The 105,144-nt window shown below is 36.2% G+C and overlaps 3 protein-coding genes across 8 annotated transcripts; 1 reads left to right on the top strand and 2 right to left on the bottom strand.

The window, feature by feature from the left end:
• Positions 1-12,260: 12,260 nt before the first annotated feature.
• Positions 12,261-100,919, bottom strand: LOC5575335 (AT-rich interactive domain-containing protein 5B). 6 transcript variants are annotated; one of them, XM_021853808.1, is made up of 8 exons: positions 100,877-100,919; positions 99,489-99,833; positions 54,915-55,354; positions 49,137-49,326; positions 33,427-33,628; positions 20,305-20,672; positions 19,755-20,241; positions 12,261-15,756 (listed from the first exon to the last, which is right to left on the bottom strand). In XM_021853808.1, the coding sequence occupies exons 2-8, from the start codon at positions 99,498-99,500 to the stop codon at positions 13,904-13,906; spliced, it is 3,552 nt and encodes a 1,183-aa protein (XP_021709500.1). In that variant the 5' UTR covers positions 99,501-99,833; positions 100,877-100,919; the 3' UTR covers positions 12,261-13,903. The 6 variants fall into 6 exon arrangements, with proteins under 6 accessions (XP_021709500.1, XP_021709497.1, XP_021709498.1 ...); XM_021853805.1 differs by having other exon boundaries at positions 100,600-100,918; XM_021853806.1 differs by having other exon boundaries at positions 100,619-100,918.
• Positions 12,681-13,724, bottom strand: LOC110678160 (putative uncharacterized protein DDB_G0271606). The gene has a single exon (XM_021850781.1). It carries the CDS (start codon positions 13,722-13,724, stop codon positions 12,681-12,683), a length of 1,044 nt encoding a protein of 347 aa, XP_021706473.1.
• LOC5575336 lies at positions 32,356-33,357 on the top strand. The gene is made up of 2 exons (XM_001655664.2): positions 32,356-32,951; positions 33,106-33,357. The coding sequence occupies exons 1-2, from the start codon at positions 32,659-32,661 to the stop codon at positions 33,146-33,148; spliced, it is 336 nt and encodes a 111-aa protein (XP_001655714.1). The 5' UTR covers positions 32,356-32,658; the 3' UTR covers positions 33,149-33,357.
• Positions 100,920-105,144: the final 4,225 nt, after the last annotated feature.

The raw sequence follows: 105,144 nt of genomic DNA, 5'->3' as shown, positions 1-105,144 counted from the left end.
GCTTCGTGCCGTGAGCCGAGATGTGCAGGGCGAGCGTGAGGTAATCGCAAGGTGGAAGCAGCAGTTCAACGAACACCTGAATGGCGCTGAGAGCACAGGCAATGAAGGAGGAAATGCCTTCGTGAGTACTGCGGACCATGGAAACCAACCAGCCCCTACTTTGAGGGAGGTGAAGGATGCTATTCACCAGGTCAAGAACAATAAAGCTGCTAGTGAGGGTGGTATCGGAGCTGAATTCATAAAGATGGGCCCGGAGAGGCTGGCCATTTGTCTGCACCGGCTGATAGGCACAATATGGGAAACAGAACATCTACCAGAGGAGTGGAAGGTAGGGGTAATTGCCCCATCTACAAGAAAGGCGACAAGTTAGATTGCGAGAACTTTCGAGCGATCGCTATTCTAAATGCGGCGTACAAAGTATTATCCCAGATCATTTTCCATCGTCTGTCACCTGTGGTAAACGAGTTCGTGGGAAATTATTAAGCCGGCTTCGTTGACGGCCGATCGACAACGGACCAGATCTTTATTGTACGGCAAATCCTCTAAAAATGTCGTGAATACCAGGTCCCAACGATGTGATGCGATTTCAAGGCGGCATACGATAGTAACGACCGCGTAGAGCTATGGAAAACCATGGACAAGAACAGTTTTTTTTTTTCGGAAAGCTCACGAGACTGATAAGAGGTAACGATGGAATGTGTGCAGAATTGTGTGAATATTTCAGGCAAACACTCCAGTTCGTTTGGATCCCTCCGGGGACTACGGCAAGATGGACTTTCGTACCTGTTGTTCAATATTGCGCTAGAAGGTGTTATGCGGAGAGCCGGGCTTAACAGCCGGGGTACGATTACGCCGATTACGAGATCCAGTCAAATTGTTTGCTTCGCGGATATTGTCGGCCGAACATTTGAAAAGGTGGCAGACCTGTGCACTCGCCAGAAACGATGCAGCAAAAATTGGACTGGTGGTTAATGCGACCAAGACAAAGTACATGCTAGCTGGTATGGCCGAGCGTGACAACACAGAAAAAAATATTTAATTTTCAATGTGATGTAAACTGAAGTCTACTGTAAAAATAAATCAAATTCGTGTATTTTTACAGCATCATGTAAACTTAAATGAATATACATTCAATTTTCAACCAGAACTGGTTGAATATTACATGATCGTGTAAATTTAAAGTGTATTTGATTGAAAAATAATGGATTTGTCGTTGAAATTTAGGTTTATTTTGATGCTCCAAACATGTGCATCAAAATAAACTTAATTTTACAACATGTTTTTAGCTGTGAAGGCTAGCCTAGGTAGCAGTGTTACGATAGACGGAGTTACGTTGACAATAACGTTAGCCGTAAAATACGGAGGCGCATCATCAGTGGAAGTCGGGCCTATTATGGCCTCCAGAAGAAGCTGCGGTCAAAAAAGATTTACACTCGCATCAAATGTACCATGTACAAAACGCTCATAAGACCGGTAGTCCACTACGGGCATGAAACGTGGACGATGCTCGAGGATGACTTGCAAGCCGGGTGCTTAGGACGATCTTTGACGGTGTGCAGGAGAACGGTGTGTGGCGGTGAAAGATGAACCACGAGCTCGCCCAACTCTACGGCGAACTTAGTATACAGGAGGTGGTCAAAGCTGGAAGGATACGATGGGCATGGCATGTTGAAATAATGCCGCACAGCAACCCTGCAAAGATGGTGTTCGCTTCGGATCCGGTTAGTACAAGAAGGCGTGGAGCGCAGCGAGCTAGGTGGGCGGATCAAGTGCGTATCGCAGTACTTCCCAAACTGTGCGCCGCGGCGCCCTGGTGCGCCGTAGCACTTCTTCAGGGGCGCCACAAGTTAACTCATGATTAAATTTCAAATTTTCACAGAATCTTAGAAAACTTTTCAAATTTTTGGATATAAATGATAGTGAGGCTCGTTTAAAGAAAACCGTTCTTTGACGACTTTGAAGCAGTTATATCCATATTCATCGACTGTCATTTGAATATTCATTGTAAAGAACTTTTGAGCTTTTGAAATTCGAGGCCGTTCGGTTAGCGTCGTCAAGCATTGTGCTGAGGAGTGTTAGTCCCACTTTAAGCCGGAAATTTTTTCGTGAGGAACGTTTTCCGATTGTGTTACAGGGTGTTGTTGTGTTGTCTGAAGTGGTGCTTCTTTCAAGAGAAAACAAATATCCATTGGAAGCATTAAAATGTTGGTGTATTTAAAAGATGCAATTATGATTACTGTATTTATTTAATTTACTCAAAATACAGCATTCAAGACTTTTTTTTTGTCCAGTTTGTTTAATTTGCCATCGTAAGTTATAATGTAACCGTAATATAATGTTAAATAGTTCTTGCTACAAAGAAATAATATAATGTTAAATGGTTCTTGCTACAAAGAAATAAAAAAAAACAGGTTCTTCTTTTTCTTCCTGGCGTTACGTCCCCACTGGGACAGAGCCTGCTTCTCAACTTAGTGTTCTTATGAGCACTTCCACAGTTATTAGCTGAGAGCAGTGATGCATTTCGAACTGAACGCGAGCCAAAAATGAACGGAGCGCGTTCAAATTTTGAACGAGAACGCAGTAAACATTGAACTCTCGAGCCAGAGCCTGTCGTTGCTCTCGAACGGCCCGTTCAGAACGCAATGCATTGCAACGGTAATCAAAGCATGGGTTTAGGTTTATACCTGGAAAATATTTCATAAACTGATGATAAGTTACATTTAATTATAATAAACATAACATTTCTAGCTTTGAGCAGCTTCAAAACTGTGGAACGTTCAGATGCCATGAAATCTGTCAAAACCATCTGCGTTCAGTCTTCTGCTCTCTAGCGTTCAAATTTTTGAACTGAACAATGAGCAAGCCTACTTGATCACTCCGTTCAAAAAATTGAACTGGAACGCGAACTGAACGCGTTCAAATGCATCACTGGCTGAGAGCTTACTATGCCAATGATCATTTTTGCATGCGTATATCGTGTGGCAGGTACGAAGATACTCTATGCCCTGGGAAGTCGAGATAATTTCCAACCCGAAAAGATCCTGGACCGGTGGGATTCGAACCCATGACCCTCAGCTTGGTCTTGCTGAATAGCTGCGCGTTTACCGCTACGGCTATCTGGGCCCCAAAAAAAAACAGGTGTTAACTGCAGATTTTAAAAATTACCATTGGTAAATATATGATATTTTTTTGGGATGAGCAAGAAAGTTTTATTCAACATTTACATTTTAAAATACATTTTTGATGACACGCTTTCCAATTTCTCATATATTGAATGTTCAATCCTACTTTTTATTTAAGTTTTGAAAACTGAAGCTTCTCTTCAGTTTGTCCTTACCTATATCATTTCTCTTTTCGCACAATTGATAAGTTTCTAAGAAATCTTAAGCACAGGTTAAAAAAATATATGAGTATCAATGAATTTTAAAACATTATTATCAAAAAAATGTATAGCATGTGCAGGACAATTTCAAACAAATTGACAATCTTTCACAATAAAAAAAAACAGGAAAGTTGGACGTTTGTGCATTGATTGTAATTTGTTAGTAAAATTTCCATTTTTTTTATCGTCAGTGAGTATTGGAGTAGAACAGAAGTTCCACATTTTTTTACAACAGCATATTTATGAGTAGATTTGCGAATAAATCCGAATAAAGTATCCTAATATCGTTTAAAAATTGACGCTGAAAAATAAAACTCATGATTGATTTTAAAGATAACTTTAAACCCCTAAAGTTGTGCTAAGAAAAGAACGCAAACTGTCTAGAAATTGCGGCAAATGTCATTTTGAATTTTTCGTTTTAAGTAGGGTGATCAAAGTATTTCGATGTGGTCAAATTATATAAGCGTAACGCTCTGTCCACAATATATAAAATATCCTACTAATCGTCCAAGTAATGTTAGTGTTTTTTTTTTGTCCATATTGAAAATGTATAATATTTGGTAATGAAGTAAGGAAAATACAAAAAAATATTTTATAAGTATCTTATAATATATCTTGAAAGTCCTCACTCTTATTTTTTTGCTCCGGTGCGCCGCGTCATTCCCAGGAAATTGCTAAGGGCGCCACGATCTAAGAAAGTTTAGGAACCTCTGGCGTATCGATTTGGCGAGCGTGGGGAAGAACCGACGATCGAGAGATGCGACCACGAACCGAGTATTGTGTTCTGTTTAGATGTTAACTAAATAAATGAAAAATTAATGAAGGAAATTAAACAATTTATTCAAGTATGTCATCATATAATGTTACGTTTCTTGGATTTCATGAATGGAGTTCAATGCCAAGTATTTAAAAATGTATTAATTTTTCCGTTTTATGGCATTGAGGCGACTATGGTGCTGCACAATTTGTTGTTGTTGTTTGAGAGGGACTTTAACCCGAAGGTCGTTCGTCTCTACCAGTGCTGCACAATGCAAAAGCCATTCTATACAAATCAGCCTTTCACTAATCTTGTAGGGTAACATGTTTGAAAATTTATACTTTCTTAAACTATCTTTACCAAGACTTTGACCAACTTTTATTTTACGAAAAAAGCGATTTTGTAGAAAGTGTTTGAACAAACAATGTTGCAAATGGTCTAAATATTTCGGAATCAGGTAAAAAATGGGTTGTTTTCATTATTAAATTGATTGTTTATTAATAGTTTCACTATCAAAACAGTTTGTTGAATTTATATCATAGCATTAAGGTGCAAATAAAAATGGTACAAAAGTCAAAACTGAAAAAGTAGTTTTCTCTCTTAAAATAGACAAATCGAAGAAAATAGAAACACACAGCTCTTTTATTTGCCAAATAAAACGGCTGTGTGTTTTTATTTTCTTGGATTTGTCGGTTTGTAAGGAGAAAACTGCTTTTTCAGTTTTGACTTTAGCACATTTTTTACTTGGGCCTTAAGATAAAGATGAATCGAAGCCAAACTTCAAGTTTTCAACAGCACAAATCAGGAGAACTGAACATCCGTTTGAGCTGATAACTTAATCGATTGGTCACCCTCAGCTAGTGATCAATCGATTAAGTTTTAAGCTTAATCGGGTGTTTGGTTCTCCAGATTTGTGCTCTTGAAAATTTGTAGTTGGGCTTTGATTCATTTTTACCTTAATCTGGTTCATGGAAAAGAGAGGAGAGGGTTAAAGCTTATCAATTATCAGAACTTTCCGTTCTTTCGATAATTTTTGCGGGGCCTCAGTAACTCACGTTCTTCCTATATTATGCAAGATAGTGGTCAGCGGTCTAATTGCTCTATTTCTTATGAAACACTTTCAGAAGCTACACAAATGTTGACACCAATATCATCACAAGGACCTTTTCCATGTGAGGTTGGGAAAAAGTGCCATTCTGCTTTAATTTTAAAATCATTGTCATGGTTGCATACATTTTTGAAATTTGACATTAAGCGAATGGCTAGAGATGCTAGTATTAGAAAGTCAGCAGAAATTAATAACGCTAAACAATTTTTCGACTGGGCTGTGTCGCAAAAGGTGAAAAACCAATTTAAAAAAGATTGCGAATTTATCTATGCAACTGAAAATGACTATTCAGTGGCTGAAAAATTTCTTCAGGAAAGATTTTCTAACCTTGTTCCAATTCCTGGAACAAAAAAATATCATTCATTTATACCAAAAGTCGAACGAAGCATTTTTGCTAGTGAATTCTCAGATGCACATGAAAACCAAGAAAATACAGCATGCTTTGTTCTTAATAATACAAAAAAAAACGAAAATCTTCTGGTGTTAGCAACCAAAGACAATCTTTCCGGTTGAAAAAATAGATAGTATTAAGATGAAAATGTAAGTTATATACTGAATAATTGAATAAATAAAATTTAAAAAAAATAATAATAATCTTATTTGTTCCATAGAAAAGAAAGAATCCCTTATCAGTGTTATGAAAAATTGAGGCAGAAACAGTTTTTTTTTCAGTTTTTCTTAGCGGTGTATTTTTTTATGAAAAATATCATCCATTCCGACTTATACTTCACTAAAACCAATCCCATATCTTTTTTTCAGATGTTTTAGAAAATTTGCAATTGCTTTGATAAAAATCTTTGTTTTTTCTGATGCTTCGATTGAAATATGGGTTTTCAAAGAAAAGGCTTATATGGTCATTTTCCACAAAATTGGCCATAACTCAAAAACGAAAAAAAGTACACATCAAAAATTTCAGCGATTAAAGTTTATTAAATTACCTTCTCAAAAATATATTTTTGAAAGTTTTCCATTAATTGGAACATAGTTTTTCCGGCTTTTCTTAACGAATTTTCTCAACGGTGGAAAATTTTGTTGAAAACTGTTTCCAGTTATTTTTTTTTTATTCCTGAGAAAATTTGCTTTCATTTTCATTAAAAAATTTTGTTTCTACGTTGCTTCTTTCTTGAGTTATGGTGTTTCAAAGAAAAGACTCAAAATGGCACATTTGCACAATTTTTAAAAAATGGCCATAACTCAAAAACGGAAAAAAAGTACATATCAAAAATTTCAGCGATTAAAGCTTAGGAAATTATCTTCTCAAAAATGTTTTTTTGAAAATTTTCCACGAGTTGGAGCATAGTTTTTCCGGCTTTTCTTTACGAATTTTCTCAACGGTGGAAAATTTTGTGGAAAACTTTTTCCAGTGCTTTCATTTTCATAAAAAAAAACTTTGTTTCTACGATGCTTCGTTCTTAAGTTATGATTTTTCAAAGTAAGTAGTGTCAGAGGAAAACAAAAAAATTCCAACTGAGTTTTCCGGGAAAATAAGCGACCCTGAATTTATCTCAATTTTTTTATTCATATATTGATGAGCCCTGCCTGTGAAAAAAGTTTCATGAAAATCTGAGACCCTTCGGCCCACTTTGTACGGAAATAAAAAAAAATCCCCTAAAGCATGTAATAGTTGGAGTCCAATATTTGACTGTCAATTAGACTGAAGTACTAACTTTTGATTAGCACTAACGAAATTCTGATATTGCTTAATGTATATTTCGATCGCTGTCAGATCCGAGCCACATTGTATACTAATAACTTGACCCAGAAAAAAATTTTGATAGTTACACTCCCGTGCAAAAGTTTGGGTTCACCCCCTCATAAATATACAAAAGTGTTCTGTCCATATCTCTGTGATTACGCATCTATTTGAAACTCTCTAAGCCGCATTCGTATGGCAAAGAGTTATTCTTACTTCGTATGTATTTTTTCAAAAACATTTTTTTTTTGAATTGTATACTAAATTTTAACTTAAAGTTGTGACATTTTTCAGAAAACACACTCGTGTAATTTCCTCAGCATTGGATTGACCAAAATTTAAAAACAAGGTGTCATTAGAATCGTAATCTTATATTCTTTGACGAGCACTCACGAAATTTTTGCGGAAAAATCTGAACACTGTTCAAAATCATTGGAACAGTCATTCAAGTCATCGTGCAAAAGTTTGGGTTCACTCCTCAATATGATGTAAATCGTGCAAATGTTTGGGTTCACCTGAACCACACGCAAATCATGTTTGTCAATATCTCAGCCATTTTTCAACCGATTTTAATAATTCATAGCTTTTTCAAACGCAAATAATGGCGCGTTTTTGACTGGTTTGATATTTTACAGATTTTTCGTGTTTCAAGTAAGTTCCCAAATTTTTGCACGATACACCATACTGAGGGGTGAATCCAAACTTTTGCACGATGACTTGAATGACTGTTTCATTGATTTTGAATAGTTTTCAGATTTTTCCGCAAAAAATTCGTGAGCGCTCTTCAGAGAATATAAGATTACGATTCTAATGACATCTTGTTTTAAAATTTTGGTTGATCCAATGCTGAGGAAATTACAAATGTTTTTTTCAGTGTGTTTTTTGAAAAATGTCACAACTTTAAGTGAAAATTTAGTATTTAAAATTAAAAAAATGTTTTTGGAAAAATACATACGAAGTAAGAAGACCGCTTTGCCTTTCGAATGCGGCTTAGAGAGTTTCAGTTGGGCGTGTAATCACAGAGATATGGACTGAACACTTTTGTATGTATTTTAGGAGATGAACCCAAACTTATGCACTGGAGTGTATGTTTTCATTATCAGCTGGCAAGTTATATGGAATCTTTTTGAAGACTATTCTGAAACATCTGTAGGTTTTTTTATAATCAAAATATTTGACGTAAGATTTTATTTTTGGTATAAATGGTGTAAGCGTGCATAATTGTACATGTACATGTATGTATCTTAGTTACGTGGTAGAGCAGAAAATTGAATTCAAGTCACTAAATGATTTAGTACTGGCATGCATCTTTCGCCTCTGAAATTTGTATTCTTTGTGTTGCAATTTCTTTATCAGGGTGCGTCCATAAATTACGTCACACAAAGTTTTGCCATATTCATCCTCCTCAATTTTCCTCTGTATCACACTTTTTGTATGGATTCCAATTTTTATATAGATAGTCACGTTTCCTTGTAACGAGTAGTGTTGGATCCGTTGAATCTGTTGCATGCTCCTTGTGGGCGAGCGACGGAATCCGGATCCATTGTGTCCGGTTCGCGTTGCGCGAAAAAAAACTAAATGCGCCCGTGAAAAACAAAAAAAAACGCGTCAGCAGAGTTTGATACGTTGAACCTGTTGCATGCTCCTGTCGAGCTAGCAACGAAATCAGTATCATGTCTGGTTTGGATAGTACGGTCATTCGTGTATATGCTCACGCATTCATTTCGAATTATATATTTATCGTTTATCAAAACGAATCCTTTCCCATATCCAACTCCCAGTGTTTTCTTGTGGAAGTGCAGAGGACTCCTCGGCTTCTGTAAAGCAAGTAACACGTCAACATTTCCCTCCCATTCCCAAATTGACCTGCATTCGGACGCAGCCGGCGCCGGTATTGTTTATTACAATAATAAGAGCACCAGTATTTACACATTGAGGATGATACTGATCCCGAGTAGCGTCTGTTGGTTCCCTGTGTAAATACAGCTGTTCTTGCAATAACGGAGTAGCAACTGCGGGCGGTCAATCATGCTCATGCTCATGCTCAGATAGTCACGTTTCCTTGTAACCCCCTCCTTCCTCTTCTGTACGTGACGTAATTTATGGATTACCCCTCACATGCAGTTTTTTTTTCAACTTGTTTACATTGTAATGGGTCGAAGAGCATAAAAATATATTTGAATAATCTCGAAAATAAACTTATAGAACAACTAGATATGGACGATACACTTTCAAGATTTTTTTTGGATCCCCACCATAGACTTGAAAATTTTTGGTGAAATAAAGTTTAATTTATGGGAATACGACTATGAATAACAAAAACGGAGCTGAATTCCAATTGTGAGATACCTTGGCACTATGGGCGGTTTCCATACAGATCGGCGGCCAAAAATATGTTTTCCATCTCATGTCATATTTATGAGTTTTGTGATACAAATTTGATGTTTTATTTTCAAAAACACGTTTTCGAGACTAACTTTTGAATAGGGCCTATAGCGAAATACAGTAAAGACCCGATTTTGTCAGCCCCTCGATGAATTTTAACACTAAATAAAAGGCGATTTTTAACACTAAATAAAAGACAGTGTCATTGCCTTCTCTGGCTACTCCCATGCGTGAATGACATCAAACATCATCATCAATTTAAATGTAAACGTGGTAAAACATGACGAGAACAATTTTTTGACAAATTTTAAATAGGTCGACAATATCGGGTCAAAAAGCTGACAAAATCGGGGGCAGACAAAATCGGGGGCTGACAAAATCGGGTCAGTACTGTAATAAGTTTTGTTACCTATGATGCATATAAGCCATTGATGCGATTAACGTTGTGTAAACCATTATAAATGTTAGAATTTACATAGAAATGATGATATACATGATTTAGCGATATTCAGTTATTCTCTGAATTATTTTTTAGCTATTTTTAACAGAAAGTGGTTAAAAATATTGTAAAAATTCAAAATGCTTTAAATCAAAAAAAGTGCAAATTTGTGCAGCTAAATTCTTCACGATCCTTTAGTTTAAGTCTCAAAGTATTCTTGGAAATAAATTTTAGCCTGGGACAACTTGGGACGAAACAGTATGGGATGTGTAAAGTTTCGATATTAAATTAAATATATTTTTTCAGTGCACTCCCCGAATTTTTCTGACCTAAAGTTTGAATTTTTATTTCATTTTATTTTTCTAAGATAGCTTTTTTTAATAAGCTTTCGGACAGTGTATAAAGATCTGTAAAAAATATTACGATTATGCAGTATTGTATTCAATGTTAACCTTGAGTTTGCACTGAATTCTTCATTTTTCTTAAAAACTCAAACTTTGACATACTGTATCAATTAAAATATAAAAGATCTTGTCCTGATATTGCAGGAATATCCTAATAAAAGTGTTCACTATGGAATGATGTACACGATAAACCTATCAGAACAAGTCATTTTTTTCGATTATTGGCCACCTGATCGCCCATAGTGCTTGGGCGTTAACGGGTTAAAATTTCGCTAAGTTATAGCGATTTGAATTTGGTATTAATATGACCCCAAGGCATAGACAACGTACTATTTTCATGAAAATTATTCTAAAAGAGTGTGTTCCAAGATATTTGAAAAAAAAAAAAAATCTGTGCGCAAATTAAAAAAAAAAAAAAACAAACTCGTGGAAACACACTTGGGTTAATTCTACGAGTGGCGTGAGGGGACAATTGTCGGTGTCGTATAGCGAGGTGACAATTCTCGACTCGAGTGAAGTGACTTGCCGTGCAAATCAAATGGAGAGTCACTTCACTCGAGTCAAGAATTGTCACCTCGGTATACTGCCCATAACTGCATATTTGTAACATTCGACAAAAGTAGGCATTGAGTAAATTGAATACCAAGTATGCATTTCATGGCAGTATGTTGCCGTGAATCGCAAGTCAGTCCCATCTGCATTTTCGTCAAAATTGAGTTGAGTTCAGTTTTGAACATCTCTTCCAATGCTCTTTCAGCTACACTAATGAAATAATATAATTTGTTCGGAAAAATTAGGAAAAAATAGCAAGTCAAATTGTCCCATAATGAATAGTAACCGCATATCAGTCTAAACTACAGCACCGTGGAACACAAAAATGTAACTTGTTTTGATCATCTTTATATTTGTCTCGGAAAGATATATTAATGAAAAGCAAGTTGTGAAAGTTTCATTAAGATTGGAACATCTTCCAATCCTCGGGAATTTTTTGAATATTCGTATGGAAAACGAGTTTGAAAACTTCACAGTCCATTTTCTCAATGCCTACTTTTTACAGATGGGACTGACTTGCGATTCACGGCAGTATTAGAGGAAACTAAAATTTCAAAAAAATACCACGAACTTAAAAGTGCTTATTTGAGGCTGATATTTTGTACAACTCATATCGCATAGGTACTAGGTGAATAGTCAGAAAATAATTCTGATCGATATTTCATTGCTATTACATTACGATGCTCATTTATAATCTCAATGTGACTGTTATGCGGTTATAATTCGTAATGTGACAAAACAACTTGGTATTTTTTCGAATTTTCTAGAGCTATATCACATATTCCATTAAGTTGATCGAAAGTATTTATTATTTGATGACTCTCCACGGTATTAACTCCAATTTGTCAAATATTTCGAATGTGACGGTTATGCAGTTATGGGCAGTATACGACACCGACAATTATCACCTCACGCCACTCGTAGAATTAACCCAACTATCGTGTGAAAAATTTCACAAATCGGTCCACCTACAAAAAAAAAATACGCTCTATAAAATTCTTTGGGGTCATATTGACCCCAGAACACAAACAAAGGGTTAACACTGTGATTAGAAATTGATGAATGAAACTGCGACTTGTATAGGTTTTGACTGCTTGACCGTGTTAATGACGAATAGTCATAAAGGATCATTCTTATATTCTCATATTGGCATCGGGTTTGTCCAACTTAAGCGAAAATATTTTCATAAGGAAGAAAGTAACCATCAACGTTTTACAAATTTTCAAAACCATTTTTTTTATTAAAAATGCCCCCCAAAGTAGGTAAATGCTGAAAATAACATTTACATTTTATTGGATACGTTGACTTGTGTTCCAAACTCATGCCTAAACTTTTGAAGCCATTCAGAGCGTTGCGCCAGGTGAGAATACGTGAGATGTTGCAATCATCAAAAGCGATAGTCAAGAACCATAACTAAGCTTTTGTTTACCCACTTGCCCCACGGTACCTAACATAGTTTTTAAATGTTGTGCTCGAATGGAACCATTGTGTCTGCAGTATAAGGATTGTTTCTTTCAGTTTCAATAAAAAATCGTGTATCTCATTTCGATTGTTACAAAACATCAATAGCGGAATCAATTCATTTGCATCCAATATCCATACATACAGATGTTCTTGTTATCTAGGGTGTACTAAATTAGCTAACCATACTCATAAGAAAAAAAAAACAATTCAGTCTCATCCGTGTAGGATGAAAACGAAAGAAAAACAAATTTCTACTCTAATTAGTCCCTAATCCAACAAACAAAAAAATGTACAGTTATCATCGAACTTACACACTAACAGTACATAAAATCATAATTTGTTCTACTTTTTCATATAGGCTAAACACGACCCTCCGTTTCATGCTTCAATCTAGATCTTGACACACCGCAAGCTTTTTTATGCATATAGGTACATGCGATACGTATATCATTAGATACATTATACTCAAAAACAAAAAGTATTGTGCTTAGCGCAGCTAGCTCTTATTGTTTGGTGGAATGCCCGACACATTGGGAAGGTTTTTGTAGAACTGTAGCAACTGCTCTGGGTTCAAAGCCTGCAGGTAGAGGCTTGGATTCGAGTAGATGGCTGAAAGATAAAGCGGATCGAATGGGAAGCCTCCGCCCAATGGTCCCGATGTTTGTGCAGGTGACGCCGCGGGATTCGATGACCCACGGGTGTTCTGTTTGGTTGCAGAAGATGAAGATGCTGCTGACGATAGCGCTGCTGCTGTCGCTTGCGCTTGTTGCTGTGCTTGAAGCTGTTGAAGCATTTGTAGTTGTTTCTGCTTCTGTTCCTGAATGCGTTTCTGCTCCATGGCGGCCTTTTGCTGCTGTTCGAGAGCGGCCTTTTGCTGTTGCTCAAGGGCAGCCTTTTGCTGCTGCTCGAGGGCCGCTTTCTGTTGTTGCTCAAGAAATTGCTTTTGTTGCTGCTGCATCTGAACTTGCTGCAGAAGTTTGATCTGTTGGCTAAGCGGATGGGACAACGGAGAATCAGCGGGTGGTGGATGTTGGGGTGATGATGTAATTTTTTGTGTCGGTTGAAGATGCTGAGGAATTTGTGGTGGAGTCATTTGCTGCAAGGACGGTGGCTGCTGTTGAGATTGTTGCTGAGCTTGAGAATTGGATCTTCGACGAGGCGTTTTCTTCGGAGCAACTGGCGGCTGCTCAGTAAGAGTACCGAGCAACTGAGTCAAACCAGGAATCGATGTTTTTGAAAGTCCTGATGAGGAGAGAATACTGGCAACTAGTAACGGATTTGCCTTTTGCAAGTTTGCCAACAGAAGGCCGGTTTCAAGCAGCGAGTTCGCATTCGATCCTTGTCCATTTGAACTGGATGTAGACGAACCGGAGGATGATGGTCCCAGTGAAATTTTAGGGCTTGGTACTTTCGGTATAACCGTAGGGGGTGTACCGGCAGTGTTTGGGAATGGCACAAGTTCGTAAGGCTTTTTCTTTAGACCCAGAGGATTTTGTTGCTGTGGACTGGTTACAGATGGTTGAGGAATTTGCAACGGCATTTGATTGGGTCCATGTACGAGTGTAATTTGCAAACTAGGTGCCGATCGTGGAGCACGCCCTGTACTGGAACCAGAAATCGTTCGCTGTCTTGACGACGTTGCCGTAAAGTCCAGACCAGCTGAACACTTAGCGGCTAGATTTTCGGGAGCAGATTGTTTGTTTCCTGACCCAGTAAGATCTAACAAATCAGTTGGCGCTGAGATGGAAATTTCCCTCGTTGGAGCCGTGGGAACATTAGGAATGTCCTTGGGATTTCCAAAAATTTGCCCAGTTTTTGCATACATCCCTGGGTTTGACATTCAATCGGTGTAGGTATGTAATTCCTATCCCGTGACCGGAATTCATCAGGAGCCTTACCTCGCTGTGGGCTTAATTCGGCAGTGATATTTATTCGCACAGGATTGGAGCTGGCTTTGGGGCTGTTTTGCGTAATGGCTGAGAAAATGCTTTTGCCATTCGAAATGGGTGTAACTTCAAGACCACCCTCTCGTAAAATGTCTAATTTGCGCTTTTTCATTGGAGGAAGTAGCGAAGGGATAGGTCGAACCGAAAGTCCTGCCTGTTTAGTTGCATTGGTATTGCTAGTAGTGCTTTTAGTGGGAGTTGACGATTCACTCTCATTATCACTATCGACGAGATCAATTACTTCTGTGGGACTTGGGATATTAGGTTTAGGCATACCACTTTCTACAGATACTGTTGATCCAATAGGGCTGCCACTTAAACCAGAGGCCAATCCAGCTAACATAGCTGCTCCGGCTGGATTGCCTAACAAACTGGATGCAATTGGAGTTATCGTAGTGAGACTTTCTCTGCTGAAAAGCCCACCTGCTGCACCGAGCAAGGAAATGTTCTCCTTCTCGAATGGCTTTGCAATGGCCCCCGTTGCAAGATTGGACGTACTGCCGGATAATTTCCTATCAGCTTTCATGCGCACATTCCGTAGAGATGACGTTTTTGATGGTGCATTAGTACCGGCCGGAACGTTTGTAGTAGCAGTACTGATTGACACCGTACCACTAGTGGGACAAACTGATACCTCTTTGATGGTCAGATCGGGATCCGTGTTAACAGGGAATAATGTTGCACTAATGTTGTTCTCGAAGTTAGCACCCTTAGAGTTGTCCGCAGACGGAGACTCGATATTAATTTCTTGACCAGATTTATCTTGCTTAAAGCTATACTTAAACTGCGAAGCGTCATTTTGACCACCGTTGGAGTTTTTATCACTCGATTGCACGGTAATTTGTTGTATTTGTATCTGATTGGTGATTTGAATTTGATTCGTTATATGCTGAGGACTTTGTCCACTAATTTGCTGACTATTTGGTTGCTGGTTGTTCTGCGGATGAATGGTAGTCTGGTGCACCGTAATGGTCGTATGCGGCTGATTGATCTGTATCTGAGACGATTGTTGATCCTTTTCATCGATGTTGGGACGAACGATTACTGTTAATGGAACCGATACCGGAGACATGCCTAAATGTACCCCATTGGGACTGCCTGTCACAGGACTACTGTTACTGTTGTTGTTCTCCAATAGAGGCGATAATGCCTTCGCTCTTAATTTACTTTGTACTTCCACGGACTCGTCTTTTAACGGTTCACACGGTTTGGTGTCCTCCACTTCTTTTTTCACAGCGACTTCTTCCAACACGTCAGCAGTAGATTCCTGATTCTCCTTATTTTCCTTGCATTCTTCCTTAATAGGTACCTCTTTTTCATCGACAGGTTCCTGTTTTTCAATTTTGACTTCTACCATGGTGTCCTTCAAGTTTGTCTCACGTGGCGTAGGAGAGATTTGACTTTCATGCGATATTTCCTCTTGTTCATCAATTTCTTTCTTAACTGCTTCGGCAATCTCTTGCTGATTCTTTTCATATGGGAACAGTATTCGCTCGTACTTCTTTCGAGACATAACTCCATTTTCACCGCCCGTACCTTCCAGCAGTCGATTCCATTGATCCTTAGATTTCACCTCGCTATAACCACCTGCATTGAGCACTCGCGTGTAAATGGTGTAGAGTTTGACTGAAACAAGAGAAAAAAATGAAGTGTTAGAAACTATGAATACTGCTAATAGTCTACTTGTAAGAAGTCATAAGCTGCAGATCAAATTCAACTGTTCGGGATAAGAAAAATAATAACCGAATCACCCGAGTATTCAAGTCATACTTTTTTCTTCCAACTAGGGTAGGACGGGGCAACATGGCCACCCGGTCCAAAATGTACACCCTTCAATTTCGAGACTTATTAATCGAAATACATTAAAATAACGTCACACGCTGTTGAATTGTGGTTCATCAACTACTTATATCCGTTTGTACTTAATCGATTTTCTTCACGAAATTGAAAAGGATTTCTTGACCCGTTAACGCCCAGGGTCCTATTTTGAGGACAGATGCAGCGTTCTTGAGGACAATGCTTTGTGCAAATAACTTGGGAACAGCATGACTGATGTTATGCTTGGAGAACTTGTTCAAAGACCTAATATCTTCCATTCAGTGGATATCGGATTATATTTCGGAATTCACTCACCAGATAGCGCTACAGCATAATCAAATGAACGTTAACACCTGCACATCCAGATAGGCCCAGATAGCCGTAGCGGTAAACGCGCAGCTATTCAGCAAGACCAAGCTGAGGGTCGTGGGTTCGAATCCCACGGGTCGAGGATCTTTTCGGATTGGAAATTTTCTCGACATCCCAGGGCATAGAGTATCATCGTACCTGCCACACGATATACGCATGCAAAAATGGTCAATCGGCATTGAAAGCTCTCAGTTAATAACTGTGGAAGTGCTCATAAGAACACTAAGCTGAGAAGCAGGCTCTGTCCCAGTGGGGACGTAACGCCAGAAAGAAGAAGAAGAAGAATATGCCGTGCACATATGAGGTAAATTTCAATGTTTTTTTTTCTGCAGGTTTAAGTCCGCCTCATCCTTAGGTTGCTCATCTTGCCCCACCTTGTATCTAAAAATGCTTGTAAATAAAAAGTGAAATACAAATTCTTATGTTGCTAAAAATCGAAATGTATGTGATTGATAACACAGCGTTACAAAAATGACATTTTTGCGTGTCTCAAGGATCAAATAATGTGTCTATAGTAGATTTTGGGTTGCCGAATCTGGTGCCGTTCTCAGAAATGTCCCAGCACGTCACAATTTTTAGCTAGGTCGCCAAAGTTGCATAAAACCCTGGTTTTATTGATGTTTACATGAAAGTATGATTTATCAAACCTTTTCGTGATATAATCCACCAAACATGCTAAATAATAGGACTTGAACTTTCAATTTAGATACAATTTAGATGAATTTCCACAAAAAAATTTAGTCGAAATCGACTTTTTAAACATGCTTGCAGTCTTCATATAAAATTCTTTGTTTCTCTTATATGGCAAAATACAATACCTTTCTGAACGACCAAAAAATAACATTTTACCATAGAAAATATTACAAACTTTGTTGATAGTGATTGTTTTATACATGAAGTTTGAATTCTGTGACAAATTAAGCAAACAAATTGCCGTACAAGCTGGCAAACTTGCATGCAAGTTGGGTAAAACAGTAAAATTTTGCATTTTCAACAGTCAACATCTCGAAAACTAGACGTGCCATGATATTTCTGACAACGGCAATAGACTTAGCAACCCTTAAATTAGGTATTTTGGTGCTTGAGACAAAAACGTGTTTCGTAGTGTAATGGCTGACCAACATTTGATCGAAGATAAATACTTTTGCATTGAAAATAAAAAAAAAATAATATAATTCTGCTACAGCATTATGTATCATGCCATGTGATTTGTTACGCCGTGAAAACCACTACCTTTAAACGCATAACATACAGCTAGAGAAACTCTAAAAACCAAATTTTACGCACAGTTAAAAAAATGTCCAATCAGCGTTGACTATCACTACCAGGGAGAGTTTAGTGATCCTTTATAGAGAGATAAGCGGAAGTAAAATGGAATGATTTGGCAACAGACCAGCAGTGCTGATTTTGCTCGGCGTCGAGAATAATATTGTAACACGGACATGACTTCCTCATTGCTAAAAAGTGTATTTTGTTTCGTTATAGATCTTTGAGCTACATATCCAAACTAATAAACAGCCGAAAAAATCAACAATTAATAATCGCATTGACAAAAATTTAAAGAAGAAAAATATTTCATTTTATTGCTTCATGTAAAATTACTTTTACCGAAACAATTTCAAGCGGATTACATTACTCTTCAAGAAAAGTTCAAAACAAACATAACGCATGTTCGTTTGGTTCACACTTTGACAGCTCTCGCTGCTCGATTGGCTCACACTTTGACAGAAATGTCAGTTTCCGCGAATCTCTCTTATAAAGGATTACTAGGTGAGTTGGTGGTAACGTTAAGCAATTTTTTGAATTTTTGAAAAACGATAAAATAGCAATAAAAAGCGAAAGGGAGGCAATCTTAAAAAATCTGGATATGTTTTTTACCTCTTTTTATTTATCACAGAAACAATACAGAATACAAAAGAATAGTCTCTTTGCCTTAGTTAACTCCTCATCCACAAAATTTTCGTCAATTTCATCAACGACGTCCATCAGATCATCTAAGGTGTCATAATAGTAATGCAATAAATCGCAATTAGAATTCTCGAATATCATAAAATTTCGCACTACTTCAGACACTTCAGGGTAACTCACAAAAACTTTTTTTTTTCGTTTCGTTACCCACATGGAACTGACTCAAGCAAAGCGCGAAGAAAAACGTCATGCAATTTGACCTCTCTGTATCATTTTCTTGCATGGTGGATCAGCTGCTTCGTCCATTGAACCTAAAGGTAGAAGTGAGTGAATTATTATTTCACCAGCATGAGCCAGTTGTAGGAATTTTGTTCCAACTAGGGCAAATGCACCATTAGTGGTGCATCTAAGGGAAAACTGCTAAAACATGGTGATAAAAGTATCAGTCGATAGATTTCAAACTCTTCTATCATTCAAATGTATAAAAATCACGTTTTATTTGGAATTTCCCTTTCAAAAGTCTTGCACCAATAATAGGAACACTGTTCCTTTAGTGGAGGTATGTTTTAAGAATGGTTCCTTTAGTAGCGCAAACCATTGATTTCTTATGGGACCCTCCACTATGGGTACTGATGCACCACTATAGGTGCAAAGGAGCAAAATTGTTAAGCAAAGTAATTGTTTTAAATAGCTTTATGATTAAATTTAACGGATATTATTCGATTGCTTGTATCATTTTCGCATCGTGCAGCATCCTACAAAATTATCATATAGTCATTTTGGTGTGCCAAACATGTCAAAACACACTATCTCCACTATTGGAGCTACCTCCACTAAGGGAGCGTTTGCCCTATACGAATAGCTTTACAATACTCATCAAATTTTTCCGGGTACATTGACTCTTGACAGTTGATTGCTATCAGAATATTTAGCAACCTTTCAATAAATTTTAATACCTTAAGCTTCCTTCCACTTGGTTACAAATTTATACTCCAATTTATATAACTTAACTTTTAAGTTATCGTAATCATCTTCTTCTATTCCATTATTGGCACAAATATGTTTGAAAGCATTTTCAACATTCTCTATATGGTTTAATTTTACATCGAAAAGAGACATAGCTTCACTCATCACAGTTTTTGATGAGGCTCTTACTTTTTCTATTTTTTCAACAATGCCATCATTTTCAGAAGCATTGACAGTGAAATCACAGACAAACAGACGTAACAGCTAGAACAATTATCAATTTAAAACATAGTCACGCGAACATCTACGCCCAATGCTAAAACACTTCTTTTGGTCAACCGCAAACTAGGTGGCGGTAGTGAGCAAACGTCAAAATCGAACAAAAGCGATGCGCTTTGATACTGTATATATGAGAAACTAAAGCTATGTAGTAGCATCATCAAATTTCGGATTTTTTCTAATAATGTTGTTAGTAATTTTGTTTAATAATTTAGATTTTAGTTTTTCAAAGAAACCAAATTCACTTTAACTGTTCGGAACTGATAGCAATGTGAAATACATACCGTCTTTAAGCGCCGTTGCTTGACTGTTGGCATACGCCAAAGCTTTCTCATCCAGATATTGCTCGACTCGTTGCAGGAAGTCTTTCTCATCTGGGACCATTCCATCTTGAATAGTAAACAGTTTGCATTCCAACTCTTCCTCCTTTCCTTCGTCGGCTTCTTCTTCCTGTGGTACGTTTTCCTGTTCTTGCTTGTCCTCTTGAATTTCTTCGAATGCCGTTGTATTTTCGATCTCTTCTTCCAAGTCACTTTCATCGACCTTCTTGGTTGTTTGATAAACTTTCGGTTTCCGTCCAACTTTGGACTTTTTACTCTTAGTCTTCGATGATTTTGATTTATTTTTATCTTTTTTACTTGGCGGTAGCGGTAAAGGTACAGGTGGCACAGCAATTGGATCCACCAGTAGCTTAACGCCTTGTGCTGCCCTGGATGGCCTGGGATTATACCGAGGAGTTGTCTGCAGATCAACCTTCTTGGATGGTAAAGCCTGAAATATAGAAAAGATGGAAAATTAAATTGGGTTCAAACTTGCAGCTTTCTGGCATTGTACCTTGCTATATGAATAGTCCGACAAATCCGTATCGTTGGATTCACTTTCTTCGGACACTCCCTCCTTCTTGACTACAACGGACGACGAATCTGAAAGGGTTTTCTTCCGCTTGCCTCGCGGTCTGCCTTTCAGCTTTGGCGCCAAATGGTTGCACAGCAGCTCGTGGGTTTCCAGTTCGGGATAGTCAAACGTGTCCTTGCAAAACATGATCTTCAGGTTGGGAGTTGTGGCCACAAATCCACTGAGCGTCTCCACCAGTGTATTCCGCAGCCAATCGTCGTTCACTCCCTCCAGACGCTTCAGGACCGCTCGGTAGCGACAGTAGCGCGAAAAGCTGACCACCGCAATTTTGGACGCAATATTCTCGACTGTTAGGGTAGAAACAAATAGCAGAAGATTAGTAATTTGGGATGTGCTGCAGAGAACAGTGTTGATATATAATATTTGATTAGTCAAATATTTTTGGATCAAGGTAAAAGGTAGAAAGATAAAATACAAAATATGCGTAATTTTTGGTATGTATTTTTTTTTCAATCTACATGGCTGCGCGTTCGTAAACAAACACATATTGTTTATCTGAAATATGAATTATTTCGTGGAGAATTTTGTGAATATTATATTTTATGGATTAGTATAATCAATATATCCTTTAGTTTGGAGAAATTTCTGAAAGAACTTTTGGATACAATTTTGGACTTGGTTCTTGGAGTAAAGAATAATTTTAGTACCTCTAGAATTACTGGTGGAACTCCAGGATTAATTTAAGGTCAAATACGTAGACCAGGGCTGTTATCGACTGAGTGTAGGAAAGATAAGAACCCTATGTATGAAAACAATAAATCATACAGGAATTCATAATGATAAGTGTTACTCTGAGATTTTTTCCAGGATTTTCACTAGGAATCCAAATTGAACAAAATTTCTGCAGATATTATTGAGCAGATATTTCATCCAATGATTCTTTTATGAATTTTCTAAAGAATTTCTCTTAGATTTTCGGTCCTCCAAGGTGGACGCTCGACAAATTCAAGTGGATGTTAGAAGAATTGACCGATGAGCTTGTCGGTCGAAAGCCGGTATTAATTACAGGAGAGTTCAACGCATAGGCCGTATAATCGTGATAGCAGGGTAACTAATGCCAAAGGTTACAGCCTACTGGAAGCCCTGACAAAGCTTGAGATATTCAACTGTGCAATGAAGGTACCGTTAGCACATTTAGGAAAAACGGACGAGAATCGATCATCAATCTTACATGATGTAGCCCATCGCTGGCGGGCATTATGAACTGGAGGGTAAGTGAGGAGAAGACCTATAGCGATCACCAGACAATACGCTATACCATTGACCGACGGGACTGCGTGGCAAGATAAGCACGACTATCGTGCAAACATCCGGCGTCCCGTATACGTGTGGAACGAGGCACTCTTCACTCTTCGCTTGTCAGGAGACGATATCAGGGAGCGAGACACGAGGAAGTCCGAGAAGAGCGGAGAAATATATTCCAGCAAGCCAGAGGAAACCTATCGAGTGATAATGTCGAAAATCAAGGACCCGTCAACACCGGTCGAAACGTGTGCGGACACACTGAGAGTCATCGTCGAGGGTCTATTCCCAAAGCATGGCCCTACAATGTGGGTAGGAAATGTTGGAGCTCGTCAGATCTCCAATGATGAGATTATAGCAGCGGTGAAAGCGCTGAAGCTGAACAAGGCTTCGGGTCCGGACGGAATCCCAAACGTGACACTTAAAGCTGCGGTCCTTGCGTAAGGACTGTTCATTTTATAAAGTGGACACTTTGGACATGCAATATCTTTTTAATTTATCAATGAAATCGAAATCGGTTTTCTGTACATCGTTCGACTAATATTGTACAATGCTGTGGTTATAAAAAAGTTACTAAAATAATATGATTTCACACTAATAAGGCACAACGTTTAGAACGGTCGATTTTTGGAGGTTATCAAAATCAAGGATTATTAAAAATCGGCAGGAAAATTCGACAATTTATATTTTTTATTTTCAAAAAATGGTTGTACTTAGAAAGCATCATCAATTAGAAGCTTGCTAAAAAATATCAAGTTATTTTTGGAGAAGCAATTTTGCAGATATCATAAAATCCTTTTTTTATCAATTTTTTTAAAGAAAAATATCTTAAATTTAAATGGAACTGATATGAGTGGAATTTTAAGGTTAAAAGTACGTCCAGACGGAAGTAATAATATAGTATTTATAATAAAAATAACATACGCCTTCATAGAGTTGCTGATTTAGTCCCCACGTCATATTTTAAGCACAATAGAAAAACAAATAATTTATTTTCAGAAGACCACTCAAAGCACAATGACAATCATCAAGATTGAGAACACTGCTTGAATTAAATCAAATTTATTTTGCATGTATTATTTTCAGGATGTGTTATTCTGAGACTACCTATCAAAATATTTTGAGAAAAACGCTTACAGTTTGCTCTAGATCGATAAACATGCGTATATAATTTTAAAAGTATGGGATTTTTCAATAAAACGACCATAAAGAGTAAATTTGGTACCCAAGAATGCGGTTAAAACTCAAGATTTTGCTTTTTTTATACATATATAGTTTCTTTATTAATCTAAACCAGTTTTGAACACGCTTATTATTTTACTTTTTTGCTGGTAGTAAAAAGATGGTGTGCAAATTTGACCATAAGGAATAGATCACTAAAATGACTCAGCGTCAGGAACTGATGGAATATTATTGATGTTTTTAAAAGCTCTACCTTAAGTTGAATAGTAAAGGATACCAACATACAATTTGTTCATTAAATTTAGGATTTTTTTCATGCGAAAAATAATGCTTAAACTTGACGAACAGTTTTTCTTAGGAGTTTTTGCAAAAACTATTTAGTTCTTCAACCGAAAGCATTTTGTAAGTTTCTGTATTTTCATAACATTGTAGAATAATAGTTGAACGATACACAGAAAACCGTTTACGATTTCATCAATAAATAAAAAAGATATAGCATAAACAAGGTGTCCACTTTATAAAATGAACAGTCCTTATCCACATATGGTTGAGATGGTTATGCAGAAATGTCTGGACAAAGTCAATTTCCAGAAATATGGAAAATTCAGAAACTGGTACTGTTGCCGAACCCAGGAAAACCGTCCGGGGATTCAGGATCATATAGGCCTATATATTTACCAGATACACTCGACAAACTCATGGAACGGATTATCCTCAACAGGGTGATGACATTTTTTTTTTCTTTTCTGTTCGGAACATAAACTACTGCGACCAATATTTGATCTATTGTAGTATATCCCGTGTCCTTTGTGTAGTGCAAGTCGTTTTACTTTGTCACTATCGAGAAGTGATAAAGCATTCGTTCCTAACTTGATCACAGGAAAGGATTCTAAGTGAAAGGTTCCTACCCTTCGAAGAGTGTGGTGCATGCACTCTCCACAGGCGCGCCCCTTTATCAGGCAAAATCGGATCCCTTGATAAAGCCAAGAAATTACACCGATATTGTCCATGCATCAGAATCCTAGTCCTTACTTCTTCAAACTAGAGAACGAAATAAATAAAAGATTAGAAAACAAATTGTTGAATTCGGCTCATTTTTTTCCTTGTCTCGAGATCATTCTCGGCAACTGGGAAAACCGAGACTTGTCACTTTCAACAAGGTTCAAAATGTAACAAGGACTATTTGATTACTATAACATCCTGTTCTCTTCGTTTGAAGCAGTCAGGACTAGGGTTCACTGGTAGATCTTTACCCCATAACGCACCACGAAAAGGTGATCTACCCGCGTTATGGGTAAGGGTGATGACATGCACAGAGAGCGAGAACGGACCGAAAAGGAAGGTCGAGGACGGTGCTGAAGAGGGCCGAGAAAGCATTGAAACAAAAGCGTAGAGGGGAGCGTGAATGTGCCGTGGTTACGATAGATGCGAAGAACGCGTTCAACAGCGCCAGCTGGGAGACCATTGCCACAGCGCTGCACAGAATGCGTGCTCCCGACTACTTTTGCCAGATTTTGAAAAGATATTTCCCAAACTGAGTACTAAGGTATGAAACAGACGCCAGCCCAAAGGAGGTAAGAATAACGGCTGGAGTTCCACAAGGTTCCATAATGGGTCCAACGCTGTGGAATGCGATATACGAAGGGATCCTATCGTTGGAGCTACCCAAAGGGCCCGAGATATGTTGCACCAGCCTGGAACGCGGCGCTAGAGACCAAGTGGAATCTGGAGAAGTTAAACAGCGCGTTCCGACTCATTACCATGCGAGTGGTGAGCGCGTACAGGACTATATCGTCGGATTCGACATGCTCTATCATCTGCATCATCCTGTCCGAAGACATCAACTGCTATCGGCGAAGAGAAACCAGGTAGGCGAGGAATTGGCAAGCATTCGTTCGCAGGCTAGGTGGCAACAAGAATGGGACGCCTCTGAAAAAAAAGGTGGACCATCAGGCTCATCCCGAATCTATCGGCCTAGGTTAACAAGCAGCACGGAGAACAGTCCCTTTCAGGTCACGGCTGCTTCAAGCACTATCTGTATCCATGGGTTTTCACCATGTTGTCCTGAGTGTATGGAGATTGAAGAAACGCCAGAACATGTTATCTTCGACTTCCCGAGGTTCAACATACCATTTTGTCTCAAATTCCGAACACTCGGTTTTTGTATGGCGATTTGGTTGAAATGTTTCGCTAAAATAAGTCGCCAAATAACAAGGAAATGGTAGTCAAATGCAATTTAATTTTAGCGTCTTCAATATAATTTATTCCACGGGAGTAGTAATGATTCTCTAGTTTGAGACCAGTAGAACAAGCTCAGATAAATTTATTTGCGAAATTAGTCATTTGACGACAATTTATTCGTGCTGTTCGGAATTTGAGTCAAAGTGTTCGGACTACAGAATGAACACAGTGTTCGGCATTTGAATCAAAATGTTGTTTCATACTTTTACGTAAAAACAATACTAAAACTAACAAAATCAACAATATTATCGGTACACCCAACAGCTAACAGACTTTGCGAAGAAATGAAAAATTTACACAAATATCAGCCAATTTATGCCAATCAGATGCATCTGAAGTCACTGTTGGCCTGTTAAGTGTTCGGAATATGAGTCAAAACGGTAGTACGAAATACGGTGATGGCTGTTTTGTTGAGTACGGCTGCTCTTTGTGAGAATGCGCGTAACATAGGTAATAAGTCGTCGAGGCGCCTGCAAACCGGAAGTCACCCTCCAACCGACAATGCAGAATGGCCTACTGCCTTCGAGTCAGGGTAGGCTAGAACCTCCGTCGGCTAGAACAGCACCTACAAAAGGTCGTCGGGGCGCCTGTGAACCGGAAGTCAGCCAGCATTTATAGCTCAAAAATCCCGTAGGTACGAACAAGTAAAAGGTACCAGAGTCATCAGGAATAATGAATATTACTTGAGATAGGTAGACATGACACTCTCTACCGAAATCGCAGGACCGACCTGGGCATCTGCCCGGATAGCATCGATTCTAGAGATCGCCGCCGGGGAAATCTTCGTCGGAGTGAGATAGATTCATCGGGGATTATTCGGAGTAGTACGAGCGAATCACCTGCTTGAGTCATCGAAGCGCCAGTGAACCGGAAGCCATTCTCCAAACGGAATCGGTGGGCCGACTTCGGCCCTCTACCGGCCAACAACGGAGTATGAACAACGCGGGTAGATCACCTTTTCGAGGTGCGTTACGGAGTAAGATCCTTCATATTGTACTCTTGTTGTATCTGTTCTTGTGAATACTTATAAGTTACGGTCGGAACAGTATAAGAGAGTAACAGGCCACTAAGACCCACCTATTTGTCCTAGATGATGAGGAGGTGACTCAATCAGAATCTGAGGTTAGTTTCAACTCATGAGACAAGTTCAAGAGTTTATCTTTCGATGTTTAGGAGGGAAACGATTCCGAATCAGTGGAGTAGCAAACCTCCTAACTTCTAAAATAAGCTTCTTGTTTCAAGGAATCTAAATGTCTCATGCGATGAAACCTGTTCACAGTTTCAAAAAAAGACTTTGAAGCTTAATTTGATACGCTCGTGGAACTCTGTATCGGAGTAGGCCGTCTGGAACTACGCCGAATAGTATCTATCACGACGAACCCCTCAACCGGGATCGCAAGACTGACCTTGGAATCCAACCGGTCCACCCGAAAAGCATTACGAGCAGAACAATGGAGTCGAGCGTGCCAACAAACTCAGTAGCATCTATCGAAAATGATCCTCCCCCCGTTACCCCGATTCCCATTATCCCGAATGCTATTAACCCGAACGCCATTACCCCGAATTCTAAAACCCTGAACGACCCATCACCCCGAATGACATTACCCCGAATCCCAATATCATGAGGAAATGTCGTCAATATTTCATGTCAAGCTTATTGTGAATTCGGGGAAATCGCATTCGGGGTGATGGATTTAGGGGTGATGGCATTCGGGGAAATGGCATTAGGGCTGATGGGGTAGAATCATCGAAAATAGTCTCACATGGCCCAGGCGTCGGCTCCAAAATGTGAATGGCGTTGAAGAGACAATTTGCAGCCAGAGCGAATAGAATAAGAGGTGAAAGGGCGAAAGGGCGTAGAGGCATCAACAAGTCCTCCGCACCCTGAAGTAATACCATGAGGTAGTTCCAGGGGGACATCGGACTTTTAGCCCAAGCCAAAGTACAGAGTTGTTTTCCACTTTTTTCTCTGTTATCACACTCGAGACGTGCATCCGCAATAGACCGTTCAGTAATAAACCATAATAGTGAAACCCACAAAGCCTTAACTCCACGAGCTCCCCAGGTAGCCAGGTTGGGTGAAGGTTTCTAGCTTTGCTAGAAGTGCGAAAATTCTATTTAAAAATACCGTAAGGAACGTTATTTAGCGCACCCAAGATCCTTATTCTGAGCATTTTGGAATATTTATAATAAATTGGAATTGATCGTTTACAATAATATTAGGTGCAATTGTGATGTCCCAGACAACCAGAAATCACATGAAAGCTCACGTTACAACTCGTTTATTCATACTAATTACATCAAACTCGAAAAACACCGTGGATAAATTCGTCAGATTGATGAGTTTCCTCGCATAAAACATTTCTTTTCTGAGTTCATTTGTACATTTTGTTTCGTCTCGTACACTCGTACAAAGTAAGTCGAATCAATCCGTAGCAGCTGTCAAATCAACATTTGTTATCATAAGTTATGTCGCATAAGATCACAGGTTAGTCCGGTAGAATATTTATACACTCGCATTGTATGTTATTATTCATCACATAAAATATGCACGCATATCGCCTCCACTTTTGAACGTAGAAGGCCCTTTCGCGACATCTTATAAGTGAAATTTTGCACATATAAAGCCTCCAGGTGATTTCGTTATACGCACATTTTGGTTGTCTGGGGTATTATCATCATATACAGATAGCGGTATGGGATTCGAAGATTGCATAACTATCGATTACATTTTGGACCAAATGCGTGAAATTAGGCGATGCGCTGAATAGGGCGATGTTCAAAACTGAAAAGGCAATAGGTGGCTCTTTTTCAGAGGTAGTAGAAATAAAATCCTGAAGCAAAGAAAACACCACGGAAGATGAACTAAACACATAAAGTGATCTATTCACATTACGCTTGATTTTTAATCACTACTTTTTCGATCCAGTTTCTTGATTACAAGTAATTTACGTTTTTCATTATTTTCCATACGTTTTGACAGTTCTCGACTACCATTCTTCCATGCGCTTGTGTAAGTTTTAGACATTTGAGGAACAAGCGTAGCGCGATCAATGAGTGGAATGCAAACATCAGTGTCGCCGCTCGACGGCCAGTGAGAGAAACTGCATGTTCGAAAGGTTGTTGTCTGTACTTTCTTGCCGCTGGCGCCAACTGTTAGCATTTAACCCCTCTACCGGAAGCTTCATTTTTTACCGCAAGAAAAAAATCTAAATCACGATAACTTTTTTGTTTCTTGATATTTTTGCATATTTTTTTCACAAGTTCTCAAAAAACTAGTTTCAAAATCTGTGTCAACATTGATCATTGGTCATCTGGATCCGGAGATATTTCGAAATTACCTGGGGGACCCACGTATATATCTCAGGCTACATATTTTTATCGTATTCGGATATTCACTTCTCGGAACAATACATTAATGAGAGTACCTACGTTGTGATGAAATGAAGTAATTTGGTGCATCCGTTTTTAAGTAAAGAACATATATGTTGCTGGTACCACGCTGGCCAAATAAAGATTTTAAAAACTTCAAAAAACCTCATATCGTATTTTTTAGATACAGTCGCCTCTCCACATCTCGATATCGAAGGGACCATCGAGATAGGGAGAGATCGAGACATAGAACAATTTTTCAGTGAATACTAGAATGAAAATCACTCGATTGCCTGGAAAATTGAAAACAAACAGACGTCATTTCGTCTTCGCAAATTGTTTTGAGCCCCTAAAATCTAGTCTAGTAACCTTTGATAATGGGCATATCGACATACAGAGAGAAACTGGGGAATGAAAATCACATCGAGATATGGAGTGTGGAAATGTATGCAGAATGAAAGGACCGAAAAAATCAACGACATAGGGAGAGATATCGAGATGTAGACAGTTTGCTTTCATCTACTGTCGCGAACGGCTGCAGTACAACTAGTCTCTTTTTGAAACTGTTAAAAGTGTGCTTCGATATGGTTGAAATCAAGAACACTTTGAGGTTCGCCTTTCCTCCGGAATCTGCGCGGCCATCATATGAAGAAATCGCGGAATTTGTGAAATCATTAGATTTCAGAATCGTCGAATTGGATACTCTGTACAGACGAGCAGAAAATCACAGCGTTTACCTAAAATTCAAGAGCCAAACAGCATTCAAGCAAGCGTTGGAGAACAATGGGCATCCACTCCGCTTTGAATATGCGAATGGAACAACAGTGATGGTGCAAACATCAGATGCGGAGGGCAACTTCCAATACGTTCGAGTGTGTGAACTGCCACCGGAGCTACCCGATAAAGAAATATCGCTGGTGCTAGGAAAGTACGGAGAAGTTAAACGTGTGGTACGTGAGAAGTTTCCTTATGGTCTTGGGTTGGACATATTCAACGGTGTTCGTGGGGTACACATGAACGTGAAGCATGAGATACCACCGGCTCTTTATTTCCTCAATTGGAGAGGTAATGTCTTTTATGCTGGGAACAAGGAAAAATGTTTTATTTGTGCCCAAGAAGGACACAAAATGAGCGTCTGTCCCAAGAAAAAGACCCAACGTCCTAATATGGACGAGGAAATGAAGGAACCAAGCACCTATGCTGGAGTGGTGAAGGAGAATACGTCGATGGATAAAGAGAAGGCAATGGAAGTTTTGGAGATCGAGGTTTTAGAAACTGAAAGCATTGAATCGGAAGAAGCATGTACGGGAATGCAGGAAAACGAGAAAGTAGTGGAACCCAAGCCTGAACCGGTGCCTATAAGATTTTGGAGGTCCAATGGGAAAACTTATACGCAATATGCAGGGATTGCAAAGATTAGAGTGGAAGACGAAACGGAACCGCAGAAAAAAACGGGACTTGGAGGCCAAGTCGTCAAGGAGTGTAAAGCAGAGAAGCTCTTCCCTACTATCTACTATCGGTTCAAAGTCCGATACATAAGATTAGTTCACTTGTTAGTTTGATTATAGTTTTTTTTAATTAAATTGTATAAAACAATATAATTTAAAAGATCATCGGCTCCGTGAAGTGTTAAACACGCATGAGCCTAATAAATAAACAATTAGAAAAAAAAAATCGAGATGTAGAATATCGAGATATGGAGAGTCGACTGTATCTCTAAGAATACTTAACCAATTTGTATGATTTTTTTCAGAGCAGCTCCTTATTACATTGTATAGCCCACAAATTATTGTTTCGATAAGTGGACACTAAACAAAATGGCCGCCTAAGACATTTTATATGGAAAATGTCGGTCCCCCAAGGGACATTGGAATATCTTTAAAACCAGATTACCAATCATCAATAAAGAGTTTTTTGAGAACTTGTGAAAAAATGGTGCAAAAATACCGAGAAACAAAAAAGTTGTTGCGATTTGAATGTTTTTCATGTGGTAAAAAAGAAGCTGCCGGTAGAGGGGTTGAGAAGGATGTCGTTATCCTATTAGGGCACTTTAAGGTATACGAAAAGCGAGATTATACAACATACAAAAGCTCGACAATTGAAATATTAATAAAACCATCATTTCGAAGTTGAGAAATTTATTTATGTTTCACATGATATTTTAACCTCAGTAAAAAAAGATCAAACATGATAACAATACATAAGTGTGAACTCTCAGCTAATTTTGCTCTCATTAAACTCTGCAGGGGTCTTATAATTTAAAACAAAATTTGCATGGCAGCTTGAATAAAGCTGTGTGAAACCCGCTGAAACTTACAGTGTTTTCACGAATCAGTCTGAGAACTACAGCTTCGAAAATCATACGAATCTACTGTAAAGTTTTACCGAAGGAAAAAGAAGACATCATCTTTCAGACACGAATGCACCAAGCGGTGTAAAGTGTCTCTAATAAAAAAATCATATGAAATGCTTATTGGAAATAAAAAATAAACCTTATATCGAACCACGAACATCGAGATCAGAGAGCCCATGATTTACTCACACACTTATCGACGCTACGAATATCTACTTTGTTAAGGTGAAGATACACCAAAGCCAAACCTCGAACTTTCAAGAGCACAAATCTAGAGAACCTGACAATTGTTCGTGTTGAAAATCTAATCGATTGGTCACCACCAGCGAGTGACCAGCGAGTAGCATTTTCAGCACAAACGGTTGTCTGGTTCTCTAGATTTGTGCTCTTGAAAATTCGAGGTTTGGCTTCGATGCATCTTCACGTTAAGTTGTTCGTTCTTGATGATGATGGTTCATTATACGATCTTATGATTTTCATAAAAGTTTTCTTTTGAAGTATTTCGTAAAAACGACCACATGAAAATCTTGAGCGTAGTATCCTCAGTGTAGTGATGAATTTCAAAAATTTACCCTTTTTTCGGCAGGGTGTTGAAACCTAACCCTACTCCCTGATTACGCCACTGATTTGGAGATAAACACCACCAGCAGTTCAAAATAATATCTTCGAATATTACAAGCATTGAAAAAAGATGGTCTTTTGAGTAAATTTAATATTTTTAATCACCCGCATTAAAAATATTAAATTTACTCAAAAGACCATCATTTTTCAATGCTTGTAATATTCGAAGATATTATTTTGAACTGCTGGTGGTGTTTATCTCCAAATCAGTGGCGTAATCAGGGAGTAGGGTTAGGTTTTAACAAACCCTGCCGAAAAAAGGGTAAATTTTTGAAATTCATCACTACACTGAGGATACTACGCTCAAGATTTTTATGTGGTCGTTTTTATGAAATACTTCAACAGAAAACTTTTATGAAAATCATAAGATCGTCATCTTGTGCCGAAGTGATATACTGACCGAGGATAAAACAGCTGTTTTTTAAAGTGTTATTCACTTTTAGAAACTTTGGATTATTGGAGGTTAAAGAAATAATGTAAAAAATAGGGATGATCACCATTTTTGCTAAAATATGAATGTTTAAGTACACACTAAAAAATTTAATGATGGTATTTGAACTTAAAAATATGCCATTCTTGTGAATTTTTGAAACCCGAACAATAGTCAGTTCAATGTGACGGAAAGTTACGTCATTTGTTACTTAAATTCACGTAATTTCACATGTTTTAATATGCCGTGCACATATGAGGTAAATTTCAATGTTTTTTTCCTAAGTGTGCAGGTTTAAGTCGGACTCATCCTTAGGTTGCTCATCTTGCCCCGTCGTCTACCCCTAACTGATAAATCGCTACACACACGGTTAACGATCTCTCAGTTTTATTGCGCTCGCAGGTTGACGTTGTAGCGTTAGTTTGTTAAGAACAAACTTGAATGAGCACAAAGCGTATGGTTTTGCAGATAACTTGGATTTTCATACACTGCCAAGAAAAGACCAGCTCAGATAGAGGAATTCCCAGAACGTTTCACGGAACGCAACTGGTGCCACAGTTGTCCGTGACACAAATACGAGTAAAAAATATTGCATTATTACTATTTATGCAACAAAGTGTTTATTTTGAAAAGTTTTGTGTATTGCAAATTTTTGAAAAAATAAGGCGCACCCTAGTGCTCAAATACCAAACCATTTCGCAGTGCTCGATTTTGCCGCGTTAGCCAAACTTAAACTGTAACAGAGAACGCCATCGCAACTAAGTCTAGTCAGTGGCGAGAACACCAACCATTCGCATTCCTCTGTTAGTTAGTGCTCGTGCAAGCGGTCTACATGTCGCGGCTGGATACTATGAATGTGCATCTGCCATGCTTTCGGTGGCTACTGGTGCTAAGTTTGGTCAGTGCATTCCTACCCCCCGCACCGGCTTCTATTTTCTACTCCGGCCACACACTTCCGGTGCCGATACATCGAACCTACTACGAATCCGCCGGCGAACAGCGATTGACCGGCAACCGATTCGAAGTTAGTGTCATAGTACAGGAGGACATTCTCGAAAGAAAACAGTGCGAGTGCATTCCAAAGTATCTATGTCGCTCGCCACGTAATATCATAATTTTGCAATCGTAAGTACAAATCTACACAAGACAATCGCTGAAAACACTCCGCGACTAAATAACTGTCAGTGTTTGATGCATGTTATTTATAGTAATGATCAATATTTACTCCAAAACGTCTCATTTCGGTTCTCTTCTTTCTGTGTGACTTTTCTTTCCACAGGCGAGATTGCCATCATCATGAAAAAGTCTGCTGTGAAACATGAGAGGTGCTCCGACAGAAACCATAACTCGAATTTGGCTCGGAGTAAATCTCGAGAAGTCGGTGATTTAGTCTCGAGTGTAAAACGATCACTAAACAATGCATGTGTTTCTACTCAACGTCAATGTTCTGTTTTGGTTAGGCGGTTACTCGTGAAGCGTTAATGTGAATTTGTTCTCCGTTTTCGAAATAAAAAACAAGTGTTAATGTGAAGGGTAACGATTTTTCGTTGGGTATCTGTGAAAGTTCATAAATTTAAGTGAAGCAATTCAATCTACTTACCGGCATGCTTTTCCTTGTCTATTTCTCCAAAGTCCAGCGATGCATGCTTACTGAGAAAACGAGTCGTGTTCATCGCGTCCTTTGCACTATGTTTGTTGTACGTCGTCCGAAGGCCCCAGTTCCACTCCAACTCGGGTGTTACCCACGTTAGCAGATCGTCCGCTCGCAGAATGACTTTATCGGAAATGGCCAGCACTTCGTCCTGCAAAGAATAGAATAATAGAACATTTAGTTAATTATGTTAATTGTAGTTAATTGTATGTAGTCTTCTTAAAATCTTATGTGGGATTACTTAGACATTCGGTGTTAAGATATTCCTACAAATCTTGGAACAAGTATAGTAATCTTGAGCTGCACTTACTTATACTATACTTTGTAAAAAAAAACGAACTCAAAATGTAATAACTGCGTCTTGGACATCTCCCGCCAGCATCTTATATAAACCGCACATATAGAGCGACTCGAAATTATGGTAAAGCATGTAGTTCATGAAAATCTTAACTCAATGGCGATTCAGATGACATATATGACATAACAATATAGACAAATATCAACATTATGTTGTGATGTTATGTACATCAACATATATATATATATGTATATATATATATATATATATATATAGATATATATATATATATATACATATATATATATATATATATATACATATATATATATATATATATATATATATATATATATATATATATATATATATATATACATATATATATATATATATATATATATATATATATATATATATATATATATATATATATATATATATATATATATATATATATATATATATATATATATATATATATATATATATATATAATTATTTATGGATACAGATATTATTATAAATATTGAAGGCACTTGAGGAGTACTTTGAATGATCTAGATTATAGAAAAAAAAAACATACGAAAAGTTATCTTGAAGCTAAGCGAATCCCAAATTAGTGTTTCAAAATGAGAAATAAAATACGACACCTTTTCGACTCATTGATACCTCACAGTATTTTGAAAAAAAAAAGTCAACATTGAAGGTAAAAGCAGATAATTAGTTCTTTAGGGGAAACCCCTGCTTTTAATTTTCAAATCAACGACTATTTTTGTTTAAAATATTGTTTCAACATCTTACATACAGCTGTTTTTTTTCATACAGCTTAAAAATCAAATCAGTTTAAGTTATTTAAAATAAGCAAAAGTCCACACAAGAAAGAGAGAATACAGTTCATAGCATAGCATAGTACATGTCAATGGTTGCTACTCCGTGATCGACCGGAACTGGTAAGAATTGCACTTCGATCTAAATGAAATAAGGGATATTTCGGTTTACTCTCGAAGTGCGGAATAGAGAAGATAGAATAGAGAGAACAGAGTTTATACATGATAAACCATATAGAGCTCGAATCATGTGTGCCTATATTGGACCGCACTGTAATTAGAGTCAACGGTTAACTTACGATGAAAGTTTGACTTTTATATTAAACAGAATGCTTAATTATTATTATCTGAATTAGCGTGGCTTTCAGCTATTGGCCGTCTTCAAGAATGCAGTATAATGAATTTTTACCTTAACCTCTTCATAAAATAGATCTATAAAAAATAAGAAAAATTAAGTATTTGTTCAATAATTTTAGGTACGCTTTTGGAAGATCCCGTTTCTCATCAAAACCCTCTCGGGATTTATATTAGAATCTTCTCAGGATTCTCATCAGAATACTCTCCGTAATCTTATCTTTCAAATTTTTCATCAGAACCTTTTTTACGATACTTATTAGATTTGTTCCAGCATTCTCATCAGAATCTTCTTGGAACTGTCATCAGAATCATCTCCGGGTTCTCTTCACAATCTTCTCAAAATTCTCATCAGAAACCTCTCATTAAAATTCTCTCCGATTCTCACCAGAATCTTTCCAGGATTCTCATCAGAATCTTTTCAGGATTTTTCAGGATTCTCATCAGAATCTTTCCAGGATTCTCAGCAGAATCCTTTCTTGATTTTTAGCAGAATTCTTGCAAAACTGTCATCAGATTCCTTCCTGGATTCTCGTTCCAGGATTCTCATTAAAATACATCTAGAATTCTCATTATAATCCTTTCAAGAATCTCAGCTGAATTCTGAAGGATTATCATCAGAAACCAGTATTTTCGTTATAATCCTTTCTGCATTCTCATCATTATCATTCCACGATTCTTAACAAAACCTTCATGGATTCTAATCAAAAACCTTTCAGGGATCTCATCAGAAACCCGGATTTCAATCAAATGTTTTCCAATATTCTCATTTGGAATGTCACCAGAATACCCCAAGGATTATCTTAAGAATGGGTAGGTTATACAAGATCGCATAATGAAAGTTCTGGCCTCCTATATCTAAACATGTCAAATGGTCAAGTGATTATTTTGATTAAAAAATAGTCCACATTTGATCGATAGACTTAATACATACTATGCTAATATATATTCACATAAATACGTTAGAAATATATTGAAATTTAACCGAGAATCACTCTTGGAATAGGGGATGTACACTAAATACTTGTAGATACATTTGAAGGTGCAACTAATCCCCTGCACAAAGCCGTTTAAATTTCGAGGATTGGTCAATTGAGTAAAAGATATGAGCGAAAAAGTGCAACAAGGGCGTCCACGTCTTTGAAGGGTTAACTGAGAGCCGTTTTTGCCAAAGTTGCCGCTTGGCATCCGTATGATACTCTATGCTTTGAGAACAGTGTTACCAAACATTTAGCCGCATCGTGTCAAGGAGTGTGGCTTCGTACCCGCTTCAGTCCGGAAAACTTTTTATCAGAAACGTACAGCATTGGACAAATTATTTGCAACTTTTTCGATTTTCCATACAAAATGACCAACTTTGGTAAGCTAGATCTCAGATATTTATGGACCGATTTGAATGAAATTTTCAAAGAATATCAAATATAACTTGAATTTTGACATACATTTTTGATTAATTTTTCCAGTCTCGAGTTTATAAGTAATAACGGTTTAACTAAAGTGTAATTTTCGACGAAAAATTCAAAACTATTTATCTCAAAATCTTATAACCCTACACAAGAACTCAGCAAACTTGTTAATCTCGTTAAAATCTCCAAGATACCAATATCCTTCAATATGTTTATTTGTAAAAAAATGTCATTCATAAAAAATCGTCAAAAAATTCCCTTTAGTCAAACCGTTAATGCTTTTGAACTTGTGATTGGAAAAATCACACAAAAATATATGTAGAAATTAAAGTTATGTTTGATGTTCTGCCAAAATTTCATTCAAATCGGTCCACAAATAACCGAGATATAGCCTACCAAAGTTGGCCATTTTGTAAAAAAAATCGAAAAAAGTTGCAAATGTTTTGTCCAATACTGTATGTGTATGTGTGTATGGACACTTTTTGAACCACAATAATCACTTGACCATCTGACGTGTACAGATATAAGAGGCCGGAACTTTCTTAACGCGTTCTCAACAATTTTTCAAATTCCGGATTTCAACACCAGAGCTATTGAACAAAACCTAAAATGGTATCTATACGTCCAGAATAATTAAAATTTACCCACAACAGTTTTATTTTGCTGCGTCTTAAAAAATTCTTTAAGAAAATATTCTGGTCCGCTTTTTTATAACATTGGTGGTAACGTGCAATAAGCGACAAAATAAATATGTGTAGAATCCCTATTTGAAAAACTACTTAGTCATTGATGTCAAAGCATGAAATCATAGCCAATTTTTTTATTGATGTGTTATCTTTGAAAATCATCGAATAACTAATCAATAACAAAATGTACTTTCATGGTAATTTTGTTTTATTCGATTAAAAAATACTAAATAACATAAAACATCTATTGAATAACAAATATTACAATCATAGTAAAATATGTTTGTATGCCAGCACATAAAATATAATTGATTTAGTTAGTTCTGGCGATACCCACACCAGGCTTGGGAACTGTGACCACTATTTACCACAGCTCATCGATTCTGCCAGTCAACCAAAACACAAAGCAGCAGCAGTATCAATTCGCGATGACGAAGGCAATTACCACAGTTGACCCTATGCGCGAAGCTCCGATTTCTTTACATGACAAAGCATAGGAAGTCAATTTTCAAATGCTTCTAAAAAATCAATACATAATTTAATTAAATTCTGTTAAGTGTATGGGGTTAGATTTATGATAAGCTATAGAATCCGTAGAATATTGAGGAAAACAATATTAAATCAAAATAATGTGTCTATAATGTAGCCCATCAAAAGCTTATCAACATATACTGAAAATATTTTAAAAGATTGTAATTAAGCTTATATAAGCATTTGAAATTTCACTTCCTATACCTTGCCGGGTGGAATTTTTGACGCTTCACGCACAGAGTAAACTTTTTCCAGATGGCAGCACCGTAGCTTCGTTAGAGCGAATACCATCAGGCGTTGCGCTGCCAACGGTTCACACACTGCTTGAATGTTTTTGTCTTTCCGCTATGATCGTTTTCGGTAGAGTTTTCATTCCCGGGAACATTTCCCGGGAATTGTGATTTCCCGGGATTCCCGTTTCCCGGGAAATGATTTTCTGTTTCCCGGGATTCCCGTATTTCCCGGGTAGCTTTATAAAAAAAAAGAAATTACTATCTATTTTCAAACAAAACCCATCGCACCATTTACTTATCATATAATTCTAACCAATGAACTCACTTCATCACTAGTTGTATTTCGATGCTGATTTTTTGTTTTTTTTTTGTAATGAAATAGTTGTTCATAAAATAGATATCGTTTTTGACGAACTTTGCTATATAAGATAAAGGAATTTTCAAGGGATCTTTTCTATGAATTAAGTAGGCTTATAAAGTTTTCATTGATGTAACAGTCACAATTTTCAATATAAAGACTCTAGTTGAATCAAGAATACAATCCACGAAGACTTTTGCCTAATGCTATAAACTTTGTTGTTCTGAAGTCTAGCGTTTGAAATGAAGCTATCATTTCTTTAAAGAAACATGAATAAATTACTCATGAAGAAGAGAAATAACCAACAAATAAAATACATATAGGGTCGAAGAAGTCGCATGACTAAGAACAAATATTCGAATAAAATCGAAAAATAAAGCCAGTGGAATTGTTTTTACGTCTGAAAGCTCTTAATCACGGTTTTGTAAAATAAATACTCAAAAAATACGAAAACATTTTTTTTGCGTTTATTGCGCTTGTGCTACTTTAGCCTATAATACAAAGTAAAATACAAATCAAATCCGTGTTTTTTACAAAACTTTTACATTTTTGCTTTAAAAAGTGGATCAAAAGCTTTTGATTGATGTAAAAACTACTATAGGAACAATAGGTGTTCTATAGATGCAAAGGAGCTTAAATAATAAGCAAAACTATGTTTCGATCATTTTTTTTTAACAAAATCGAGTTGTGTATCAATGGTGCTAAGGTAAATGATTCCTGTTAAAAATGTTTTGCAACGATTTGTAGCACAACGGCCGTAAAATGCTACTAGTGCGACTATAGATGACTGTCTACTAAGGGAACACCGACCCTACACGAAATACAAATAATTTGAAAAATAAAATTCCACCAAATTTGCTTTTTTTTTACGTTTTTCAGAATTTCCCGGGATCCCGGGATTTCCCGGGAAATGGTAATTTTATTTCCCGTTTCCCGGGAAATTTGAAAACTCTAGTTTTCGGGCAGCCATCTCGAGGTGAATGATTGAAAAAAATGTTAAATAATTCAATCGCTAATATTTCGCTTGTTTTTCCAACTAATTGAAATCTATTAGCGCTAATAGCAAGAGCACAATCATTCCGTTGTGATACATATAAACAAGTTCAATTTCATGCTGCCTTTATCGAGCAAAAATCAAAAATCGTGTCATTTCGAATTCGGGTTTGAAAAAACGTTAGGAAGAAGAAGATTACAGTTTTGAAGAGCCGTGATATTTTTTTTGTTTTGAACGGTCATGGTTTGCTTTGGATTTTGATGGTCGTGTAGAAAAATGTGAATGTATGTATGTGGAAAAATGTGAATGTATGAATGTGAGGTGGTAAATGTTTGCTACAGTACATTTCCCATCCCTGACCCACACAAAATCTACAAAGTGTAGTTTGAAGTCTCATGAATAAAAATTAATAAAAAATTACAAATTAGTTTTTATGGTATAAAAATTAAAAAAATATCTTACTGCAACAATGAACAAACATCAAAAATAAAAATAAAAAAAAGTTGTTTCAGAATATGAATTGTTACAACTAAATGTACCACTATCTTGATCTGATTTAGTTATTGTTTTCTTACCAAAACCATAATAATAAATCATAATATTATTTCTTTTTGTTACTGGTTTGTTGTTACAATTGTAAAATAAGATATATTTTATGTTATAAAAACTGAGTTAGTATTTTTGTTTGTTTTAATTATTATTTTAAATAAACAAATAACTAATTTTGACATTCAATCTTTCTACCATTAACTTATAACTTATAGTTGTTTACATTGATTTCATATTAAGACTCACTATTATAGAAACGCCCCTGTATAACTGGTGCAAAGGTTAAAAAGTTATGGTTTTTAACTTTTTTTACTATTTTCTTACTAAATATCAACATTTTTTATTATGTAAAGAGACATGTTAAAAAAATACACACAAAAATAAAAATTGTCTGTAACACGCGTAAAAATTGCGTTACCATATTATTGGACACACACTACCACTGGATCAGCCACCCTATGTATATCACTCTTGAGCATGAGCATGAGCATATATGACCGTACAATTCGTAGTTGCTACTCCGTGATTGACTAGAGCAATCGAAGTTGCACAGGGAATTAATGAATGGGGCTTGGGATTAGCTAACCATTCTTCAATGTGCACAAATCGAGAGCTCAAATTATAAAAGTCAATAACAGCGCCGGCCACGTCCTTACGGTCATCGGGGAAGGGAAGGAATGTTAGATAGACAACCGTTGTTACTAGAGACCGAAGAATCTTCTGCATCTCCACAGTTGTCATGGAAAGGATATTGGGTTAGTGGGATAAGGTAAAGATCTGGGAGTCACCAGCGATTGGTGATGCGATCCATGATACATTCACGCCTAACCCGTTTAACGCCTAACAAGTGTTCATCGCTCACTCTCGCAATAGCAAGCGATATGATCAACAGATCAAACACTACTAACGCGATCCGTGCCACTATTTATACATGCCACGCGAGCGACGCGCAACACGATTGATCCTGCTCACACCACCCGCCCCCGCAGGAGCAAGTAACGCGAGCAAAGGATCAAACACTACTCCACAACAAACAATTCGACAATAGTAGCCACCCTATGTATATCACTCTTTCGCATTAACAACAGCAGCGCCAAACGGCGTTTGTCGACCTGAAACGTACAATAGTCTAAGCACCGACCAATGTCGACCGATGGTGTGAATCTTTGCTCTGCGGCCGATATTGCGATACTTTACAGTGGAGGGGGTAGTAAGCAGATCAAACAGACAGAGAATCCATCAGCAAAAGAAGCTCAGCATATGTTCTTCCTACTGTACTTAACGATTGCAGCAAGGGTTATGAAAAAAAAGGAAAACTCACACACAACGATATTCTAGTGGTTTGAATAATATGTCTTATTATTGCATTATGCAAGATTTTCAAATAGTGTAGAATGTTTTTAACCTTTTATATGCCTACACCTTAAAATTTGTTCAGAACATCTATTTTCCAAAAAAAAAAAAAAAAAATCCTAATAGGATCAGTAGATGAGTTTGCATTTTAAAGCGCGAGTCGTAACCATCAAGAATTATTAATATTGAATTATTTGCATGGGCATCACTGCTGCCCAATCACTCGTGAATGATGAGCTTATGCACGATAGGCGCAGATCTCAACAAGTGGAATGTGGCATATATGGCAAGAAAATAAATTGTTTCCACTAATTTTATCGCCACACCAACAAACCGAACGGCTCGTAATCTTTCCTTATCACTTTCCTCCGTTTTACATCCGATGTGGGCGTGAGTGTAGTAAGACAGCAGTGTTGCTATATATTGGTTGCCGTGAATATGTAACAAAACATAACCCCGTCTCAGCACAGCCACCAATTTCGAATCAGCAAGCATATCGCGTAGCAGTGACTACAAGTGGTGCTTTAATTCAAACACTTATTCCAGCAGACGAGTTAAGGCTAAGCAATGGTAGGGCGTAAACTTCGCTACCGTCTTGCACCAATTTTCGGACACATTTGATAAACTGCCGAAAACGCACGGAAGAGAGATGAATGGAACAAAATAATAACGCCGTTTTGATCTCTTTCAGAGATTTCTAATGAGCTCTTGTAAAAATATGCAAAATTCTGCTAATCGCAAAGTTCAATATAAATTCGCTCTTGATAATTTTGATTTATATAGATGTATGTTATTTTTGAGAAAAAAAAAATCAAACAGGAAACGTTTGGTAGAGGTCTAATATCTATCATAATTTAGGATGATACCTATATTTCAAATAAAAAAAATTGAATGCTTTTGAGTGTATAGAAGAATACTACAGTCAACCCTCCATGAGTCGATATTGAAGAGACTATCGACTCATGGGTATATCGAGTCATGGAACAGCAATGCTGTGGAAAGCTGTTTAAGGGGACCATCATTTGATTTTTCGTATGGTTCCATGAGTCGATATCGAGTAATGGAACATCGACTCATGAAGGTTTAACTGTATAAGCAAACTAAACATTTTTTCGAAAATTTTAAGCAATCTTTTTTTTTTTGACATAAACCGGAAGAAATTCTGCTGTTTAACAACATTTTGTGCTAGAATATGTAAAATTTATACTATCCGGACATAGCGACCGGACGGTATTAACCCGTATCGTATGCAGTTATAGAGCTATAGCAGGTTTACGATGACAGACCAGCGATCATTATCCGGTTTGGAGTAGAGCTGAGTGTGGTTCGCGTGTGTATTTTTTTTCTCTCTTTCACACTTCTTAGGTACCTACCGAGTTTGGCATTGAAATTTCTCGTGGCTGTTTTAGTTCTTCTCCTTCGTTTCCGTTGTTATTTGACTAAGCTCGATGGTGTGCTTTCGATATGGTCAAGCTTAATTTATGAAGTTGTTCTAATGACTAATTTTTCTTGAGTTGGACGTATTTTTGTTTATCGAACATAGGTAGTGCCAATTTTCTACTTGAAAAATATTAACTGAATAGATACACTTAAATTAATGTGTTAAAAAATTGTAACGCTGCAGTACAACAATAGATAAATGGTTTATTCTTCATTCGATGCACTGCCTAGGAAGGCATTGCAACATGTGAACAAGATATATTACTGGACAGAATAAAGTACGCATTAACACATTTTCATACAAAATTGTCAAGTTTAGAGGTACGGTTCTCGGCTCCTAGTGCTCTGGTTGACCTGAAATTTCCACTGCGAGCAATGCAAAAAAAAATCACAAAACAGGAACTTCACAAAATTTCAAAAACAGATTTTGAAGTTATTGTAAATCCGACCATTTTGAAAAAAATGACATGGACGGACCAAATTTGGAAATTTTTGAAAACAATCAGTTTTACTAAAAATAGTATTTCACAAACTTCCTAGTGTTATCATATTGAATAAATTTTCAGAAGTACTATTTCTCTCAATATTCTCATTTAAAAGTTATTTCGTATTCAAAATTTAGTATTTTTCACAACTTTCAAGTTGTTTGCAGGCTGCTTTCGTCAACTATTCAAGCCTCCAAACTTGATAATTGTGTATGGAACAACGACCAATGTGTAATTTATTCTGTTCATTACAGTAGTTAACATACTCTAAAGTGATGACTTGGGGTTTGATAGAAGGGGTCAACCAACAACACCTAACGCTGCTAACGTCATGTGAATGCATAGCAGGTTCCGCTTCTTTAGATTTGTGTCGAAAATTACTTTGACATTGAACGGCGTGTGTGCAGAATGAGTTAAGGTTTTTTTTTTTTCTGCATAATATACATAACATCACTGAACACTGCTTGTGATTTGAAGAATGATCGACGGTATGTAGTGGATATGCACGATGTGTAGTAAAGACCTTGAGCAAATAGATCGATCCGATTGCACTTTTTAATGAAACCAATGAAACGGTTTTTCATGACTAATTCTACATAATTTTCATAATCCGATACAGTGTTTCACAAGCGACTTAAATCTTTTTAATATACCATATTGACCATTTCGGACAGATTAAAAAAATTAATTTTAAGTTCGCACTTAAAATGTTTAATTTTTTTCGAATAAAAAGTTCTCTCTTTGGAGTCGCGTTACAATCCAAGGTAGAAGTATCAATTATCGCCATAATAGTTGTTAGTGGCTGTTTGTGGCTTAAAAAATAATAAAATCGACCGGAAAAAATATAAAAAAAATAGGGAAACAATACACTGGATTTCAGCATAGCATCACCCTTTATTTGAAATTAAACTCTAACGTCATGCGCAAATGCAATCTAAGAATAAAAACAAATTATTATTCAGTGTGAAACATGAACTAATCTTCTTCTTCTTGGCATTACGTCCCCAGTGGGGTCGAGCCTGCTTCTCAGCTTATTTTTTAATGAGCACTTCCACAGTTATTAACTGAGAGCTTTCTTTGCCATTTTCGCATTCGTATATCGTGTGGCAAATACGATGATACTATATGCCCAGGGAAGTCAAGGAAATTACCAATACGAAAAAATCCTGGACCGACCGGGAATCGAAGCTATGGACAGCATGACTTTGCTTTGTAACCGCGGACTATAACCACTGGGCTAAGGAAGGCCCTTATATGTGTGGAAACTTATGTGTTACTTAAGTATCTGATGAAATCTAAATTATATGATATTCTTAGTAAGGGGCCGTCATACAAATTATTTTTTTATACAAAAAATCTTACTTTGGGAGAACGGGGGTCTTAAAGACTGCAAAAATTGTCTTACGTAATTAATGGACAACCACTAACATATTAGTTACATTTCCGATAAGACAATTGATAAGTAGCGGTACATTTCTTATATTAGCGTATTATAACTGAATGCAAATGCTATCATTATCAAAACAAAAGACACTTTATCTCCATCCACAAATATAACATTTCTTCCCATTACCAACGAAAACCAGTCAACAAATGTACAATGCAAGCGAAATGAAAAAAAAGCGAACAAAATAAATATTAAATAAATCACCCTGCGTGTCATGTGCACAAGCAGGTCTTCTTTCTGCGATCTTGACTGGTCGTTCGTTCGTTCGTTGTTGCTTTGCTAGTATCGCTACACGCTTGAAAACATGTTCGCATAGTTGAGTTCGCATTCCTATAACCTGAATGGAAGAATTGAAATGTGTACTTTTAAAAGTTCGTTAAATTTATAGGTTAAGATATTTTTTTTAATTCGAATAAAATTACGTAAAATATAATACAGGTCGAACTGGATCATCCGGAGTATCGATTTTTTTCACTCCGCTGTATCGAATCCGCCAGATAATCGAATCACTAAAAGAAAAATTAAAATCTGCGTCAAAAGAACTTAAATATTATCTTTTTTTGTTGTTTTATTTATATGGTGCAGTGGCGTAGCAAGAAATTGTCTGCAAAACCATTTATATTGTATATTCCAATACCAAATTATCTCAAAATTATGCAACAAAACTGAAAAACAAGAATATCAAAAAACAAAGTCGCCGGATAATTGATTTTCCGGATAATTCAGTCCGACCTGTATATATTTTATATTGTTTAGTCATAAAACATATGTTCAATTGTATTGTCACTAAAATATAAATGACATTTATTTGCCTCTCAATATTTCAAGCCATGGGTTAGTTTATCTCAGAACCAACGGTTTTACTTCCCTTTTGAAGGAAGTCGACCTCGGGATGGGTTTCGTCCCCTACATTTTTTACCTTTTTTTTATAAAATAAAAAAAAATTAATGAAAAATTTCAAGAAGTTTCTGAGCAATCGAATTGATCGGTAAAAAAGTTAAAAAGCGTCACGCGTAATTAGGTCGAAAAAAATTTGTGTAACATTTGTCTGTGCAGTATTTTAAGAGTATTTTAAGCGTGCACGCGCTTGAAGACGATACGTTAGCACACATGGGGTGAGAGTAACAAAACGGGAAGTGGCAAGAGCACGTTTATAATTTACCCCTGAAGCAGCGACGCAGTCCCGGGTCGCACCATTCGATTCATTTCCCTTTCACCACCAAATAAAAACTAGTTTTTAACTAATATTATCAATTATTTCAAACTTAGGAAAACGAAATATTTTGTTCGTAACGAGGTTTCCGGTCAAATGAACTATATTTTGAGGTTGTTTTGGATATAACTATAAATATTGTTGATTTGACAATATGCTTTACACAAATTATGTCACGCTGAATTTCAACTTTTTTGACCACCTCCCCCCCCCCCTTTGTCACGTTTTTTTGTATGAGTGCTCCGAAATTTTTGTAAGGCTTGTCACGCTTGGCTTGACCTCCCACCCCTCGGAGCGTGGCGTAATTTGTGCATGACCCCTTTGTTGTTAACAACTATATTTTTGATTGAAATTACAAACGTCAAACGTTTCAATTCAATTCAAATGATTACTCAGCATTTTGTTCTGGTTTATCAACACATTCGAAAAGGTCCGTTGCTGCTTTATCGACTTTAAAAAACAATTGCAAAAATCATTACTATTTAAAATTCGGCAAACATTGATTTTATACGTGGTCTCCTGTGTGAGCGCCGGTTATCTAATCACATACACTATTCCTCGCAAGTTAGAAATGAATAAATTTGTGAGCATGACTTGAAGGCTACAGATGTGAATGTTTTTGGGTAGTGGTAATTATGATAACCATAATTACGATAAGTACTTGTGCATTTGTTAATTACTTTAACTTACGCAAAAATAATTGAAGGAAATAAATTTACTTCAATATTCAATTTTGGCTATAAATGTTGTGTTGGAGTAAGTAAATTTTCTTTCTTTTTTGCGTTAATAAAAATAATTAATAGGATAGTACTCTCAACATAAACAAATTTTTCTTTTTGAAAAAAAAAAACGTAAAAGGTGTTCAAATAAAACAACGTTTACGCATAATCCAAACTTCAAGTGATAAAGTGAAAATTGCGTTCGAAATTTTCAATTTCTGCATGACACAATTTGTGCGTGACCTTTTATGCATCAGTTCAGTAGTAAAAAATCTACGCCGAAACCTGTATTCGCAAACTGCGCTCAATTTAGAGCTCGGTCATGAAATCGCGATGTGTTATTTGCAGTGCGCTCTCCGATTTCCTTCTTGTTCGTAACAACTTTTCATCCGCTATTTTCAGCCCATTATTGCTTTTGTTGTGTTTCTACTTTTGCGATATGAAAGGAGCTCGAAACTTTTAAGGTGATGGTGGTGGTGAAGATATTTGATGTGGAAACGTCGATGATGGTGATGACGACGATGTTAAGGCGGCGGCGGTCACTCGAAGAAGACTCAATTCGCCGGGGACATGGAGAAAAAGCCGAAGAAGCTTGTCGGGGAAGTTGGGGCTAAATGGAAATTTGCATGCATTTTTTACACAGAAATCCAGTAGGACATTATGTTTGTACATTTTTCTTTAATGTGAGCTATTTATAGCGCGAGCAAAATTGTGGAATTTTGCAATACTGAACAAATGTCAAATGTAAAAATTATTATGTTAAAGTTACACTGCAGTCGTAAAGCTATTATATTAGGGCTATTGCACAAATATAAATATACAAAAAAATGGAAAAATGCATAAAAGTTTGTTCAGTTGTCTAAAAAAATCGTAATGTTTGGGAATCAGCACTCCTCATATACAATTTCTTCGTTCGTTATTTCGTCTTCAAGAAATCTGAGAATTGCAAAACGATGTTTTTAAATCATTTTACGTTTAGAACAAAAGTGCTCATTACTCTTAAACAGTTGCTTAAAACTGCTTGATATTTTTACAACAGACTCTCATAAAAGTACTCTATTAAATGTAGTCTGAAATATGTACGTGGGTATAGCTAGATAAGCGAGATGTTCCATGGAAAACTGGAATTTATCCGAAATCAGATAACCAAAAATAATTATTTACTAGCGAACAAATTTTTATGTGTCGAAAAAATTGCTGCTAGTAGGAAGGTCAAATCATGTGATAATCGTCACATTTAACAGCTCATTAGTGCCATCTTGAACCGTCTTTTGCCTGCTTTACCTCCACATCACCACATGGATAGAAGAGCAAACTAGCATGAAAGGGCAAAAAATTCAAAACAGAGCACACTCGAAAGAGAGAGTGGGTAAGCAGATGATGAAGCATCAGTAGGTATATTTTGTTGCATTTTCTCGAGCTTTGGTACATGGTGTGATGTAATTATTAATAGCGAATAGTAATTTGCAAACGTCAGTCTTTTGAGGTAAGAATTAATTCAGAATCGTAAAAACTGTAATAGAAAAAGATTTAAATAAGGTAATTAATATCGATATCATGTTGATATATAATGCAGAACTAATATGTATTTTTAATTGCTCAAAAGAATATACTAAATTAGTTTTAGATTCTATATCAAAAACTTGCCTAATAATTTAAAAACGTCTTTCATAATAGAAATTAGCTAGAGCTAAATCGATACAGATAATTCTCCTAAACCACAGATCGAAAATTCATATTCTTATGACATGTCCCTTACATGATTTGTTGTTATTGATGTAACCAGATTGTTCACAACAAAAAGAATATTCTGATTTCTGAGCCACATTAAGCAATTTCAAACGATGATCAGTATTGAGAATAAGCTTTCAAACAGATTCCATAGTGAAGCCATCATTCATTGGCATGGATACATCCATGCGCGGCGAAGAAACGTTACAGGGTGGTCCATCTAACACGGTGCAACAAGGAGACGTAAAGAATTATATTATTACTTAGCTTTATTTTTGTGACTTTTTGCCCTTGACGAGGTCGCCGCTAAATATTACACTAACTACCTTTATCTTCAAGAGAGAAAACGTTTGAAACACGGAATAAATTAGTACCATATTTTATAAGTATCAGATAACTTGAATGATAATAATAATATTATCTATAAATTAGTGAAAACAAATTTTTTTATTAGTTAGTCAAATGATCTCGAAAATCTAAAGAACTATTTTGCTTTGTTTTTAATGCGTTGAACATTATTATCTGATAGACACACCCTGTTATCCTTCACTCCTACACCCAACACAACGAGATTGAGAGACAAGCACCGGTGGAGTCTCGGTGGGCTTAAATATGTATGGTAACATGGTTCAAAACGCACCGATTGGGTAAAATGGCTCGAATCAGATGAATTCAATTAGTGTTTAAATGGTCAACATATCGAGAAAACGATACAAATCCTAAAAGTGGTATTTTGTACCGCATTCCCCTACATCATAAGCAATTTTCACTGCTAGTTTGTCGATATGACGAAGCTTCTGATGGCAAAATAGAATGTCTACGTGCGCTGTATCATTATGTCCAGTAGTCTGCTGTTAATCATTCAGGAGGACCGTAACGGTGATTAGTTGTGGACGAGTTTATATGCGTTTTAAATGGTTGACCCCATTCTATCAAGCGGAATGCACTTAGACAAATGAAAATCGTCAACTTTTGTGGCAGAAACTCCCAACAATCTATATAATTATGTTTTTTTTTTCTGTCTTGACTTACCTCTCCATGACAGTTTCGGCCGGACGGCGTGTTTTCAGGCAGGAAATATAACCGAAGGGCAATCAAAAGGCATTGCTCGTTTCGATCCTTCCAGACCATCCGCAGCTCGGCGAGGCACGCTATTGGTGAGTCCGACCATGGTCGCACGGGGAAGCAATCGCCCAGAGCCAGCACCATCGGCTTTGGATTTCTGTGATAACGAGAGAAAAAAATAGATTAGATGTACTGAAATTTAAAAACAACATCTAGAGAAATATAGGGTAAGAATGGGCAAGATGGCAAGGATCCCCATATCTTCCCATATATAAACATACAGAACATACACTTAAACTATATTTTTAAAACCAAGGGGCGAAATGGGTCACCTATTGTTATATTTGTTCTCTGATTTCTCTGATCAAATATGCAATACTCAAAATTAGTACGCATATGACTTCAAAACGCAAATGGTTATACATATCTCGAAAACTTATTCAAACAGTCTCAAGTCAGAAAAGTCAACAAACTTACTTTATCGATCCTACGTGTTTCGCAGACGAAATTCTACACGTTTCGCTTTAAACACACTATTTTTTTCACTTTTAAAGCATTTAATTTCCCGATTTACAAAACGGCTTAAATAAGATTCTCAACTTTCGAAATCTAACCGCTACTTTCGCCGCTCCGTTGTAAGGAGAGACAAAGTGACTTAAACACGAATCAAAACAAACCACTACTTGAGTCGATTTTACACTGGTGCACGTCGAAAGTAAATGAATGAAACGGCTTAACATTTTTTCATAAAGGTTTTGTAAGAAATAATACAAACTATCTAGTTTTTTAAATGCGAGCTGGTTGTTTGCAAAATTTAAGTGATGTATACGGCAAAAACATGGTGAAAAGTTGATTCATTGTAATACAGTTTTAGAAGGCTACAACCTTCTTCCTAATAAATTTCCTCCAAAACTTATAAAAGTTACTTACGTCGATTTGAAAAAGTAATCGAGATATGTCGATTGTTCGATACATCCTCAAGGCCAGTGGTCACCAATCTGCGGCTCGCCGGCTACATGCGACCTCTAGACAGGTTTTGTGCGGCCCGCGAACTGATTGTCAAAGTTGGTATGATTTGGCCCACATGATATGATTTTTTGATGATATGGATTGATTATGAGCATTCCTGTATGTCAAACTACCAGAAATAAAAAGAAAATCATCTGTTTTTCTGATTGCTTCAGTCTCAGAACTCAGCTTAAGAGGGTTGATAAAAAAGCCCAAAAAAATCACAGCTTTCTCAGAATTGTAAGTTTTAAAATTTATGATACGACAATGAGAATTTCTCATAGTTTTTGATAATTCAGGAACGGATCTTTTTGTTAAACAGTAGTTATCTTAGTTTGTTGAAAAAAAAGTTCTATTGAGAACCCAGACAACCAAAGTGTACGTATAACGAAATAATCAGGAGGCTTTGTATGTGCAAAATTTCACTTATTAGATGTCGCGAAAAGGCCTTCTACGTACAAAAGTGGAGGCGGTATACGTGCATATATTATGTGATGAAGAATAGCATACAATGCGAGTGTATAAATTTTCTACCGAACTAACCTGCGATCTTATGCGACTTAACTTATGATAACAAATGTTGATTTGACAGCTGCTATGGATTGATTCGACTTACTTTGTACGAGTGTGCGGGGCGAAACAAAATGTACAAATGAACTCAGAAAAAAGCGTGTTATGCGAGGACACTCATCAATCTAACGGTTTCATCCACCTTGTTTTGCGGGTTTGATATAACTTGTATGAATTAAGGTTTTATTACGTGAACTTCCATGCGACTTCTGGTTGTCTGGGAAGGCATTCTTAAAATTAGGTTTAATTCATTACTTTGGCGTATTTTATTTTCAAGTTTCTTACTGAAACAAACGCTTTGATCGTGAATTGTAGCCAATTGTGAGCTGAATCCCGTCAAATATCACGCACTTTCAAGTTTCTTCGAGCTCAGGGAATCACAGCTTTTTTAAAATTCTAAAATACTTACTGGGCTGTTTGTCACCATATTTTGCTAGACCTAAAAAATCCTCTAACTCGTAAATAACTAATATTTGATTGAATCCCTATCTATCACGAAGACTGAGATTTCTTAGTTTGCAATTATTATTAGCAGTCAACATAACTGCCAAAACAAATGAAGAAACCTCTCTTTACCCATTCCCCATCTCGCCCCTTCTTATCCTAAGAAATTTAAAATTGCACATGTACGAGAAGTGTGCCTCTTTTTTTCAATGATGAATAATTATATAGAGAAAGCTAATAGAGACTTTGTCGTAATTTTGGTATAAAATCTAAAATCGTCGAATATTAACTAAAAACCACGATACTCACAGTACTGACTTGGATATCTCAAAATAACATTCAAAATTTACAACACCTGGACCCTTTGCGTACTATCAACTTCCTAACATGAAATCAACACTCAAACCAAACTTATTAATAATTCCTATCGAAATCTACCGAGGGAACATCATTAGGCAGCAATTTCAGGAAAACATATTTGGTATGAAGTTCTGCATTACAGTTATCTAACGTTCAAGAATCCGTCATCGTAATCAGGGTCATCATCGAAACTTCAAGAGCAGTTTTTCTCTTCAAATCTGATTCTTTTCGACGGAAATTTGTTCACTGTGTTTCGGTTGGATAATAGAACACATTTTTATTTAAACTTTCATGATTTTAAACGAAAAAAAAATGCTTTTGAAAATTCTCAAATTGATAACGGATCCTGTCCCTTTTTTATCCAAAAAGTCGAAAAAGGTTGCGTGTTTTAAATGCGCAATGTTACGTAAAGACATGAAATTGCTGTCTGACTAGAGTTTCCAGTGAGCAGGGTTGGGAAAAAATCTGAAATTAATTCTACAGTAGTCAAACAAAGCCAATCACAGTCAGCGAAGCCATTAACATCCGCACTGGGACATAGCCGGCTACTCAGCATAGTGTTCTAATGAGCACTTTCACAGTTATTAACTAAGAGCTTTCTTTGCCTAAGTTGCCATTTCCGCATTCGTATATCGTGTGGCAGGTACGATGATACTTTATGCCCAGGGAAATCAAGGAAATTTCCATTACGAAAAGATCCTGGACCGACTGGGGATCGAATCCAGACACCTTCAGCATGGCTTTGTTTTGTAGCCGCGGACTCTAACCACTTGGCTAGGGAAGGCTATTTATTATTTCTGTTCCTATAGTAGCTTACATTTTACGCAAGGCCCCTGGGAGTGAAATATCGATTGTGTTGTTCACACATATGGCCCTCTGTTAAAACAAATTTTCAACTTCTATTCTTTCGTCGCTCGCTTGCGATTCTATCCATCTTGTCATTTCATTACTTACTCATTTCCACTCTGGGTAAAAGTATTGCATTTACCGAAAAAAGCCAATAAATTTTCATAATAATAAAGTCATGCGGTGATTAAACCTTATAGCATAGCATAGCATAGCATAGACTGACTGTACATGTCAATGGTTGCTACTCCGTGATTGATCGGAACTGGTAAGAATTGCACTACGATCCAAATGAATAAGGGATGAGAGTTTCCGCTTACTCTCGAAGTGCAATTTTAGCAGATCTAATATTATTGATCAATAACGGCGCCGGCCAAGTCCTTACAGTCAGTTGGGATGGGGAAGGAATGTTAGGGTGTAATGATTGTTGCTTCTAGAGACCGAGAATACCTCTGCATCTCCACAATCACCACGGGAAGGGTGTTTATTAGTGAGGGAGGAAAAGATCTGGGAGTCACCTCTGGTCGGTGATGCGATCCATGGACAAGGGAAATATACGACTTGTATTTAAAGCTAGTTTTGTATTTTTGTCTCGAGAAGTTTTTGGAAAAAATACGTCAACATCTATAATGTCGAACAATTCAAAAGACGTTTTTATTAATGACGAAAACTGAAAATTGCATGTATATATTTTAACTTATATGAAACAGGAATAATGCCGACACTTGTAGTGACGAACCATACATAGTTTGTTTGAAAATTACATATGAGTATTACTGTGCATTTTGTCTCGATATGGTAGAAGTTTTAGAAAATACGTCAACATTCACAATGTCGAACAATTCAAAAGATAATTTTTACTTATGTCATAAAGAGAAAAATATATGTATATTCAAATTGTATAAGAAAAAATCATAATGTCGACACCTATAGTGACAAACCATACAAAGTTTGTTTTAATATTACATAAAAGTTACGCTTTCAAGTAAATTTGTGTTATCATAAGCATGAAACGAACTCACCAGTTGGTAATCCATTCTCGACTGAACACAAAACTGACACTGTCAGCAAAACTTCTTGGCGTTCCGAAAACAAACCGTCTTGCTTGGGCCTTCCCAAATACCTACCCAGCAAGACGCTCAAAAACAGGAAAAAAAATGATCGGACGACGAAAACACTCGCGAATCCGTCAGCAAAATCAATCGGACGACGCAAATCCGAACTGTCCTGCTTGGGCTTCACGAAGCACTACCCAGCAAGACGCTCCAAAACAGGGGGAAAAAAATTCTCCGGCAACGAAAACGCACGAATCCGTCAGCAAAATCAATCGGACGACGCAAAACCGAACTGTCCTGCTTGGGCTTCACGAAGCATTCTCATGCGGTGATTAAACCTTACAAATGAAAAATAAATAATCTTTATGTCCCATCGTTGTAACGCTAAAATGTGCAGTCATACATTTTTTACAGATTTGAAACAAAAGCATGAAACGAGCTCACCAATAGATTCTTCATCCTTGACTGAGCAGCCACAATCTAATTTCAGCTTCACTTAACACTTACTGAGAAACAAATCACTGCGAAGACGCGAAAAAATAACACGAATCCTTGGGCTTTCACAAAGCACTGCCCAGCAAAACGCGCAAACCGAGGGAAAAAAATCCGATCCTGCGACACTCCGGAAAAAAGACTCATGCTTGCTCTGGCTTCACAAATCGCACTCTAAAATTTCAGTCAGCTGGATATTCCGGAAATTTTGCCATGTATGGCAAATATGCAAATGGAAAAGTTTAATCTAAGTTATTTGAATCTGCACTGAAAACCGGACCATAAATATGTTAGCATAGAACACCAAACACCACTGAAGTATTAGTTTTTTAAAATATAATAAATCGATTTAATAGCATTCATTAAAAATTGAATAGTATTAGCTAGGAATAATTTTGTCCTCAGCAAATTTGTTCAAATCTGTGCTTTCTTTTTTTTCAGCATAAATGTTTTTACTTTAGTAGGGGCCTGCCTTAGCCGAGTGGTTAGAGTGCGCGGCTACAAAGCAAAGCCATGCTAAAGGTGTCTGGGTTCGATTCCCGGTCGGTCCAGGATCTTTTCGTAATGGAAATTTCCTTGACTTCCCTGGGCATAGAGTATAATCGTACCTGCCACACGATATACGAATGCGAAAATGGCAATTTAGGCAAAGAAAGCTCTCAGTTAGTAACTGTGGAAGTGCTCATAAGAACACTAAGCTGAGAAGCCGGCTCTGTCCCACTGGGGACGTTAATGCCAAGAAGAAGAAGTTTTCACTTTAGTGCTTTCGCTCTATGTCTATCAATAAGTTAAACATCAATGATCAATTTAATATATTTGTTCGTTCTTGTACATTGGAAAGTCTTCATATCAATCAACTTAGGCACCCGCCAAACGAACGCTCGAAACTCTATAAAACCATTTCCCCACCCTTCATCGTCACCCATTCGAGACTTCCCCTTAAATTCCCAGAGCATATCGCAATACTTACTCTTTTTCCGCTGGCGTGGCATTACATAAATTATTCACACCGGTCGCGGTGCTGTTATTTTCACTGACACATTTTCGTTGCGTCTGTTTTGGCTTTGCGTTTGCGTTGGTTTGCGTTTTGCTGTTATTATTGTTGTTGCTACTGCTGCTGCTACTGTCGGAACTATTGCTACTTTGACTGGCGGTTTTGTGACTCTGACCGGAAGGTACGGTCACCGATGGAACCGTCCCCGTCGCTGTGGACAACGGGGTTGCTGCTGTGGATGATGGTTGCGACTCGGTTGATAACGAGGATGTCGATGGACAGGACACGGACACGCTTGTCGCACCCGTCGGAGCGGTGGATGCAACTGCCGACAGAGAGTCCCGGCTGGGAAATGTGATTTTGACGCCCTTGTAGAACGTGTAATTTCCACGATAAGCACATGCTCCACCGACGACCTGCGGAAGTTGAAGAATGGAAAAGAATAATTAGATTAGCAAATTACAGGAATAGATTAATTGTTTTACGTAGTGAGCGATTAGATGTAACTGGGTCTTACACATCTAATAGGAATAATATATGTTCACATAACTTTAGCACAAGAGCTTTTCTTCTGCAGAGCTAGACAAGTGCAGTTCAAATTTGACAAATGTATATTTCTATTTGGAAGTCAAATGAATAAGAATTTAAAGCAGGCAAATAAACCTGCTAAGAACCAGCCTAAAAGAGAATAATTCAAAAAAAAAATGGAAACAGGTACATCAAATGAAAACTTTTAATCCACATTAAATAGGTTCCCAGTTTAAAACACAAAGTGCTGAAATATTCATTTTTTCCTTAGAAAAACTATCAAAGACCAAGACGCAACGTAAACAATTCTTTCGATCTTTTTCTCCGAATTAATCCATTGCATGATGGGTAAACAATTCGAAGTATACTAAATATATAAACATGCTAACTAGGTCAAGCGTAAGATGCAAAAATTAAGACGACAGAAAGAATGGAGTGATTGTCTCACCCAATGCTACCATAATTAACGTAGCGTGTGGCGTATGAATCGTAAAAATAATACAGTAGTCGGAAGTAGTAATATTTTTTTTATTAGCTGGCGTTACATTCCAATACGTATAAGACCAGCTCCTAAGCTAAGTGTTTAATTGACACTTCCATAGTTATTAATTGGGAATTTTCTTCACCAATTGATTATTTTTGCATTTTTATAACGCGTGACAAGCTCATCATTTCAAGGATTTCCTCAAAGATATCCGCTTAGGAATTCAACTAGTATTATTTTAAAGTTATCTTCATGAATTACTCCGGATATTTCTTCAGCAATTTTCATACAAAGTTCACAAGAATCTACTAGGAATTTCTCAAAAAGTTATAACTAATTTATTACTGCATACAATTTAACCAACGAATTCTAAAAAAAAAATCATCTAGTGTATCTTTAATGGACTTCTATAGAATTTTCTCCAGATATTTTCTTTGAGATTTCAGCCAGGAATCAAATACCTCCATCAATAACTCAAAAGATTTCCCCAAGGTGGAACCCAACTAGTCATAGTAGTGAACGCACAGCTATTCAACAAGATCAAGCTGTTTTCGAATCCCGCAAGTTGATGATCTATTGGAGTTGTTTTTTTTTTCGTCTCAGGACATGCAGTGCCTTCGTGCTTGTCGATTGATTTACGAATGTAAAAAAAAAAATCAGATTTTTTAAAGCTAAGCTTAGCTTAGACTGACTACACATATCAATGGTTTCTAGTCCGTGATTGACCGAGGTCAGTGAATATGCACAAAGAATCAACTAGAAGTTCGGCTGGGATTGGCCATAAACTTCTTCAGTGTGCATAATTCAGTGCCTCTATTTATACAGAATCAATAACGGCACCGGCCACGTCCTTGCAGTCAGGTGGGATTGGAGGAAGAAATGTTAGTGCGTAACCTTTGCTATTTGGAGACCGTGTTTGCCACTGCATCTCCACAAAGGTTACTGGGAGGATCGTTGGGTCACAGGATTCACTTTGATAAGCGATTATACCATGATGAACAATTATTTGTGAGATATAAACATGCCTTTGAATATAATATTTTCAATGGATATGAATAACTTCCAAGTAGAAGAAAATAATGCCGATACTTAAACTGACGGACCATTCAATGTTGGTTGGACAAATATCTAAACGCATCATTCTTACAGCGGTAAGGACGAAAGCATATATTATCATATTTTACTCATATGAAAAGTAAAAATAAAAACTCGATTGGCTGAACCATCACAGAACACTTTTATGCCGACACTTGTAGTGGCAAACCATTCGAAGTTTGTTGAATGAAGTAAAACTTTTGCAAATCTACACTCATAGTGTCAAATCATCCAAAGCATTTCTTCAATTACAAAAACAAAGGTAAAAGGAAAGGGGTTTTTTGGGAAAAAATATATGTAAAACATAAATAGTTTATAAATAAGAGTTTATGCCGACACTCGTCGTGACGAACCATTCATAGTTTGTTGAAAAATCATATTGCAATTTCACCGTTGAACGATTAAATGTGGTCATACAAATTTTACAGATTTCAAATAAAAGCATGAAACGAGCTCACCAATTGATACTTCATCCTTGACTGAGCAGCCACACTCCACTTTCAGCTTCACGTAACGTAAACATCCAACGTCACAATGAAAAATAGAACCAAAACCGGCGACGCAAAGAAAAAAAAAACAACGCTCTTCAGGATTTTCACAGAGAACCAGATTTTTTTTAAATCGACCGACATTTTATTTTTCTATGAATTTCTTCAAGAGAATCCTGTTCAGGAATCCAAGATTGGAACCAAAAACTCCTTGAGAAATGTTTCCAGAAATCCTTCTAAGAAAAATTGTGAATAACTTCTAGAAATTCATATAGGAATCTCTACAGGAGTTATAAGCTGTAATGCCTGAGAGAATCGGCGAATGTTTTTGACTCTGATTTCTTATTTCTTTCTGACGTTTTATAGGCACTACCAGTCATTAAACAGCTAAAACAAGACGGAGTACTTTGTACCTTTTAATTTCGCCCCTAAATAATTACCTTTGACAGATACGCGTATTTCGACTACCACTTGCAGTCTTCTTCAGTGTCAGTACTCGTATCCACTGTAGAGTACTGTAATGTTGGCAGTATTTTTGCAGAAAGCTGTGTCAATTTGTTGTATATTAACCCGAGAAGATTTTTAAACTTTCCGATATAACCTTGAAGGTTTTCATTAGCGAGTAGAAGTGTTTCCATTAAAACTGAAAAATTCAGATTAAAATCGTATGGAAAAAATCGTAGTAGTTAATCTAACTGTAAAATAGCAAAATTTCATGTTATCTTACTTCTGCTAGAGTTCGTATCGGATTTGTATTTTAAATTTTAAATCATGAATGTAAAAATTAAATCATGGCATTGTGTTTCCTTTTTTTCACTTCTCGGGGCTCGTTTGATTGGAGCATTTGCTCCCTTGGTACCTTCTTAAATCCGGTTGACTGCATTTTTGGAAGCAAAAATGGTCGACTGACAACAAAATCTCTCAGTTAATAACTGTTTAAGTGCTTATTGAACACTAAGCTGAGAAGCAGGCTCTGTCCCAGTGCATACGTAACGCTATAAGTAGAAAAAAAAAAACATTTTTGCACCATTTTTTCATGAGTTCTCAAAAAGCTCTTCTAATCTCAGAATATGTGTCGATAATAATAATTGGTGATCTGGTTTAAAGATATTCGGATGTTCTTTGGGGGACCGACATTCTCCATATTAAATGTATTTGGCGGGCATTTTGTTTTTGGTCAATTTATCAAAACAATAAAATGTGGGCTATACAACGCTATGTAATAAAGAGCTACTCTGCAAAAATCATGCAAATCGGATTAGTATTCTTGTAGATATTTGAAAATTACGATATGATGTTTTTTGAAGTTTTCAAGCCACTTCATGTATGCCGACCTCTCTGAGAAAGTTATTTCCACCTTTTTCCCAGGCTGAATAGCCTAGGCCATTGCTCGCTCTCTGAATTGACATCGTCTGAAGGATAGTAAGAAACGGGGACAATCGTTCCAGCCGTTAAAATTTTAATTAATGTGTCGAAGTGCCAAAACCATCATGGAGAAATTCACCATAGAATTGATAATTATTTGATTAACAACTGTTCAGAAGATATTATACTCTTTTGGCTAAAGGAACTATCTCAGTAAATTTTGTGGAGCACATTGATGGAATGCTGGAATTTTTTTTTGCGATCCGTGGCTGCTAGTTATTTTTATATATAAAAATGACTTCAGAGGTCTTCCATTAAAAAAAAACTGAGACATTTCAATGACCTGACTTTCTCTACATTGTTCTTGCCACATAATGAAAGAATGAAAATTGGTTACTTAAGTCATAGGGCCGTTGTAGCAAAAGCCGATCAACTAAGAACAAATAATTGTGTACAATCGAATAATATATTTGGCGTTATTATTCTTACGTCATCTGAAAGCTATTTATCTTGGTTTTGTAGGAAAAATATGTAAACGACGAAAACCATTCAAGTACAGTCGACTCGATATTTTATAACTCGATGAGAGTGAAGAACTAGCCATTCTGTGTAAAAAATCACATTAATAAAGTTAAAAATAAAATAAAAAAATCCGTCGAGATATTATTTGTTGGTCCCTTCAAATATTCATACACCATGCTCTCCATAAGTCGTTGTTTCCATAAGTTGATGTCATGTGAAAGGTAAATTTCTCTCCATAACTCGATACCTCTTATTCGGGAAAACTAGGACTAATTCTTGTTTGGAGGTGAAAAAATACGTACAAGCTGTAATAAAGTGGGACATTTTAAATACTAACAACCAAAATAATATTGCTTACTTACAGAAGTCATAATTTATGTATTGAAATTATAGAAATTTGTCCTTTGAATTCTGGAATGCTTTGTATTGGTATACCGTCAAGCTACCATTCACCGTGCATTTAAGAAAAAAATGCACTTCAAAAATTATATAACTTTTCCAAATAATTTGAAGCGCACTAGAATAACACTACGTAGCGTGCAATTAAATAACAATTCAGGGAAAAATCTAAAACTAGTGATGCATAACAAAAAAATACTCAAAAAATATGTTTGAAAATGTAATGTTAAGGTCGCCTCGTACCGTTCTATGTCACCATTTACCGTGCACACTAGTGCACCATTCACCGTGCGTATAGTTTTCGTCATGATTTAATTTTGTATCTCGAAGAAACGTTGTTGATGGTGCAACTATGTTGCTAGTAGTGCGCGCACTCATTTTTAAGAGTATTCAAATCATCATTTACAATAAAAACCATAAAAAAATTAAAATTGTCCAAATCATTGTTTTTTTTTTATTAAAACCGTTATAAGAGGTTTGACTGTATTGTCCAAACCATTCCATATTCACTCAAAAACTAAATATAAAGTAGTTCAATGACAACATAACAATAAATCTAATATTGCCGAATAGTTTCATGCGTTTTACACTAATGCACGGTAATAGGAACCATATATATTGAAAAGGGTCCATTCACCGTGCATTTGGGTTTCGACTGGAACAAAATAAAAAATTCTAATTTGCATAAAATCTTATTGCTCATACGATGAAATACAACTTACTTATAGTTTCTACAGTCAAAACTTGTTGAAATTTTTAAAATTTTATACTCTATCGTTAAAATGAAAAAATGTAATTTTTTGGCGTTTCTACTAAGAGTATTGAAAAATATCATTATCAAACAGAATTCACATGATTTTGACTACATAAACTAGGTTTTTCAAAATGCTTTGTGACAAAAATTACTTCATTTCATCAGTTTTATCTTATTTAGCTGACAAAATAATAATTTGTAAAAATTGTATGAATATTCTGTAGGAATTTGTATATGTGCACGGTGAATGGAGGCCGCACGGTGACTGGTGACTTAACGGTATTCTGAAACTCGAAAATGCGATAAGACGATGGTCCCTTAAATATCGAGTTATTGAATCAATTTTTACAAAACTTCTATATTTTTCGTTTGAAAGATAGATGAAAAAATTTAGATTGATAAAAAATGCTTATATCTTCCTTTATTTAGTTTAGTCCTAAAAAAACAGTTTCTCTTAGTACAGTAAACTCTCCATAACTCGATATTTAAGGAACCATCGAAGTACAGAACACAAAACCAGTGCAACTGCGATACAAGGGACCATCGAGGCAGCCATGAAAACCAAATTTTACTATGTTTCTCTGAATCGATATCGAGATACAAAATATCGAGTAAGGGAAAGTTGAATGTAGTTCTATTATGGGTACTATAGGTGCAAGGGAGTTTAAATTTGATGATAAATTCTTCCATTATTTATGTCCTCTACATATAAAAGTTAAAGTGCATTTAAAGGTTTAAAAGTAAATATCAATTCTTACTTTTCAAATCGCCACTGCTCGGAATATGAGTCATGTTTAAGATTTGAGAAAAAAAAACAGTAAGTAGCTTTATAGCAAATAGAGTCAAAGACTACAAACATCACAGAGTTTGTAAATTTGTACATGTTTTCTCTATTATTATAACGGTTCAATGATTCATTGAGAATAAGATTTGAAAGTTTGCTCAAAACAATATGATTTTTGTATGAATTGGTTCCATTTTAAGTGCCACAGCTAAGCCCATTTCATCATCAATAATAGATTCACCTCGTATTATACTGCCACGAGGCAAAATCTGAAGATACAACCAGGACGAATATTGTGCTTCCATATCGTGAGGGTAGTGCCGAAAAAGACACACGTCGCTTTTGAGTATCGTAACCAAGTGGATATCATATCCACCCTTATTTTCTATGTGCTGGGGCGCTGCCACCCATTTTTATGTAAACCTCCCAACCGTACAGCAAATGATTGAATAGTGCAATATATGGTGAACAAATAACCATACTTTTTAAAATTAATGGGAAAAAATAGGCCAATAATGGGATAAAATATTCACATTTGTGCTCAGTCAAATAGAATTTTAAATTACACAATCGATGTTATCAAAACGTCGAAAGTTTTATGAATGCACGTCCTTACTAATATGAATCCTCAATATGTTAAGGTGATACAGTTTGGAATCAACTTCTTAGATTGCACTGAAACTTCAAAGGCACAAATCTCGTGAAGAAAGCATCCAACAACAGTGAAGTTTTTGTTTTGGTTTTGTGCACTAGCAGAAAGCATATAATAAGAAGATCAGAAACGTTTGCCAACTATTTCTCTAGTTTAGTGCCTTTGAAAACGTGAGTAGGGGCACAAGTCGGCCATTGTGGCGGCCATCTTTAGATTCCGAGATGTTTCACCTTAAATACTCAACCTACATATTGGAAGCCATCCACTTAGCACTTTATAAGTGCTTTAGAAATTTTAACCATCTTCATCCCTTCTACCGGCCTGTCATATGTTTCAAATTGGGTAAACCGCCTTGTTGGAGGGCTGGCTGTATTTACGATGCTATATACCGTGCTACATGCTAGACTTCCCCCCGTTTGTATAGATCTGCTGGCTTGAGTTTGTGGCTACACTGCTGCTAGGCAAAATAAATGCTTTCTTCAACAAGAACCGAGCCACGGAGTAACACAAACGGATCCAAACTCACCCGTGTGTATTGAATGGAAATAGGGAGGGCGCTAAACTGGCTCCCGTCACTTGTAAACCCTACCAGAAAATTTTCCATTTATGCTAGGAGCGGGTGTAAAGCATAATCAACCGTTATGAGTGAAACATGTTGATACCTAATTGAATGCAATCAGTTTTTTTTTTTAAGTTTTCCTAAATGTTTTTTTTTTTTTTGTAAAATCGGTGCTACTGAACTAAATGAATCAATGCCACGGAAAATCATCCAAAATATCGATCCATATTGGATTGTCCCTTCTTCTCTAGACTGTTATGAAGGCCAAACACAATAACTGTATAGCAAGCTACGGTCTCGTGGAAGAGAAAGGGAAGTTGGAAGTTGACAAGTACAGAAACCTAGAGAATGGTAGAAATATGTTTTGCTTCCCATTCCTGTGCTCGTTTCTTGCATGAATTGACAAACCGAAAAGCTTTATACAGTACGACCTATAAAAAATGCGAAAATCATCATTTAATATGTTATGGTATTAAAAATAAAAACAAATTTAATTTATTATTAAGAAAATCTAAAAGTAGATTGAGTAGATACGAGTGACTGACTCTGAAGAAGACTACAAGTGGTAGTCGAAATACGCGTCTCTGTAAAATGATAATGCAATTGTGGCGGAATGAAAATGTACAATACTCAATCTACTTTTAGATTATCTTTTTTTAGAGTCTGCTGAAAGGGTTCGAAAAATTAAAAAAGTGTTAATTTATGAGTTGATTTATTGCATATATGTTGAGTCTACTGTAGATTAAGTTTCATTTTGGATATGCTTTTTATCTGTTACTTTACCCTTGCAAGAAAGGATTTGGAAGCATACTTTCAAATTTTATCGTGTAGTCACCAAGTTCAACGTCTTCGTATGGAAGGTTATAAAAACGTCGACGATGGAGTGAGATTCTGCACAGGCCTTGGCTTGAACATTCACTAATGTTAAAACGGTAGATGTATTTGTGCCTGAGGCGCAGGAGACACATATTTTAGCTTAATATTCTAAGTCTGAAGAACCGTGAGGACTATTGTAAGTTTTATATGCGGCTCTGTCTTGTTGAAACCCTATAAGTCAAAGTTGTCTCTAAAGGAATACATTTATTTTTCGAAAAGTTTATATACTGCTTAGTATGTATGTTTTGTTATGTCTTATTGAAGCAATTGTCGCATTTTTATGGGCCATACTGTACATCATAACACTTATATCAGAATCAATTTGAAGGTGATACGTAAAGAAGATCTATGCTAGACAATTGCAATGTTTTTACGACGACATGACCTAGTAAAACCATTTGAATTCACATCCTCACATTCTATAATCGTAATTTCAATTTTATCTTTCAAAATATTTGATTCCTTCCATTGATAGCACAAGTGATAACGACAAATGTATCTCATATTTGTATTTTAAATCGACACCCGGGTAGAAAAAAATAGTGGTCAATAGCAAGTATTGCCATTCCAATAGAAATAGCTGGATAACAAATTTTGACATTAATTTTGTTGAAATAAGTGCCAGAGGCAAAAAAACTGACTTTTTTCGATAAAAAACAAAGAAATATCTAAATATGAAAATTTAAGAACAATCGAACGTAGAATAACAACAAAATCAGTTATTTTGTTGACCTAGTAAGGTATCGTTCATAAATGACGTAGCTTTTCAGGGGGGAAGAAAGAGTGTCGGATATTGTGACGAACCATACATTAGATATATGAGAAAGGACTAAGGAAGCGGAAAGAAGTGTAAAAATTTATGTCGTATTGAAGATTGTGTTTATCTCAGCAATAATAAAATGAGTTTTGATAATAAAATCTGTCAGTCTCTCTTTCGAGTGGTATTCAAAATAAAAAAATCATAACGGTCATTCATAACTTTTCTGTAAATGTCGTTTCCTCGAACGCCAGTTCCCTGAATACCAGCCCCCCCAATGCAAGTCTCCCGAATACCACGTTTCCCCAAAAAACTTTTGGCACTCAATACAGCGTCCTCTTGCCAAAAAATTGGCAACACGCCCACAAATTTCATGTTATCAAAATCAAACCGTGCCAAAGTCGAACGGTCTTTACATGATGCATTTTTATTTATTTATTAACACAATTTATTGTGAATTGCAATACAAAGTCATTTTACATGTTTTGGCCAAAAACACATGTTTACTCAACTTTTTAATGTTTTTTGTTTGTTTAAGGCCAAAAAACATTTTTTTATGATTTTTAAGATTTTGTCACACCCCTTGGCATGAACTCAAATTATGGGTGTATTTTGTTTTGCGTGTCCCTTCCGAAATGTCAGGTAGGAACAACTCCAGTGTTAAAACTAAAAGCCCTGTGGTGTTTTTGTCGATTAAGCAAACGTCAAACATGATCAAAAGTGTCAAGGTTCATTCATGGACCCATTTTTAAAATTAAAGTTTAAATATGATATAGCCGTTATTTGAGCGGGAAAAATTGCTGCAGTAGTTGCAGTAACATGCTCTTTCGTGTTATTAAATAAAAACAAGATTTCATTAAACATTTTAGGACCCCATTGTTCATAATAATTGTCAAAATCTAACATATTTAAAAAACAACTGTTTGATTTTGTCACGGTGTTAAAATCAACGTTGCCAAATTCGAACGGTTTCATGTTGCCAAAATCTGACCGTGCCAGAAATGAACCGTGCTAAAATCGAACGGGTGCTGTATCGTCATAAATTCATTTATTTCAAGGTGATGAATAAACCAGTCATTTGCTGTGAATCCTTCCTTAAGTGATTGACGGTCTTCCGAGTATTACCGTCCATATTTGGCAATATGTATTTAGTCGAGAATGGTATGTCTCCTTCTTTTGATTGCACTCGTTCTTTCTAGTCCCTAAAGAATTTTCTTATTCATTACCTGCATCATTTTTCGGGGATATGGGTCATTCGGGGAAAAGTAGCATAATCAAATAAGGAAAAATATTTATCAGGTTTCCAATTAAGTTTTCTATCTTTTCACTGGATTCCACTCATATATAACTTTCACAGTACCATTGCCCACCTTACCTGCCATTTTTTTTTCAAGAAAGATCTAAATCATATGGCGATTCGATTATTTTGACTTATTTCTTATAGTAACTCCCAAAATATTTCAATCGGTTGGATATATGGATAATTTAGCAGGTTGATTTTTTTCTCACTAAAATTGTCACTGCCAATACCATTCTAGGTGAGGTCAGAACTTCACGAGACCTTTGTGAGATAAATTCAATAAATGGGAAAATTGTATTCTGAGCACTTTTTTCTTTGTAAAATTATTATTATTATTATTATTATTGTATTTATTAAAAAGATTTTCAGCCCTATGGCTGATTCATCTCCGTTTTTGTAAAATGAATAAAATATATTAAAAACCAGGGATGTTTTTCTTCAATAATCGCATGTGACTTGTGACCTCACCAAGTGGCGAGTACATTTATCTGCAAAAACTTCTTTGAACTTAACCGTGCATCACCCTTACGTTTTAAAAATTTAAAATTTTTGCGATCATTCATATTAGGTTTTCAATGTAATTAAACAGACTTATCTTGCGGTTTTCGCGTCTCATTTTTGCTTACTTTTGAAAATGTGTATGAATCTTGATGAAGTTTTTACCACTGATTAAACAACAACAGACTTTAAACCTTCCTTAGGCTTGTTTTAATGTCCGCGGTTGTTATGCTCAAGGTACCTGGGATAGATTCCCGGTCGGCCCAGGATTTTTTCGTTGTAGGTTATGAGCTTCAGCCTATTATGCTCAAAAACGGATTTTAAGTTTTCTTGTTGACTTATGCTGCCTATGCTGTGGGCATGTTAACGAAACTCAGTTTATTCCTTGAAAAAGGCACGATAAATGTGTCCGAACCGACGGATGAAAACTTAAAATCCGTTTTTGAGCATAATAGACTGAAGGCCATAACCTACAATATAATCATCAGAGTGGTATCCCCGAGAAAGTTCAGGATTTTTTCGTAATGGAAATTTCCTTACCTTACCTGGACATAAAGTACCTGCCACACGATATACAAATGCGAAAATGGCAACTTTGGCAAAGAAAGCTCTCAGTTAATAACTGTGGAAGTGCTCATTGAACACTAAGCTGAGAAGCAGGCTCTGTCCCGTAATGCCAAAAAGAAGAGAGAAGAATATTCTCAGGCCTTTAAAATGGGGTTTGAAGCTTTGGAAAAATTGGGATTTGGCATAATTTTATGTCCGAAAAATGAAGATTACTCAATATGCAGTTCCAATGCGTCAGAATAATTCACTTCCACAACCTACCAATGATCGATCATGTTCACGAGATACCATTATTGAGCACGATCTGTTGCAGTAGGGAAGGCGGTAAAAAGAAGTTAAAGATTTCATGGCAAGCGTTTCAGTGTTATTGCCCAGAGTTTGGCTCTTCTGAGATATTGAATCCCATTAGGTTGCCGCTAGCAAGCCAGTCATCGTTGCAACGGGAGAACATCAGTGGACAACCTGTTTGGTTGGTTTGAAAAAGAGAGTTGAATCTTAGGGTGAAACAGTTTGGAGTCTAACTTACTAGATTGTACCAAAACTTCAAAGCATCCAACATCAGTGCACTTCTTATTTTCACTATGTGTACTAGCTGAAAACCTTAAAATCAAATGATCAGAAACGTTTGCCTAATATTTCCTCAGTTAAGTGCCTTTGAACATGTGAGTAGGGCACAGGTCGGCCATTGAGACGGCCAGCTCATTGGATTCAGAAATGTTTCACCTTAATCAGTTGGAAATAACTACGACTACATGCTAACAAGCACGTGTGGAACTCGACTGCGGTTGCGCTCTCAATGTAAATCACCAGAATCGATAGCGCATTATTGAGTATTCAAGAGATGGCTAAAATATAATACGCCTGACAGGTTTATTCATGTGAAGATCTCTCTTCGCTGCTTAAAAACTGGGAAAACAATAATAATAATAGAAGATGTTTAATTTGACAACTGTTGGTCAAACATGCGCTAGAAGACGTTATCGTGTATTGTACTATAGATTAATGTACATATTTGAATAATAGTAATTCGTTTATATGTTGGTTAGTATGCATTTTAAAATCAAGAGATCTTCTAATAAACAAACGCCCTTAATTCAGTTGTTGAGTTCTGTAACGGTTCAATGAAAGCACTAATTTTCTATTGCCACGATAATCGCAATCATGCACATAAAAACTTTTAGATATCTTTAGGACAGACGTCTTTGGCGTAAGAATTATGCAATTAGCATTCATGCAGCAATGTTGGGTACCGTAATCCGAGGGCAAATTGATCACAATTTTACAACTTTATGTTGTGTTTTCCTCCTGAATTCAAATATTGTCAAATAAATTTCGATAAAATCAGTACTCCATTGATCTTTATCAGTTTATGTAATCGACTTTTCATTAAATAATATTTAACATGTCATAAAAAAAGTTTTAATAACAAAAAAAATGACACACTGGGGCGAAATTGATCATCATATAACAAAGCAGGTTTAAGAATGAAAAATTTCCCTATCTACTAAATGCAGGTCTGCTGAATCTAAAAATGATGTCAAAATACTTACAACTTGAGAATTTGATATTTTTTTTTGTTAAATTTAACTTTGAAAATCTGCCTTATATGCCTAAATGTAGGCAATTTCCCTTGAAATGAGCACTTTTTTGTGAATAAACGGTTTTATGAGCAAAAAGCTATACCTGCTATGCTGTAAAATATCAAAAATGAGTTCAGTAGTTCATACTTGAGCTTACACAACACATTAAATACTCAAAGTTGACATGTAGGCATAGCATAAGTAGTGGATTGTTTAGCACCGACATTTCCAATGGTTTTGCTTAAACTTTTAAAAAGTGTGAATATTTCTACGCAAAACTGACTCTAATTCAAATGAAATAGTTCAACATCATCATTAGACATCTGTAAACTAGAAAACATGGAATGTCTGTGGCCAAGACGAAACTTTCAGCATCCTTCGGAGGAAATGTTTTTTGGTACCGACCTGATCAAATTCGCCCCAGTGATCAATTTGCCCCTGGATTACGGTACCATGGTCAGTTGGCACCTGCGGCACTGAGTGGAGATCTGCAAATTACTTCCAGGCTTCTAGAGATGTTCTCATGTCACATGTAAAAAAAACATAACATTTGTCTTTCACAAAACTTTCATTTCATTTAGGGACTAATTCATTCTATGTACACCTAATTCATTCTAAAGGTTTTTCCGACGATTTCCAAATTGTGTTCTCTATTTAATTTTTAATATATGGACTGGGGAAAATTTGAGAAGACATTTGTTATCTTTAATGGTTTCCGGTAAAACGCGGCAGTCTCCTTCCCACCAAATTCAGAAATACTGACCACGATTAACGACACTCTTTGCTTCCTCACTTGAATCTAAGGTGGTATTGATTTGCAGCTCGTAAAATGTTTCTAAAGCATCGAACTAATTGCTCCTTTCGATGCAATATCCAATATTATCCATGTCATCTTGGAAGAAAGCGCGCATTCTGGAAAAAAAACATCCTTTTTTATCAACTGAGCTTGCTTGAGCTTGAGCTAAACATTACATATACTTTGCAATTGAATTAAATGGACAAATTGATGTGAAATTTGCGAAAAAGTTGCACATCTTCTCGGTGAGAATCGAACTCACGACTCCTTGTTCTCTAGATAGGGCGCGTTACCCCGATCGTAAACGACGATCATAATTAATTAAACAAGTACTTTTTAATTTTAAAATATCACTTTTAAGAAGAAAGTTGTCAATTCCGAGATTTCGCGCTTCTTATTGTTCATAGTAGTTTGGTTTACTTAATGGTTAGGTTCTTAGCATGTTCCGTATTGGCCACATTCTTTTATTGAGGGTGGATCATTTCGCATAAGGACGTTTGGCACAATGGACATTTGGCGTAATGAGAATTGCCTTCTTGAAAATGTATGCAAAACGGTCTTATGCGGAACGTCGTCATGCAAAATGGGTCACCCTCCTTTTATTATCCCTAGACACACCTTATGGGGAAATCGTTTGAAACTTAAATAGATATGGTTCCAGACATGTTACATATTGGCCACATCCCCCGGGACACTTATAACCTACCCATTGGTCACCAGAAAAACTTGTAGTCACGCAAATAACGCTAGTTTTGTCCTAAAAATCATGAAGTTTGAAATGCATATTGACATAATTCCAAAAGTAGTCACTTTTTAGAACCGTTTTCGCGGAAAATCCAATTTTCCCGGCGGATTTTGTCGACTTCCGATAATTTCCAGTTTTTGGAAAAAAAAACTATCAACAACACCAGATGGAAAATCGCCGAATAATCTGTAAAATCGTTGAACAAAATCCTAAGGATTAACTGAAAAATAATCCGGGAATAGAGCTCTACCGATTAGGAAGCAGATTTGTTACCACTAAACCAGTTTTCACAGAGTGTAGTGTTGCAGAAAAGGAGTTCATGCCTGTCAAAAGGTTCCACCCAAGTTTGGATAAATTAATGCTGTCACCAAACTGTTCGGTATTATTTTACAGGTTAACAGTAAATTTGTTTGTTTTCGCGTAGGGCGTCGGATCCTGTTCTTGGCATTTTTGATTCACTTCTGCAGTTTTAAGTTCTACTGAGATCATATTTAGCCATATTGAAATGCTTATCGCAATGCTTCAGACAATTCGATCCATAGAAACCTCCCATGTCAAAGTGAATCATGGAAGTGCCCCAATAGCTCTTTACCCTATTTGCATGTCAAAAGACGCCTACGTTACGTATAAGTCTGCGAGCAGCTTCTACCAGTGTCATTGCGATTTTTTCATGCTAAATGCATAGAGCAGTGCCGTATGTTATAAGTTTAGCGTGTATGTACAACACAGAAGAATCACCACATCTATACAATTCAGCCCATTAGGAAGTGCCGTAGAAATATTTGCCTCGTGTTCGTTTTCTTTTCGTATAGGGTGGATGCACCGGTATTCGCCAAAGTACCAGTTTTCAACCCCCCTGAATTATATATCGTTTTACAATCCCTTGCACAATTCAAATGGGCATAAATCATTTAGGCTTATAAGGAAATATTAGTAGAAAACTAGAAGTTTACTGAGAAAATAATAGAAAAATATAATTTTCTTTAAAATTTTAGCTCTTCTACCCCTTTTTGCCATGGTGTTCTTAAATTCGAAACCTCTCATAAGAAATCAATGGAGTAAATTAAAAAGACAACCCCACTTTTAAATACAAACATGGTTTCTGACCAGCTCCTATATTTTGACTGCTGGATTAGAAACTTTTATTCAAAACATTGACAGTATTCAAATGTTCTTCTTCTTTTTGACATTACGTCCTCACTGAGACAGAGTCTGCTTGTCAGCTTAGTGTTCTTATGAGCACTTCCACAGTTATTAACTGAGAGCTTTCTTTGTCGAAATTGCCATTTTCGCATTCGTATATCGTGTGGCAGGTACGATGATACTCTATGCCCAGGGAAGTCAAGGAAATTTCCATTAATAAAAGATCGTGAATCGACCGGGAATCGAACCCAGACACCTTCAGCATAGCTTTGCTTTGTAGCCGTAGACTCTAACCACACGGCTAAGGAAGGTCCCAAGGTATTCAACTGTCTCATCTTCTTCTTCTTTCTGGTGTTACGTCCCAACTGGGACAAAGCCTGCTTCTCAGCTTAGTGTTCTTATGAGCACTTCCACAGTTATTAACTGAGAGCTTTCTATGCCAATTGACCATTTTTGCATGGGTATATCGTGTGGCAGGTACGAAGATACTCTATGCCCTGGGAAGTCGAGAAAATTTCCAACCCGAAAAGATCCTCGACCGGTGGGATTCGAACCCACGACCCTCAGCTTGGTCTTGCTGAATAGCTGCGCGTTTACCGCTACGGCTATCTGGGCCCCTGTCTCATGATTGATTTATAAAAAAAAATAGTTTTTCTTATGATGACGAATACTAGTAAACCTACACATAAAAAATCCGTTCTCGTATCCGTGAAGTGCAGACGTGAACTCGTCAACAAGCAAAAATACACCGTGAACTAGATCATGTTTATGTGACCGTTGGTGGTAGTTCATGGTGTATTTTTGACAGTTCACGTTTTCCAGAACTCTTTTTTGAGCGTGTACCCTGAACAGAAAAATTTCAAAAAATGATAATGCATTATGGGTAAAAAGCATTATAGTTGAAGCAATAAGTTTTACGAATTTAGAAGGCACGGTTCTAATTATTTCATTGATTTTTTTTAATTTATGAAAAGCTTTAATGAAATGATAAACTTTCAGTTTCAAGAAATGTTGTTGTTGTTGATCATACGAAACAAAATAGCTTAAAAATGTCTTAACATCAGAGTAGAATGATGAAATATGCTTAACGCTCGAGTTTGCAAGTTCAAATTAATAAAGATATATAGCAGCTGATGAATTAATTTTACTCCTAAACGTCAATCGTTTATACAGTCCGCAGACCAACTCAAACATCGCTATCACCACCATAGCGCCATCTTCTATAATGTAGGTCCAATTCACAATGGTCGGGCTCCATATAAAGCAGCGGCCAAAACTACCAAAACACTTTTTTGAGATTTTTACGGTTTCAATCATTTTAAAACATACCTCATGTATTATATTATTATAATTCTTAATTGAAATTGAACTAAAATTTAAATTTCTTTGACTTTTATGGCGTCAAACTGACTGAAGTCGAAAAATTGAAAAATGGAACAATAAAATCAAGTACAAAATTCATTTTTAAGGAATGCAATATTTTCGCAAAGTTACGCACTTTCTGAAAGCTCATGGTTCAACACTTTTATCGAGCATGAGGATGGAAAAAAATATTTGGTTGAAGCTTTAATACTGTTCAATATTACATTTTAGTAATTTTGATGATTTTGAACATGGAAAACAACTCTTGTCGCGTCATGTCGCCGCCATTTCGAATATTGCACATTAAAATGCATCCTTAGATCTTACAAAAAACGTTTAATTTTTTTTTGCAGAAATTTGCTGATTTGCAAGTTAGAGCTATTTGAATTATTGAATATTTTCATACATTTTTACGATAACTTTCATACAAAGTTGATATAAAATATATTTAACCACTCTTCATACATTTTTTGATCAAACTCGTTAAAATAGAAACAAAATTTGTGCTTTCAGCCAAATTTGATTGCATTTCTAATAAAAAAAGAGCTTTTTAAAAATGTTACGTAATATTTGAATAACCCCTTCTGAAACAATAAAAACGTCAAATAACATATTCAGATAACATATTTCATCGATTAAGGCGATAAAACTAGTTTTGGCCAAACTTCATTTTTTTTCCGACCATTGTGCAATCGTCAGCACTGGTGAGTCAACCCGATTATCGCTTCTCTGTTGTGTCGTGTCGTTTCGTTTACCCATCAACGATTGATAGTGGAGTGAAAGAAGCGCAGGCAAGGCAGGTCCAAAAAGGCAATCGTAGCAAGCAAAAAACCATCGATCTGGCACAGACTTGCTCGTTGGGAGAGATGATCGGAAATTGTTTTGCTAATCTAGCACAAAATTCAGTAATCAGCGCTGCGAGATTTTTATTGAAGTCACCCGATCAATATTTACTGAACTTGAACGTTCTTTGTTTCATTTTGACGGAATAGTAGTGTTAACGTTGTATATAATTTCTGGATTATATGTGGGATTGCGCTAAATTGATCTTTCACATTAAAAAGAACCAACACAAGGCTAGAATTAGGGAATATCATGCGTTAATGAAGCACATGATCATTCTCGCCTTTTTATTTCAATGGCAGAAACTTGTATTTTTCCTGCTGTAGTGCCTGTTTTGTAACTTGTTCTGCGCTTGAGACACATGCCAACGCACGGTGGTTCAAAAGCGGCTAAAACTTCAGAAATAATAATTGTTTTCTCTTAACGATAATATATTTTTCCGGCATTCTCTAGGCGTTAGAATCAATCATTAAATTATCAGCAATTATCGAAAGTTCAAAAACCAGTTTTTTTCGTTCAAATTTAATTCAATCGTCAAAAAAATCTATCACCACATTTCACACACTTCAAAACGTCAAAACCTTATAACAGCAACATTCCTTAGGCGAGAATTGCCTATAACTTGACCCTTCATCAACTGTTCATTTGTAAAAGTTTATATTTTGAGTTGCGTATTTTTTTTCCTTCTTATTTGTTTTATTAAGCTGAATTCGCCATTAGGGATTACGCCAGCTAAGTACAGTTCGATATCTGAACACTTGAACAGTATCTGATACACACTATACTACTACAATGATGATCTATTTTTGGATCTGACCGCGACGATGATGCTTCTTTACCTCTGCACGCAGGTAGAGTGAAGATCACGTAGATGTTGTTTGCGATTGTTGTTGTCAGTCCATCTGAAGGGAACGAATGAGAAGTTGTCCATTTTAATTGTCATTGGTCTGGTTGCCGGTTATCAGGATCATTAAGAGCAGATGCTCTAGAAGAGGGGCAAGGTGCTAAGCCGCTTTCATGCAGCTTGACGAAAAATTGTGTTGGGGAGCTGGGAATCAAACCCATGACCATCCGCATATGAAGCGAACGTGCAGCCAACTACGCCAGGTCGACCCCCGATTTGCGTAAATGTCATATTAATTTGTGGTAAAATTCAAGCTACAATTGAAAGTTAAATAAATACGTTGATAATAGCAATCATATCTTCTTATTAAGGTGGTAGAATAACATTACTTTCTTTTAAAGGCAACATCCAGATAAAACCAAATGAGTTGCAAGATTCTTCCCTACATGAACACGCTTTTGCTGCCAAAAAAAATTTAAAATAAGTATGAAAACAGATTTGGATGATACTTGAACTGAAACAGATTGTGATTATTGTTTATTTAACACATTTAGTATAACAGGATAGAAATTCGTGTAATTTTTTTGGGATCAGGTTTAAAGTTTTGACCGGCATTTTTTGTAGACTGAACCACTGTGCAACGGTACAGCCGTGTTTCTCTCCCACTAACCGTACGTTTTCCACATTGATTCTCTAATCGGTCGCCCTACAGCATTGGCTCTGGTGTAGTATTTCTAACGTCAATTCCATGCACCATACTGTTGTACCACGTGAGTCTCACAACTATTAGTAACAAACCACAGCAAAAAAAAAATAACTTCACAACCATGAACTTACGAAAGAAGGTAAATTTAACGAGAATTCTCTGACACAATTGAGCGGTTCTAAACCAATTGCGGTTGATTTGTCTTTTTTTTTTGCGCTTGTCAATCGACAGGCAAACATTAGGAAATGGAAATTGCTACCGTCTAATCAAGAGAATTATTGCTGTAATGTTTGCATGTACTTGCAAAGTTCTGCCTTCTCAAGCAGACTTTGTTTATGATAAAGGTCAGCACTGGGCGACGCTAGCGATAATAACAACAACAACAACAACAGCAGCAGCAATAGTAGAATCAACGACTACCGAGCTAGTTGAAATGATTTCACAAACAAAGTGCGGTGCACAGCAAATAAACGCCAATCTACGCCACTATCCGCGCGTCGAGTCCGAGAGAGTAGGTATTTATGTGGAACAGGCGTTTCCAGTTCGTTCGCACTGCGAAGCATTGTGAAGGAACACTATTTTAATTCTCTTTTTTTTATAAATATGTTGTTGAAACTTTATTAATGTGAAATTGAACACAGAATTCAACTAGAAGTCTAGTTAGGATTAAAGAGTTTAGTACTAAATTTTGTTTTCATTTACTACATAATGATACTTACGTAAAATTGGCAAAGACAAAAATAAGCAAGAGGTAAAACAAGAGAGAAACAAACAAGTAGATTAGAGTACCTGGTACCTTTTAATTCCGCCCTAAATAATTGCTTATCTTTGACAGATACGCGTATTTCGACTGCCACTTGCAGTCTTCTTCAGTGTCAGTTACTCGTATCCACTCGTATGGATACGAGTAACTGACACTGAAGAAGACTGCAAATGGTATATGGCAATCGCGTATCTGTCAAAGATAAGTAATTAGGGCGGAATTAAAAGGTACAAGGTACTCCAATCTACTTTATTGTTTCTATATTGAGATTCTGCTAAGAGGATTCGAATACATTAAAAAGAGGTAGAACAATGACTAATTTAAAAGATAGTCATACAAACATTTACACTCAATGCTCTGATTTAACGCCGACCAAATTTTTCCTAAAATTCCTTCAGGTATTCTGCCTTCATCGATTTAATTGATTTTTGACTATACAAAATACCTAATGAAAAATATAAGTTTTCAAATTATATAAACTGCGTTCCAAAGAAGCTATAATTGCTCCCACGAGGACCACCTAGGAACCCCTGATCCAAAAGAAGGCAGCAGCAAAGTGCGGAGATGATAAAATGGCGTACATACATTTGCAGGTTGACGGGTGCCACGTTGCGATGCTACTCGGTGGCGAGGACAGACACGGCAGAGGACGTCGAAAACACGTACCCCCTGCTGGCTCAAAACACATTCAAAGGATTTAGAAAATTTGCGAAGAGCACCACCAAGTTCATTGCTCTCGGTTCGATGCAATTTCGGTAATAATGGTGCATCATCGACATAGATGACCGATTAATGCAGTCGGTAATCAATCAGTACTACTAAGTTCAATTACACCAACTGCAAGCGATATGATTGCCTTGTCACCAGCAATTCTTTCGATATTTTAAACGTTCTATTTATAAGTTCCTACTGTGAAGCCACACGGCTCCCTAGCAGAAACATACTGCATACTCGAGCTGATATAAATGCTTGTCTTTTTGGAATGAATTATCGATTTTTTAGCTCAGTTGTGGCTCAAGAGATTTTGCCAGGGTTGGGAAAAATTCTGAAATTCACTCTACAGTAGCCAAGCAAAACCAATCACAGTCAGCGAAGCCAGTGAATCTCACGCCAATCGCTGCTGTAGGCAAAAAGCTTTGAAAATTGCAAAACACCCGTTGCTAAGGGCAACCCAAAATTACTGTAGAAAAATGTTCTATTTCCCGCTGCATTTCCCGCATTTAGAGCCTTCAATGACACTAACGATTTAGAAAACTCATGCACCCAACATAGGCTACTTGATGAGTTTCACGTTTTTGAACTACTGTACTGAGAAGACCACGTGATTTTCGCGAAATTCAAGCCTACTACTATTACCATTCCCAGCCCTGGATTTTGCTCCTGTGTTTGGACATGCATTACATGATTGTCAAATAAAATTTAGGGTTTAAATTTAATACAGAAAATTATAGCTGAATTCTCGATTAAATCAATTCATGTTTCTAATATTACATTTAAGACGAAAATCGTTACAGTAAAATATTTGTACTAGAAAAACATTTAGAAGGGATCGTTCAAATATTACGAAACACAACAGGGGGAGGGAGGGGGTCTTACATAGTGTTACGGTCCATACAAAAATTCAGAATTTTCCTAAAATTGAAAAATTTTACGTTACGTAATATTTGAATGAACCCGAAACGTTTTTTTACTAGTACAACTTTCCGAATCCTCAAATCATTGCCCATGCATTGTTTTCTTCTCGTTTGTTTTTTATGTCATCGACATTAATTTCCCCCAGCTAAGCCATTTGGTGAACAGTTAGTGTTTGCTGATATTTTCCTCTTCGCTGCGTGCCTCGCCAACCGTTCCTGCAACGTTACACTTCGATGGTCATGTGCACAAAAGTGGTTTATACATATACTTCAAAGGACGGTTATCTTTCCTTTCGAAAGAGGGATTGATAACAATTGATATCTACAATCTGGTGCATGAAAATGCATAATTTCAACAAATTGATAGATTTCCGAAGTAGAGATGGATTATATATGACAGTATTATGCTATAATATAATTTTTGCAATTTCTCATCGTAATAGGCTGTTTTTCATCACGCCAATCTGTCATGAAATGGCCTACCTTCCTCCGCTGTCGTATGCAGTGCGGGAATAGTCATTACACAACTGAAACCAGTGCTATAATGATTCATTACGTAACACTTTCTCATTACGCAACTGTTTTGAGTTGCGTAATCGATAATTACACAACATTTTTTCAGAAATTGTAAAATGATGGTGAATGCATTCCGATAAAATTTCTGATACCCTCAAGTCGTCTTCTACGCAATTGCAAAAAATGTTGTACGTAACTCGTTACAGAACTCAATTTTCACCGCACTCATCGCTTTATATTACTCGCATGCCTCGTAGGATAAATTTACTACTCGTGCTGTAAAAATCATCATTCTGCAATCTGTTCCGTAAACTACTATTTCAATACAGGCATTGCAAGTATAGACGAATTCCATGCCAAACCAGTCAGTTGCAGAACTCAACCATCTTCTATTTGCCGTAACCTTTATACAGTTAAATCTCCCTAACTCGATATTGAAGGGACCATCGAGGTACCTTGATACAGAACACATATTTTTCAAATTTTAATTTTTTTTTGTAAATTTTACAAAATACATTCAAAATAGTTAACTCAACTTGAAAAATAGTAGAATTGGGACACATTCACCTACTTTACACCTTTTGAACAGTCAACATAAATTTAAAATTTTAACACGCTGAAAAAGTTCAAACCCTTAAATGTGATTTTTTTAAATTAAAATGTTTTGATGTTCATCATTACCATAATCATAATCATCTTAAAAAAAACCTTTTAATTTTGCTCTATTTGTTTAACTGTGACAAATACGCGTATCATCCACGTACAGAGAATGGCGTGCACCCAATAGAATTCATAAAAAATTCTGAAAGATCAAGGAATTGTACTATTTATCTAAATCAGATCATAGCTCTACAAATCATTATTGTTTGTAATTGCCAACCCATCTTCTAAAAATGTCTAAATTATGCGTTAGACATTGTCCATAGCTGTAGGTGAATTCCGGCGAACAATTTCTTCGAAGAGAAGAAATTTTCTTTCATTACGCACCAGCAAGAAAATTTTCTTTTCTTCGAAGAAAATACGCGCCGGAATTCGCCTACTGGTTCCTGGAAATGAGGTTGATTGATTTTGATTGCACCAGATCTCGTTGGATCCAAGAGATCTCTATGTTATAAACGATTCCATGCAAAAATAAATCATTTGACTGATTGCTTGCAAAAAATAATGACATAACTCCAAAAAAGCATCTTTCTAGGAATCCATCAATGATTTTACCAAGAATGTCATCAAGAAATAAACGAAATCTGCTAATGAATTCTTAAACAACCTTGCCATTCATTCATCCATCAAAAAGCTCTCCATGAATTCATTTAAGTCCCACAAGGAAAACGCTGAGAATGGCAGAAAGAAATCACTGTAAATTTGCAGAAACTCATACAAAATCTTGTCAGGGACCTACTAGGACTTTGTCATAGATCAAGTTAGTAGTCCAAACAAGGCTTTTTCAGGAATACGACAAAAAGCAATTCTTAATTAATGTGTCCAGAATATCATTGGAAAATCACTAAAAACTCCTAGAAATCTCCTATACACTTTTTTTTTACTCGATAGTAATGTGCCCAAAATTTAAAGAAAAAATCACCGAAACTCATTTATAGCATCCACTAAAAATCTTATTCGCAAAGCACTTATTCTTTTTAATGATTTTCCAAAGAACTTTCAAGTAACTAGTCAATTATCGCCTCGATTCGATCCATGAATCTTAATAGAAATTCATAAAGCATATTTCAAGACAAGGAATCCCTAAGTAAACACTTTCCAAGGTCATAAATTATTTTTCGTAAAACCTCCTTGGAATGTGCTTAACATTTCTAGCCAGAAATTCATCAAACATTTCAAATGAAATCGGTAACAATTGTGAAAAATCTGCCACAGATCTCATGCAACCCTTCGCAAAATTTGATAGTGCTTTTTCCCCGTGTGTCCGTAAATTTCTCGTATTTCTCCCGGTCGTTTGTAATTCTCGGGTTTTCCCGCATATCCCGGGTTTCCTGGATGGATGGACACCAGTGATTAATAACTTCTGGGTGAAGTTTTAAACAAAACATTGAAACAAATTGAAGTTACGCCCTTTTTGAGGCAAAACCATCAGAAGTAATATAATATAGGTTAAAGAGACATTCTCATATCGTTGATCATGTTCAAATGCTTAAACGACAAACTGCTATTGCATTTCGTACAAGTTTGTCACAAATAAATATTTATTTATAGGCTAAAGCGCTATAAGATATTGCGGTGCCAATTTCATATTATTATGAATCGTGAATAATTTTCTATTGCACAATAATCTGGATAACAAGGTTAACTTGAACACTCAAATTTGACATTTCTATCACATCAAAAACTACTTAAGAAATTTGAGCTTTCGGTTGTGTGCTGTTGTCAGCCCTTCTTAGCCGAATCTTTTCTTCCGATATTGATCTTTTTGATCCACTCTGTTGAACAGTACAGTATTCTTGTGTCAGTGCTTGTGCTTTGTTCATACGAGCTGTTCCGAATCTGAATTCCAAATAATCTCCCGGCAGACTCAAGTGGGCTGATCACGCTGTGTGTATGCCTAAGAAAAAATCTTGAAACTTTGGTTGAGATACTCATAAAGGTTAATGAGTTTATGAAACGTTGCGAACACACTTCTTCTTCTTTCTGGCGTTACGTCCCAACTGGGACAAAGCCTGCTTCTCAGATTAGTGTTCTTATGAGCACTTCCACAGTTATTAACTGAGAGCATTCTTTGCCGATTGACCATTTTTGCATGTGTATATCGTGTGGCAGGTACGAAGATACTCTATGCCCTGGGAATCAAGAAAATTTCCTTTACGAAAAGATCCTCGACCAGCGGGATTCGACCCCTCGACCCTCACCATGGTCATGCTGAATAGCTGCGCGTTTACCGCTACGGCTATCTGGACCCCTAATACCTAATACCTGATTTTTTTTCTTACCAAAACGAGCACGTCACAATGACGAACTTATTTCATTTCGTATTTTTGAAAAATAAGGGACGGCTTAATGCGGACGTTACCACACGGCTAAGGTGGTCATCACATTTTCAGTTATTAAAACTCTTAAGTCAATAAAGTCAATGACAGGCTTGAATAACTAAGTCGTGCACCATTCAACAAGTCTGCACAATTGAAATGTGTGTATAACATGTTTGTGACGTTACAATAGTTACAGAGTGGTATTTCCTACAAAAACAAAAAATTCTGTTTTTTTTTTCGTGAAAGAAAAACATTGATTTCATGAAAAACAAAGCATTGGTTTGACCGTTTGACTAATAAATATTTTTAAAATGCTGTTGCTTCATGCTTATAGATTTTGACTGATGTATTTACAGGTCGCGCGATTCAACAATGTTTGTAAAATACCAATACACAGTCGATGCTTCTGTTTGCGCTCAACTCTTGATAACGGTTTCGTTATGACATTTTTCTTATCGGTGTACCTCAGCTATCGTACATGGCATTTAGTTGTTAAGAGTCGTATCAGCCATAAATTAAGATGTATTCTTCTACTATCATCATAAACTGTTCGTTTGTCAGTGCAACTGGACCGTACTGATCTGGATGTGCTGATTTAAGGCTGAGCATGTATGTTGAAAGCAATAAATTGAATTTGGCTTTGGAAGAGAGGTAACAAAATTGTGGATAGTTTTTTGATAAGCTGTTTTGGAAGTAGCTTGAGAAAATTTTCAAATACAGGTAAACTTGTCGATATTGGAGGACCCATTAACTCATGAACATTACAAGTTATTGAATAAGAATGTGTTAAAAAGATTTTTTGTGATCATTAAATTAAGTTTAAGCAAGATATTTAACTAGGTAAACGTCTGCTATCAATAATCAATGTGATGTACAGTCTTTTTCCAAATATAGATGAGTAAAAGAGGTAATCCGTGGATTTAAGCGTCTGTTACACAGTATATTATGACACCTCATTTTAAGGTTCATCCGTAATAGGGTCCTCAAGCCCGGTCCAAATTTTAGTACCAAACGGTTAAGTTTAGGCCAAAAACACATGTTTACTCAATTTTTAAATGCTTTTTGTTAGTTTCCAACCAAAAACACATTTTTTTCTGATTTTAGAGGTATTGTCACAAACCTTTCTTTAAACTTAAATTTTGGGTGTATTTTGTTTTCCGTGTTCCTTCCGTAATGTCAAAATAGGAACAACCCCAGTGCGAAAACGTTGAGCTCCTGTGGCGTAACGACTACGTTAACGTCAAACATGAGCAAATATGTCAAGGTTCAAATTAGGACCCATATTTAAAATTAAAGTTTGAATATAATACAGCCGTTCTTTAAGCGGGAAAATTTGCCAAAGTGGTTGCAAGAACACGCTCTGTCGTGTTATTTAATAAAAAAGTTTTTATCAAAAATTTTAGGACATTTTTACTCATTCATATTTTATACTGGAGGGATTGAAACATCAGCAACAGCTTTTATCACAAAAAACATAGACATTGCGAAAACATTTTGTTTTTCTATTTGTTTGCACAGTTTTAAACAAATTTTCATAATCATTAAATTGATCATTGTTCACAGTTTTCCACTTCTCGTTTCGGTAAAGTTGTGTATTTCAACAAACCAAAAATCGTATGGTGAGTTACATATTTATGCAATCTGCCATACGATTTGTGACCTGCTGAAAATGCCCTAAATGCAGAAAAATAAGTCCAATGGTTCAAGGCACAACTTCCCTATCATGAATGAAAAATAGGTGGTGTAAAACAATCTTTAAACTAATGATTAATCTTGTTTCTTGTTGTTAATCATCGATAAATTCCATCTCACTTATCAATAAGCAAATCTGTGAATCACACTATAGAACGCACTTTTCAAACATATTTTGAAGTGTATATTAGGTTCAAACAGGAAATGAAACAAACAATCGCAAAAAAATGTAATTATACTTCGAAACCTTGCGACTACGATGACGTCGCATCCGATACGCCGCTAGTGGTAGAGGTGAACCCGTTGCATCAGTGCAGTTCGTTTCCCACACAAGTAATAAATGCTCGGCTCGTACATATGGCAAAGCAACTTGTAACCCTGAGCATGTGTAGCTTCAACAAAGACAATGTACCATAACACGCGAGCCAGCCAGAGTAGGGTAGGTGTACCAGTGTTCACCACCCGAAGGAAACATATGTTTGTTAAATTCGCAAATAACCTGCCGATTACTGTCAATAGTTATACGAAAACTTTCAATCGATGTAGAAAACATATATATGGTCACACACTTTTTTTGTTTAAAATTGGAGTAGTGGTGATTACCTGCATAACACTTTTTTATGAAAAATGTTTGTTTATTCTCAGAAATGTTGAGTATTCTGATATGTTTTCCATATCATTTCAAAGCGTTGTAGTGCATACTAAACGACTTATGCTTATTGTAATATAACACGGACACGTATACTGGTACTATGACGAATACCGGTACATCTACCCTACAGCGATAGAAGCAAACGTTGTTTTTATTTTTCCTCGTTTGTTTCGTTCGGTTCGTATCCAACGTATTTTACACTGACTGACCGAAAATTGGCCGCATCAGAAAAAGAGTAGGAAAAAAAATCTCATTCGAATAGCACTGCCTGGTGTCCGAACCGAAGTATGGCCATCAACAAACTTTAGATTTGGTTATTTCCTTTTTGTCGTTCGGTTGCCTAGCCTTAGGTAGGTATACGCACAGACCATACGCACGCATTTCTGATGTTGGTTACGTCATTGTCAGATTTTCATTAGGTTTCACTTATGCTATCGCGTGAAAGTTGCTTCCAAAAGAGGTAGAATTACGTTCAATGGATTTATATTTAAATATTTTCAAGATTCAAGTTTTAAACGGTTTGATTTACAATTGTCTTTTCTCAACCACATAGCATTAGTGAAATTATGGAAAGCTACGGTGAACAAATTATTATATACGAATAAGTTAATAGTGTACTGTATGTCACAAATTAGGCTTGAATTGAGAGCAAACCTAACAATAATTGTTTGAAATTATCAGAATTTCTCTAGTGTCAAACTAATGCTTGGGCTACTATTAAGTTCAAGCCAAATATTTGACACCGTGTACTGCATTCAACTGAATATTACCCATACACAGTGCATTTTATAGAATGATTACTCAATACAGAGAAAATATTTTTTGGAGAAATAGTGAACTATTGTTCGACATGATTTGAGATTATTTATTTTACTAAAACATTAAAAATAGTTTATCTTTCTATGTAAGGACGTAATTATTTTTAGGTAGAACAGGGACAAAAGTTCGAATTAGCGGGGCAAAATATTCAGTAATATTTTATTTCATGCCTGAACTTGCAAATTCAATAAATAGAGAAAGTGTACCAGTTACGGCCATAGTAGTTCCCTAATTGCGTATGTGTAAAATTTCGAAAATATTCACATTTATTTTATTTTTTAATGGTTTAAGATTATTACAAAACGAAACCAAATATCGAATGTTAGAAAGGTCTTTTTGAAGAGGAAAAACAGGTAGTGCTATCAGGGTATTGAATTTAGAAATATCCCGAAGAGCACTCATCAAATAAAATCCTGACGTTGGAAAGGGCCAATGCACGAGTTCACTAATTTGACGTTTGAGCAGTGCCAAATTCACTGGTTGCCATGGACCCATAAATAACACGGCTCCGCTAAAACGTCAAATAGTGAACCCGTGCATAGATCTATTGCTTTTAGAATGATTCCACAAGTGATATTTGGCATCAAGTCACTAATGAAGAAAGTTGAATTGTAGCGAGTCAATTTCCGCAAGTCAGTTAGAAGTAAATGAGCTTGCTGCCAAGTGCATTTAAAAGGCAAATAGGCAGCTATGAAAGTATTTTCTCCAAGCTGTGTTTCAACAGAAACACCTAAAGTTTTAAAAACTTCGATTCGATTCCAAATGACGAAAAAAGCTGATGTTTTATACAGCTTTAAATGATGATAGCAACTCCAACACATGATATATCCAGGCGATCATTTCGATAGACAAACAACTTTGAATCTCTTTTTCATACACCAACTCGCTTAAAATATTGCTGAACCGTAGATTTCAATACATGGTTTCAAATATAAATGGGTCTGAGGCGTTGGCATGTTCAAGTCTAAACCTTACCAGGAGAAATTCTATAGTTGCTCCCTTGAAATTGTTTCAAATATAGATCAAAGAGTTTCTCGAATGATTTATCTAAGCCAAGAGATGATTATTATTTTCGTTTGTATTACAACGTTTCGTGATAACAGGTATTTAAGCTTTAATGACGTCATGATACAAACACAAACCATGTACACAAAACGAATCCAAGCTATCAGCCGTGCTGACACATATTCTCGGGCAAATCAACGTGAATTTAAAAGTCAATCATCGGTACTGCAATTAACCGTATAATGTTATTCACTGTGCGATCTTTAGTGGAAACTTAATTATATTCTGCTGTGCTTCATTTCGCCCTTCGTTGATCGAGACCGAGCAGCGCGACGCTCTTCACCACAATCACCCGGTCTTCACCGCACCATTCCACTGGGAGTGGGTTTAGAAACGAGAAACCGCACAATCACGATCGTCGTCTGCATCCACCTAGCAGTGCTACATACCGTTTTGTCTCAAATTCCGAACAGACTCATATTCCGAACACTCGGTTTTTGTATGGCGATTTGGTTGAAATGTTTCACTGAAATATGTCATAAAATAACAAGGAAATGGCAATCAATTGCAATTCAATTTCAACGTTTTCAATATAACTTATACCGCGGCAGTAGTTATGATTCTCTAGTTTGAGACCAGTAGAATAAGCTCAGATAAATTTATTTGCAAAATTATTCCCTTGAATGCGATTTATTCATGCTGTTCGGAATTTGAGTCAAGGTGTTCGGAATATGAGACAGAATGAACACCGTGTTCGGCATTTGAATCAAAATGTGGTTTTAAACTTTTACGTAAAAACAATACTAAACAGGTTTAAATAAACATTTTCGACGACACACTTATCAGCTAACAGTTAGACTTTGCGAAGCAATTGAAATTTACACAAATATCAGCTAATTTATGCCTTTCAGATGCATTTGAAGTCACTGTTGGCCTTAAGTGTTCGGAATATGAGTCATAACGGTACTACCGTTAGCTCTCGGCATAGTCCCGCGTAAAAACGGATAACAATACCCTTCCGATCGCTTCCCCTTGTGCAGGAAATCTGCAGTAATTTTATTGGTTGAAAAATTTTACCACTTGAAACCATATCCATCGGTTCCCCAAGACGGCGGCGAGACAGATTCAACGTTCGGGGCATACATACAGAAAAAAGAAGGCAGAATGGGTTTTCAGTGTTCCAGTGGAAGGTTATTTGCGAAAACGATTTATTAGATTTCGTTTTCTCTCGCCCTGATGTCCAACGCGCGCACTCTTAAAACAAGTTACACCTAATTGAGACCGGGTCACACAAATCCGGATAAAAATCATTTGTGTAGTTTTCCCACATCCTGAAAAATTGCTAGTGTGCTATTTTTTTCCTTATTTTTCATACATTTTACGACATACTAGGGTATTTAATTCTTCCGTAAGAAGTGTGCTTTGAGAAACAGGACCACGCGATTGAGTTGAAATCGAATTCAGGTTGAGCTCTTCGATCATGGGCCCTCTCATGGCGTAGTCTAGGAAATTGGGAGACGTGAGTCGATTCTCACCGAGAAGATGTGTTACTTAGACGCAAATTTCTTTCAAATTTGTCCATTTAATCCAACTGCAACGTAGGGGAAGTGGTGGTAAAATGAACAGGGGTGGTAAAATGAACACCGTGCTTTCTACCGAGAAAAAACAAATTTCGATGAATTTTTATCACGCACGGACGATTTAGAGCATGAATCAGAGTGTTCGAGTTGATACGTAGGTCAATTGAAGTGAAAATATCAACGAAAACTAAGATTTTAGAAAACCACGTTTGAAAATTAGAACTGACGTAACTTTTAGCTCGGAAGACTTGAGGTTTTTCAGTGAGGTGAATATCGTTATGATATTATGTCAAATCTGATACTTTTAGAATTCTTTTTGAATGGGTTACAATCATTAATGGATGTATTTCGGGGGAGCAATGAAAATTTTCAGAAATATTTGTTTTGCTCACGTTTTTGCGGTGGTGTTCATTTTACCACCAACAGCTGTTCATTTTACCCACAGAGTGCAGGTAAAATGAACATTTGCATCGCTTTTTGATAGCGATGAAAATATGTGAAAATTTAGCTATTTTAGTCTGAATCCATGTCGCTGCTATAGATTATATCCCTATTTTTGATGTTGTGCGATAGAACTTTACAAATTCCTCTTTTTTCTATCAGAAACAAGATTATTTCCTTAAGGTGTTCATTTTACCACCCCTTCCCCTATACGTAATTTCAAGATTTTTGTTAGTTGTTAATATCGAGTACCCCTGTGTATCAAAAAAATTAAAAAAAAAGAAGAAGAATTCTGCACTGGTGCGATTTTGAAGGACGTGAGAAACGTACACAAATTACGTGTTGGTCCAAAAAACCTCGATTATGTTTGAGTCCTACTCAATCCGGTATAACTATTTTAAACGTGCGTGTTGTTGACCATCCGATCCGATTCAAGGAGAGCGCTGTGCTCTCTCTCTGCGATTTCGACTTGTTTGTGGCCTACACAAGCTCTGCTCAAACTAAGAAAAAGCTGTCTCTAATGTTTGGCTTATCGATGTAAATGTAGGCAGACATGAAACTATATGCTGCACCACTCATTGAGGTTTGTGCGCTCCGTTGGAATGATTATCACCGAGCTAATGACTCCAAAAATTTGACACAGAGTCTTCAGTTATATTTATTGATATTAGTGTTTGATTTCAATCTTCTCTCATTTTATAGTTAAATTTCGAATGAATTAGTTTTAACGCATAACCATGACCGACAGTTAGAGATCATTATTTTAATAATTTGATTTTTAAATATTTTCAAAAACTCAATTTTTAAATTTTATATTGAAAAACATTATCCCGTTCTTTTTAATTAAGAATCTTTATAAAAATAAACGTAAATCAATAGTATTCGACTGATATGGGAGTATTGAAGTTACACGGAGACGCCGTTCTACTCAATTTTGGGTTGTTTCAACGCAATTCCGTAGCCCAATTACACATTTTTGGTTAATTTTCCAAGGTCCCCCTTGTAAGTAGTTTACCTTTAATTTCAACAAAGAAATATACACAATGTTGGGATGATTTAAAGCACAATTGAGATCTTTCAACCCAACCATACGAAAATTACATTCACAAACAAATGGTTTATTGGGCCAAAGAACCCCTTTTGAGTAGATGCAGCTCACTCTATTTCCGACATCAATCGTTTCATCGACACCGACAGCAAATTTTCAGTACAGTAAGGGGCCGTCCATAAATGACGTAGCATTTTTTCACTGATTTTTTACACACCCATCCCCCTCGTAGCATTTTGTCACAAATGCTGGAACTCCCCCCTGGAAAATACGTAGCATATCGAGCACCCCCCCTATATTTTTTTTATTTGTTTTCCTTAGTGACTGGGTTGAAACAAAAAATTGGAATTGAGAAGTTCAATACAAAGTTTAATATTGATTACTGACTGAAATGTAAGGATAATCTATTCTAACAGTTTGATATACAGTAGCGCTCAAAAGTAATTTGGAAAAGTTTTAAATAAACATTTTCCTTGGTTTTGGTTTCCAGTTTCTTAGACTAAATTATATTACTATTGCTGTTCTTACCATAAAAAACAAGTTTACTATAAAAAATGTGAAAAAAATTGGTTGGATTGATGAAGCTCGTTACTGTCGAGTTAGGGTCCAATATATTGTATAATATATTGAACAAAAATTTCGTTATATTAAAGGATTGTTTTTTTTTTAAATTATTCGTTGTTGGGAAATAGATTTCAATGAAGATGATCAAGAAAATATATTAATTTGAAATGAATCATCGTTAATATTATCCAATTTCAAATCATTTCAGCAAACAGTGGCCAGATACATAAAAGATTAACCTTGAAATATTTGGAATGTTTAGAAAATTTTAGCGATTATTATATAAATACAATAATCTCTTATAATATTTCAGTTGATTTTCCTTATCGTTTCCATACTGAATTAATCTTACAAATAACCGAGTTATTAATAAAATTGAATGATAGGGCAATTGTATTAACACTCGAATCTATTATCCTCATTAATATTCAGACTATTCCATCAAGAGAATTGATATATCAAAACAAATAATGAGTTGATTGGGTGGAGATCTCATGCAACATTGAAGGCATCATTCACGGAATAAATATCTCGCTTTAAATGTAATATTTGCCAAGAAGAGCATATTTTATTTTCTTGAAGAAATAAAGCCCCAACAGAAAATATGGATAAAACTAAAACGTGTGACTTTATGTCATGTTAACAAATGGCAAAAAAATGTACTCCAAGTAGTTAGAGCACTGATTTTTAATCAATTCATTAAACTTATTTCGTTTATTTATAAATTTATTAATTTGGACACGAATATAATATAATATTCACATAATTATTTAAAGCTTCAAAACATCTGTTTGATTGCATTTATCAAGAAAATCTGAAGTTTCATAGATATTTTTTCAATCTTGTCATATGAATGTTTTGAAGCTTAATCATAATTTTATAACCCAAGTTTATAAGTAAAAAAAAAGAAATGTAATAAAAAATAATTGTATGCATTTTTTCTCAGCGCCTTTCTTTTTACGGACTTGATTCAAAATGCTACGTCCACTAGCTAGGACCCCTCCCTCCCCCTCGTCACACTTCGTCACAAATTCGTGAAGACCCCCCTCCCCCCTAAAAAGCTACGTCATTTATGGACGACCCCTAAACATAAAACTTTAGGGAAAACATTTTCTCCGTGTACTAATTTCGGCTCTGCAGTCTTGGGTATTGCGGCGCTAATATTAAATCCGCATCCAGCGGCGGTGGTAACGCGGAATTCAAAAGCAATGTCGAAATTTAAGTAGGCTTGGATTTTTTCATTCCCACAGGACGAGAATGTTCAAAATCTGCAAAATTCGGTGATTTTCACTATCACTGCGGCGGTATATCGATATTACCAGATATTCGCGTACTGTAGATTTTTCCTGTCAGGCACAATAATCAAAACGACCGCTTTAGATTTTACCCCACGTTTCGACTCTAATCCGTATCTTCTTCAGGGGGAGAATATTAGTCGTATTATAGATTACAGATGATACGACGTACGACTTATCAGTATTCTCCCCCTGAAGAAGACTTGGATAAGAGTCGAAACGTCGGAAAAAATCTAAAACAATTGTTATGATTACCTACTTAAGAATGCAGCACAGATATTACTCGCTCCCCAAGTAACCAGTAAGCACGATAATGCGGCACGGTAACAGCATTATATGCGCATATAGGGTAATCATTTGATGCATGTCAGTTTTATATACGCATATAATGCTATTATAATGCCAGAAAAGGCGAAATAGCGTGCCATTATAGTGCCAAGATATAACCGTGCTTCTCTGCACCACTAATGCTGATATAAGACCACGTGAGAAACGTTAGTTGTTTTCGCCAGGTTTTTAGGGCGAATATTTTATGCTTTCGCGTACGCAGCCAGGGAGCTTTCGCATATGCGGCCAAGCAACTGGTACACGAGGTAAATAAATGAATGAATGAAAACGGAAACCTCTAATAGTATGCAAAAAATGTAATAAAATGATACAGATAGTATTTCTCCGTATCAGACATATTCGTTTTGGTAGTTTTCATCCTTTTGAGAACTTGCAATTGCCACATTTTGATCCTCGTTTTATGATGATTTTGCGTCTCGAACCTGCGACACCCGTATTGTTGAGTTGTTGTCCTGCTCTTTTGCTCCTATGGCCACATAAGATGAATAGTATTGGAAAGAAAAGTGACCAATTTAAACCATCACTTTTCCCCGTCATAAAACCTGCAATTGTAGCAGTGAGAAGATTTATGTTTGACTCCCTCTTACCACTACATGCAAACACAAATCACGTGGTATATCTGTCAAAATAATGGATGGCATTTAAACATGCCCTGTATTCGAATATAAAGCCAATATAGTGCTTATTTAATGCCTGTATGCATCAGGCTTAGAAGCATTAATGATGCTGTAATAGGGTTTCTATGCAGCGGAAGTGCTGTTATAAGGTGTGTAAGCATTTGTGGTGCTATTATGATGCGTGTACGCATCTATGATGCTGATTAAGGACTTATTATTAGTGCTTATGGTTACTTGGGTCCTTCATGATAATTATACAACATTTAATACTTATCTTACCTTAATACTTATCTCTGTCAATTGCAACTATCTGTTTATTTCTTCACATAGTGATAAAGTTTGCAGCTACAAAGCAAAGCCATTCTTTTCATGATGAAAATATTCTATGCTGACAACAGGTTACACAGGTTCTTCTTCTTATTATTTTTTTTTCCTGGCGTTACGTCCCTACAGAAACCGAGCCTACTTTTCAGCTTAATTAGTCACAAAAACAGGTTATTAAATAGGATTTTTCTTTGATAATGTGTTTTTAATAAAAGTATGATTCTTCGACGTATCTTTGATCCTAGTAGTAATGAATAAACGAATTCAATAATTGAAAACCGTCTAACACAAGGTGAAAAACTCATTATACTACTTATAATCAAGATGGCGTCAAAATCCAAAATGACCACCAGATTTTTTCACCTAAATTATTGTGAATTTTCTTGGAAGATGGATTCGAAGGCACATTGCCTGAGCTGGTTCGAAATCAGCGGTAAATTTCAAGGGGCACTCCAATTGAATACCCTCCTACTCACTAGGATTGTGGCCCGCAGTTACTCACGATAAACATAAAACATCTGTGAAGAGACGATTCTAGATATAATTATTACATTGAATTCCAGTTTCGAACAAATTTCTAAATTTTTGATTGGAATCAAAGTTATTGGAAACGTTACCAAAATCAAATTTTCCAAATATGCATCAGAACGCCCCTCCAAATATGCCTCCCTCCAGCTCGAAGGATAGGAAACATAAAAAAAATTGTCAAAAGGAATCAAAACAAACCACAAAAAAATCGTGGTAGTGAAAAGGCAATCTCACGTACGTGTTGCACCAACGGCAAAGGTGTATAAAAATGGTCAGAGTGTCGAATACATCTTTCTCTTTCATCGACCGACGATTTTGACGGCGATTTGAGGAACGGCGGTTTAGAACCGCCCGCCGTGTCCAATCTGAAAATCTCCGTACAATAATACTTCTATTCAAGATGGTGGCCAAATTTAAAAAAGCTGTCAATTTTTTTAACTTTAAATAGGGTGCCGGTGATATTAGTGGATTAGCAAAGAAATAAAAAATAATAACATAATAATGAAAAGCCCTAACAGAGATCTTTTGGTTTCAACAGAAAGTTTTCAACCTCTAGTATATGGGAAAAATATAAGAATAAAATTATTTTTTGAACATAAAATCGCTTGAGGCACTATTGGTACACGTTTTCCAGTAGTTACGTTAGTGCTCCAGTAATAGTCGTGCAGGAATGATATAAGAAATTTTAAACAAAATAGTTGATTTTTACATAGGTTTAACGTGTTCTCCTCGTAGCAGCAAATACAATCTTTGAAATGAAGCATAAAGATCATCTGTGGGACATTTCTTCATTCTTTTATTCTATTTAAAAAACTGCTTTCATCAGATGATCCACTACTGGAACACGACGGCAACTACTGGTGCAATGGAGCATTTTTTTTTTTTGCGTAAACTTAATTATTTATACGACTTTATGATAAAATAAGAAGCCGAAATTAGGCAAATTGACTAAATTAGAGGCGATCTATCCACCATGTCATATTTATCGAGAAATATACATTTTATTTCATAGTCCAATCTACTGGTACATTACAACCATTGGTACCGGCACCCTAAAAGCTTCCTCTATACGATGTCACTAAGTTAGCTATGTGTTCCAAGGGAAATATGATACATATCACGAGGTTACCCTTTGGAATTTAGTGTATTTTTTCGTAGCTCGAATATCGAGATGATTTTATTTTCGATTTAAACTGTGGCATATTACACGCATATCAAAAAAGTTTTAAGAGTATTACTAAATTGCTGCAAAAATCATTTGTATTTCAGGCAGTATAACACTTAGTATTACAATTCAGACGCAAACTCATAGAGGCATAGGCAAAAGTTTGCACTCAACGACAAGGATATTAAGTATAAATTATTTATGACGACTCTTCTTACACCTATCTACAGCCATGGAACATTAGGAAGAAATTCTTGACATTACGTCCCAATAGGCACCGAGGCGATTTTTCGGTTGGCTCTATGAACGATTTTCCAGTTACGAAGACGGTAGCGACAGATTATCTTAAGAACTTTAAAGCCCTCATGCCTGTAAAAAAGACCATAAAGAGACTAAACAGGAACGCAGAAGTCAAACATGAACCTTTCAATGAAAATATTCAAATGACAACGTAGTGTAAACTGAAGACAGCTATAAAAAAAAACAAATTAATGTATTGTTATAGCATTATGTTGATTTGAATAAATTGAAGTTGAAATTCGATGGTTAAATGTTAAACTAGAAATGCTCTACACAATCGTGTAGAATTAAAGTAAATTTGAAAAATTAGTGATTGGTAGTTGAAATTCGTGTGTTTTATGCACAAAAGATGCACACAAAAATTTCACCAGTGGTAGTTCATGGATGTTTTTAAGATTTTCTACAAGATTTCCGCTAAGGACTTCTTCAAAATTTCTACCAGTAATTTGACGTAAGAATGATCGGATCAAGGCAATTACTGGAATGCTGTAGAGTTTGCTGGGGTTGAACTTTTTTATTATTTTCTGAAAAAATCACTGAACAATGTTTTAAAGCAATTTCTGAGACGTATGAAAATGACTGGAATAAAAATTGCACAGAATCTCTAGAAGGAATTCATGCCGGGATTAAATCTCAAACGATTTTTAAATAAAATATGGTGGATTTACTTGAAAGATTTCCCGTAGGAATCTTTGGAAGGTCTCCTAGAGAAATTAGTGGAAGAATTATTGAAAATATGACTGGTAGAAATCCTGGAATAGACACGGGGAAAACTTTCAGAGTAATCCCTGTTGAAATTACTACAGCTTGCAGTGTTGGACTGCTGAAGGATTTTCTTGATCAAAGAATCCCTCAAAGCATTTTTAAAGAGATCTCTGGAGGAGTTCTTGAAAATATTTCAAAATAAATCTACTGGAAATTTACTGTAACTCCTTGGGCACTTCCATGACTCACTGTGGCATGTGTTCTTTTCTCGGCGAATCTAAAACTTTACGCATATTGTGGCGAATATGAGCTCAGTAGCTTAAAAAAAACAACCGATGTGAATCAAAAGTTCCAAGAATGGGATCCGGCTCCTATTAGTTCAAAACTACTTAAAACACAACTTCATTGATAACTTTATTGTACTTTGATGAAATTGTATTTGTTTATATATGTGATAAGTTAAACTCATACAGTGTTGTCAGAGTTTCTTTCTTATGTGCTGGAGAAGAACCATTGTTAACTTTTGCCTCAGTAATCAAAAATGTTTTAATTGATTTAGAAACAATATTTTTTTCTTAATGTGGCGAATGCTGGTACACTTTCCGAACTGTTATAACCTTTATCACATGATTCTCATTTAAACTTCTTATAATAATAAAACAATATTTATTAATTATCTGTGTGAATTGCAATTTGTCCGTTTAAAACAATCCTGAATGAGCGGTATAGTACCATCATAAACCTGAAGTGATGCAGATGTTTGTTTTTTATCGTTGGAAATTAAAAAATATATAATTAAAGTTAAATTTAAATTAAGTTACACTTTAAAACAGTAATTTTTCCAGGTTGAAATGTACGGCTTGGTGTGCCAGCCCAATATTAGAAAATAATATACAAATATGCTTTTTTAATGTTCTACTCCGTTACGTTTGAACAGTGCTTCCGAGTGTTAGTCTAGATTTAAAATCGTCATCCACCCTACCCGGTACGTAAATTTTGCTCGCACATGCCCGCCATCACACTTGTGTATATGATATTGTGCCTGAATACGTGTTACTCATTTCTTTGTCACGGAGCGCAAGGTTTCAGTGTTTCAGTTTCATACCTATCTCTTTTTCCGCTTGCTTCACGAAGCCGCTCCTCATAGCCACCATCCAACTTTTAACCTATTCAGGCAACGAATTTACTGCCCCTAAAAGCATAACTGTCCCATATGGTGAAGTAGGCAGTGAGCAGGGTTGAAAATTCATATAGATAGTGTTATGCCTTTATTTTTCAATAAGGGGCTACACTAACGACATATTTATCCACAATATTTCCAAATGAAGTGTGTTAATTCTCGATTTATAAATGTGGAATAAAACAAGAGTTTTGCAGCGCAACATTATATTGGTTTTGAAATCCATATGGGACGCTTATGCTTTTATGGGCATCTTATTCCCCAGCTCTCATGCGTATGCTATAAGGTGCGATGTTTTTTTTCGTTTTCTTCTTCTGCTCCATTTTCCTCGTCGTTCTGATCTGTTAGCTCGCTACTTGCTTCTTCGCCTGCCTCGCCTAACATAAAACTGACTTCGAGATGTTTTGCATTTGCGCTGCCTTCAGCTCAGTTATTCAGTCAGCGATCCAGTTTAACAACGAAAGCGCGAGCGATGTTTAGTAGTGATCGAGCGCTAATTACTTTTGATGGCAGGGCAGTTGCGCTCGCTTTCGTTGTATGTTGTGGTGGTGCGGAAGGTGAGAGTCCGCGACGCGATAAGCGCAGTCAAGAGTAAAATAATCGATAAGAAAAAGAAAAGTGGATCCGTTTTTAAAAGTCATGATCGTGAAGATTGTTTTTATTTTAAATTAACTTGTTGATATTGATCGGACAGGCTTTCATGTCACAGTAAATTGAATATCTATTATAGATATTTTGATCAATCATTTTAACTCAATAAACCTTGTGATTTATTTTGAGTTTGAAAGCTTCATTCGCCGAAAAATCCATTTTTAAATTTGTTACATTTGTGAATTCAATGAATGTGTGCCAAAACGGAATTTCACTGTATTTCAGTTGATTAAAAGTAAATTTAATTGAGCGTAAGGGAGACTGGAGAAACTTGATCCATTTGTTTTAATGGGTCTGTAACTCTACAGAGAAATCACAATTCGTCAATATTTAAGCTTTTAGGAACACATGTTTCTAATACAATACAAAGTGATTCTAAATTGTGTTAAGTGTTCAAAATTTAGTTCTTTCAACGACATGTCTCATAAGCCGTTTGAAAAAAGTTAGGGATACATGCACTAATGTAGAAGAAACTGAAAAAAGCAATAGCATTTTACAATGCAAATAAAAATTTTACTAAAATATATGGTGCTGCCCAAATTTTTTTGTGAATATATACTTTTTTATTTGAGGAGACTTGATCCTTTTTCTATACTAAATGCACTGAAGGCAAAGGAAGTAAATTTCCTATCCATAACAAATTTTATCAGAGATCAGATGTATCAGAAATCCTTGTAGAAATTACATAGCAAAACCCAGGATAGCTCTACTGAGCATTGAAAGAGTTTTTAAATAACTCCTAAGAGGATAATTCCGTATTGGAAATACAGGAGATTTTCCTGGAGGACTCCTTGAAGGAACGCATAGAAGAATTTTTGGAATAATTCACAGTCTCGAATAATTCAGCCTCGAAAACTTATTCAAACAGTCCTATGTATGTCGCAGACGAAATGCTACGCGTTCCACTTTAAGCCAACAAGATTTTTCACTTTTACGTTTAATTCAAGATTTACAAAATGGCGTAAGTAAGTTTTTCAACTTTTGCAACCGAACCGCTACTATCACCGATCCGTTGTATGGAGAGACCAAATGACTTAACGACGATCAAAACAAAACACTACTTGAGTCGATTTTACACTGGTGCAAAAACGTCGCAAGTAACTGAATAAAACGGCTTATCATTTTGTAATAAAATTGTGGTGGGAAATAATAGAAACTAACTACATAGTTTTTGAATGCGAGTTGATTGTATGCAAATTTTAAGCGATGTACACGTCAAAAAATGTCAAAAAGTTGATTAATTTTAAAACAGTTTTAGAAGATAGGTTGTGATTTTTCTTAATTATTTTTCTCAAACCCGTATGAAATTGATGATTTTAAAACGTAATCGAGAAATAATCTATGGAGATATGTTTTAAAAGGTACCTGGAAAAACATTGAAGGATATTAAGTATGATATAAACGATCAACTGATGGAACACATGCTTCGTAGTTGCTACTCCATGATCAATCAGGATAGTGATATTGCACATATAACCACTCAGATGGAGGTCTAAGCTTTTTACCAAAGACGAAATAAAGACCTCCATGTTCCTTGAATTTTAAGGCACATAAAGTGATAGAGAAAAATCTAGAATGCCGTGAAAAGCGTACTGCGATCTGTTAAACTTGGGACCAAATGCAGTACTAGAAGTGGTACCCATTCTAAACCCGATTACTATGTTTATATTAGTCTTTTTTATCTGAGAGAGACTCACGAAGAGAAAAAACATCAACGTCATATGCAGCCCAGATTTCGCTGTCACGAAACGTCAAATGTAGCCCGTCGTTTTTATGGCTGAAAAAGTAAAAAGTATTGTTTTCAAAATAGACTGTTAATTAAATCCTCAGCCAGTGGAGCAGATTTTGCAAAGTTGCTGATAAATCTAAACAAAATACCAGTTATAATGTCTGCTACGTTTGTTGGCATGAAATTTCACTCGACAGGCTATTTATTCTTCGGTGTTATACAAACGCCATGTTTTTTTGCTGGGATGTTAATGTGAGAGTTTGAACGGCTTACGCATGATTGATATAAACACAGAGTGGAATAAGAAAAAAAACTTAGCAATCACAGAAAAAGAAGACCGTCTCCGTGAGTCTCGTCTCAGTTTTTTTTTATCATCACCATAGTACAATCACACAACCATTGATTTTTCTAGATCAATAACGGCGCCGACCACGTTCTTATGCCCATCAGGGAGAGGAAGGAATGTTAATTAGGGATGGTACACAAATTATGTCATGCAAACCTTCAGCTTTTTCGACACCATCCCCCTCCCACGCTTTTTGTATGAGACCTCCAAATATGTCATAAGGCTTGTCACGCTTGGCTTGATCCCTTCTCCCCCTTGGAGCGTGACATAATATGTGCATGACCCCTTAGATAGCCATTTTCACTAGAAAACCGAAGAATCTCCTGAATTTCCAGCTACCTTGGAAGTAGGAGCGTTTTGTTAGTGATGGATGAGGTATTCGATCACATGGGTACCACCGTGAATCGTAAGTCAGTCCCATCTGTAAAAAGTAGGCATTGAAAAGATGAGCTGAAAAGCTTGCAAACTCGTTTTATATGATCAAAAAATTCCAGAAAATTGCGCAAAAAATAAATGTTTCAATCTTGATGAAACTTTCACAATTCGCTCACTACGATATATTTCCGAGAAAAATATAAAGATAACCAAAACACGAATCATTTTGGAGTTACAGGGTGCGGAAATCTGAAGTGGAACTGATTTGCGGTTACATTTCGTTATGGGACAATTTGACTTGGTGTTTATTGCTTATTTTATTGAACAAATCGTGCGGTCTTGCTAGTGCAGCTGAAAGATCAATAGAGAATATGTTGACATTTGTAGGCGAACCCGACGCTAATTTTCTTTAAAGGGAAAACAAAATTCTTGCTGGTGAGTAATGGAAGATAATTTCTTCTCTTCGAAGTAATTTGTTCGCCGAAATTCACCTATTAATATCAACCCAATTTGACGAAAATGCAGATGGGACTGGTAAAGTATGGTATGGTAAGTATGGTAAATAGAACTAATGATCTTTGCGTGATAAAGACAAAGAGAGATAGAGAAAGATAGCTATATTAGAAATAATGTTAGAACAAGTATGAGAAAGGGACGGGCCTGAGGTTGAACCCACGACCTTTTGCTTTGGAAGCAGAAGCGATGACCATCAAACCACCAACCCCGTCCAAACATAACTTAAATTTAATATAAGTGCTAATAAGAACACTAAGCTGAATAGCAGGCTCTATCCCAGTAAGGACGTAATGCCAAGAAGAAAAATATATACAGCATAGTAAAGTTGAAAATTTAAAGAATGTTAGGAGTCACCAGTAACAATGTTGCTAATATCTATATAAATAAAAATGGAGTGATGTTTGTATGTCACGAAATGGCTAGCGAACAGGGCAACGTATTTGAACGATAATTTCTGTGTTTTGTTCCTCATGGGTTCCGACGTGTTTGTATGTATAAAAATCCCAGGATATTCAACGGAAAAGTAAGGAAAAACGAGAGTAAACGGAACTGTCATTTTGTATGGGACGATCCATAGCGTTTTTCAACAGCCTACTTGATGGCAAGACGAAGTTTGCGGGCACCACTAGTATATTATAAAATTAGTTCCCAAGACGTAAATCATAATACAGTACTGACCCGATTTTGTCAGCCCCCGATTTTGTTTGCCCCCGATTTTGTCTACCCCCGATTTTGTCAGCTTTTTGACCCGATTTTGTCAGCCAATTTTAAATTTGTCAAAAAATTGTTATCGTCATGTTTTACCACGTTTACATTAAAATTGATGATGATGTTCGATGTCATGCACGCATGGGCGTAGCCAGAAGGGGCAATGGCAATGCCTTATATTAAGTGTTAAAATCCGATATTACCAATATAAGGCAAGGAGGGAGCCCCTGGTAAAAATAACTGGCTACGGCCATGTCCATCGCCCTCTTAGAAGTCCATGTAGCCATGTAACACGTCAAAATTTAAAAAACAGGAACTAAATAATATGACCCGATTTTGTCAGGTTCCCCATTTTGTCAGCCTAAAATTCATCGAAGGGCTGACAAAATCGGATCCTTACTGTAATTATTAAACAACTTACCTTTATATCCATCGTCGCGTGTTTAACGATAACGCCGGTCAAATCCAAGAGAAGCAGCAGTCGATCAGTGATAATCCATAAATGTTATCCTATGTTGTCACTGCAATTGCACTCGTGCGGAAGCAATCAGAAGAACGCGTTACTTATTGCGAACTTTGTTGCTTATCTCGTTCCAGTCGACTAAAAATTCAGCTCTTGATACGGTTTCTTCTTTTACATAGATATTTTTTAACTTTAGGCTTCACGGTATGTATCCGTTTTTTATTCCACTTCACTTGACTCAAATGAAATACCACTGGGTAGTTTTGTATTTTCACTGTTTGGCTGTCGCGGTTGTTTAACTACCTATTTGTTTAAAAATTAATTACCATACCATCTTGACTTGAGCGCATTGGGAGCACAAAACACACACTCAAGTATAAGATCCAAAAGCAATCAAAACCCGTATCATGTGGAAGAAACGAACACCAACACACTCGAATGAGGAACCAACCACGGGAGCCACTGTCAAATGTTCGCCGCAGCACACCCACCTTTTGTCAGTGGAATCCCAACTTATGGTGGGCTGCTTAGATGCACTCATATGGCATCCTAAACGCAGTGAGCGACATTTACGTGCAATTAATCTCCCATTCTTCTCATTTTTTTAATTGTTGGACAAAAATCAGTAGATGCAAGTTCTCTCCCTGTAGCACAACACTGATATTTAACTATACGTTGCCAAACTTGACATTACAGAATTCACCCGTGTAGTGATGTATTTGTTATAAATTTATTATAGCTAACATGATTTACTTCCTAACTAATTACGCGTTACGTGACAAAATATGTGTAATGCTTGATTATGTATGTTTGAATATGCGCAGACAATTTCCCTAGGAATAATTTTTAAACATTATTGATCGCACTGCCGGGAGAAAATCTGTACGTCAAGTTTTAAAATTGCCTTTAGCTTCGGTATCAGGGGTTCATTCATTTCTTTTTCACGCCACCCCGCACAACATAAATACGCACAGCGCTCCCAATCCAACGTTGATGAGGCTCCACAAGCTTAGAAAACCTCTACTTTTTCTTCCTATTCACCCCCGAAAACACCCCTCTCATCACTCACTCAATCCCGCACTGCTTACAAAAAACTTGGCAGATGATCCAAGTTTTCACCTCCCTCTCTTGTGGATGATGGTGAGCGATGTTTTTCACGACGTCTTGCCACTCAGTTCACCCACCACTCGTCGCCACCGACGACGGAAGAAGGTGACCAACGAAACGAAAGAAGAACACAGACAGAGAGGGAACTAATGCAAGCGGTTTTTTTCTGAATGCTTTTTCACCCTTCCGCGCGTTCTAATGCATAACACTGAAGAAAAAATATACGATTTTCGCAATACCGTAACGACACACCTTCACTCGACGGCGGTTTCTCATAGACTGAACGTAGCGGAATGAGCGAAGCTTCACTGTTTGCTGTTTGAGCACCACTACCAATGAAAACCCATGATTTCAAGAGAGTAGGTACCGCCCGTTAGCACCGGCTCTCGAGAGCGAAAGCTTTTTCTGTTGTTGACACATGTTAACGCACGCAGCACCCTCAGCTCGCAGCATAATATGCGACTTGACAAACTGCTTTTGTGGGTAGCATCAATACATGGCAGTAGGAAATTATGTTTTCAATGAAATAAATCGAACTTTTCAGTAATGATTGGAAACATTTCCTAATTTATAAAACACACAAAGCTAAAAAAAAATTGCAGTTCAAAAAATTAAATAACTTTTCCAAATAATTTGAAGCACACTAAAATACCACTACGTAGCGTGCAATTATATAATAATTCAGGGAAAAATCTATGATGCATAACAAAAAATTACTCAAAAAGTATGTTTGAAAATGTAATGTTAAGGTCGCCTCGTACCGTTCTATGTCACCATTTACCGTGCACACTAGTGCACCATTCACCGTGCGTATAATTTTCGTCATGATTTAATTTTGTATCTCGACGAAACGTTGTTGATGGTGCAACTATATTGCTAGTAGTGTGCGCACTCATTTTCAAGAGTATTCAAATCATCATTTACAATGGAAACCATAAAAAATTAAAATTGTCTAAATCATTATTTTTCATTAAAACCGTTATAGGAGGTTTGACTGTATTGTCCAAACCATTCCATATTCACTCAAAAACTAAATATGAAGTAGTTCAATGGCAACATAACAATAAATCTAATATTACCGAATAGTTTCATGCATTTTACACTAATGCAGGGTAAAAGGAACCATATAATATATTGAAAAGGGTCCATTCACCGTGCATTTGGGTTTCGACTGGAACAAAATAAAAAATTCTAATTTGCATAAAATCTTATTGCTCATACGATGAAATACGTCTTACTAATAGTATCCACAGTGAAAACTTGTTGAAATTAAAAAAAAATCATACTCTATCGTTAAAATGAAAAAATGTGATTTTTTGGCGTTTCTACTAAGGGGTCATGCACAAATTACGTCACGCTCCGAGGGGGGGAGGGGGTCAAACCAAGCGTGACAAGCCTTACAAAAATTTCGGAGGACTCATACAAAAAACGTGACAAAGGGGGGGGGGGGGGAGGGGGTCAAAAAAGTTGAAATTTAGCGTGACATAATTTGTGTACCATCCCTAAGAGTGTTGAAAAATATCATTATCAAACAGAATTCACATGATTTTGACTGCATAAGCTAGGTTTTTCAAAATGCTTTGTGACAAAAACTACTTCATTTCATCAGTTTTATCTTATTTTGCTGACAAAAGAATAATTTGTAAAAATTGTATGAATATTCTGTAGGCATTAGTATATGTGCACGGTGAATGGAGGCCGCACGGTGATTGGTGACTTTACGGTATACAACTGTCTTACAGTGAAAACATGTCGTAAAGGGCAACACTTTTGGGCAACCAAACAAAAATGATTGTCAATTGTAATATTTTCTTAGAATATATGAACTCGCTAGCCATACTCAGCAAGAGCTAGGCAGAGCTAACAGTTACCATTTTTAAGGTTTATGTAGGCAATAGCTGAATTACTAAAAAAAATGTAGCTTTTTCTTGCTTAATCGTTTATTTAACAGGCTCAAGCACCCTTAGGCATTACGGAGCCGAATTCTATTGATTTAATTAACAAAATCTTATTTGCCTCTTATTGGACTATGTTAGTTTTGGGGAACCGTAAAACTCGCGGTTTGGTCGAGGTTAGGGAGTAAGTAGACAACCAGCAAAAAGAAAAGGGTGTACGAGAGGACATGTTCAACCACAAAGCAAATAGTCAAACAAAGACATCGATTTGCTTAAAAAACTTGTAAACAAGAAACATGTAGTCAAAATCTAGTAAATAAAATGTAGCTCTAAACTGGAAATATTACATTCGATTTCTGTTGTGCATTTTTTTTTTGGTTTATTTCAGAAAACAGAAGCATACTAACATTTCAATTTTTTGTCAATTGTGTGCACCAATCTTTGGACTGGAATAAACGTACTTCTATGTCTTACTTCAGACGGGCTGTTCAAAGTTTGACTGATTATGCAACTTAAAACTTATGTTTCAATCTGTTGATTTTTTGTTTTCACGATTTTTCTAAGTTTGTTGGATACACAATAATCAAATAAGTTTTGAAAATCTCTTTTGAATGTCTCTGTTTTTCATTTGAGTTCTAGAAAATTATGAAAATCATAACAAAATTTCATTTGAGTCAAATTTTAAAATAAATCAAATTTGTCTCAATTTTCAATGACAGATGAACCATAATTAAAACTTTTATACTCTTTTCTGTTGCTAAGTGAATTGTGTGGCTGTTGTCGAGTTCTTAAAAATAATAACAATTCGGTGGACATAATTAAAAATTGGATAAACTTGTAAAGTAAAGCTATTCAAAAAATAAACAAAAGTAAAAACAAGGCATTAAAACAACACCTCTAGAAATGAGAGACATTTTGATGATTGAAGTGAAATGCGGGACGTTTCGCGGGATATTTTTCAGCGCGGGACAAGTGGATATAATGCGGGGCTGTCTCGCGAAAAGTGGGACGTCTGGTCACTTTAAAAATATAAAACTGTCCACACAAGGCTTTAGTTCAACCTATTTTAAAGCATTTTAACATCCGACACGAATGCATCCTTCTGCACGGAGAAAAAAAAATGATAAATATGAGCAAATTTATGTTATATTTTTTACTAAAGCTTAGATTAAATTTTGCACAACCAAAATTTAGTTTGTTTCAGCCTCTTAGGGGTGATTAAAACAAATCATTTTTTAAGTTTTTTTTTGCATGGACATGAGTTTGTTTGGATCAACAAGAGTTTGTTTGAAACAAGCTAGAAGTCGATTATCTACTATGACAGTCATAAAAACAATCAAAAATTTACGTTGTTTCAAACAAAGAAAATTCGTTTGAATCTGCCAATCTTTACCACAAACCATTGTCAGTTGTTAGGTTTACTGTTATTTATTTCGTATTTATTTATAATGAACAACAAAAAAAGCAGAATGACAAACTTAATTTTAAGGATTTGTTTTTGACCATTTTCATATCGACCATGACAAGAATCGGATTTTTAGTTCTAATACAAAATTTACATGCTTAAGTATAAAATTTCAATTTGATTAAGTGATAGTACGATCAATTATCTTATTATCGCAGATGAATATATTTTTTCAGATTTTTATTACAGTGATGTTCCATAACTCGATATCGACTCATGGAACCATACTAAAGCTGGTCCCCTCAAACAGCTTTCCAAAGCATTTGTTTCCACAACTCGATATTTCCATGAGTCGATGGTTCCTTCAGATATCTACTCATGGAGGTTTGACTATATACGCAGTTTCTGACATAGAACAAATTTTGTAAAACAAAGTCGCTCAAAAATAACGCAATTTGTGCAAGACTGATAAGAGATGCTTCAAAAAAAAAAAATGTTGCGTAATAAATACATTAATAATTAATTTGTTTATAGAAAAATCGCAATCTACTCTTGTTGGGTACAGTAATCAAATGTGTAAAAATCAGATTTTTATCTTCACTAGTCTCGAAATAGCAGTATGGTGAAGTCGTGCCCATACTTTCTATTATTAACATCCGGCGCTGACTTTTACTCTAAATATATATGGCTGCAAGATTCTTTGTGCAGTGGATTGTATTTATTTGCGTTTAAACATTGAATCGTAATATCGATGCTTTTTCTATGAAGACAATATAAGTATAAATGTTTTTGCTATCAAATGTAAATTACGACAAAAATACTTTTCTCCGCATGGGGTAAAATGTATACGAAATTTTTTTGATGATGGTTCAGGTACTTGTTTGCCGGACTACCAAAACTCCATTTGAATCCTGTAAATTCGTAGATAATATTTCTGGAAAACATATTACTCGTTTAGTTAGAACACATAAGCAGGCAATTTGAGTTTAGCACTATCTGTTTTACATTTCCAAAACGAAATTTTTTTATAACAAAAGCTCGAGAAGCAGTAATTTAACAAACCGCGCTTTGTTGACTTGAAGCAAGTAAACTAATAACTTAGTTTGGTAGTGGCAAAAATCAACAACCCATATGTTGTTGAAAGTAAAGCAAACATTTGATTGATACATATACATTATAAGCTCAAATCAAACAAAATTTTATTAAG

The sequence above is a fragment of the Aedes aegypti genome, chromosome 3 (genome assembly GCF_002204515.2).
Source record: "Aedes aegypti strain LVP_AGWG chromosome 3, AaegL5.0 Primary Assembly, whole genome shotgun sequence".
Taxonomy (NCBI): Eukaryota; Metazoa; Arthropoda; class Insecta; order Diptera; family Culicidae; genus Aedes; species Aedes aegypti.
The sequence above is the reverse complement of the archived record's forward strand: the minus strand, read 5'-3'. Positions and strand labels throughout refer to the sequence as shown.

What these genes read in the sequence shown, in the direction of transcription:
- LOC110678160 (XM_021850781.1), bottom strand. Translation starts at nt 13,724, where the DNA reads ATGCCGTTGCAAATTCCTCAACCATCTGTAACCAGTCCACAGCAACAA.
- LOC5575335 (XM_021853808.1), bottom strand. An exon ending in CGGACTATTCATATAGCAAG is followed by an intron (nt 20,242 to 20,304) that starts GTACAATGCCAG and finishes TCTATATTTCAG; the next exon opens with GCTTTACCATCCAAGAAGGT. An exon ending in AGCAACGGCGCTTAAAGACG is followed by an intron (nt 15,757 to 19,754) that starts GTATGTATTTCA and finishes CTCTTGTTTCAG; the next exon opens with TCAAACTCTACACCATTTAC.
- LOC5575336 (XM_001655664.2), top strand. Translation starts at nt 32,659, where the DNA reads ATGTCGCGGCTGGATACTATGAATGTGCATCTGCCATGCTTTCGGTGG. An exon ending in AATATCATAATTTTGCAATC is followed by an intron (nt 32,952 to 33,105) that starts GTAAGTACAAAT and finishes TTCTTTCCACAG; the next exon opens with GCGAGATTGCCATCATCATG.